At 34.8% G+C, this 144,179-nt stretch overlaps 5 protein-coding genes and 1 long non-coding RNA gene across 6 annotated transcripts in view; 3 read left to right on the forward strand and 3 right to left on the reverse strand.

The window, feature by feature from the left end:
- Positions 1–1,620: 1,620 nt before the first annotated feature.
- Positions 1,621–58,741, reverse strand: LOC149943716 (nardilysin-like). Its single transcript, XM_090176162.1, has 13 exons — positions 58,689–58,741; positions 58,338–58,625; positions 58,185–58,259; positions 55,146–55,289; positions 54,087–54,223; positions 53,713–54,013; positions 53,026–53,202; positions 47,734–47,815; positions 47,524–47,623; positions 45,954–46,057; positions 44,022–44,110; positions 3,052–3,165; positions 1,621–1,686 (listed from the first exon to the last, which is right to left on the reverse strand). Exons 2-13 carry the CDS (start codon positions 58,521–58,523, stop codon positions 1,621–1,623), a joined length of 1,575 nt encoding a protein of 524 aa, XP_090032288.1. The 5' UTR covers positions 58,524–58,625; positions 58,689–58,741.
- Positions 58,742–59,095: 354 nt separating this feature from the next.
- Positions 59,096–67,811, reverse strand: LOC149943717 (nardilysin-like). Its single transcript, XM_090176163.1, has 17 exons — positions 67,614–67,811; positions 67,455–67,536; positions 67,286–67,386; positions 67,101–67,227; positions 66,470–66,688; positions 65,833–65,890; positions 65,696–65,769; positions 65,490–65,559; positions 62,103–62,180; positions 61,924–62,041; positions 61,413–61,647; positions 61,301–61,333; positions 61,187–61,237; positions 61,067–61,116; positions 60,029–60,156; positions 59,814–59,964; positions 59,096–59,188 (listed from the first exon to the last, which is right to left on the reverse strand). Exons 1-17 carry the CDS (start codon positions 67,809–67,811, stop codon positions 59,096–59,098), a joined length of 1,866 nt encoding a protein of 621 aa, XP_090032289.1.
- Positions 67,812–91,010: 23,199 nt separating this feature from the next.
- Positions 91,011–98,167, reverse strand: LOC149943718 (acetylcholinesterase-like). Its single transcript, XM_090176165.1, has 5 exons — positions 97,647–98,167; positions 94,577–94,868; positions 93,458–93,872; positions 91,517–91,796; positions 91,011–91,271 (listed from the first exon to the last, which is right to left on the reverse strand). Exons 1-5 carry the CDS (start codon positions 98,165–98,167, stop codon positions 91,055–91,057), a joined length of 1,725 nt encoding a protein of 574 aa, XP_090032291.1. The 3' UTR covers positions 91,011–91,054.
- An 11,293-nt stretch (positions 98,168–109,460) lies between these two features.
- Positions 109,461–110,266, forward strand: LOC149943719 (uncharacterized). The gene is made up of 3 exons (XR_016480945.1): positions 109,461–109,588; positions 109,878–109,996; positions 110,079–110,266. It is a non-coding gene; the product is annotated as an uncharacterized LOC149943719 (long non-coding RNA).
- Positions 110,267–110,612: 346 nt separating this feature from the next.
- Positions 110,613–116,268, forward strand: LOC149943720 (glutamate receptor ionotropic, delta-2-like). The gene is made up of 6 exons (XM_090175449.1): positions 110,613–110,635; positions 111,811–111,898; positions 112,240–112,401; positions 112,471–112,594; positions 112,668–112,903; positions 115,751–116,268. Exons 3-6 carry the CDS (start codon positions 112,249–112,251, stop codon positions 115,868–115,870), a joined length of 633 nt encoding a protein of 210 aa, XP_090031575.1. The 5' UTR covers positions 110,613–110,635; positions 111,811–111,898; positions 112,240–112,248; the 3' UTR covers positions 115,871–116,268.
- A 19,294-nt stretch (positions 116,269–135,562) lies between these two features.
- LOC149943721 (importin subunit alpha-1-like) overlaps positions 135,563–144,179 on the forward strand; it is an 18,368-nt gene continuing 9,751 nt past the window's right edge. Inside the window, exon 1 of the mRNA XM_090174789.1 lies at positions 135,563–135,719. Within this exon, the coding sequence (XP_090030915.1) occupies positions 135,666–135,719 (54 nt within the window). The 5' untranslated portion in view covers positions 135,563–135,665. The remainder of the gene's footprint in view (positions 135,720–144,179) is intronic.

Genomic DNA, 144,179 nt, shown 5'->3' on the forward strand with positions numbered 1-144,179 from the left:
GAATCTGAGTCGGCGATTTCTATTGAATGCACTATTTGGCCGCTAGAGGACGTGGTGCTTAAAAGTGAGCAGGCTAGCTCGTCGATCGGCCGACCTCGCGCAACGCGCCGTGAGCGATCAGTGTCCGAGTTAACTTCTCGGCGTTCGGCCTGAGCTGGCTCGATTTGTAGAGAGATATAACCGTGCAGCCTGTATTGAGTACTCGCTCACTTGATGACTCAATTTTTGCCCGCCTCTAACTAATATTATACAGGGTGTTTTGTAGATAGTTGAAATTTTATGATACGTTATAATTGCCGGGGGACAAAATTTCATCGATTTCGGAAATTATTTTCACGTGTTTACAAAACTTAATTTTTCACTGATATGTGGTGGAATTACGTTGTCAATGGGAAACTTGTAGAGCGTTATCGAAAACATAAGAATATTATTTGTTTCGAAAAAATTAAAAGAATTTTTCACTGAAAAACACGACTTGAAAAGTGACAAGTTGGGCTAGCTAAATGTGTATTCTTTTAATTTTTATTATTTTTGTTGTTATTATACTATGGTAATTTTTTCTTGAGTATTTTCTAGTTATTAAAATTGGCAATTATCCCATGAGCGCTAAGTATGTACTGTACACTTGAAAGATATTTCGTCAAACGCACCTTTTATACCCGCGTAAAAGTTGTTCCGCCGCAAGTGCTGATTTGGGGTGTAGTAAAACATGTGTATTTGAAAATATTACGTACACATAAGTACCATCCTTATAGAGCTACGTTCCACCAAGGTTTAGTGGATGGAGACGCTCAAAGACAGCTGGACGTCTGCCACTGGCTGCTGAATTCTGTGGATAACGACCCTCAATTTATCCGCAACGTTTTTTTATTCTCCAATGAAGATTCGTTTTCGAGAGATGGGCCTTACAATCATCAGAATCATCGCTTTTGGCAAGACCAAAATCCACACTTGGGGGTTTGAACACCGTCATCAATTTCAGTTTGGACGCTTGAACGTTTGGGTTGGTTTTAGTAGGAAACCGTCTTATTGGTCCTGTATTTCTGCCACAAAATCTAAATGGGCAGAATTATTTACATTTGCTACAAAACGAACTAGCAGAGCCGCTCGATGAAATTCCATTAGCCCAACGAGACGTGAACGCGTTTCTCGACAACGAATTTCAGCAACGGTGGATAGGGAGAAATGGACCGATACTTTGGCTACCAAGGTCACCAGACCTTACGCCGTTGGATTTCTTTTTTGGGGCTACATTAAGGATAAGGTCTACGCCACTCATGTTGAATCGCTAGAAGAACTTCCTCAACGAATTATAAGCGCCTGCCGGGAAATCACCCCAGAAATGATTGAACATGCTTTTGAAAACTTGATTTTTCTCGCAGCTGATGATGGAATATTTGAACCCTTATAATTTTCGTCGCATTTTGTTAAATAAATTGATTTTTCTGATTCTTTTGGAAATTATTTATTGTACGGATTTTTTTAAAAACGAGATCTTCTTTAATTATTGTCTCTTCCCAACCTTCAACATAAACAATTACCCGACTTTTTCCAACAAACATAAATTTAATTTATGACACTATGCGAATACATTTTTAGCTAGCCCAACTGCTCACTTTTTCAAGTCGTGTTTTTCAGGGAAAAATGTTTTCGTTGACGCTCCCATTGACAAATTAACTCCAGCACCTAGCGGTGAAAAATTAAGTTTTAGAAAAACGTGAAAATAATTTCCGAAATCAATGAAATTTTGTCAGCAAGTGTTTCCCGGCATGTATAACGTACCATTAGAATTACAATTATCTAAAAAAAACTTAGTTAAAAAAAAATTTTGAGCAAAAAAACAACACCCTTTATATACTATGTTACAATTGGTCTATTATTAACGGTATCATAAGCCTATCATAAGGTCCCCATAAGTAAAGGTCTACTATAGGGGCCCATGGTAACAGCATTGTCCTGGAAGGAAGAAAATTAACGTACGACGATACGGCAGTAGCGACGTCTTCTTTTTCCAAATTTCTACATCTAAAATATTCTCTTACTTGATAGAGCAGCCACGCTTGGGTTGATAAATGCTACACAAAACACGTCTATATCTCAAACTTTAAAATATACCTTCAGAAACACAACTATTATTTCTCATAGCCAGTTTTAGATTCTGATGAATCATTTTGCAAAGATAAGCGTTAATTTTAAGTTTTAAAGCTATAAAATTGTGAATAAGCTTTGGCTACCGCTTTAAGTTTAAAAACGTTTCGAGCACAGCGTGTGCGCATTAATAATGCATTTCGTGAAATTTATTTCAGAAATGCATCGTTGAGGACGTAGCCACTAGGAGGTGCGGATTTTGAATACCTACCTCTGAATAACGGGTATGTGATCGTCAGAAATTTGGCCTAAGCCTTTGCTTATGGGAACCTTATGATAGGCTTACGACGGTACTAAGAGAAAATATATTTTTAATGAATTAAAAGCTCCACTTGTGCCTTAAATTCTCGTCTTGTTAAATATGGGACGCTATTTTTGAACGTTTTCTCTAAGGAAATATGAATAAGGTTTAAAATGGCATCTCCGATCTCCTATATACGAGTAACGAACTTTCCACGTTAATAATACGTATTTTGGGTTTTATTTTCATTTACAGTCTTATCACAGATTTCTTTTCACATTATCTAACGCTCAATAAAATTCCTACTTTCAAAAGTCTACTTAAAAGTCCTCAACCACGTTTAAGTTTATTTATCAACGTAGCAGTAGATAGTTACCAATTTGCAGTCTAAAGGAGCTACACTTTAAGAATAAAGCACGTTCAAAATGGAACTTAAATTTCAAACACTCTTAAATTAAAGAAAGTGGTTCGATTCAATACTGGGACGTTAAAAACATATTTTCTATACGGTTTCGTTGGTTGGGTTGAATGTTGATAATTTAAAATTGCCACAACTATATTTTGCAGCTTTTGTAACAATTTAGATGATTACTAAATGGAAAAAATGTTAACTAGTTTACATTGCCGGTTTTTTAAAAACTTCAACAAAAATTACTACTTACCAGTAACACTCCTACTATAAGTGACTTGTTTCTAAGGATATCTCTATTGTTTTCATTTAAAGCGACATCAAAATAAGATGCTCCCAATCTTTGGTGTACTGGTCTAACGGAGCACTTTAAAAAAACAAATAATACACGTTTTCGAAATAGTCATATTGTGCCAAAATTGTTACCCTCTGTTCAACAACCATTTTAATATGTGCGTAATCTAGACATCTCTAAATAGTGAAAATGTTTAGAAATAGAAGGCTGTAGATGAATAAGTAAGTAAAAGTGAAATGATATAAATGTTTGCTAATAATTGGTCCGAAAAAGAGGGCACTTGGCGGAATAGGACTGGTATGTAAAGGAGGGTACGTTCGGCTCAATAAGCTTATCAGCATATCTTAACCTCCTGATTTAATTAAATATGCTCGACGTTTACTGGCTAATTTTTCGGAACAGTTAGCGGGAATATAAAGTTAGAAGAAAATGGTTGTCATGGGGAATTTGAATCAGAAGTAATTTTTAAACCAAAAGCTAAGTTATTGAGGGTTGGCAAAATTAACATATTATTTTCATTAAAAGAAACATTATTATTATTATTATTAAACACTCGCGTTATATCGGGTGAGACTGGTACTATGACGTGCTTACCTTATAGTTCTAGGTTGAAAATTATTATTCAGCAAAACTGAACCAAGTTTTGAATAACGGGTTACAATAATATAACCAAATAAACCATATAACAATGGGTAGTTCGAGTGACTGTTAAACAGCTTAATAATCAGCTAGGCTGATACCCAAGGCACCACCTTAGGCCCAGGTCATCTAGCGACTTATAATGCTCTTTCGAAGGTCCTAGTCGTTTTATACCCAGCCCAAAATGGCGAATGACGTTATACAAATTTGTTTTGGCAATTCGCGGTGCTCACAATCGCAATACACGCGCAGACCTTACGGCCCAAAATTCACTCTTCTCACAATTCCCATCCAAATGCGATGGGTATTTACACTTTACACGTATACAGTTGGACGATATGTATATATTTCTTAAAAATGACTAACGACGAAAGTTTGGCAAACTTCAATATATTCGATGGTTTTTCGAAAGGGTTGAATAAATGAAACGTGGTAGAAAACCACTTATCCTGAGGAGAGAAGCGAGCTGAATCCCCAGAAAGCGAAGCTCGAGGGACGGACTCTGGCCAGGGGGTCCTGACCCTCGCGAATAGTAAACATTGGCAATGGAAATGGGAACGCCTACGTGCCCAGTGAGCACACCTAAAAGTGACTTGGAATTCCCAAAATCAATGCCATCAAAATAAATAGTACACTTTTATGAAAGGATTAATAAATTTCGTTACTGGCTTTACAAAATCATCCGTAGAACCCTTATGTGCATTGTAAAACTTTGGGATAATGACTAAAAGTAGGAAGATTTTTCGCCGGACTGACTGCAGTGACGTAATAAAATCAGTTCGACAAGCCACAACCAGTTTTTCCCGGATCATTAGTGGTCTAGTATTAATTTATTTAAGGCTATAAGATGGTTCGCGTACGCATTAAAGAACTGCACTTGAAGTAAAGACGTAACTATACCCACCCATTTGCGTTGAACCAATATCCATTCCCATTTTTTTTCTTTTATCTTTTAACCTTTCAAATAAATATATTCTGAAGATTCACAATATTCTACAGTTTTTTTGGGCAGATCTACCAATATGATATATCTTTAATCAAGGAAATCATAACCCATGCCTCCATGCAGACTGCAGAGTGACTGAGAAAAATCAATTTTCTGCGAGCTGGATTCTAACCGGTGACGTTCTGGTTACCATTCCATTTCTATTGGACTCGATTGGGTTCAATTATTTTTTATGTGTATCTCATTTTTAACTGTGCCAAAGCATTTCAAAGTGAGCTAGATTTTAACAGGTCATTGAAATCCTATTATCATAGTTAATTATAATGCTTATTGTGATATGAGATTTCTACACTGCTTAAGAAATAATGCTACGCAGAAATAGCTACAATATTGATTTTGCTAGTTCAAAATAAGTAATAGTAAATCGACTGTCGGTGGTTGGCGAAACAGGTTATAGAAAAAACTGCTTGTGTATTTAAATCGCGGTGCTTTATAGAACCAAAATATTGATTTAGAAAATTTATACAACATATACTTCATAGCAACCTTAAAAAGTAAAAATATTTAGTACACTTTATACGAAAAAATAAATACCTTTTTGCGGAAATTTGCCTGTTTGACGTTTCTGTTTATCAGAGAACCAGCGTTTTATCTCGAAGCCTTATCTCTATCCGACATTTTCTCTTTCTAATGTTGAAAATGTGTATATATATTCCATTATAGTCAGGAAAATCAAATATTTTACACGCTACCGTTAGATCAAATATTTGCACAAGAAAAGTTAGCTTTGTTCTATTAAATAAATGTAAATGAAAAACGAACGACTTTCCAGTGTAGCCGTACTCATTTCAATTACTAGTTGAACATAATATATCTGATTTAAAGTTGGTTGCGTTAGGCTATTTGGAAGCCATGAACCCCTATAAATTATGCTAATCACCCATCAATTATGGTTGGTTCGTGTACCGGAAGTGTATTCAGCGTTGGAGTCATAGAGGCAAGTTTTTATAATGAATTTTAGGACATTTGCAATGCGGTTTCTACATGGAAAACTTTGTCAAATTGATCTTCGTACGACCCAAGATACCCAGGCATAAAACAAAGGCCGTACATGATATATTTTACAATAATCCCTATAAGACTTGTCAGTTAAAATTCAGTTTCCGTAAATTAATTCAATAACATAGCGAAAGTTTTAATGTTTCTATACAAATACAGGTTGGTACGGATAAGTATGTCAAAAATTCAGAGGCGTGTTCTGTGGGTCCCAATTAGCAATAAGTGTCTAATAAACATGATCCTAAAAGCTTCGTTTCAGAGATATCGCCCCCCCAAATGTACGCCAGTTGGTTTTTAACAGTGAAGCGATTGAATGTATAACAAGTGGCAAAAGTTCATTTATTTTAGAAGTAAATTAAATTTGACAAGGAATGCATTCAATTTTAAAGTATTAATAACATTCTGGCTTCACGAATGCTTTAAAAATCGAATTTAAAAAAAAATATGTTTATCTTCTAAGAACCAAAACGCGGATAAGGGCTTTTTGCACGGACGGGCTCAAAGAAATGGTCTACAAGCTCAAAAATTTACCAGGAGCAGATTCCTCACACATGGGTCCTGAACAGTGGAAGTTCGAGGCTGTAGGTACACTCTAAGAAATTAGGGTGTTGTTTCAAACTGTTTTAACACTATTTGTACACTTTTTTATTAGTCAAATTTGACACTGTTAGGGGTGTTTTATTACTAGATTTTCGGTGCTATCAAACCACTATTTACCACCTTCACGATATATTTCTGAAAAATACGGTGTAAAAAATGAGATTTAAAACTCCTTTTCCACACTATATAAACACGTTTTAAACATTCTTTGTTTGTGACACAAAATATTTACAATAACCGTGTAAAAACACACCTTTAAAGAGTCATTTTGCACCTTGTAAGTGTTAAATCACGCCTTTAAAGGTGTTAATACACCCATCTCAAGAGTAAAATCAAACCCGTAAAGGAGTTCCAAGCCCTTTCAAAGAGTTATATAACACCTTTCATTATTAAAATTACACTTTTAAAGGTGTAAATGCACACTTTTAAACAGTGAAATTGCACTTAGTAAGAGATAAATAACACACGAATGTTTTAATACGGTCTTTTAAAAGTGTACAATCACACTTTCAAAGGTGTAAAATCACACTTTCAAAGGAGTAAAATAACACTTTCAAAGTTGTAAATGCACTTGGTAAGAGATAAATATCACCTATAAAATTGTTAAAATGCCTTTTAGAAAGGTACATTGCACCTATAAGAGCTCAATAAAATTTTAATGGTGTAACTATGTTATTTTTGAAGTGTTCAAAGAAACCTTTTATTTGTTAAAAAAAACCATTGAATAAAGCGTTGAAGTTTACAGCACGGCAAACCGGGCGCCACGGTAAAATGATAGAGACAATTTCCGTTAAGTATATTTAAAGCAACGCAACAACGAACCGGCTACACCTAAAACGTGATTTTAACTGCGACAAAAAGCATGCCTGGGCGTTTTATACCGAAAACCAAGCGCGACAAAAAGTGTTCTTATCTGCTAAAAAACAGAATGACGGAGAGATAAAATATGTATCAAAAACTCTCTGATTATTGATAGCTTAAGAACAAAAAATACCTTCATCGCATTTTTCTTAAGTGATCACCCTCAATGAAGATATTATTTAAGGCGTATGGGCTGATCGTCTCAGACTAGCTTTGTTATATAGAATTAACGGATGTTGATACGCTTTGCGCAATGGGTAAATTTGGAGTTATGGATAATTTCATTGGCCCAGGCGTTGTAGATTTATTGGTGTGATTTAACTATTAAAAGGCCGTATTAATAATTGTAAATGTGTGATTTTACTCTCAAATTGGGCGTATTAGCACTTTTAAAGGTGTGATTGAACTCTTAATAAAGGATGTATTAACACTTTTAAAGGTGTGATTTAACTCAAAATAAAGGGTTTATTAACACTTTTAAAGGTGTGATTTAACTATTAACAAAGGGCATCTTAACACTTTTAAAGGTGTGATTGAACTCTTAAAAAGGTTGTATTAACACTTTTAAAAGTGTTATTTAACTCTAACAAAAGGGCTTATTAACACTTATTAAGGTTAATTTAACTCTTAACGCTTAAAAGATGCGTCATAACTGATTAAAAGTGTGTTTACATGTTATTGGATATATTGTTTCACAAACCATGGAGAGTGCTAAAACGGGTTTAATTGCTTGGTTAATTTGTTGAATCTGGGTTCGACTCATCAAATTGAGTGTAAATGGTATTATATTTAAACATTCCCATAGTGTTAAGTCACACTATTTTTACTCCTTTAAAAAGTAACTCCGTTTTGGAAGTGTTAAAACGGTGTGAACGAGGTGTAACACTTTCTTAACAACCTTTAAACACCCCTATTTCTTAGATTGTATACGCCAGTAGGGTCTTCCTGCCGGGTACAGAAAGCCCAGTGGAAAGCGTTGTGAACTTCCAAGGCTGCACTACCGGGTGGATCAGGTAGTGAACAATCAAAGCTAGCGCACCACCTTGGTGGTGAACGTAGGTTGGTGAACTAGCAAAGCTAGCCCACCATTGGCGGGGAATTTCAAGGCTTGTATTAGGCAGGGCCTTTCTATGAATTAATGGTTGACGGTCATATCTTTACCCACCTGATGAAAAGTAGAGTTGTAATCCTGATTGGTCGTCCTCGCTTTCTGATCACCTGCATGTAGCGCGTACTTTTGTCCGATACACATAATACCGAACAAAAACCACGTAAATTAAGAAATAAACAACATTTTAATATTTAAATTTGAACCACGGATTTCCGTATTGAAGGGGCGAATAGGGTTATGAATGTTACAGTGGTTGTGGAAAAACCAAGACTAGTTTTTCTCAGTTTGTACGTACAAAGCCATAGTGTCATAAAATACAATGACAAATGACTTTGTACATAAAGTCGAGTTACTGAACTTGATGACTATTTAAACTCGAAGAAGTATCAAGTCAATAAGAATAACCCGACACGAACAGTTAATATGTAAGTGTAATCCAGTCTAGTATTTTTACCTCTCTCTGTGGACCATGTTTTTATTTTGCTTTTGAACTACAGGTCTAAGAAATCTATAGTCGTTGATTTTGAATTCTTTGACGGGAGGACCAGGGTTGAGAGGCCAGATAAAATAGTTGAGGACGCGGCAGCATGTTCGACTGAGGCTTCACTGGCCATCGCATCGTTGGTTTTTACTCCGCCGTTTTCTCGGGCCAATCTACTTTCCCGAACTCAACGCGAGAACACCTGGGTGGAGGAAAACGTACGAAAAAATAAGAAATACTCTAGCTCTTTCGAGAAAAGCACTCTATTTGCCGAGTGTTTGTATAAATATCTTAATCTTGTAAATGGGCAATGGATGAATGATTAAAAGCAAAGTTTCGAATACCCAAAGATTTAATTTTTCATTTTACAAAAGTATAGCTTCGCTAAAATTCGACAAAATTTGTTTCGATATTGCTGTTGCTATACGCCGCGTGATAACTTTATCGAACTCGTTTCGAATATTTCTAGTGTCTTCCACCATCGCTCAACTGACTCCTCAGGGAACCCCAAAGTTCACCCACAAAATAGTATTAGTAAATGGAAGGGCGATTGAGATGGTATACCGATACAGTACATTCTGCCGGCTTATCCCTAAAATGAACTCTATCTTGTCAGCGAAAGGAGATAAAAAAGACGAGCAAGTGCAAGTGCGTATTGCGAAAGCGCGTCCGCCACGTGGAGTACAGCAACAGCACTTTAAACGGTAAACTAACTGTCGCGGTGATAAAAAAGGATTGTCACTAAAAATCATGTTGTGATGAATTCGCCCATGGAACCGCCCTTTTCGTATTCGCCCTAACTCCCGATCTCTAGGGAAGTTCGACTGACTGTTTCAATCTTATAGAGAAGGGGGGCGTTCGTCTCGAAATGATATTCAGATAGCGTGATTTACTCTTCCAAGTACCAAACTTTTGTCGAAATAATCCAAAACAGAGCAGTTTTATTCGATCAAAGCTCACTCAAGACTCCCAGCAAACTTGAAAAATACTCAAGCAAGACTCATTTTCCAAAAATTTGTTCCGATGAGTTATCTCCACGTATAAAATTCCCAATAATGTGAACAGATATTCTTTACTTTGCATTGGGAACACTTATACCTCCGAAGTAAGAGGAACTCACTCGTGTATGATATCTCAAAGTCACTTAATTGTACATTCTTCGAAGTTTCGGGAAAAGTCCAAATCTCTTTAAAATTAACTATTTTTTAGAGCGAAACAGCTTATCTGTGATGTATACTTCTGATCAATTGCAAGGTTATTCCAGTAAGTCTTTCGGTGTATATTGAGTGTATTTGCTTTAAATTTGTGTCGGGGAGTGAAGTTTTTTTATGTATTAGAAAGAATTTTTGAAAAGAAATTGTAAACGATCGTATGATATCTGAATTTATGCGTAACAAAAGCTCAATAAATTTTTCATAAAAATTATTTTTATTTTATAATGTCCTTGGGCTAAAGTTGTGATGCCATCTTTTAACATATAACGTTTGTCATCGCCGGGACTAAGACAAAGTTTACTCTCGCATATAGTTGTCACATGTAATCGCGGTATTCCCCGCGACGGACGCGCTTATGCACTACGCGCTTCGGTACACCCTTGCTCGTCTTTTTTACCCCCTTTAACTGACAAGGTAAAGTAAATTTCGGGGATAAGCCCGCAAATATACTATATCGGTACACCATTTAATTAACCTTTCAATTTACCAATAATAGTTTTATTAATCTTGTAAACTTTGCGGTACCCTGAAAAGTCATATTTATCTTCTTGTTGGGGGATGATAGAAGACACAAGAAATATTCTGAACGAGTTCGATAACGCTATCACACGGTGTATAGCAAAAGCAATAACGAATCAAAATTTTAACCAATACGTGTGTAAAATGAAAAAATAAATCTTTGGGTATTTGAAACATTGCTTTTATTCATTCACCAGTGTCCCATTTACAAGATTCAGATTTTAATGCAAACCACTCGGCTAATAAAGTGCTTTTCTCGAAAGAGCAAGATTATTTCTTTCTTTTAAGTTCGTATTATGGTTAATAATTTTACACGAAAACATGAGTCCGTCTTTATCTAGTTCAGTCACTTCGGGGCATCCCACACCGTTTAAAATCTATAATTTCGCGGTGTAATAGTTCCAATAAAAATAAACACTTTTCTTCTCCTTGACAAAAAAAACTCTTTCGTAAACATGAGAAATCGTGAGTAGATTTTATCAGGCTTTCTTTCAATTTGGTGTAGTGGAAAAACTATAGTCCCAAGCGATACCGTGTACGTTTTTCTACACCCAGGTGTTATCGCGTTGGGTTCGGGAAAGAAGATTGGCTCGAGAGTACGGCGGGGTAAAAACTTACGATGTGACGGTTTCCTTAACTATTTTCTCTTTTTCGTCTCATCCCTGGTCGTTCCGTCAAAAAATTCAAAACAAAATGGCTATCTATTTTTTAGACCTGTACATCAAAAGCAAAATAAAAACATTGTTCGCAAAGAGAGGTAAAAATGCTTAAATTGATTATACTCGGATAGTTCTTGCCGGGTTATTCTTCTTGACTTCTTCGAGTTCAAATGGTCATCTAGTCTAGCCACTCGACTTTATGGTATTGTGTCATTGTATTTTACGACAATATGGCTTGGTACGTACAAACTGGGAAAACTTGATCTGAGTTTTTACACCATCACTATAACATTAACTAACATACTCGCCACTTCAATAGTACTGGGGAAATCAGTGGTTCAAATTTAAATCTAATTTGCATATAAAAATGTTGTTTATTTCTTAATTTTCGTGGTATTCCTAAGGGAAAGCTGAAAATACAATCAGCTAGCACTATGAAAAGTGTGCAACACGATCCAGAAGACGTATAATAAACTTTTTGCCACTTATTCTTAATTGTATTTATTCACTGTTGAAAAATTCACTGAACATTTTATGAAAACCAATTAGTTTTACGGCTGTGTGCGGGTTTTTGGGGTTATATTTGAGAGTCCATATCTCTGAAACGAAACACTTAAGGACCAATATTTTTGAGACATTGTTTATCCATTGGGACCCATAGAATACGACTCTGAATTTTTGACGCTGTATATTTAATTTTAAACTATCTAATAAATGATAAACTGTATATTTCACATTTTCGACACCATAATTTTGTATTATCCCACAAGAAAAATCGCTTTTAGGCTTCCTCCATAAAATATCGGGTACAAAGCCGTCAGTTGTGTGGTTCTAGTATCTTTTGGAGGTCATATTTTCATAGACTTTAAACAATATAGACAAATTTTGAACCAAAGATATACATAAACAACCACCGAATTCTAATCTAATCTTAGTTTTGGAAGCATGGAAATAAAACTCCTAAGATATTAACTTTAATGTACCTAATAGTAAAGGAGAGGATTTTAAATCTTAGCATTTTTATTGTTAATTTAACGGTAATATTCGAATTTCCCATAGTTTATAATCTTATAATATTTATTTATTTTACTAACAAGACCAGCGTGTTTCGAGTGACGAGACATAGTGATGGCTCGATCTCGGGAGAAAGTGGAATGGAATTCAACATTATGGAGGCGCTTGCAAGCTCACTCAATTTCACGTTCGATTGATTTATTTAGGTTTTTAATATTTTAATTTATAAGAAAAATAATTTTCTGATATCCTTTTTAGATATGTTCTTAAAGAAATAATACACTACGATTACGGTGTAAGACTGCCCAACAATTCTTGGAGCGGTTTGGTTGGCCTATTATCCAAAAAAGTAAGTTCTACGAGGAACTCATAAGTATAACTAGGAGGGTCCATTTAGAGTAGTCTTTTGACAAACGAGCAAACGCCCACTATAAATGTTAAACCTAATCAAATGCGTTTTATCTTTTAGTGTGGCGGGCTATTGACGATAAAATTAACGCATTAGTATTTGAAATCTGCTTAGATATTTTAAATAAATAGGTTGGATTTCCCGTGTAACTGAATAACAAAAGGAGTTCATAATCGATTTTGTTGCAGACTTCGGCATGCCATAGCGCACGTCACAAAGATTGTACAGTTCAAAGAACTTCCTTCTTCCCTGAGCTACCTATTGTAAAATATCCATTCAAACAGATTTGATAATGCCGAAATTAAAGCCTTAATAAACAAAGATAGAGAAAAGATGGGAAACGGCCAAAAACTCCGATATTTTTAAAAAATATCGAAAACGAATGAAAAAACTAGGGTTTAAAAATTAAGATTGAAAATAAATGGGAAAAAAATTAATGGTAGATTTTGTAGAAGAAAAATGTAAGCGGTTCAAATCAGGATCAGGAGGCGGGTTCATTTCTTGTGATAAGTCTCTCAGCACTAAGGTTCTAAAGTTTATTGAAACTAGCAAAAGGCAATGCCCATCACGCTAGTATGAAAGAAATACGGAATAAAATGTGTGATAGTGAACACATACAAGAATATATACAGTATATACAATCAACTGAGCAATAATAAAAAAATTACTACTGGAGTTCGAGATGTCGCTGCAATTCCCGCAGAAATTTCGAGCGAAGAGGAATGCACTTTAAATGGTCCGGTAGCAAGTTCCATTCTTTTACAGAGGAAGGCAAAAAAGAGTCCTTACGAACTAATGTCTTCACGAAAGGAAGAATAAAGGTATTCCCGCGACGTGCTCCCCGAGGGAGTTGCTTCCAGGGCGAGATTGACGCGGACAGTTGGGATAGAGCCCCGCACGACTTGTGAATCACAGAGTTGATCGCGACAAGACGTTTGACACGCCGACGCGACGATAGAGTTGGCCAGTTAATGTTTTTAAGGACCCCAGTAAGACTAACATCCCACGCGTAGCCCACTGAGGACGAAAACCGAGCAGCCTTCCGTTGCACCATGTCAAGTTTATGGGAGCCCGCCGCTGTATGCGGGGACCATACAGAAGAACAGTATTCCAAAATCGGTAAGACATAGGTTTTAACCGCGGAAGACTTGGTTGTAAAAGAGCAACCAGAGAGGTGACGACGGAGGAAGCCCACGTGACGACTGCTCTCAACTGGTGCCACCCTCCTCCTACGCATTGTAATCCGGCCACCTGGATTAATGGCTATAAAGGCCGCTTAATGACTAAGGCCTAAGCGGGTGCCTTGGGCCTTGGCTATTAGCCTTGCTGATTATTATTATTATTATTATTATTATTATTATTATTATTATTAATTAAAGAGTTGAAAAATAATTATGATGTGTGATTCGAAAATCGCTCTTGGCTACGTCACTCCGTAGTCGAAGCCGACCAAAAAGAATGGTCTAAAACTTGAAAAGTTTTATTTTTCATAATTTTCGCCTAGCTGATTATTATTAAACAGAAAAATCTTCATAGTCATCAAATAATATTTTTCGTTTTTTAATTTGCGAACAGCCCCAAACCGATTTACTAAATTTTATTCCGTGTTCTAAAAAAGATTAGGCTTATTTGTGGATCAATGCAATTTTTTTCCTTTCAGGAAATTGATATTGCAATCGCGACGCTATCGATCACCGCGGGGAGGTTGGAAGTGGTCGATTTCTCAACTCCGTACACAATGGATCACCCGACATTCTTCATGAAACGGCCAAACTACAATTATAACAGAGGCTTGTTCTACTCCAACCCATTCCACTTATACGTAAGACCATAAGAAAATAATAAAAATCGATAGATAGTTGCCAGCTCGTTTCGTATATATTTTCTTTTGCATTGGAAGGCACTGGGCAAATTTTAGATATCAGGTTATTTTCTAGATTAAAATTAATTATGGCAATGGTGGATGTTTAAGAAAAACAACCTTAGCCATTTATAGCTGTGAGCGGGACGACGAAAACTGAGGTACTGATGATTACCTTGAACTCCTTTCCCTGTGCCATCCTCATCGAAGGTAAAAGAATTGTGGTAGTAAATGTCAAAGGAGACGACTATGTAAATAGTAAAAAAATAATTGACGAAAAATTATATGAAACAAATGATTTATGATTCTGACGAAATGTTTGTTTCACCCTTACTTTAAAAATGCCGCAAATAAAGCTTGCGATAAACGATAATATAAAATAGGTTTAATAACTTGTAAATCAACCAACTTAAAAAGTTTTATAGCGCCATAATACTTAAATGTCTTCATAGACAGCATCTAAGCTTTTACTGCATTCGATATCTTAATGTCTTACGTGCTTGTAACTGAATTTCCTGTGTCATTGTAGCACAAGCATCCTTCTTACGAAATTCTTAATAGTTACGAAATGCTGCCTCTGCGGAACAGAAAAGGCTCTTGACATAATACCATTTCATAGGGCCAGATTGGGAGACCTATCTGGCCAATGAACATGGCTTCCTCGACCTATCCAGTGCCCGTGGAAATGTTCTTAAAATCCTTGACGAGCTACCGCGGCATAATAAGGGAACTCTCCATCGTGTTGCTACCAAACACGAATTAAATGCATCAACAGAAGCTCATCAAGCACATCTTCAATTCCGTCAAAAAGATTTATGTAAAGATGACCGGTCAATGTTAAAAATTTATCTCACCCCCTAAGACCCGAATTCCAACATTACCAAGCCAATTTTTCTGATGATGGTGCTCGCAAAGCCAAAAAGGCTTCTCATTTCAGCAGCATTGCTGTTATGACGGTAACATCCCTGTATAATGCACATACATAAAGTGATGATAAATCGCGAAATAAAATCATGACCGTCCCAGATTTGATCTAACGCAAGTCGGCAGAACTCGTCATTCAGACCATGATGTGCATGAGTCTTTTAGCGATGATATTCTTTATTGTTAAAAATTCGCCACACGGTCACTGAATCGATCGAGTGTTAACCTGATAACAGCGCACTGAAGGTTTTCACGATGTGCATGCATCAAGTCGCTGTGCTTTACGGATTATGACCCTTAGTCAGGGAAGCGTGGTATGGTTTTGTGTTAAATTATACTGTGATTTAAGTCATCTGGGCAGATTGAATTACGTGCTAAGTAGGTAACCTTGAATTATTCAAAAAGCTAAAAGAAAGCAAAAATTTTACTAAAATTAATATATATACATTGGAAGATAAATGTGTTGAGAGGATACTTGGAAAACTTTGTCTAGTTTATCCACGGCACGAGAAGGGGGAAGGAAAACGGCATGTTTTCCGGATATTCAGATATTTTCCTAAATAAAGTCGAAAAACGTAGGTTTTAGGGAAACCGTAGTTATTTGATTGAAGTTGAGGATAAACAATTAAAATCGGCTCAACTGATTCATTATACCTGAATATTTATAAATGTATTATAGGCCTAAGTATTTTTGATTTAAGCATATGCATTAAATAAAACACAGGAGAAAACGAGTTGTGTAACCAAATTACCGATATAATTAAATCATGTTTCGTGACATTTTTGTGACAATAAAGAAGTCACGTATGCACACTGCAGGTGTTTAATCTACACAGTTTGTAAATTAAATAGTTGTAATTTAGCGAAAATCCGCGCCCAATCATAAGGCTGGTTTCGAAGGAAGGGCCAAACACTATACATATTTCTACGATCGATAATAACGTGATTATCGTAGCTTTTAGCTAGCTTTGGGGCCAATTACCGTTAGACCTCCGATATGAGACAATAGTTTTTTCTTTATTTTTTTACGATAAAATTACAGGTTTACTCTCCTCCCTAAAAAAACCATTGATTTCGGTAATGATACCGTGAGGGCATAATGATACACTACGTGGTTTAGTTTAAAACACTATTGATTAACGTAACATTTAAAACAAAACAAGTATAACTTCAATAGCGGGCGGTAGAGATGATGAGAACGAGGCTACCCTAAACGGTTTATCTCCAGCTATAAACACAAAGCAACCCACTCCATGGGACTGTCTTCAGGCCAAATATTCATATCTTATCGGTGAAGTAATTTTTATTCGCAATGTTGATGATTTTTTTTCATTTAGACATGGTTTGCCTTAGAATACCTTTTCGTCATTTACACTATTCTTCTATATGTTATCACTCGGAAAAACAGAGATGACATCGTCTTTTTCTTTATTTACCTGCTTGGATCAATACTAAAGCAAGGTAAGAAACTTTCGTTAAAATAGCAACGGCTACTAATGATTGATTTTCATCGATGGAGAATAGGCTACCTGTCATTAGAGAACGCGAGAAACAAGGTGAAAATCAAATACAGCTACACTTTGAGATGGCTCGTGTGCTCGTGGATTTTTTTCTGGGCCTTCATGCTAATCATTTATAGCAGCCAGCTAACTACGTCAGTTAGTTTTTCAAACCCGGCCGTTATTCGAACCTTGAAACAACTGGCCAAAAGATTCGAGAGTGGAGGCTTTGATTTTAGAGTACAAAATGGAACATCGTATTGGGAGTATATCATGTACAATGTAAGTAGCGAAATTTGTAGTTTTTCTAATAAACAATAAGTTGATTTTCTAGCGAGCATGTGGCACAAAGCAGAGCTTTACAAATAAATGAAATGCCGCCAAATTTTTTATGATTTATTGAAATGATTGGAAGAAAAATAAAATACATTTTGAATCCTGTATCATTGAACCAAAAAAATATAACCAAATTGTGTTTTTACATATAGATAAATATATTTAGTGGAAAAGAACTGGTCTTAAATTGAGAACCAACTTTGAAAGTCCACAGCCGATTACAAGTTTACGACCTTTTTGGAAGCCTATTCCACACCAAATAAACCTAATCGTCTAACGTCAGACCTTTTAAATAATATTGACGTTATCTTTCACTTTTTATCTTTTATCCATACAGCCATGGTTTTATTAGTATACAGCTTAGAATAGTACGAAATTTATTTTTTCGTTTATTTAGGATACCAGGACACAGTATGGCACCTTGTATCGAAAAGTTGTGAAACCGTTCTACGGCTTTAACGCTTTAGAGGACATATTTCTGGGAAAATCAGTCTACTTAATGAGCTACAACTACTTTATCCGGTTGATGGATGAACGGTTTCCAGGGGAAGTATTCCACCGTATTTTAGAACCACTTTTCTACGAGTTCATCGCCTTAGGACTAAGGAAAAACTTCACCTGTCGAAACGCTATCAACAGAGTGTTGAGTATTCTATTCGATACAAAAAATATTAGGAATAGGTTTAATTTGTAGTTAACACAAATGACCATGTGATTCCGAAGTGTCTGAACATAGTTCAGCCATAAGCCGTCATTTTACCCAACTTGACATATATACCCTATTAAAAAGTTTTTCCATAAGGTCGTTGTGTTTCCACGATAAAAATCAATGAATAATTAGGTTTGAACGCTCTAAATTTACTATGCCTTCCAAATAATTTAAAGTTATGAAACTATTAAACACCAAAACAATTTAATGACGTCCTTGACAGTCAATGGCAAAGTGTAAGCAATATATGTTGAGTAACATAAAGATGCTTTTCTTTGTCTCAAATGCAAAAATATCTCTTCATGATACAATACATACTTTTAATTTATAACTATGCGTAATTGGACTTTCTAACCTGTTTTGCAGACTGGGCCATTTGCGAGAAGCGTCCGTTCTACAGAAGTGGGAGTACGACCTGATGTTCAACGCGACCCGCAACCAATTGATTAGGGGTCACGGGAAAGGTCGATTCCGACCCACATATATCGGCTTCAGCGATTTGCTACATTGCCTGCGGTTTTGGTTTACTGGTTGCTTCTTAGCATTGATGGTTCTTATAGTGGAAATCGTATACGTAACATTAAAAGGCCAGGAAAATTTTGGAACTAGAGCCTTTACAAGATTTTTCAACAGACAACCAGGAACATTCTTCAAATTTACGAAAATAAATTTAGTTAAGAAGAATTCATTTCTTTTACGCTTGAAATTATGCGCAGAAAAAAATAAATCCATGCGTAATTAGAATAATGTACCACGGTTTTGAACTATACTTCATAAAATCGCTTCTGTCAGTCGATTTGTTGATGCACAACTATTTCCTTTAAAAGTTTAACCTTAATCCTTCACAGTGGCGTAGCCAAGGAAGGCACAGGGGTCACGTGACCCCCCAAAAGTATGGTTGTTTGTACAATTTTTCTTCGATTGTGTGTCCCACCAAACCAAAATCTTGACTATGCTTCTGATATTTAAACAGCAATAATGGAATTATACTTCGAAATAGTGGAGATTTGTACCTTTCTCTGTAGAATTAGTTTTAGTAGACCTATATAAATTACAACTTCTCATTTTCCTATTATTCCCGTTTCGCTTCAGCTATTTGTTGGATACCCAGTATTAGAAATTTTCGATTAACGTGAGAGGTTGTCGCAAAGAGCATCGATTTCTGACATAGCAATTATTCTTCACTAGATCGAATTTCAGCCTTCCCTGAGGTATAGTCGATTTATTTAAAAAAAAAGTCCACCCTCAAATGAACAGTGAACGAGAGCATTTCTTTTAACGTTTCCCCAAGAGGCTTACGCTACAATCAAGGACGTTCACCGTGAAGCTCGCGCAAAGGATAACAAAATGCTTCTTACGGTGCCTATTGAACCAATTAGATAGGGAATATTGGCCAAAAAGGATATCGGCGTGAGTATTCTTATAAATTGGTAGTGTCGTATGTCTTCAATAAATTATTTTAAATAAAAGGTCAGTTTAAAGAAACTCAGCGCTATCTAGACTCGATTTAATGACGACCGAAAAGAATATCGTACCTAGTTGACCTAATTTGAATTGGTCGAGAATTATAAATGTGCATTTAAGAGAGCAATTTTTCGAGTAACCGACCACCTGATAAAAATTAGTCTAGTAATTTAGCTCTGGCTCTTTAGGATATAACTAAAATAGATAGGTTGCTTGTTCGGGCATAACTGCTTTTGTCAACTTCACTGTATAGTAAATCTTATTATGTTTTTGTTCAGAGTAAATAAATTTGTTCAATAAAAGCCTTAGTTTAAACCCTTTACTGTGAGCGTTTGGAATAATTTTTTACTTCTTTGGTTTTTGTGCATTCAAGTGAAAATACCAATCTTTGGATTTGTTATGAGCTAATTATTAATTTGTTACAAAACAAATATGAGTGATTTGTTAACAAAAATGAAGTATTTATAAAAAGCGATTTTGAGATTTGTTTGCGTTCTGTTAAATAAATAATAGATTAAGATTTGTCTATTAAAATTTAAATCATAAATTATTTGTCAAAATGCCTGTCTTCACATTTTGGGTAATTCCATACGAAATCGACAAAGTTGTTGCTCAATAGTGGCGTATTTTTAAAAATATTATTTTGGAGGTTGATCTACCTAAAATATGGATATTTGCGAAGTTCGGTGGGTTCATTTAATAAAAAATTATATTTACGAATTTTTGAAATATACCGCTTTTTGGTCTAATTTTTAGAACTTATTTTAATTTTATTTTAAAATCAGAGTCGAAAATAATTATTTATATATGAAAAATAGTAGACCTAGCTAAAAATGTCTGCTGATTCAGAATTTTAAATCGATTTTGCTGTATCTGCTCACGTTTGTGATGTAGACGCTCAATAGGGGGATGCACTCAACGTTAAACTTACAAAGAGGTCCACCTTGAAATGTAATGAAACCTTGATTCTAGCACCTTCTATAAATAGAACAATTTAACAAAATTTTGTTTTAGAGAAACAATTATTTCTATCAAAACCAATTTTGTGAAATTAGCGATTTTTAACTTTTGCATTATATTATATTATATGAGCTGATGGGGGGTAGCACTTAGCGGTGAATATAAAAAAGGGCCAACTCGAAATTTAATCAAATTTTAATCTAAGCACCATCCTAGAGATAAAACGTCGCTGCGTCGTTCAAAATTTAGGGTTTAGAAATATAATTATAAAATTATAATTTTTTCTTTTTTGCATTTTATTCTTTTTAGGTGCTCATTAAGGGGGTAGTTTTTATCATAATTGAGTTGAATAAAAAGTTCAACTAGAAAATTAATCAAATTTTAATCGATGCATCGTCTTAGCGATGGAAAGCCCACTCTTAAATTTCATTTTGGAGAAACTATTTTTATCGTAACGAAATAGGCCTTTCTTTAAAGCAAAATTGGTCTTCTGGTTTTGACATTGCTGCGGCTTCACGGGTGACGTATCGATGACGTTTTACTACGAAAAGACCTGGCATAATGGAATACTCGACGAGGCACCCGGTTTTAAGCATAGTCTGAGTTGAACTTCTACGTATTTCGTGACGAATGAGCTACATAGAAACCAGTTCAGCAAGCGTAGCTTATTTTATGGAAAGGCCTATTTTGGAAATTTCCCGTTTTTGATCTTTTGCATAGGAGCTCATTACCGGGCTGAAAATACGAAAATGGTTTGCTCCAAAATACTAGAACAAACCAGATAAATGTTAGATCCAATTCCATTATTCGAAGTAGCAATGTACGGTAGATCGCGAGAGTGTCAGCCGTCGAGTGCTTTATAGACATTTCTGCCAAATATTGACGGAAACTAAAAACATCGGTTTTAGTAATTCTGTTAAATAAGAAAGCCTCTACATTTTAGTCACGATGGTAATGTATTTGCGTTTCGGAACGAAACCAAACGTTTAAGCGAAGTAGAAATAATTGACTACACCCAAACAGTATTTTTATGACCGATGTGAGAGCTTTTATTTGCAAACATCGATATAAAGCACTTGTTCCGTTCAATTTCCTTTCGCGATAAGGTGAAAATGAAGATCGTTAAGACTTAAAAACCAAATACATAAAGTATGTACCGCTAGGATTACGACAGACCAAATAATAGCTTCTGGACATTAAGACATTAACACGGAAAGAGAAAACAACGACATTTGTCACTGGAAATGGCTTCTCCGATTTCCAGTTGTTCTGGAAAACACTTCGTCGTTGGGATTACAAAGGTAAACGCCATTTTTGACCAAACATTTTGGTAATTATTTAATGAACTTTCATATTCACAAAATACTATTTCAGACAACGCTAGGTATGACTTATGGAAAATTAGCGAATGGAACCATAATCAATATTAAAGGCTATGAATACAATGTTCTACAGATATTGAGCACAGCGTTGAATATCAGGTAAATAGTTTTATTTTGGTAAAAAATAATAAGTGCTAGTATAAGAGTGCAATTTCACTCTTTCTGGTTACAAAATTACAGTACACCACCTTACTATTCTACTTTTTATTATATCAGTCCAATTTATTAGTTTCTTTGTTACAGTAAACTAAAAAGTGTGACGTTATAGCTATTATTAATGCGGAAACGTTTAAGTGCCATAGCTTCAATTTACAGTAGCAAGATCATTTTTGAGTAACCACTTCGGAAACACTATTAAGTCTAGAAATAATATTTTAATGCAAGTCCTTAGTAGATGGCGTTGTTGTATTATTTTCTTTTGAAAACGACACGGTTCACAAGGTTTAAGTTACTTAACTAATAAATTAGTTCAAGATAGTAGTCACCATTGCCCAAAAAATTGTAATTTTCTAAGGATGTTTACGTATATTTTCGGATTTTTTTAAATACTTTGGAATGCTCATAAAAATGATGTACTTAAATTGAATTCAAAAGGACATACATTTATCGAAATCATGTTGTATCTGTATCAGCCATATACTTTGGAACGGTTTACTGCTTCGAAATGGAAAATAAACTCGCTAAGCGTAATTTTGACTAAAATTTTACTTTCACCTCAATTATGGTACAATAATTTGGTAAATTGAAATTCAAATTACAGAATCTTCCTAGGAATAGGGTGTTTGAGCCCATTTACAAAAATGGCACAAAGTAAATCGATAACTTTTAGTTAGGTATTAAGCTTGGAAGGTTTATGGAGTTTAAAGGAAATTCTGTTTTCTGATTGGTCGAACGAGCCACGCTTACTATTACGGATTAAACGCTTGGCAAAAATTTACTTGAAATGCTTTCTAACGTCGTAACGTTTGAGTGGCATCTGCATTAAAACACGAAATGGGATAGCAAGAAATTCGATGAAATCTCAAATATATAGGAGCATAGTCTAAATTTAGGAAGTTTTAGGATAATAATAAAAATGTGTAGGAAAATAGTCCAAACATTGGAAATTTGAAGAGAGCATTAAAAATAAGGGAAAACTAGTTAAAATACCTGGTGTGGTTATCTAGTAGTAAACTCACCTAGGGAAACCAGCCGAAAGAACACAAATATTTAAACATGACTATAAGAATTAAATCGCATAGTGATTGCTGAACAAGTTCTTGAAACTTCTGCTAAACTTTAAACATTGTCTTTAGCTGTTTGATTTCTCGATAAATATGAGCGCATTTAAACAGTTGAAGAGCTTACATGTCATTCATTCTCAATATCGTCATAAATACATAAATTATTTTTAACATTATTGCTAATAATTGTGTTTTTTCTTCGCGCAGCTATAGCTTTGTGGATATGTCACATGATCCATTTGGTAGTTTAGCGGAGAACGGAACTTGGCTGGGATCGATAGGAGCTGTCCACCGAAAAGTATGTCTATGGTCCTACAACAAAATTGAACGACCAAATTTATCGACAAGTTTCCAATTCGGAGGAAAGTTTCGTGTATTGATGCCATTTGAGATATTTCATGGTTTTTATTAATTAATTCGATACTTCATATTTTTAAAAAGTCTAGAACATTAGTGAAATATATAACGTAGAAAATGCTTAAATTGTCAGTTTATATTTTTCATATCAAATCACATTTTCACTTAAACAGTTGAGACCATTAGTCCCGAAACACATTATTTTTGCAGAAATTGGACTTCGTAATATCCTGCCTTACAATCACTTCCGAAAGAATGGAAGTTGTCGACTTTTCTCCAGCGTATTTGGTAGACAGAATATCCTTCTTCGTGCAACCTCAAAAATTACTACGCAATCAGGGAATTTTTTTCTTAGAACCTTTTAGTAGCAAGGTAAGTTGAAAATATACATCCCAAGATTTCCCAAAATAAACTTATTTAATTTTAAAAACATTTATGCAAATGAGCCAATCTATAAATGGTAAAGGGTGGTGCAGTGGCGTTGACCAGGGGAGCGTTTCCGTGTCCAAACCCCCTTGGGTGTAACTTTGGCTTTACTAAAATTTAACTCACTTCCAAATCCCTCTCAGGTATTTTACAGTGTTTAAAGATTTCTGTAATTTAGGACACTTTTTAAAAATATATATCAAAATCAATTATTCACTATTTTGGGGGAAATGAGCGAAAGTGTATCCCAAAGTTTGAACTTTCGAGCGTATTTTCAGCCCATTTAAATTAAAACCACCCCGCTTAATTTACGTTTAAATTGCCTTTACCCTTTAGCTAGAAGCGTTGTCGAAGTCGGCGGCGCCAGGTCTTTTGTGAGCTAGGTTAGCAGGTCGTCAGCAATCATTTTCATGACAACGAAATACGTCCATGCTTTCATCTGTGTTATAGAATTATCGTTGCAATAACAGAGACTAAAAATTAAGACTTACACGTAGTAAAGCTGAACTTTTGTCCAAATAGCGCAATGCACCGTCGAATATAAGCTCACAAAAAATATACGCCTCCATGAACAATAAGAGAGTAAAATTGTAAATGTTAGGAGAGGTACATGAATAAAAATAATGATTTATAGACCCTTTTCGGTTAATAATATGGCTATAGACATCGGTCCCAGAAATAGGGTATTTGTCATTTGGAAGACTAAATTTATGGTTGACTACAGTACTAAATAAATGAAGATATAAAATTAGATTAAAAGCAATATTTGCACCTTTAAGGCTGTAACTGGTAAGAGCTGTAAACAGTTTTTCCAGTTCGGAGAACTGTTTTTGTTATAATCTATTTACGGGTTAACAGTGTCTAATTTCTAGCCCTGGTCGCGAAATAGCGAAGACCGAGAAAGAAAATTGACACTGAAGCGTCGTCCACTCGTATGGTGAGGGAAAATGTCAACACCAAAAGTAATATATTAACAGTAACGTCTTGATTGATATCGTTTAAGCGTTTCAACAAAAATTACGAATCGACGATTGTGGTTTCATTATGTCCAAAATTGGCGACTCGTTAAGTATTATATAACTAGTTGTAATTAATTAAACTATCGGTCTTAACGAGTCTACATATATATTTGTTTTGTTTGACAAAAGTTCAAAATTCTTTAGCACCCGTCTTCTTATTATAAAATATGTAATATATAATATAATACAATCTGATCTGATACAATATAATGTTAATGTATATAGTGTCCGGAAAAACAAGACATCCCCTTTCTGAAAAGATATTAACTTCAGTCATATTCTGGCATTTATCATGAATTAACTACATTGTAAGTTGAGTAACGGCTCAGTAGCATTGTAATCCGATCACCTGAAGTAGTGCTCGGAATTGTTTATTCATTATCCACAAATTTCCCGATTTATTTAAAAAACGTTGGTAAAAAGAAAATCATTTTAACTTATTTAATTATTTTTTTTACGCAACCAAGCTATTATTTGAGTAAAAGTGGTATTTATTTAAATAATTGTTTGTTTTACTTAAATAATAGGCTTATTCACTTTCGATTATTTAAACATTTTACAATTTTTATTCAACTATTGGTTATTTAAATAAATATTATTTAAATATCGCCGAGCTTATTTTATTCATGGATAAAAATTAATCGAATGCTGAGCACTAACCTGAAGTAATGGCTTTAAAAAACGGTTGATGACTTAGGCCTAAGGTGGTGCCTTGGGAGAGCCAACAGGCTTATAAATAAGCGTTGGTCACTGGGTCAAAGACTAGTTTATTAATTGGTTGAACCAGATTTTATATATTCAAATACTAGGGGTTCACTGTCCTTAGGACTAGGCCCTTAACGGGTCAGAGTGTGCAATAATTGGTGCCTTTACCGGGGAGTCGTGGTCCGTCTCTTGTAACCCAAAAGAGCGGTGGTGCACTGGGAGATGTTAGCTCTGATCAAATGGTCCTATCTCCAACTCGGACTTAGGTCAGGTATGGGCTGGAAACTGGGTTTCAGCTCAGGTTAACGGAGAGGTTCCAGGCAAACTGGCCGCATCGGAGGACTGGGTAGCGTACTGTGGGGCGGCGGGTCTCCGTATGAGGCGCAGTGGTCCTTTTGGGGCAACACCGGGTGTCCGGTGCCAGCTGTGCCGGGTTACGAGAACCGTTGTGTGCTCTTTCTGTAGGGTATGGCTCTCTAGCTACGTAGGTTGGGTGTCAGCTGGAGTTGCTATAGCATCCACTATCTATTCCACAGCTCTGGGGGAAGTGGGAAGTGGTCACCCCATTCCTGCGTTGAGGGTGCGACCATCAATAGTAGAGTACTACTACCCATGCTGGATTTGTCACCCATCCGGGCTTGGGGATGCTGGCGTTAGGCATTTTGATGAGACTACCAATGTAGTAGGCTTTTTTATTCGCTTGGAGCAGCGGTATATAAATTTCTGAACCAATGTCCTTAGGACCAGTTTATTAATTCCATATAATTAGGAAAATTCGGCTATAACGAGCGTGCCGCTGAACTCATTCATTTAATAATAATAATAATAATATTTATAACCAGCAAGGCTAATACCCAAGGCACCACCTTAGACCTAAGTCATCAAGTGACTTTTGAAGCCTTTAATTCAGGTGGCCGGGTTACAATGCGTAGGAGGGTGGAGGATATCCGTTTCTGTGCCAAAACTATTCTTCAAATAAAATCAATATTGTTAATAAACAAAATATAAATAGCAAGTTGGAAAAAAGAGGCATGGCGCGCCCTGGCAAGATGAAATAAAGAGGCAGGGCGCGCCCTGGGAAAACGGAAAAACCAAGGCAGGGCAGGGCCCTGTCGTTGAAGAAAGCACCGGGGTGGCGCCCTGACCCGACTACACCACTGCTTATGGATTCATTTGGACTAAGCTAAAATTAAATAGGTATCTTAATGAATAAAAATACTTAGGAGAAGTTGAAGAACTTAGAAGTACCTTTCAACTTAAATAGATTATAGGTATTTTAATGATTAGAATAATCTATAATATGAAGATAAACCTCTGAGTTTAAAAGTCTAACGATTTAAAGGTTTTGTAAAGCAAATATTTTGCTTTACAAAATTAAAGAAAGGTTCCCTGTTTATTTTGTTGTTTTTATAGTTTCTTGAAATGTTATTGATTTTTTGAAAAATTCGGATATTTGGGGGTTTTTCCTACGCGGTTTAAACTAGTTTAATCCAGGTGTTTAAAACCGGATTGATTAGCACTTGTCCAACCCTGGTACTCTATATGGGGCATTTCTTAAGATAAAAAAATATGTTCAAATGTTGAGGATTTGGAATTGGACGAATACAATTCTGTATTTCTTCAAACTGAATTTGGCATTTCAGTAAGCAGGACTATCAGAACCACTTATAATTTATGAAGTACCTGATTGTACTGTGATATTTTGGTGATGTAAAATTACAGTTAACTATTTTAAACAATTTAGAAAAAAATATTTACTTATCTACTTACGACGTTAGATAAAGCCTGAGAGGGACCTTGTATTACTGTTTAAACAATTTTTTTTCTAATATTGGGAGAAATACATTGAGGTAGTAAAAAAATAAAGAGCAAGGGGTCACTGGTCCCAAGAACCAATAAAATAAATGTTAATTTAGGGGTTCGAAGTCACTAGTATTTCGAAGTCTGCCCCTGGTGAACATCCTGAAAACTATTAGTTTGTTATTTGATAAATTGGCTGTTAAAAAAACAATAAGAGAAATAGGCAGTGAATTGAAAATGAAAGGTTGATATTCTAAACAAGGACTCCACTTAGGAAAACCTTTATCAGAGGTAAAAAAACTATAAAATACTTCTTAAATGTAAAAAGATCAGATTAATGCAGGTGAAAAAACGTTTGTTCTTATTCTGTACATCTCTTTAAAAATATATCAATGAGCCAAGTCTTACGTGAAAATAAATGATAAATTATTACGAACCTCTGTTTGTCTTTTGCAAAGCCAAATAAAATAAATTCCTGGCTTTATTTTTCCCCGTGCATTGTCGCAATATTAAAAGGTGCAAACATTACCACCGTAATATTTCCAATTTGAGGAAAAACTGTTAGTCCCCCCTCCCACAAAAAAATATTTGTTTTCAGCGGTGTAGGTCCCCGATTCAAAAATTGCTTTACGCAGTCCAAAAGCGGAGTTGACGCTCTCTGCTACCCTCCTTGGTATTGGTCTAGCTGCTTATTAACTTGTGTTAGTCGGCCATCGTATTTTTGAATAGCGGTTACAGGTTGTTAAATAAGATACCCTAACAAAGCTTGTGACAGCTACAACGATCATACAACTTATGGATTTTTCACTCATGCTTACAATAAAAAATGAAATATTGGTTAACGTCAAATTTCAAATCCTTATTATTGAATTCCGTTTGCCATTGTATATAAATCCCACGAACGGCTATTATAAAAAATGACTACTGTCTAAAGGGATACGTCATTGTGTTAATTTCAATTTTAATAATAATAATAATAATAATAATGCTTATTTCACCAAATGGTAATAAACTAATAATATAAATTTGGGTTGGCAGTAAATACAAAACAATCAAAGAATTAAATAAAAGGAATTTTAAATTGGGAAAATATTTCAGAAAATAAGTAATTTTGAAAGAACCTTTTTTATTCCATATTACCGTTAGACAAGGTATAACTAACTCTAATTTTTAATTTCTTTAAAGCCGACATACTATCAAGCGGGCTTTATTTATTTCAAAAGAACGATTTAATTTCAGTACCGATCATTAAACAGAGCTGTAGGTTTAACGACCGAGTCAATTTAAAGTTAATCCACCCTTCAAAAACGTGTAAGAGAACTTTATAAGTGGATACGTGTCTTTAGTGTTTACAATCTACAGTCTTACTGCACCGTTTCGAATGTAGGCCTAAACTGTCAAAGTAGAGAACACAGAGAGAGATAATAAAAAGAGTATTATATATCGGTTTCCCACCGTGTTCTAGAGCAGTCGAATTATCCAAAATTAATGTCAAATTTTAAAAAAATCACCAACTATCAACACATGATTGAAATGCATTGGAGGCTTGTAAAAGATAACCCTGAAAGCAGGATCTCCTCGCTATAGCACCTGGCCCTTAAATACTGCGCTCAAACTTCAATGGAACTGTCTCAGCCGTATACAATATAATAATGGTAATACCTTTCGACTTCTTTTAGACTTGGCTTTTGCTGTTCGTGTCCTTGCTAAGTTACAGCAGTCTTTTGCAATATTTGCTCAACCGAAGACCAAATGCAAACGGAAGGGGCTTTTTCTTTGTCATTGGTAACCTGGTATATCAGGGTGAGTCCACCGGAATTATTTTTCCTTGTGGGGCGCTTTTCCCTATTTTCATCGTGTGTAATTTCGCGGTATATTCGCACTTATAGAATAGACACCGTAGGTAAAATGCTGCAAACGTGGACATACTTCATTAAGGGTACACTAGAAGAAACTGGGAATCGAAACAGGAAAGTGTTCACCCAATTTTGGTTTACCGTTTTCCCTGGCAAAGTTTTGTTATTTGAAGAAACGACAAGTTTCGAAAGGCGAAACGTGCGAGATGGATCAAATTATTTTTCACTGTTTAAAGTATAAAACCAATATAATAGTACTATAAAAAGTGTAAACTAAATAACTTACTTAAATTTATTTGAGTCTTACAAACTAGCTGACAAGTTTATACTTTTGATAATAATATCCGATTTTGTAAATCGCAAGCATACCTCATAGATATGGAAATTTCGCCATTGGATTTTATTTATGAAAGACCTACATGTAGTGCCGGTTTCATGGTTAGGGCTTTATGCGGTGGCCGGTCACCCATGGCCGCTAAATTTAAAGGAATTTAAGAAACGTTGAAAAATGCATGTACCAAAGATGGGTTTATAGGGCATTTACTTAAAACATTTCAGCGATAACTATTTTAAATACCCATCATTTTATACATACAAAAATTAAAGAGACTTATCTCTCATGATCCAAGTTTCATTTCACTCGATATACATGTAACACATCAATTTTTTAAGTATATTTAGTTTAGATTCTATATATTAAACGTACTTTAGAATTCTTTTGTATATTATAGTTTGTAATTAAACTATCTATAGTTTTGTCTAGATACTAGCTTCTATTTGCGTAAAGCAGTCTACTCTATTTGCATATGAATAAATAGAATTAGACCTATTATTTTTGGTAAACTAATAATTGTATATTAATAAGTCTACTAAATTCATTTTCGCATAGTGTGGCTGTATAAAAAACTTTGTTGAACTGTCTACGGTTTAAAATTAACCAAGTTTGTTTAGGATTAAGTTTCAATCTATTTAATTCTTTTATCTAAAATGTGTACGTTGCACTGAAAATGCTGAAGAGGAAGACGCTTCCTCGAAATCCTCCTATTTCAAAAATTATACTACAAAGTACCCTATCTTTATTTATGCGTATAATATCAAAGTTATCTAATAAATCAAGGTTTAGTTATGGCGTTTGGAAAACAATTAGTAGCTTACACACACGTGATCGTGCGCTTGGGCAGAAAATAATTTCGAGTCTTGTTGGAAAGACTAGCGCACGGATGTACCGCTAAACCACAAAAGCGTTCAAGGTATTGCGTTTCAAAGTATGAAGCGGATACTAACGATGCCAAACATAGAAATAGGTTTGATTAGGGACGAAAATGAGATGAAGGATTATCGTCATGTCCTATTAAAATTTCTAATTTTTATATCAATATTTGTTTCGTAGGAATGGTGCCTTGTATAAAATCATTAAAATCATATTTTATAAAGATACCGATCTGATAAACGGTACAAAATTAATTTTTAAGGGACCGAAATAAATAATGGTCTTCAAAAGTGGTGAAAAAGTAATTTTATTAAAGGATCGGATAAAATAATTACTTTATTTGTATTATACGCAGTTATAGCAATACAGATATTTATAAACATTCAGAGTGCCCTATATGTTTATTAGTTTTACTGATATCGGCAGATTTCCGAGTATAGCCAGAGTTCCTACACAGCACTGATGATCCCCAAAAGGGCGAAACCCGTCTACTGTTGGAATCTCTGGCTTAAATTTTGACTTTTGACAGATATTTATAGTTAATATGTATCAATTTTTTAGAATACAAAATAAGGGAATGGCTGAGTTTCTCAGCGAGAAATGCCTCTCTAACACTTATCGTGTTCTGGTTAATGACATCAACCATCATTACCACATTCTACGAATGTTCTTTAACGGCTTCGACCAGCGTCTCAAACCCAGAAGCCATCAACAAACTCAATCAACTATTACCTTTCTTCCAGAGTGGAACGGTACAGATCGCTGTGTTAGAGGGCAGCAGCTACTACGATTACATTATGCAGGGGGTAATTACCGCCACCTGACTTCGGGAGGACTGTCTAGTAATTTATTGTATTTCAGGTCCTGTCAAAACTCGGAGGAGACGCGTTTCGTCATTTGGCCCGGCCGATTCGCGAAGACGATTCGTTTTTAAAACAACTAAGGGAAGGCAAGCTGGTCTACTTTGTGGGTGCCAAATATTTCATCAGTCAAATGCGAGAGAAGAGTCTGTCTGATCAATATCACGAAGTCGGAGAATCTTTCTTTTACGAAAATCTCGGCATTGCCCAAAGAAAGTTATTTCCATGCCGCAGGGATTTTGGAAGAATGTAAAGTAAACACTTTTAAGCGTCAATGCTAAGTACAATTTAGAAGGACTTAGCTGTAGATGATCAAGTTCAGATTGAAACTGTAAAGACTTTAATAACCAAGTATAGATTAGAATGCCTCAGGCGTAGATGATTAAGTAGAAATAATAATAATTATAATAATCAGCGAAGCTAATACCCACGGAACAAAACAAGTCAACTAGTGCATTTGGCCCAAAACTATATTACCTAGAAAATTTAAATTTTTAGGTTGTACACTATCGGGGAAGGTTGTTATTTGTAAATTTCAGCCAAATCGTGACATGTTTCACGGTTTTGGAATTTTTATTTTTTTAAGGCAAGGTGGTAGACGAAAACTGTCAATTAACCAGTTTTAGAACATACTCGAAAACTTTAAATGAAATTTGTTTGACAGGATTAGGTCAATTTATCACAGTGATATCAGGTCATGGTAGTAGCTGGCCTTAGCCTTTCACAACTAATTTAAAAAGGAACCTATCTAAATTGTACTGTTTGAATGATTGCTAAAAATTAATGTTTTTAAACTAATTTGTTTTATTGGTAATTAATTTTTAGAGTAAAAAAAGATTTCGTAAAAGATAACAATATTTTAAAAAGGAGGTCTAGGAAAATGTCTAATTTATGCCAACGAAATTTTGCATTTCATCTAAATTTAGGTTTCTTTTAAATATTTAAAGTGTGGAGTCGCCGATATGAAAATCATTATCTCAACGTACTTGAGTAATTAAGTATGCCCCATTATAGCCGTGAACAGAGGTCCCAGATGGTAGAATTATACTACGGTGATGGTCATCAAAACGCACGTCTAGTAAGACAGTTATTTCAAATGTTCTCACCTGACAGCCGACCAGATCACCACACATTTATACATGCGGTTCGTGACTTTGAAGATAATCGCAACGTTAATCCCAGATTCCGCCTACGGGGACATAATAACATTAATATGGAAGAAACATTCATCGCCTACTTTATCGCCTACCCTCGAACAAGTATAAGAATGGTATGCCCCGATTGGGACTGGCCAACGTTTTATGTCTAGAAAGTCCTTGTCCACCACAACTTTCATCCATACCGTGCTACGCGCCCCCAAGTACTTCAAGATGGTGATAGTCGACTTAGATTGAGCTTTTGAAACTCTTTCAGTACCATGGCCAATGCAAACGAAAATTTCCTCCATTTTATACTCGTAAGAGTTGCATTGGAAGAAACAGTCCAAATTTGACACCGCTGGACTATTTCCTGTAGGGATTCGTGAAGGAGGAAGCTTATAAGACGCCAGTCACTAGCGAAGAAGCTTTGGCACCAGAGAATTATTGCAGCGTTTCGAATCGTAACTCCAGCTATGGTCCGTTGTTCATTTCAAAATATGCAGTATCGCTTAGAAGTGGATAGTGGAATTATTGATCCTCATTTAGTATAAAACTGGTACATTTGTAAATTTTGTAACAGTTTCGGAAATTGTTTTTCTCTTTAAATTAATTACCAATAGAAAAATTAGTTTTTAAAATTGTTCATTTTTAGCAGTCATACAAACATAACAATTAAGTTAGGTTTCTTTTTAAATTAGTTGTGAAAAGGCTTCATCGACCTACTACCAACTTATTATTTTTCATTACCTAATGTCTCAGTGACAAATTCACCTATTCCGACCAAAAGCAATTTCATTTCCAGAGGACTTTCGCCAATTGTCTAGAGACTAGTGGTATTTTAAGAATTATCTGAGGAACTATAGATTTTTGAAAAACATTTGTTACACTATCCGCGGTCTCTGCGTTGAAAAGCTACGCGATCGTTGACTCAAACAAAACATTTTACTTCTAAACACATACTGAATAAACGTTGTCATGAAGTGTCATACTTATAGCCACCAAGTTACTTTCGATAATTTAATTTACAAGCGTGGTTTTTCTCGAGCGCGTCGAAGCAACCTTGCCTCGAGTGGTTACACTATGTTGATAGACACAGTAACTAATAGTTTTAACATTGAAACAATGGGAAGTGTCATACTTATGATATTATGTTAATTGTAGTAAAAACAAACTTTGGCGGAATCGGTTGACGGAGTTAAATGGTGGCAACAAGTGATCATAGTTTTATACAACAATTTTTTACTTTTATTGTTTCCATTCTCGTCAAACTTATTTTTCCAAGACATTCCTATACAATATTAATTGTTGTTGAAAGTCTCTCAATATTCGGAAGGAATGCCAAAAAGGGACATTTTACGTCTTTTAGTTTTTCGCAAATCAAAACCAAAATTGCAACCAACTAGCTCCTCAACCGTTGGTCGTAGAGCGATGACAGTGACACTTTCTAAATATGAATCGACCACCCTGAATCCGAAAATGTTGGTGTCAGGGGCGTTACTCCATTATTAAAAAAGTTGTCAAAAACGACAATCGGCGTTACCGCCGAAACTATTGTCGCTTTGAAAAAACCGACAACTCCACGTGAAAGGAAATAAAAAAATATTAAAAATTTCTTCAGGTTTCATTTTTCTATCGCTTACACGTTTCGAGAAAATTTAAGAAACTTGCAAAAACTCCCTTTGCCGAAGACTTTTGTAACTGTACGTCCTGAAAAATTCACACTTCTAGGTTATATAGTTTTAGAGGAAAATGTACGGGGCAATCAAACTTATACACCCTGTATAAGAGATTATTGCCTGTAAAATATAATAGAGTAACAATATAACTTTGGACATTATTTTTATCTCTATGACTTTAAATAAGGAGAGCTTAAGGCCCAGGTTTACAATATTAATTCAATTAATTTAGGTGTAAACATTAACCATCAAATGATTTCGAAAAAAATTACGCTTTGGATACATAATAAAGAAGAAATCGTTTTAAGCCTACAAGTAGTTAAAATAAATTTAAGTTTAAATCTATGATAAGTCGTTTTATTTAAACCCATATTTCTAAGATCCTGGTTTATTTTCGGTATTCTGAAGTTATAACCACTTCAAATAAATAAATTTTAAAATTGTTTCTTTGTAATATCCAAGTTTACAATCAATAGCTTGTACTCCTGACTTTCATCGGGGGTACAATGTACCCCGGACTTTCATTGGGGGTACAATGTACCTCTGCACCCTTTATTCCACCACACCGATGTCTTCATTCCTTCTATATCTTTGGAGCCCGGCTAGTTATCGAATCGTTAATAGCTCATTTCTCGGCGTCGTAATAATTTTGCGAGAGAAGCTGAATTCCAGTACAAGAAACTATTAAGTTGTCACAAATATTAGCCTCTGGAAGAAGTGCGAATTAACCGAATGGATAAAATTATAATTATATCTTTGGTGATATGGCAAGGGGTAACATGGTCAAAAATAAGTTTTTCTTTTTTAACAATGGGACCAAGTTTCTTGATAAAATCTACTGACATGCCAAATTCTCATGTTACCGATATTACTCGTAAAATAATCTCTAATGAGCCAATAAAAAAAACTAAAAGGGACGAACAGGTCAACATGGTAAATTAAAATGCAAGTAGATTTTTAATTTTGTTTTAATTTTCAGAATTAATATATTGCGAGAAACGGGCTGTTTGGACAAATGGGAACACGACCTGATGGACAGTCACGAAAATTCGCTTGAGGAGCGAAAACTGGACGAGAAGGAGGCGGTCACTCTCATCGACTCCGTTCAATTGGACTGGGCTTTCCTGATATGGCTCTCGGGTCTTCTGATTTCTTTTCTGACGTACAACTGCGAAAGGGCCCTAGACCTCTATCGTAATAAACGGAACCAAAACAGCCCACAGCCACAGACTAGCCAAGTTAGCTTCATGATGGGGGAGACTGCCGTTAGAAGGTCACGGGCTTCGAGGCGGAGAAGGGCGTTGATCTTGAGGAAACTCTCCAAAGTGTTCTGAACTCTTTTCTTATAATTTAATGCGTTGAATACCTGTACATATCATGATACCTACACATAAGTCGTTCACGGCTTGGTAGGTGATGTAGTGAAAATAAAGAAATACACGTATATGAATAAATTGAGCTACAACTACATAATTTAGAGCAAAACAAAATGTCACGGGAGTAGAAGGAAAGTGAGGGTGTGGCTCCGATCCCGGGGTCGGGGTCAGGTTCGGGATCGGGGTCCGGGATTTAAGGGGTGAAATGAGGGTAAAATCATCGAAAAGTCAATGTATTTAGGGTATTTTTCGCGACGATTTGTTTTTTCCGTATATCAAAATATTATGTCCAGGCCAACTTGTTCATTTATCTACGCTTATCTCGAAACACACTTGAACGTATATCCTATCAAGTTTTATCGTACGGAATAAGTTGAAATGATGTAAAAATTGATAACCTAGGCGACGCGTGCGCAGATTACCCCGGGGGACGCGGTTAATTTGAATTTAAGAGTGTTTTGACGTCATGGAATATTCGTTGTTAAAGTAGAATGGAAATATTTTTAAACTTCATTTTAATATCATTGTAGTACTTAAATATGCTTGACACTTGAACCAATCTCACGAGTATTTCTTAAAACGAATATCTCGATCGCGTTTTATCGTACGAAATAAGTGGAAATTATGTAAGTTGTATGATTAATAACCTAGGCAGGAAGATAGCGCGCGCGTGCGCGGATTACCTGGAAGGCGCGGATTGCCCGGGCGCGCGGTTAATTTGAATTTAAAACATGGATTCCCTCTCCGAAATAATTCATGTACCCAAAATTGGACCGCAAGTTTTTTTTCTTTTAGGGGAATCTCTATGGGAGTTTAACATTACAATAAAGCTAATAGGTCCAGTGTGTGGTACTTTTGGTCCGAAATCTGGTACATAGGGCCGAAAATGATGACTTTTGTCGTTTTAAGGGTACTTTTGGTCTGATTTGGTCCATTTTTGGGTACATCAGAAAAGCAGTTGGAAAAACGAAGAGCCTTATTTTTTTTTCCCACCCATCTCCAAACTCCAAAAATTTATTGCTATAATTTATTTATCCCTTCCGTAGGTATAAAATAAGATAAAAACCACTTACCTATATTTTAATTACGGTAACTTAAAAATACTTAATTAGTGTACTTAGTTACGATTAAAAGAACCTTTTGTAACAATTCCAATATGTAAATATAGGTATAAGGATTGAAAAATACTTAAAGTGGTTTTACTGATAACCTCTAAAGGAATTTAACTTTAAAGGGTATCTTAGATTATTGTTTTTAATTTTATTCAAGTTGAAAACGTATTAAGAGTCCTTCAAAGTACTATAAAAGGATTTTATTTACGAACTTAATTCATATTTTCTTCAAACTTTCAATTCGCTTTTATTACTATTTGAATACGGTAAAATATAATTCTTATACACAAATATAGTCAGAAAGATACTATAAAACACTAAAATTAAAATTAAATTAAATTTGTGTGGATAAGATTTGTAAATATCATTTTGAAATTAATAACTTTCACGCTTTATTTAAGTCAAGCCAATAAAAACAATTACCTATATTTTAAATACGGTAAAATATAAATACATTTCCGATATGTAAATAGGTAGAAGTAAATAGGTAGAATAACACTATGAAAAGTTCCTTTTTCTTCTTTTAATACGACAACACACAACTCTGATACGCAAATATATATAAAGAAAATATTTAAAAAAATTTACTCTACGTTCGATACGTTAAAATACATTTCCGATACACAAATATAGATAAAGAAATACTATAAAATGTAAAAAGGTAGAAAAATACTACACATTAACCATTATGAATTTAAGCTTACAACATCCTTCACGTATAGAGCATAACATATATGTTCAGAGTTACTTGTTTCCTCGTTATCTTTATCGCATGTGTTTTAAATAGCGTATGGAATAAGTTAAGAATGTACTGAAATGGTGTATGTTTAAACCTCGTAGAATAAAGAGTAAAACATATGTTCAGAGTCGGCTTGATTACTAAAGCGAATAACACAGAGACGTTTCCGGTGTAGTCACGTAGGAAGAAAAATACTACAACACTCTCTATACTCTACATTCAACACGTTAAAATATACTTCCGAAATGCCAATATAGGTAGTAAAATACTACAAAATCTCTATACTTTACCTTCAATACGTTAAATTACATTCCAATATGTAAATATAGGAGGAAAAATACTACAAAAGCCTCTTTTCTTGGCGTTCAATATGTTAAAATAGATTTCTGAAATGCAAATGTAGGTAGTAAATACTACAAAATCTCTATACTCTACCTTCAATACGTTAAATTACATTCCAATATGTAAATATAGGTAGTAAATACTACAAAAGCCTCTTTTCTTGGCGTTCAATATGTTAAAATAGATTTCTGAAATGCAAATATAGGTAGTAAATACTACAAAAGCCTCTTTTCTTGGCGTTCAATATGTTAAAATAGATTTCTGAAATGCAAATATAGGTAGTAATTACTACAAAAGCCTCTTACTCTACGTTCAATACGTTAAATTAATGATATGCCTCCGATCGAATCGTTCATTTTTTCCTATTTAAATTAGAATTGCTTCTAGTGTTCGGCAGTCGATTAATTTTTATAGACAAATTTTCCGATTTATTTAAAAAACGTTGGTAAAAAGAATATCATTTTAACTTATTTAATTGTGTTTTTTACCCAACCAAGCATTTATTTGAATAAAAGTGGTATTTATTTAAATAACCAATAGTTAAATAAAAATTGTTAAATGTTTAAATAATCGAAAGTGAACAAGCCTATTTTTTAAATAAAACAAACAGACTTTAGAGTTGATAAGATTTGTAAATATCATTTGAAACTAATAATTTTCACGCTTTATTTAAGTCAAGCAATTACATTTTTAAAAATGAAAGAAGTTAAACAATATAAAAATTTGTAAATATTGTAAATATTTTTAGGTAATAAAGAAATTAAGAAATGTTTTAATTAAAATATCTTTCATTTTCTACTACATTTTTAAAAATGAAAGAAGTTTAACAATATAATTATTCTAATATAATTTCAAAATCAGGTATTATTTAAAGTAGAAATCCATAATTTAGTTAAGCAATTCTTATTTAAATACTTTTATTTAATTAATTTGTGTATCTGAAATGTATTAATTGAAAAATAAGTGGGTTTTACTATTTATCACGGTTTTATATATATATATATATATATATATATATATATATATATATATATATATATATATATATATATTGGAATTGTTACAAAAGGTTCTTTTAAACGTAACTTAGTACATTAATTTATTTTGGAAGTTCAAAACGTATTAAGAGCCCTTCAGAGTACTATAAAAGGATTTCATTTACAAACTAAATTAATATTTTCTTCAAACTTTGAATTCGTTATAATTTGAATTTAAATGAAAACATCATGGATTATAGGTGCGTAATCTACTATTAGACCGAACTAATTAAAAAAATACTTAAAGTAAGTGGTTTTACTGATAAACTCTAAAGGAATTTTGGAATTTTCTAGAATAGCAAAGTAAAACTAAAACGTAAACCAAGTTTAAAACGAAACTAATAACTGGGAGAAAGGTTGAAGTAAGTAATTTTTTTGATTTTACGTTTTTTAATTTTTGAGTTCCCTATATTATTATAAACTAAATTAAATATAATTTTTGAAAATTTGTGATAAAAGATCTGCTCCTTCGTGTTTTACATATATTTAAAAACTCGAGATTTTAATGAATTGTTTTCAAAGCATGAAAAATATAGCAGATCCTTTGATTTTAATTGTAGTTAGTAGTTACTTAAAAAAAAATGTCGCTAGCTGACTTGGAGCTGGTGTAGTTAAATTTTAAAAATGTGTATTTTAAATTTGTTTTGTAAAAGTTTTTTTTTGAAAAAGTTTAGTATTATAGTTTAAATTTATTAAATAAAATAAAATATAAATTATACATTTGGTTTAGTATTTTACTATTGCAAGTAAAATTAATAGTAATTTCAATTACTTTTTTAGTTTTTTTTTGACAAATGTGCAAACTATTTAGATATTTCAAAAACAAATACGTCGAATTATTTGGTATTCGAAATACTATTGGTTAGTTTTTATATCTTTAATTTTATTTTTCAGAACAATTTCTCTTTGTCTAGCTTCTTCTAACTTTAATTTAGATGGCCTTAAAGCCAAGTATTTAACAAATTTTGTAACCAAGTAGATGGAGCTTTAAACAATTTTTCAGTCATGTAGTCAAGGAAATGTTCAAATATACGTGTATTTGGTCATTTTGATGGTTAAATAGCCCAGTATGGAACTGCGAGATGATAGTCAGACATTGAGACGCGGGTGGCGCCCGTGCCCCAGCGTCCGCGCCAGCCCCGTCGGTGCCCCATTTCACATTTCAGACGTCGACGGAGGCTCGGGGCACCATATATAAAACCGTGATAAATAGTAAAACCCACTTATTTTTCAATTAATACATTTCAGATACACAAATTAATTAAATAAAAGTATTTAAATAAGAATTGCTTAACTAAATTATGCATTTCTACTTTAAATAATACCTGATTTTGAAATTATATTAGAATAATTATATTGTTAAACTTCTTTCATTTTTAAAAATGTAGTAGAAAATGAAAGATATTTTAATTAAAACATTTCTTAATTTCTTTATTACCTAAAAATATTTACAATATTTACAAATTTTTATATTGTTTAACTTCTTTCATTTTTAAAAATGTAATTGCTTGACTTAACTAAAGCGTGAAAATTATTAGTTTCAAATGATATTTACAAATCTTATCAACTCTAAAGTCTGTTTGTTTTATTTAAAAAATAGGCTTGTTCACTTTCGATTATTTAAACATTTAACAATTTTTATTTAACTATTGGTTATTTAAATAAATACCACTTTTATTCAAATAAATGCTTGGTTGGGTAAAAAACACAATTAAATAAGTTAAAATGATATTCTTTTTACCAACGTTTTTTAAATAAATCGGAAAATTTGTCTATAAAAATTAATCGACTGCCGAACACTAGAAGCAATTCTAATTTAAATAGGAAAAAATGAACGATTCGATCGGAGGCATATCATTAATTTAACGTATTGAACGTAGAGTAAGAGGCTTTTGTAGTAATTACTACCTATATTTGCATTTCAGAAATCTATTTTAACATATTGAACGCCAAGAAAAGAGGCTTTTGTAGTATTTACTACCTATATTTGCATTTCAGAAATCTATTTTAACATATTGAACGCCAAGAAAAGAGGCTTTTGTAGTATTTACTACCTATATTTACATATTGGAATGTAATTTAACGTATTGAAGGTAGAGTATAGAGATTTTGTAGTATTTACTACCTACATTTGCATTTCAGAAATCTATTTTAACATATTGAACGCCAAGAAAAGAGGCTTTTGTAGTATTTTTCCTCCTATATTTACATATTGGAATGTAATTTAACGTATTGAAGGTAAAGTATAGAGATTTTGTAGTATTTTACTACCTATATTGGCATTTCGGAAGTATATTTTAACGTGTTGAATGTAGAGTATAGAGAGTGTTGTAGTATTTTTCTTCCTACGTGACTACACCGGAAACGTCTCTGTGTTATTCGCTTTAGTAATCAAGCCGACTATGAACATATGTTTTACTCTTTATTCTACGAGGTTTAAACATACACCATTTCAGTACATTCTTAACTTATTCCATACGCTATTTAAAACACATGCGATAAAGATAACGAGGAAACAAGTAACTCTGAACATATATGTTATGCTCTATACGTGAAGGATGTTGTAAGCTTAAATTCATAATGGTTAATGTGTAGTATTTTTCTACCTTTTTACATTTTATAGTATTTCTTTATCTATATTTGTGTATCGGAAATGTATTTTAACGTATCGAACGTAGAGTAAATTTTTTTTTAATATTTTCTTTATATATATTTGCGTATCAGAGTTGTGTGTTGTCGTATTAAAAGAAGAAAAAGGAACTTTTCATAGTGTTATTCTACCTATTTACTTCTACCTATTTACATATCGGAAATGTATTTATATTTTACCGTATTTAAAATATAGGTAATTGTTTTTATTGGCTTGACTTAAATAAAGCGTGAAAGTTATTAATTTCAAAATGATATTTACAAATCTTATCCACACAAATTTAATTTAATTTTAATTTTAGTGTTTTATAGTATCTTTCTGACTATATTTGTGTATAAGAATTATATTTTACCGTATTCAAATAGTAATAAAAGCGAATTGAAAGTTTGAAGAAAATATGAATTAAGTTCGTAAATAAAATCCTTTTATAGTACTTTGAAGGACTCTTAATACGTTTTCAACTTGAATAAAATTAAAAACAATAATCTAAGATACCCTTTAAAGTTAAATTCCTTTAGAGTTTATCAGTAAAACCACTTTAAGTATTTTTCAATCCTTATACCTATATTTACATATTGGAATTGTTACAAAAGGTTCTTTTAAACGTAACTTAGTACACTAATTAAGTATTTTTAATTTACCGTAATTAAAATATAGGTAAGTGGTTTTTATCTTATTTTATACCTACGGAAGGGATAAATAAATTATAGCAATAAATTTTTGGAGTTTGGAGATGGGTGGGAAAAAAAAATAAGGCTCTTCGTTTTTCCAACTGCTTTTCTGATGTACCCAAAAATGGACCAAATCAGACCAAAAGTACCCTTAAAACGACAAAAGTCATCATTTTCGGCCCTATGTACCAGATTTCGGACCAAAAGTACCCCAAACTGGACCTATTAGCTTTATTGTAATGTTAAACTCCCATAGAGATTCCCCTAAAAGAAAAAAAACTTGCGGTCCAATTTTGGGTACATGAATTATTTCGGAGAGGGAATCCATGTTTTAAATTCAAATTAACCGCGTGCCCGGGCAATCCGCGCCTTCCAGGTAATCCGCGCACGCGCGCTATCTTCCTGCCTAGGTTATTAATCATACAACTTACATAATTTCCACTTATTTCGTACGATAAAACGCGATCGAGATATTCGTTTTAAGAAATACTCGTGAGATTGGTTCAAGTGTCAAGCATATTTAAGTACTACAATGATATTAAAATGAAGTTTAAAAATATTTCCATTCTACTTTAACAACGAATATTCCATGACGTCAAAACACTCTTAAATTCAAATTAACCGCGTCCCCCGGGGTAATCTGCGCACGCGCCGCCTAGGTTATCAATTTTTACATCATTTCAACTTATTCCGTACGCTAAAACTTGATAATATATACGTTCAAGTGTGTTTCGAGATAAGCGTAGATAAATGAACAAGTTGGCCTGGACATAATATTTTGATATACGGAAAAAACAAATCGTCGCGAAAAATACCCTAAATACATTGACTTTTCGATGATTTTACCCTCATTTCACCCCTTAAATCCCGGACCCCGATCCCGAACCTGGCCCCGACCCCGGGATCGGAGCCACACCCTCACTTTCCTTCTACTCACGGGCATTTAAGTACACACAATGTCCCCGATGTTATAGCTTTATTTTGAATATTAAATTTAAATATTAATAAATGTTCAATCATCTTGTACATCAACTTAATAAACCCAAGATGAATTTTATCGAAAAAGAATTTTACGAATTACCTGGTTTTAGGAATAAGGTAGCGAAACCCGAAAACGTTCATTTAAATTAATTGTGAGCCCTTTGGCAGAAACTCGTAATTAATTCAGAGGCGATTTCGAACGCTTAAAAATTTGCCAATAATTGGAACGGTGGTGCCTAAAGCCACGATCAAACTATAAATCTGAAATCGCAGAACGCCAGTTTTGACCCAAAAACAAATGAAACAAGCTCCCCAACAAACATTGTGACCTTGGCTGATGGATTTTACCGACTTGCATTTCATATTTAGCGTATTTCTAAAATTTACATTACATAAGGTTTTTACAGGAATAACGTGATCTGGTCAAACATGGTTCGTACACGACCTGGAATTTGAAAATGGCGCCACAATGTTAGGAAAAAGTCAGTGAAATTTAAAAGGGCTCCAAAATGTCAGGGGAAAGTCAGGGAATTTTAAAGAGGCTCCAAAATGTCAGGGAAAAGTCAGGGAATTTAAAAATTATACCAAAAATCCAGCGAATAAATTTTTCAAAGATATGTTAAAATACATGTTAAATATTTAACATGATTTTACCTCAAACATTTCATTTATTACATCAAAATGATCAGGGTAAATTTGGAAAATTGTTCAGCGAAAACCGGAAAGAGTCAAGGAAATTAATTCCTTAAATTTCGTACGAACCCGGTCAAAGGGTTAACGTGTCTACTTGTAGCTCGTTACTCACAAACAGTTTTATTTCTTTACTCCATATTTGTTGGCAAAAACGAAAGTCTGCCATTTTCTGTCTTTTTCAATCCAAATAATCAGAATCTGGCAACACTACCAGTTATTTCTAATCGAATTTACCAGCGAATCCAATAGCAATAATTGGTGAATTAGGTTTTTATAACTGAAATTATTTAGTTAACCCATAATTTTTTTATATATCGGCGTAATTATACGCTTTTGGAGGAATTCGAAATTTTGAATTTGTCAAAAATAATATTTATTATTATTCTTGTTGGTAATGAAAAAATCTTACCGATTCTGCACTTTTATCCATATTTGTTGTTGAACAGGATATTCTTGGAATAATTTTAGCAAAGGACACATTCGCTTCTCTTTTTATCGCTGAAAGATATTAAAATTATTAAACAAAAATATTATCAGGTATTTGCTATGGAAACACTAAAATAAATCATATCAAATATTATTTAAAATCATGGTTAAATAGACGATCTCAAGGGGATTTGGTGTATAATTATTTGAATGATATCTGGGAGTATAATTCGAAGTTTCTTTTAAACCAAGGAATACTTCTGCGCATGGTTCCATACCAGAGTGACTTAGAAAAATCATATCACCCCGGTAGGAATCGAACTTACAACCTTTGGGTTACCGTCCCAACGCCACTGCCATTGTACTACAAAGGCCACTATTTAGCAGGCCTCGGACATCCAATTTACGAATGACTCCAGGATCATTCCAGGACAGATTTTCCCACTTGTTCACCCGACCACCACCAAATTTCGTGAAAACTTGTATTTGGGGTTATTTTGGCCGTAGAAGTCGAATCTAAAATTTTCATGAAGATTGGTGTAGCGGTTGCTGAGATACGGTGTAGTCACATTTTTGAAAATGACCATTTTTTATCTCAGGTCCTACCTAACCCAAAAATTCGAATGAGGGCTCATTTTAAAGGAATTGAAGAGCGCAATGTAAAAAAGCACTAAGTTTCATGCTATATTTAAGGTCATTGAAATTTTCTTTGACATTTGTCCCCCTGCACCCTCTATGTAACCTGAAAATTTAAAATTCTTACTTAAAAGACATGTTGAGTAATTGGCTCTGTATCGTTTTTTAGTTAACACGGGTCTGTATATATTTTTTAAATTTCTATATATTTTTTTAAGGAGGGCTATACAAAATAATTTTTTTTCTCGAAAACAAAAAATAATACCCTCGCAGTTTTTTGACTGCAACTGAAGCGCGTCTAGGGAATGCGGAAAAAAATTAAATTTTGAAATTAAAAATGAGCTATTTTCAGGGTCAAAGGTCAACTATTTAAAACTTGATTTATTGTATTTTTCTTACATATAGCATGAAACTTAGTGCTTTTTTACATTGCGCTTTTCAATTCCTTTAAAATGAGCCCTCATTCGAATTTTTGGGTTAAGTAGAAGCTGAGATAAAAAATGGTTAACGGAAAGGTTCAAGGTCATTTTCAAAAATGTGACTACACCGTATCTCAGCAACCGCTACACCAATCTTCATGAGAATTTTAGATTCGACTTCTACGGCCAGAAGAACCTTAAATACAAGTTTTCACGAAATTTGGCGATGGTCGGGTGAACAAGTGGGAAAATCTGTCCTGGAACGATCCTCCATCGGGTTCACTTTATTGACGGTGCCGTAGCATTTCTAGTCAACCTTTTTTTATACAACGAGTCCTTGATAGCCTGTAGTCATAACAATGATAATGTCCGGGAATATGTTTAACTATGGGAATATGTTTCACTATGGAAGTGTCTAAAGATAATCAAAGTCGTGTATGCGACTCGCTCCAAAAGCCGGGTTTTTAATCATAAAAATATTCCAATCTCATCAGGGTAATCCGGAAATAGAAAGTACATATTTTTAAGTTAATATTATTAATGTACACCACATCTATGTTAAAAAATATAAGAATGCAACCCATTTTATTTAAAATATCTATATCCAAGGAATTAAAATGTAAAATTATAGGTTTCATATCGAATCTGTCTATCTATTTCTCTATCTCGATTATAAAATCAATTAATGCGTAATGACATTTCTTACCCTAACTGTTCAAGAGGTAACAAATTAGCAATTTTCTGGGTCTAAACAAATATATCGATATTTTCTGTAATGAATTACGCAATTTATGGGCAACCGGTTGCCCAAATCTATATGACATTTCTTCCCGATTATGGTATCATTTAAAATTTCTTACCCTTATGGTCACAAAGAATTAAACTCATTTGCAAAATGACGAAAGGAGAACATTTGTACAGTTTATGCAAATATTTGATCATTTTTGAGCAATTTCGTAAATGACTAATAAAAAATTATATTTATTAGATACATTCATGTGTTATATCAATTGCGGTAACCAAATTAAAATTCCTACTAAAATAAATAAAAAACGCGAACATAACTGTGTCCTTCAGCTATATAGAATTTAGTTAGACTGTTAGTTAGTTATACTCCCTGTAAATGGAAAGTACCAATGGAACACGACATACGGCTGTCATTCATTCGTCCGAACCGCGTAAAAGATAAAGCGATTTACCTCTCACAGAAACAAAATTTTTATGAATTATCTAAACAACTCGAGCTACTGTAGATTGTTAAATTTTAAAACAGCTGCTACTTCATGACTTGGAAAAAACTTACTACTGTAGATTACCTATTTGTATCCAAAACCACCACAAAAAGCGACGCACTGAATTAACATTTTACTAGCATGATTTCGTAGAGATACTCACGCAATGCTGTGGGATATAATTGACAGTATAAGCCTGCGTTTAAGGGGGAATTTATGAAAGTATAGACATATCTTAATTGTGCACAATTATAACCACCCCCCCCCGCTTCGGGCGTTTTATAGCGTGGGCCATTTTCAATATCTAAATTAAAATACCGATTTAGCTAATGATAAGAACTTTTATGAGAAAATCGTTTACAACAGAAACGCTTCACAACAGACGGCCACAGCCAAAGTTCAAACTCGAAATAATTTTCGATGTGAATCTAAAAATCAATATAACCGTCCAATTGCTATATCGCGTGAAGTTATCTCGAAGAGGGTTGACTCCGCCTTAAGAATGAACTGGGTCACTCAATTTAATTCACTGGAATTTGTACTTAATCACGATTATAAATAAAATGATTTTTCACAGACAACCTCCATGTGACCTTTCAAAAAATACGCTACAATTAAACCAAATAACATTTTAATCAATAGCGTAGAAAGTAATTCGTCAATGATTATTTTCAAATTTATATAGAGTGACAAGGCTTCTCAAAAGTACGTGTATTATTTATATAAAAATTTGCAAAATATTAGCAGACAACGATTAACAGTTATTTTTAAGCAAAAGTTGAAAGTTTTGTTTAGAAATAAAAAACAAATAGGCAATATTCTCTGCTACGAGTTTTTAATTAATGTTAACTAAAATAACAAAACTTAGAAACAACATCAACGAATTGAAATTTAAAAAATTATCTCTAAAATATTTTATTAAACTTAAAATGTGAATTTACTTGTACAAGAATTGAATTGATTTTAAGGAAATAAAAGTGGCTGTTGACATAAAAATTTCCGTTTAACCGAAAACAAAGACATTACCAACTGAAAATCTGCGTAATAATAATAAACAAAGTGTTTGAGTTGATAAAATGAAGTATTTCCATCTACAAAATGATAAGAAAGCATTTTCTACAAATAGTTTATGCTTTTTACTACGTGTACGATGAGCTATTTTTTTAGAACTGAATATTGATAAAATAATTTATCGTACCTTTTGTCGAAATAACAATGAGGGTCCAACATAGAAAAACATATAACTTTGGCATTTGTAAATTTCACCATGTGTCTCAATTTGTTTCGAAGAACTACCGCTGAAAGAAACGCTCAAATAAAAGGTTCCGTACTAAATCGAAGTCCTTTCCGGTTGAGGTCGGAAAAGTGAAAATATTCCCAAATAGTGTACGCGTTAATTTTCTCTTACTCGTTTGAAGTAAGCGTCCTCCATCTGCTCGGGTTCCCATTGACGTGAGTAGAATATACTTGTACGCTCGACGTGGAAGTACCTAAGCAGATGGTGGTCATAAGATTAAGATTTCGATATACTGGATGCAAACAGAAAAGGATCCACTTGAGATTGGGTTATTTTTCTTAGAACATACGTGTTTTTAGAGAAAAATGGGTTATTTTCGACGGAACTAACGATTTCTTACTTTGGCCATTTTCTTAACACCAAGCGAACATAAATTTAATGTTTCCAAAATTGTAGTTTTTTTTTTCAAACTCCCCCTTATCATTTCAAAACAGCCCCAAAAGTTAACAATACCGTTACAGACTTTTGTTACTTCAAAATGTCTGCATTACCATTAAGTACAAGCCTTGAATATTTAGGTTTCTTATAGATTCTTTAACGGAGAATATTCGTGGGGGAATCCATAGCTTGACTACCTGGGGAGGGGACCCATTAGGGGAAAGAAATGTCCATAGTGCAGGCATTAGGTAGTAAGGCTGTGGCGGCCGCCACATGGGAGATTGTAAAGATGGGGGGGGGGCGAAACGATGATAAAAGAGTCTAAAGGTTAACAGTACTATTCTTTATTTGCGTCTAGTTACAGCGAGAAAAATCAATTTAAATTAGGCATATTCTAAATGGTCAGACAGATGTCGATATTTTTCATATAGCCAATGTGAACAGTTAATTTGAGATATCGGTATGTTATTGTAAACAAAACTGCACAGATAAAGGAATATGATTTTAAAATATTTAAAATCTGGCTTAACCTTCTACCCGTCATACTTGAACCGTAGAACGGAAATAGCGTCGTTGGCAGTTTTAACGTTTTTAGAGCTAAACAAAGTAATAAAGTCATCTAGCCAGGTGGCCGGGTTAAGTTGAATAGGAAGGTGCACAGGGGACTTCTCTTCATCGCGAGCGAGCCAACAGCTTCCTACACTCACTTTTATCGTTAAAGAGGAAACCGAAGAACTCAATTGAAAACCCTTCTAACCAGTGACAAGATATCTTGCAAAATCTACTCGAAAGAAGTTGTTCCGAATTTTTACCCAGTGCTACAGGTTGGGATGGAACCCAATAAGCCTCCTCTTGGTGCGGGGCCAAAGTGCTAAGCACTCCGCCATCTCCTTTTAGATTTCGAAGATATGTTATAATCGAGCATTATCTAACACCCCAAATATCTTACATCGCTTTTCAGAAATTCCTTTAAATTTACAAAGTAGGAGACATAAATAACCACTGAACCACTAATCTCATAAAAAATAAAAGCTGTCAAAATCAGCGTTAGGAAAAAAAATGTAACTGGTGCGTCAAAAAGTGGACTTAAAACTCCTACTACGCAAAAAATGAGCCCATAATAGTCTAGATCAACATGTATTACTATTACATTACATGTAGTATATAATATTAATCATAGAATGCCATTAGCAAGGTCCATTTTCTCGTAAATTAATATACTAATATTTCAGATCAACGATATAAATCGTAATTTTTTACGCACTTAGTTTTTATCGAGAGCTACTCTCAACAGAGATTCTATGGGGGCGTGTTTGGAATCCATTCGTTTTCGCTTCTAACTACGACCTTAAAAAGCTTGTCTCCATCGACGTTAATTAAGCCGCGTTCAAATCGATTCGAAGCAGTTGTGTGAACCAGGCTAAATCGTTTTAAGCTGATCAAAACGTTTTCTACCGCTTACGTGGGAACATAGTTTTAGTGAGTTAGTAACCTTATCGTTTCTATATATCTACGATATTCTTTAGGCGATTTGGCTATACTTTCCTGTATTGGTTACACCATACGTTTATGATACCTCTAAGTAGTCAAATGGCTATGCTGCCTTTGGCGGATATGTTTGTCCAAATAGACCTAAATTATCTCCGCACTGTATGTCAACGAAGTCTTAATATAAACCTGAACTGCCAAACCCGACGTTTCTCTAATCCCGTTTGGTGCAAGGCTAGCTTGAACTGCCTCAAAAGCGAGAAATTTCGATATTCCCTCGGAATATTCGTTCCCCCCGCATAGGAAAAAAACCCGTTTTTTCTAATGGTTTATTTTTCTCACGTGACTCAACTAAAAAGTCATGGTTCATGACTAATGAAAATAGCCGACAGTTTTAATGAGTGAATGGGAGCGATGTTTATATATTTGATGTTTTGGAAGTTAAAATTTTTCAAGATATAATAATTTTACTACAGCTAATTTGGGTGTAAAACAAACTCAGTGAAATATTGCTGCTAAAAGATGTATTATATTGAGTCGGAAGTGTTGGGAAAAAATTATCCTAAGTCGATTTGAAAGTAAAATCTTTAAAGAAAGGCACTCAAACTCTAGCGGGAAAGTTTTTAGAGCCAATTAGGCTTATAACTGGTAAGTAAACTTTCCATAAAGATATAGATAATTAAAAACTTTCATTAATCTCTCATTTATTAAATGCGGTATTTAATCCATAATTTTGACTCTCTAATTCCCTTTTAATATAACTTCCTTATTCCATCCTCGCCCACTAGTTGAAGATAAAAGACTGTTCTTACTCGATGCGAGCAGACGCCACTTAAATTATCCTAAAAAACCCTCTCTCCCAATAAAGTTTCATTCTCGACCACACAGCATCGCTGGCTCCGAGATATTTTATTAACTTTTAATTTTCGCGGCAATCGGAGAGACAAGTTTTAACATCACGTGTTCTAGACAAGGATCCCACCTTGAAAAGGCTTAATTGACTACTTAGAGGTATCATAAACTTACAATGTTAGTAGAAAACACGTATTTGGGTAAAATTCAACACAATCAGGAACAAGTCGGCCCAGGCCGTAATATTAGTTCCACATCAGTGTATTAGAGTGGACAAACCTATACACCCTTAGTAGACATAGGTAGGCAAACTAATACAAACGCTTATTATCGTTTGATAAATAAATTGCCACCCTAAGTTAAAGAGTGGATGCCGCCCACCATCAGCTGACCCGGGTGGGCAAACTAATAAAAAAGCTGTTGAGCCCATGTGATTTCCTATTGTTTGATATAAAATTCACCATCCATTGTTAAAGAGTGGCCACCGCCCACCCTCATGAAATAACTTTTTTTTCTCGGTAACTCTCCCTTTACGGGGGTTGGTCAGAGGGGGCGGAAATTAACGGCACTGCGTGCGCGTCAAAGAGTTCTATCGAATGAGACCAACTGTTTTTTTTCGGTCACTCTCCCTTTAATAAGAAAGTGCCACACTTATTAATTACTTCTGACCATAGACGGTTTCGATAAGAAAGTGCCCCACTTATTTATTATTTCTGGCCATACACGGTTTCGATAAGAAAGTGCCACACTTATTTATTACTTCTGGCCATACACGGTTTCGATAAGAAAGTGCCACACTTATTTATTACTTCTGGCCATACACGGTTTCGATAAGAAAGTGCCACACTTATTTGTTACTTCTGGCCATACACGGTTTCGATAAGAAAGTGCCACACTTATTTGTTACTTCTGGCCATACACGGTTTCGATAAGAAAGTGCCACACTTATTTATTACTTCTGACCATACACGGTTTCGATAAGAAAGTGCCACACTTATTTATTACTTCTGACCATACACGGTTTCGATAAGAAAGTGCCACACTTATTTATTACTTCTGACCATACACGGTTTCGATAAGAAAGTGCCACACTTATTTATTACTTCTGACCATACACAGTTTCGATAAGAAAGTGCCACACTCATTACTTCTGACCAAACACGGTTTCGATAAGAAAGTGCACACTTATTTTTTACTTCTGACCTTTGCGACAGCTACGAGGTAGACCTCTTTGCAATCAGAGATCATATAATATTATATGCTCTCTGCTGCAATGTCTAACGGATCTATCTCTCCCGCCTTTACGGGCACTACTAGTTAACAATCTACTTGTACCGCTATTGAGTAAACGCAAAATTTCGTTCCGCCCCCAATGGAAGAAATGCGCCCCCCTATAGGGCGGGCACGAAACAAAAAGTGTTCAGTGGTAAAAGTTCAAGATAAAATTTGCAGAGCATGGCGTGGCTAGGTTGGTATAGCCGTTGGTTTTTGGAGATTACGCGGCCAGCGGCTATCTGTGTTCGAGTCTCGGCGTCGACGCCGAAAATACAAATTGTAAAATGAATTATTTTTCGCAACTCCATCTACCGTGTCGTTGCTTTTCCACGCCAAACAAACAAACATACAACACTAAACGACAATCCATCCGTAGCAATAGTCCCACTTCGATATATATATATATATATATATATATATATATATATATATATATATATATATATATATATATATATCGATGTGGAACTAAAAATGATGAAAGTATATCCATTTTGCGATAGGTGCCATAAGCTTTATCCAATTGGACTAAAGCATTTTGTTAAAATATATTTGAATCTGTAACACTACTCACCAACTTACTAGAATTTATGAATGCCATTTTCAAGCTGCCGCCTGATTTCCACAGAAAATATAAGGTCTCATCCAGCTGGATTTGGGCAATAAATGTAGGATGTTCTAGCCAAATTGGCTAAAATAACTGCAGTTAGGGTTTTTATTCGCCAATTTCGAATTTCAACCGAAAAAGATTTTATGCTATTTGAAAAGTTTGATCCCAATCTGACAGTATCTAAGAATATGGTGAATGAAAATATTTTATTTATTTGCAAAATGAAATTTTAAGCCGATATGGGTAGTTTTTGTTTTGGCTAGTCACAACTAAAAGATGAGGACCATTGTTTTCGGTTAAAATTAGAAGGTATATTGAAAAAGCAATATCCTTTGAATAATAACTGTGCAATTTTTTGGAAATAGTTTTTAATTTCTAGAGAATCCAAAGCTTGGAAAACTCACAGATACAGCCCCACAGATTCAATTAAATCTAAAAGGTAGAATAAAAATTTATGTTTTATGTGTAAATGCTTAAACTATCTATAAGTTTTCCCGGTCCGGAGTTTTAATATTCTTTAAAGATGAAAGCACCGTTAGAATATGTGGCTATACAAAAGTTGGAAAATTTTATTATTTCAACCTACTTCTAAGTGCGACTGGGTAAAAGGTATAATCCTATAACCCCTTAACTTTCGCTTATCTCAGTGGATGGTCAAATCGGTTGATTAATATTAGACCAAAAATAAGTTTAATATATTTTATAACATTTAATAGTATCCATTTGTTTTCATATTCCGAATAAAAATAGTTAGCAGATTTTCTCTTTAAATACCACGCTTGAAATCACCATTTACAAACTGGGTATATTCTTAGTGATTTCTTAAATGTCGCGATATCATTTATAAACAATTTTTTATCTTTTTGTTTGCACAGGCAATACTTTAGATAACTCTTATCTTCTTTACGCAGCAAAGTGTTGTTGTTGATTTCTGAAGAAACGCAGTCTTCCAACGCTTTTTCACCGTAGCCCACGACCTTGTGATTTAAAATATTATTAATTACGACTTCGACACGTTTAGCTTCACAAAGAAGTTTAAAATAACCCGTTCATGGTAATTACAAAATCTCCAATAACCACCCTGTTAAAAAATATAAGTAATTGCGTTTTATGATTAACTATAAAATAAGAGTTCTGATGCTATGTGATTAGCAATAAAAACAAAGCCCACGTTAATATCCAAAGAATTATAACTATAATTAAAATCATCTATAAATCACAACAATTAAGATTTGAAAAACTATTGAAAACCGCAAATGAGACATTTTCAGCCTGGCCATAGCCGGGGTTTGAAGCCACGAGCCTCCAATAAACGAAAGCGTACACTGCGAATTGACCATCGCTGAATATTACAAGGTATAAAAAATTAATAAGTGTCATCCGCAGTAATGTAGTACCACGATGGAACTCTGATATTACTCATTTTAACTAAGCTAATACAATGATAACACGGATGGGTTATTATAAACACGCAACATATAGGATACCTGAAAACTCATCTTTTTCCGTGAATTTTTGTCAAGGACAGTTTCTGCCCATTCCTTAAAATTATATAGTTTGAGATTTTTCAAATATTCCGTTTGTTGTTTAATATAATCGAAGGCGTAGGTTGACTCCTTAATTTCTTCCCACCAGCGGCTAGCTTCGCTTTCCATGTCCAAATCAGCCTGATTTTTAGCCTTGATCAACGTCTGGATTCGAGATTCAAATTCTTCCTGGGTCAAATTCTGAATTTGGTTTTTGAAAACCTCCAGAAAAGCTTCAATGCGGTTGTCAACATGTGTACAGCTAGAGATATTTTAAAACAAAATTGTGAATCTAGCTTTTATTTCAATCATTTACAGGTAAAAATTATACTTACCTAAATTTATCAGCCGGGCTGCAAGAAAACACTGAAAATCCGAGGACACCATTAGTAGCGTGAATCTTACAGCCGACGTTATAGCCCAATTGTTCGATTGTTCTTAACTGATTGAAGCATGGCTCAGACATTATATCCTATGAAGAATATGGATCAAAATTGTTGGTTTTAAAAGATAGTGGGAAATGTAACGGAGAAAATTAATGTATTGATTTTTCAATGAATATCGAACGGTAATTTTTCTGCCACAAGGGTAAAGGATGCGCTTTAATATTTTGAATTTTTTTGTTTCTTAATTACTAAAGCCTTTGGAAGACACCCTAGACCCGCTTATTTTTGTTGACCAAGACGAGGAAAAATCCAGGTAACTCGTCTGTTAACCAGCGAATAATATTAATCTTTTTTCTCAGAAACGTCCGCGTGCTGTTGCTAAATTTTTGAATTATGAATCATTATTATTAAACGGAGAGTTACAGGCTTTTGGTCCTAGAAAATTCTGTTATCTTTGGTAAAACAGTCGCTCCTTGTCTAGCTTACCCGTGACAGGGCGTAATAATCGCAATGGGACGATGGAAAGGAGATTCAAAAATGGTAAATTCTTTATTCATTATCCTTAAAGTGTCGTAAGCGAGTGCAGTCAGACTAAATGTATATCATAAAAAGTAAAATTAAGAAACAAAATTAAATTAATTTTAGCTATTTAAACTAATTATATTAAAAATTTCGTATTTTCGTTTTATTTTAAACGTGAAAATCCAAATTTATTCAGGTAAAGGCAACCCACAGATATTTATCTGGAGGGGGGGGGCATCTTCATGCATATACTAAAGAGGCGATTTCTTCTATTAGAGTACGCAGAGCGGCCGCCCATGGGTTCAGTGTTAAAGTCTTTATTTAGAACTTTCACGTTAGTAGTTAGGGCAGATCACGAACTTTAAAACGAACAAGCCTCTGACATGACTCATAAAGGAGGGTAGAGTGAAGGGTCTGAAGACTACCACATGCAGTTTAATATTCAAGATAGAGATCAATACAATCGCATCCAGATATATTCCTTACCATTAGTAATTGAAATAACACGTTGGAGGTAATAGAACCAGGAGCAATTTGATAATAATTTATGATGCACGAATTCAAGTCGTCTTCATTATGTGACATAACTCTCAAAATGCTTTCACCTGATGGAATCTCCATACACCTCACCTTTGAAAATAAAATTAATCTTCACAAAAGTATCGTGACAATCAAAAGTGTTTAAATTTTCAACACCCTCGATGAGGGGCACGTTTAAAAATAATTACCATCTTAATTTTAAATTTTTATATATGGTTATAATACTTCCTGTGAGAACAAGGCAATTATTAGCGTATATCGTTACGTTTTTACCTCTCCGAGGGGACAAAAGTCCCCTATGAGGGGTTATACAATCACCGTGTCTGTCTGTGTGTCTGTCTGTCTGTCTGTCTGTGTTTCTGTCCTGCGAACGTGTTCGCATTATCCATGCAAAGGTTAATCATTGCGGACGCAGTTTCTCGAAATTTCTGCGTACGCAGTTTCTCGAAGGGTTGGCAAAACCACCGTGTGACGGTGAGCGTTAACGGATTGATTTGCGGTTCGTCAACGCTTCCCGTCAGTTTTAATTCAGTTTGATTGGGTATTTAGTTATTGTAATGTTTATGCGTAGGTAGTGAATGTTGAATTCGTGTTATTACGGTTGTGGGTGTTGAGTTTGTTGTGCTTGTGTTATGATGGTTGTGGATGTTGAGTCTGTTGTGTTTGTACGGGCGTTTTCTCTCCAACTTCTTTTTAATGACTTTGGGACGGAGCGAGTGCTGATTGTTATGCAACCTCTCAACGTCCAATGGCAGGGTTTCCACCAATTGGACACGGCATTCGTCTTAGTATCAATTTGCGATTTATTGGCGCCGGCCGGGAATCGAACCCGGGTCTGCCTCGTGCAAGAGATTTAATCTAACCACTGAACCACCAACGCTTGTTAAGTTACGGTGTTTTTCTAAAAAACAGCTTTGGCGAATGTCCTTTACAAAGTTATAACGTTAGGTATTATAATTTATTCTACATAATTTTAAATATTTGTAAATTATATTAATCTTATACTTAATTAAATATTTATAAATTATATTAATCTTATATTTAATTAAATATTTATAAATTATTTTAATCTTATATTTAATTAAATATTTATAAATTATATTAATCTTATATTTAATTAAATATTTTAGTATTTTAATGTAAAATTTGATCGTGATCAGGAATTGAACTCGGGTCGCATGGTAGCAATGCGGATAGTTCGCCGCCGAGCCATTGACTTCCTTAGAGAAAGTATTAAAGTAAAGGAACCATTATGATAAAGCGGGTTTTTTTAGTAAACGGAATAATACAATAACTGTATATATTGTTTATGGAACTTTGTTTTTTTAATTTTTGTGAACCTGTTAAAGACTTAATATTTTACGTGTGGATTTCTAAAGGTCAAATCTTGTTTGAGGTTATTTTTTTCCACGAAAATGTCCATTTTTGGAGGAACCTTTACAGTGTGTACGTCGTGTTATTTAGCTTATCCGGTTTCATAATAATAACGTCGAAAATTCCTGTTTGTTAATGGTAAGGTGTCGCACTTCTTGCTATAATGAAATTTTCTATTGTTTGGTTTCTAAATTTTTGAAGGAATTTGTTGCTTGATTGCGTTTTATTTTTCTTCCGGTTATTTTTTCTTTGAAGCCTGATCGATGGAGTTAATATTATATATTTTCTATTAAGTATTTTTGTTTTGAAGGCTGATCGATTGGGTTAATATTAAATATTTTTAAAGGTTATTTTTGCTCTGAAGCCTGATCGATTGAGTTTTTTTTTTTCTATTTGTTATTTTTGCTCTGAAGTCTGATTGATTGGGTTATTATTATAAATTTTTCTATAAATTATTTTTGCTCTGAAGTCTGATTGATTGGGTTGTTATTATATATTTCTCTATCGGTAATTTTGGCTCCGAAATTTGGTCCATTGGGCTTTTGTATTTTAATTTGTTGATTGTGTTGAGCTTTTGGACGGTATTGTTAGCATTAAATTATTGTTCTTTGTGTGAAATGGTTTAAAGTAGGTTTTTTTTTGTTGTTATTAAGGAATTGTTTTATGCCACGAGGTTGGTTTTATTGAATTTGGTGTAGTGTTTTTAAATAAGAGTTAGTAAATTTTGAATATTAGATGGCAGGAGACGAGGGTTTATCTAAAGAAGAACTTAGAAAGGGTATCGGTTTTACCCAGGTTATCTTCATCATGGGCGAGTGTTGAAATAAAATGAGCGTTAAAGATGCGTCAAGTATTGCGTAAGTGAGAAAACTAATAACAAGTACCCTCTGTAGATATTTCTTTCATTGAAATTGGTTTCGTATTAATTGATAAACTTGTACTGTTAAGATAGTTAAACTCAATTGTGCATTGTTTTAGTACGTCTAACTCACTGTTGTAACTACTTTGTTTATAATATTCTGAATAAATTAATTTCGGTTGTTTCGTCTCAATTATTTTTATTATAATTAAAATTTTATAACGGGTGGGATCGAACCAGGATTACGTTTTCAGTAAATAACTCTAAATTGCGGTGATATATCATTAAGGGTCATCTCGATAAATTAATACAACTAGGGACAATTCTTCCGAGGAGAGGTATATTTTGGCTTGCCAACTTGTTCTTATCACCTTAAAGAAATAGCCACTTAAAGGTAATATCATCTCAGGTATTTGGTGTGGTACACCAAGGCTTGGAGTTTTGGCCCGTCTGTCCTTTGGCTTTAGAAATATTTGGCGCAACTATACAGGGTAATTTGAAAAAGGAAAGGGTCTTTCATAAAGATTCTTTTTCAGGTAATATTCCCTTTAAAGTGATCTAGGCTTAGATAGTCCCGGACATTGACAAATTTAAGCCTGACCCTTCACAGGAACGACGTTTTTAAAATGCTTTTTTCTTTAATTATTGAAAAGGTCACGCGAAATTCTCTGTTAGTTGGTATTTGCCACCATTGCCGGTTACGCGACTTTGGTTTGTAAGAAATTAAAAACCAAAGAATCGAATTGAATTACCGCCGAAAGCATTCCAGGCAAAATCGGACTAAATTGGAGTTTCTCCACCACCATTTTTCCAATTTCCAGCGCCTCCTTAAATAAAACAGTTTACGATTATGTAGAAACAAGAAAAACTAACAGTAGGCATACAAGATCAAGGTGAAAACGTACTATTTGAGTGAAATTGCCATGGACATACATTTCGATGAGTAAATGGTTAAAAAATTGTTTTAAATATGATGATACACTTGTCAAGGTTATTCCTTCCAGTAAAGAAAGCATTTGAATAGCGTTCCATTCATTCTCATTAAGAACTGCAAGCCTCAAAGAGTCGCAGAAGCAGTACGGGTCCATCATGGAATTGATGTACTGTTCCTTTACATTATTTTTAAGACTTTTAAAAGCACTCTCCGACAACTCAAAATTGATTATGTAATCCAAAACTGATGACAAGAGAAGCTGAAACAGAAATGTAATTTCAAATTGATGAACATTATCAGAAAATTATAAGATATCGCTTACGAGTATTGATCCACGCCATCAAAATAAAACAACTTATTTCGCAGGCTCGGGGATCTTTTACACCCATTTTCGTCTTTAGACTTACTAGAATTATTATTCCGCCTGACTATGTCATATCAAAAATGTATATATTTCAACTAAGGAAGTTTAACCTTTGTTTTTCAGCCGCGGCGGTGCAAAGGGATTAAAACTCCCCCTTTTTAAAAATAAAAAAAATCCAAAATATTATTGAATGAAAAAAGAATACATTAACGTAGAAAAACTTGAAAGCCTTTTCAGCGGTGGGATCCAATTTGATAAAAAAAATAAACGATTTGGCGGTGTTGGTTTGGCACTTGAGAAAATATGCGTGACGTTACCCTAGGCTCAAGCTACAAACCCTAAGAAAATAAAATAAGCCAGATATTTCATTGGTTCAGTAAAACTTCCGACGCGATGGAAGTGCACGGTGGTGACGTTTTCCTTTGCCCCTCTCCTGGATAAGGAATTCTAAATCGTTTCTAAGTTTAAGTAAATAATTCTTGGTCAAATAAGGAAATTAAAGTGTAGATATATTTATTTACTTATTAATTAATGAGATTTAGAGTTATATTCACCGGTGAATATACTTTGCCGAAATAACGATCTATTTCTCTGCAGCTTGCCACTAATAGGTAAAGGGGGAGAAACTCGTTTATTCATAAGAATTCTAAATCTAAGACGTGGCAGATATAAAAACATTTTCGCCAATTTAATGAATTTCATTATGTAATAATTAAAAATGGGAAACACGGGACAAACCCGATTTCGGGAACCGGGGATGTGCAACTTTGGAAATGGTCATCTTGACCTTCTAAAGGTTTATCTAGACTTTAAATATGTGTATTTCAAATTATAGCCATAAATAATAGATTATAAACTGCGACCTTGAAAAATGTAATACCGACCTCCAAAATGGCGATTTTTTTAGATAAGGAATTTAACCCACGTCTGACATAAACACTACAGCGGGGTTGTAGAGTGTTCCTTTTACGAAAAATAATGTGGAATTTATAATACTACTTTAGAATTAATAAGTGAACACTTATATAGTAAGAGATATATTATTTACTTCTGATATATTGAATTCTTTAACCTCAGCCTTACCGGTAGTTTTTGATTGAAACCTTCAACTGAAACGACAATCCCGGAATCATCTTCGTCGTGGTTAATGCTGAGGGAGGCGGCTTCGGCCGCGTGGAACTTGGAAATTATATCAGTATATAGCTGGAAACTTAGAATATCAACTAGAACAGAACTATGTTAAAATATATTAATATATACGATTAGAACATTTAGACAAAAAGCCTTTAATAACTAACTTGATTGGGGAGGTTTGATGAATTGGAGACTTCAAATATAAGTAAATGAAGCCTTTGGGAACGTTAAATTTCATGTCTTTTTTGTACCACAATTTCAGAAAATTGTCTTCTTGTAAACAGATAGGAATCTATTATTCAAATATATTAATTCATTTCACTCATTTATTGTAATATATGGGAAAAAATTATGATTTGTTTTAGGAAAATGATAATAAGCGCCGTATGTAACGAAATTAAGTAAAGAAACCTTCAATTCTAAAACAAGACTTTGGTTTTGTAATACTCTAATTAAAAGTTTTAACTGGAGAGTGATTGCTCAAATAATGTAAACAAATTCACAATGAGTCTCTTTTCTCTCTGCATTTCGGTCCGTTTTGACTAATGATTTAAAGCTGCTTTTACCAGCCGCGCTACTCTCAAGCGCCACCAGCAGCTAAAACTGCCAGCCTCTCTCTTATACCGGTAATCAATGCCACCTGTTCACACAGTGACAGGGATAAAATATTAAGTTTCCATCTCAAAAAGTTAATAATTTTTTTGCTCTGAAGTGATATTAGACAAGGGTTAGGTTCAATCAGAGTTGACTAAAATCCGTTTCTTTTTAAATTGAAAAATGTAGTATGGTCAAAAATGGTTAAAATAACCTAAATGGTTCAAAATAGTATTAACATCGTTTTTGAAACAATCCTGTAGCCTTGATTAAGGGTTAAAAAATTAAAATAGTCTTTACGGTTAATACCAGATTACCAGTTATTACAAGCCGGTAAAATCCGACCTGGATAGTTGATGCTCATTATATGACATTGGGAACTAACCAATTTTTGGTTTTAAAATTAAATCATTGAAATATATGAGTGCCTTAAGAAGTGGCCTATACATCCCCAGATAAGGTATTACTTCTATAATTTTGAATACAAAAACTTTCGGAAAAGAAAAGTTAGCCCAATTTAAAGAGTATGATTAGGAAGAGCACAAAAAGGAAGTGCCGTAGGAATATATAGTCTAATTAAAGAGCAAAATTATTCAATGGGATATTACCGAAAAATCCGGGTCCATTTCATCATTTGATTTTAAGTCGAAATCAGTAGCTGTTAAATAAAAATTAATGAACTTAAGTACGAAAATTTACACTTAAACATTATAAAAATAATTTTTTACTTATGAATTCATTTGGTGTTGGTAATGTGAGCTCATCATTTTCAGGAGGATCTAGAAAAATCACATCAATATAAATTAGGAAGGTTAACATAAGGAAATAAGCTACATAAATACCTTCCCAAAGTTCAATCCATTCTTTAGGGATATCTATGACATTGAAAAACAAGGAGATAATATTTCATATTTTGACAATATTTTATTCTTTGACAAAATAACAATTCTTAACCTTCTTGGCAGTAGTGCACTTGCATCCACTTTTCAGTTTTATCACAGGGATTGTCTTTCTCATAGTTACTCGACATGATCACTATGTTGCAATGATCGGGTCGAAGTGCTTCGATGCACTCTCGAATCAGCTCCTCGTCATAATTTAAAAACACATAATCACCTCGTATGATATCTTCAGTCTCGTAAGTTTGCATATTGACGCAAAGGTCAACCACCAAACTTAAAGGATCTATCTTAAAGAAAGGTCCAATTACTTGTTAGATTTAAACAACTGTGGACCCTGTGCTAGGACCTTTGAACGCTCCAAATTAAGGCGCAGATACTAGATAGGTCTCACGTCTCTATTATGAAGTTTTTGAAACACCATAAGCACTGACAAAATTTACTAAAAACGCTTAACCTGTATCTTCTTGCCATCTGAAATTCATCTCGGAAATAGATTGAATCTCGTCGAAATACTTTTTTTGCGGTCCAGCCTTCTTCAGAAAAGTCAAGTATTGGAATATTGCCAATAAAATGTCATTGACATGTTCAAATCCTGTTTCCGTCATAATTGTTTCGATTGTGAAGGTAGTCGCTAAACAACTCGTATAAGTAGAACCCGCGCTCAAAGACAGAGCCCAAAGCCTATTAACAAAATTTCATAATATCTTCAATCTTAAATATAGTTTTAATTGGAAATGATCACCTCTTTTGTAAGAACTGCGATAAACCTCCGTCTCCTCTCTGACCGATCAGCCACTCAAGCACACCCAAAGGTTGTTCTCTAGAAATACATCATTGCGATTGAGACCATCAGCGGAAATTTCGTCTTAACGTTTTCTAGTAAAAGCAGAAGCCCATAATAAGAGAAGCCTCTAACTCGCCCAAAATCGTGAAACGCGTCATTTTAGAACTAGGGGTATTCGGAGGGATACAATTTGGTTAAGGCGATATGTGGTCAGAAAATAAACACTCTTTTTCGCGGTATTTTCTGGGCACGTCCATGCTGGGTTTTCCCCCTTTCAGCCCCATCCTCCATTACGGATACCCGAAGAGTGGATGCTAGACTCCCCGCTGAGGGCAGAAGCAATGGCCGACGAGCGGGAGGGAAGTAGGAGGGGTAAAATAAAGGTGCGAAAAAGAGTGTATAGTCCTCTCGATATATTCATACCGAGGGACTTCATCTTTAATAACTTTAATCAAATGAATATTGAAATCACTTGAAATCTGAAATCAGAATTTCTATCATTGGAATGATGAGATAGCCCCTCGATTCATCGCGAGCAGTAGCGGAGAAAACATTTGAAAAATGCCGACGATTCTTTACATATTAACTCGTAGAATTCCCATAGCATTTTGCTTGGGATTTTAAATTTTGAGAAACTTGCCTCGTTTAGATTGAACTTGGTAATTTCTACATTATAAAGTTAATAAATATTAAAACTATTATTTGCTATCATAAATATACATACTATATTATCTTGAAACTCCAGACTAGTGGAAATGCATTCACGAATTTATCGAAATAAAACAACATTTTACGGTACACTATAAAAACTTTTAATGTATAAAAAATACAAAGTTAAACGTAACATGTTTCGGTTCAAGGCGAATACGCGGCCGTTGTCGAACGTTAAAACGGCGGTGAGAGATTTTAATATTCGGAAAATTGTATGATACATAGAATGATAATAATCTACTCACAAGGAGACGACCCGAAGTGGTTCTCACCGATTTTGTTCAAAGTTGGGGGATTGTTAGACCTAGATGTAACATGAAACCCGTTAAAAGGAAAAATTGCGCTGGGCTTCCGTTTTGCCATGGCAACCAAAAATGTTTTGACAACATAAAATGAGAAAAAGTCTACGTAAAATAACATGCGAAAATGACAAATTCTAAGGGTCCCTGTGCAAAACTTCAATAAATCAAAAACAAATTATTAAAAAAAATTAGAAAAATAGTAAATTTTATATTTTTGGATTACTTTGGACAAATAAGGCCCGGGAAAAAAAAACATTTTGGGTGAACTCGAGCTAATTTGAATAAATACGTCGACATTTTTGGTATTATACAAAATATTTGTAAAACTTTTCGTCGATAAATCTTAAAATTTCTACATTACATTATCTGAACATTGTAAACAGATTTTTAGATTTCGATAGAATAATGCCACCATTTCATAAAATGGCGGATACAAATATAGATCATCTTGCAATAAGTTAGGTAATTTATATCCCATTAACTTGAGATTTTCTACGTTACATTATCTGCCCGAATGAATTCGTACTATAGATTTTCATAGAAATCCGACGCCATTTTGCAAAATGGCGGATATCAATAAAACTCATATCGTGCGATAAGTTTCGTAAATATTCGTCGATTAATCAGATATTTTATACGTTTCATTATCTGGCCGAGTTAATTAAACCTATGCGTTTTCCAATAATGAACCGACGCCATTTTGAAATATGGTGGATATAAATATAACTTATGATGCGATAACTGCCGAAATTATTTGTCGATTTACGTGAAATATTCTACATTATATTATCTGACTGAATAAATAAGCCCCTTACACTAGCTGTGATAGAAATCTGACGCCATTTTCCAAAATGGCAGGTATCATAATGCGATCCCAGCTTGTGGCACTGGGTGAAAACTCAGAACTACTCCTTCTGCGTTGAGTTCGCAAGTTCTCTCCCCGCTGGTTAAAGGGGATTTCCCCCGAGCTTTTCGGTTTCCCCTTTCATAAAAACTTGTAGAGGTTAACGGTAATAGCTAGTGTAGGGAGCTCTTGGCTCGCGTGGATTGCAGGGCTTGCCACCACCCTCCTACGCTTTGTAACCCGGCTACCTGAATTAAAGTCTTTAAAAGTCGCTCGATGACTTAGGCCTAAGGTGGTGCCTTGGCCATTTTTCTAAATGGCCTCGAATTATATTAAAATTAATAGGATTTAGATAGTACGAATTCATTCGGGCAGATAATGTAACGTAGAAATTCTCAGGTTAATCGATAACAAATTGCCTCCCTTATTGCCCCATGATTTATATTTGTATATTTTATAAAATGGCATCATTTTTTTATCGAAATCTAAAAATCTGTTTATATGGTTCAGATAATGTAATGTAGAAATTTTAAGATTTATTGGCGAAAATATATGGCAGTTATCAAGGCATAAGTTTTACCAATATAATACCGAAAAGTTCAACGTATTTATTCAAATTAGCTCGACTTCACCCAAATTATTTTTCATTCCCCCTTATTTGTCCAAAGTAATACAAAAATGTAAAATTTACAATTTTTTTAATTTTTTTATTTATTGAAGTTTTGAAATTTGTAATTTTCGCATGTTATTTTACGTAGACTTTTTCTCATTTTATGTTGTCAAAAACATTTTTGGTTGGCATGACAAAACGGAAGCCCAGCGCAATTTTTTCTTTTAACGGGTTTCATTTTACATCTAGGGCTAACAATCTTTAAACAAAATCGGTGAGAACCACATCGGGTCGCCTCCTTGTCAGTTTGGTTGCGAATCGAAGTTGGAGCTGACGAGAGGGTCATTGTAAGAAATTTAGAATTTGAAAATTGTTTTAGTTAAAACAATAAGGACTTAGGGAGAGTAATAATTGTTATTATGTTATGTTTATATGATTTTATTACTCCTCTGCAGCTATTTATAGCTACAATCACACTATCGCTTGGTCCAGTTTTCGTGGAAGGTTTTTACAGATCGCTCAAACTGGCATTCAAACAACTTAACCTCGGTTTAAGATATAGTACGACTGTTTCGTATGGAATTCGTCACGTCTATGTTCAAATTAAGAAACACGAATAATCAAACCCAATTATCTCTAAAATAAAATGGGATAACATTGAAAAATAAGAAAAAAACGTTCATTCCATAAAATCGCCATCCATGAGTATCAAATATAAAGTTTCTGCAGGGCTGGACAGGCAATGATTTTATAAAAAAAAATATTTAAAACTACTCAATAAATATGAAAAAATTAGAGACTACATTAATTAATACTGCAATGTTATTAATAAATTTGACCACAACAAATTAGATATGTAAATAATAATTTGTATTTACTTGTAACGTTTCACTAAGTTCGGCAGCGCCCAGGTTAAAGTGAGCTGACTTCCTTGGTCAATAGCTGCAACTATGTTGAAACAAAGTCATTATGATTTGCTTACAAACAATTTGATAAATAAAAATAATATTTATAACCTGCATTGAAAAGGGTTACTATTTAAAATATTTTTGGCTGTCACAAACAAAGCCAAAAAGAATATTACCTTTGTACAATTTAAAAAAATCCGGAGTAGCGAAAGGTTCTTCGTGACCTTCAAAGTTTGGTTCAGATATATCTCTAATGAGAAAATAATTCCTAAATTCTCTTTTAAATGGAATAGAAAAAGTGGTTGATAATTACCTTTTCTCAACGCCGCTGAATATTTCAACCACCCAGTCCTGCAGGGTATCCAAACTCTCTATTCAAAATTAGAATAAAATTGGATTACATTTATTTATTTATTTCAATACCACCATATGTAACATAATTACTTATAAGTGTGCCTCTGTTTAACATCTCTGTATTAAAAATTTAAATGAGACCTTGTTTCACAGCCACGAAAGAAAATACGGACAAACGTCGCGTAAAACTGGTTTTAACTTCCTTCCCTCCCCGCCTGAACTAGTTTTGATGACGATAAAACCGTCATCGACTGGGAAGTGACGTCAATTACGTCATATCCTTACAACAAGTTCTCATTGAGAAAAAATTCTTTCTGGTGCACACTTATGAGTAATTATGTTACATATGATACCACTGATTAATTAACTAGCTTCGCTAAAGGATTTACCTCAATCGAAGAATAATTGTGCCTCAAATGACCCATAGTGGGAAAAAAACTGTTATCGCTTAAAATCCACTTCCGTTAGGTAAGTAAGTTCATAATGTGGAACAATTTATAACGCAAACTCAGTGTAGAAATCTAATGTTTAGCTAAGTCATTCATCGAAGCTAATTAATTATTCTGTGTTATATTGAGATTCAGCACATTATTTACCTTTGGATACCACGGAAAGCGCCATCAAATGGGACGAGTAATGACTTTCCCAAAATTCGCGAACCTTGTCATGAACGTCGATTCCATTAGCCTCTGGAATTGTTTTCAATGTTTCAAGGTTTCCACAGTCGAATTTATTGATCGGACTTTCAGGCTTCGCGAACGTACAGAACAGGCTAAAGAATCTCACGTCATCCTGCGGTATTCTAAGTTTGAATTCTGCCGGGAATTTAGGTAGATTAGTTTTCGAAACTCATTTAAAGGCACATTGAGAGGCTGCTATACCACACATTCCAAGGAAAACATGACCAATATAGGGATTTTATTACTTGTCTCGTATGATATATATTATATAGTTTTCGTAACATTTACACACTACCCTTTATTATGAACCAACGGCAAATAAAGTGGCAAGAGAAAAAAAAATAATAATTTGCTTAATTTCCACCGTCACACTTAAGTTTATACCTTTGACGTTGGACGCCATCGCAACAGGTGAACTAAATCTTAGCTAACTTTTAATTTTCTCAGTGTCACGTTGCAGTTTGGACAGATTTTAGTAGTGTTGTCCACTGCACCTTTGTTTACCTTGAAGTCTTAAATGGTACAATTAAGAACATCTTCTAATTACCACTGTCCACAGCCTCTAACTCTCTTTCAACGCTGTCTTTTTTCATCAGAGGCGCGATAAAAAATTGTGCAAATGCATCCAGTGATTCTTTAAAGTTTTTGGACGTAACGCTAATTTCATACACCGTCTGAAATATTTGATTGAAATTTATATTAAACGAAATTATTTTAATCGATAAAAATTACCTGTTCTCTTCTAGTAGATGCATTGTTATATCCACCATATTTACTAATCATCGCGGCAAATTCATTTTCCCCTGGGTATTTTCCACTGCCCATAAACAACACTAAAAAGAATCGGTTAATATTCGACCGGTTTTATTATTATTGTAAATATTTTTAGCCTTGAACTGACTATGTTCTAAGAAATGAGCTAGCCCGTTCACATCGTCAGGATCGCTGTAACTTCCGACCTTAACAGCCAGGGCAGCAGCAGCCTGTTTATTAACATTGCGCTCAAAAGTTGCGCTTTAGTTGCGAAAATATAAATTCAGAAAATTCTTAATTATCAAACCATTTTCTCGTGGCCTTCACTTGGTTTTTCCTCATTTTCCGCAGCAGAATCTTCTTGGTCGTCGGTGGAATTCACCGACGGCTCAGACTCAGAAACAAGCGTAACTTTCAAGCCATTACTCAATTCAATGTTTCGATAGAGTCGTCGGTCGTTTTCTGATTTTATGGGATCAACTAATAAAGTACAATTTACAGACATTTAGAACCTAATTTCTGATTTGAAAAGTGTTACTGACAAGTAAATGTATTTTTTGAAGCGCGCATTCACGTATAAACATAGCAACCATTCTATTTAAAATAAACACGAATGTAGGTCAAAACATAGAAAACCGTTACGCTCTCACGCGAGGAGGCAGACATTGAGGAACAAGCTCCTTTACTGATCAATAGTTCAAGAATCCACGCGTAATGGTGCTCTCCATAGCAACAACCTTGATATTCAGATAATTGTTTACTTTTAACTTTTAAAAGGCACTGGCTAATATAGCTATATAGATATAATGACCATTTTAGCGATTAAACGTGTTTCTTCTCACATAGAGGTTGGACAAAACCGTTTCTAATAAATATAATAATATATAATAATATAATATATAATATGAACTTAATAATTCTACACCTTTTGAAGCTCCCGAATGGCAAGGGGAAACTAAAAGTCTAGTTTTAATAAAAACGTTTTACTGTACCACAAGTGGCTTACTTTATTTCTAACTTATCTAGACGCAATAGCCTGTAGACGACGAAAAAAAATTATTAGATTGACTCCAAAGAGCGAATAACTATTTCGGAGCGATATTTTGGTTTTTAGGAGTGAAATGTATTTTTCATATAAATTTTATCTTTGTTCAACGGTTAAATCGGATATAAATTTATAAATGGAAAGGTTAGTCGTTTACTCTTTACTATCTGCCTTTACTATAAGATAAATATGATATCTGGGTAATAAATAAAAGGTAGCCAAAGTTCTTACTTTGGATATCAAAGAATTTATTTTCCTTTGCAAAATAACATGTTAATTTTACTTTGCGAGCTTGACTGCAAAGTTCGTACTTGATTTTTAACCTTATCTTCAGCGAGACAAATCGGTAACGGAGATAAAATAGCAGACGCTCAATTAATATATACAAAGCCCTTATGGTTATGATATGAATTTCATTTGAATTTCAAGTCTTAAACATTTTCAAAATTAAATTAAAACTCAAAATTTTATAAAGATTATTGAATAAAAGATTCTTGAATTTAGTGAAATAAAATAAAAGCAAACAAGTATTGGACGAATATTCAAAACAAAAATGTTATTTAAAATTAAAGTTAACTACTTCCTTTTCTTAATAATGAAGACTTTGCTTTTCTTAATAATGAAGACTTTGCTTTTCTTAATAATGAAGTTGGTTTTCTTAATAATGAAGTTGGTTTTCTTAATAATGAAGTTGCATTTAAGTAACAATTTTAACCAGTAGAAAATTAAACAATCAAATTAATTCGTTCAAAAAGTGAGATGCTTTGAATTTTAGAAGTCCACCTAGAAAAATTGCGAAATATTAAAAAAAAATCTTATATCAAGAATTGTGAGTTGTTTAGCTTTTTAATCCCTATTTATGATGGACTAATCTACTAATTCGCTAATTTTATCATCCTTTGCATTACAGTCCATAGGTGGTTCCTTTTAACGTTACATTTCGTACTTACTATTCTCCACCACTTTCCCATATTCGGCTTTCCGTTGCTACGCAACTCATTTTGATGATTTTACACCCATACGCATTTTGCGAATCGGGGTAGACAGTAAAAATGTAACAATGGAACAATGGACCAATGTGTTAAGTGTAAGTATCGATGGGCATCTGAAGACATTACTTTCTCCAATGTCTATCATTATTTGAAAGCGTTTTCGATGTGTTTCCTACTCGTACGAGATTGTGAGAGATGTACTATTTTTTTTTAACTTTGGCGACTCCTATAATTCTTTTGCCGAAACACTAAAATATTAGTTAAAAGCTTTTTTACATTTCAATACGCTTAATTTTAACTAATTGTTCTTCTTTGAAAAGATTGGAAGTTAGCAACTTGCACAAAATAACTTGATAATAAAAATAGCAACGAAGAAATTTTTTGTGCACTTTTAAACATCGTTGTTATTTTTATAATTTCATAAGCTTTAGTTATTATTCTATTAAACAAACTTTAATATTATCGCACGTTTAAATATTTCAGTATAGTAAATCTCCTCATTACCGGTTCAATATTAACCTTAAATTATCAAAATAAACTTTTGGTTAAAAATATAAGGCTACATTAGTTGTTAAGTCGCAAGAAGACTTGGCCCTCCACCATCTATTTTGAACTAAATTTCCAATAAAAACATTTGAATTTGAATTTAAGTTATTCAAACAAGTGGCGTAGACAGGCCATTTGCCACCCGAGGCGGTCCCAGAGTTTGCCTGCCTTTTCAATATACCTTCCAGGGATAACTCATGTGAAAAATACCACCGCTGAAAAACCGCCACGCCCTCCACCCCTTGTTACGCCACTGATTCATACTTACATGAACTTGATTTAAGTTTTAAAAATATCCGATTTAAGTAAAATAATATCAAATTTTTAAAAGTGGTATCCATATTATAAAAATTTAAATTGATTATAAATAATAATAGATGACGCTAGCTCGTGGCATTGGACGATATTGCCAGTTACTTTCATGCGTAAGAGGCGCACTATTTGATATTATGCCACCTGAGCATACCAACAACCAAAAATTAATCATTTCTTTAGGCTGAGAAACTCAAAACGATTAACTTAAAAGTTTTTAAAAATAGGCTGTGAACTTTACTATCCGTAGACTTCTTAATTCAGCTATATTTAAAATAGGTACAAATTATATTTGCGATCCGCACACCCAGAGCTGGTTGATGTGTAGACACGTCACGGGTGGACTAGCTCGATATTTCCAGGAGGGGCATTTTAATTTAGCACCATACAGTCGAAATAATTAACAAAGTTACATAAACAAAAAACACCGCTTCGATTCACCCCTTGTGCCTCGTAAATATGCGTAAAAAATCAAAAGACTCCTTTTCTAAAGGGCTCTAACCGTCCTCGATTATGATAGGATCTTAAACCTAATTAAGCCGGCTTATAAACAGGGTATTCCGACAATGGTGGTAAAACCAACAGGTTCCACGGGTCATTTGGAGTCGAAAATGTGCTATGACATTTTCTAATTTGGACCACCGTTTTCGAGTGAAGATTCGATTGATGTACGGATGCCCCTTAATTTTAGGATACTTCTTTAATTAACGTTAATAAGCCGTTTCATTCATAGCTTTCAGCCAAAATAAAAATCGTTCGGGGTTCAAGAATGAAAAGAAAAGTATCTTTTTAATGGCGCTTGCACGCGCGTTTTTTTACCATGGCATTAGATTTGATATTTTGTAAGGATTAAACCAACAATGAGTTGATGAAACGTTTAATTTAGTTTTCTCCCAAGCACTAACAACGAGCTAAACGAACATCTCAAATAGTTTTGGTATAGTAAAATTATTTTTCTGATATTGTAAACGAATATAAGTGAATGATAAGGAATTTGTTTATTGGTTTATCTGAGCTTTGTTCAATAAGGCTCATTTAATTAAACAAATTATGATACCAAAACCGAGTGTCATTTACAAGGATTTTAGTGGGGAAAACAAAACGTTTTATTTTTAATTTTAAGGCCAGGTCAGATTGCTGTGGGACTTCTAAATTTTAATTTAAAACCGTTCTGAAAATGGATATTCAACAACACCAAATTTCTGGAATTCGCGGTGAGTAAAGATTAGGTTTAGACTGAACTAAGTGGTGAATTGTTATTTGGTTTTTAAATGAATATTTCGTTTTAGTACATCTAAAGACATTTCGATCTATGTTCGAATTATCTAAAACTAGAGGGTCTGTATCTTCACACTCTAATGTAAGTGTATTCAATGGCCCCCTTCGTGCTCTAGGCAAAATTAAGATCGGTGGAGTATCGCGTTGCTTGCTCCCATTACTTCGCGGTTTTCCCTAATCACGGTAAACGCATCAAAGATTCTGGCGCACAGGGTCTCTTCGTCAGGAACTTCCGCCACGTAAGCCAAATCCTTGACGCGACATCAAAGGTAATAGTTCAAAGGAGTTTGGTCAGGGGATCTTGATGATCAGGGCGTAGTTCCCGCTCAACTAATCCATCTTTCGCCGAAGTTGTCGTCTAGATACGCGCGAACTTGGAGTCCAAAATGGGGTTGAGCACCATCGTGTTGCAACCAAAGCCTCGGGCGATCATACAGCGGCATGTCTTCCAAGACGCCTTCAACCTCGTTGCGCAAAGGTCTAGGTAACGGTCCACATTCAGACAAGGTGGAAGAAAGAATGGGCCAATCAGAGTGTCGTCTTTAATTCCTGCCTAGACGTTAACCATAGGCAAACTACTACAGGACTCGCAATGCTGTACAAAGCTCTCATAGAGTATTTCTCTCTGAACGGTCGCGCTATTCCACTGGAGTGCCGTCATGCGTAATTCCCGGGAGTTAAAAATCTAGAACACAAATGGCGAGTATCTCCCTGGCCTGATTGAAGAGTTTAGATATAATTTTTTTAGCTATGGCACCTAAAAAATGTTATTACGGTGATTGTCGAAATGATACTAGGTTATTAAAAGGTGAAAATTTGAAATTGTATCGTTATCCAAATCCCAAATAGCAACCCATAAAGTTTGAGCAATGGTTAAAGTCCAGTAATTGTGACTTGGCTTCAACTGAAAAATTTAATTATTCAAAATCGGCTCGGTATGTTTCTCTAAATCGCGTTATAAAAGAAATACTAATTTGAAACCATACGAGCTTCCGGATGATAGTCGTTTAATGGTAAGATGAGCAATCTATATATTCTTCTTCTCTTATATTTATTTAGTTTCTTGTTTTCATTAGTGGCTTGAGAATGATTTTCTGGGGTACTTTAAAGAATGGGAGGATGAAGTAGCGGCTCTAGAGGGATATACTAATGCACAGCGCAAGAGTATGCTTTTAAGCACTGAAACATCGGAGGGACTCAAAATAACAAGTAAGCTCATAACTGTTTATAAGCTTGCTCTGTAATTTTTTTCTGGAATTATTTGATATTTTTTGTACAGCTTGGTCAATGATAAAAGTTATCAAATACATGCTTTCGAAAGGAGCTAAATATATTCTGACCAGAAAACTAAATCAAGATCCTATAGAACAGGAGTTTGGGAAGCACAGAAGCTTTTGCGGTTCTAATACTAACCCCACTGTCAACCAATATGGTCAAAATGTTGGGAAATTGAGATTGTTAAAGGGAATTGTTCCAAACGCCATAGGAGGAAACACGTCTACAGAGGTAGTTAAAATCTTTTTTATTAAATCATTGCTTCATATTAAAGAAACAAAAACAGTTAAAATTCATAATATAGTAGTTTGCCCATGCGTTAACCCTCCATTCCTCTTGGAACTTTGGATATCGTATTGCCATACGATATGCAAAGTTCCAAGAGGGAAAGAGGGTTAACGTCTAGGCCGGAATTAATATTTTCGCGAGCCCAATAATGGAAAATTGTTTGGATTTAGAACACCTGCTCGTTAATTGCACCTAATCGGACCATAGAATGCGTTGATGGAACGAATCTTCCACCTCGTGTTGCACCGTTCGTAAATGTTGAGCCCTTTAAAGATGATAAGGTTGCTGCAGTCGTTGAGAAGAGTATTCCAAACGTCCTTTTGAGAGATGACCAGCATTCTCCCCACGATATTTGGAGCTATCTGATATTAATGAACTTATGGCACGCCAAACAGGACAAAATTAAGTTCATGTCTTATGAGAAACTTTTTTGTCTTGTGAGAAACTTTTTTTGTCTTGTGAGAAACATTTTTGTTTTGTGAGAAACTTTTTTTGTCTTGTGAGAAACTTTTTTGTCTTGGGAGAAACTTTTTTGTCTTGGGGGAAATATTTTTGGTCTTGGAGAAACTTTTTTTGGTCTTGGGAGAAACTTTTTTTGGTCTTGGGAGAAACTTTTTTTGGTCTTGGGAGAAACTTTTTTTGGTCTTGGGAGAAACTTTTTCGTCTTGGGAGAAACTTTTTTCGTCTAAGGAGACTTGAATTTGCTGGGATAAAATCATTTCGGGCCGCACGGAGAAAGAGAGGGAAGCCGCGAGGTGAGAAAGTTGGTAGCCGCACGAGGCGAGAAAGCGTAGCGCACGCGTTGAAACATTTCTCTCCTCTTGGAGAACTTTTTGGCGTCGCGTCTTGTAAAACTTTTTCGCCTCTTGTATTACTTTTCTAAAGCCTATCCCCTCCCCTCTCTCGAAAATAAGGCGGTAAATTTGAATTTTAGGATTTCTCGTATCGTACTAAATATTATTCACTTTATATTATTAGTAATTAAACTATTTAAATCCATAACAAATAATTAATGTTACTAAGTTCGGGTTAAATAAGGAATTAACTTAAACGATTAAATATAGTTCTTATAATCAAATCGCGATTAATTGTAACTGTTTCAATAAATAATTACAAAAAGTACACAAGACCACACCGAAGGTTAGTTAACTTCGATGATTAAGTTTGCACTCTTAGTCGCTTAAAAACGATTAAATCATGATTAAAATAATTAAATTAACTTAATCGTGATAAAATCAAGTTAATTATTAATTGGTTTAAATTTCGATTAATCCGATTAAATCTCGATTAAATCTGATTAACTCACGATTAATTCTATTGCTATACTCCGGCCATACTGAACAGAGAGCTAAGGGCCTGTTGCAAAAGCTTAAGCGAAAGTGCTAGCCCATAGAAGTTAACATATTTAGCAGACTTTTGCAAACAGGTCCTAAGCCTCAGAATCTTTTCACCGACGTCATTCCGCAGCAAGGTGGGTGGAATGGTTTTCAAAATAAATTTTGATTTTGAGATGGAGGAAAACTCGCGACGGAACGACCTTAATTATAAACTATACTAAATAATATCAAAACGCTTCTAGATAGCGAAAAAACATGAACACATCAAATTATATCTTAAAACCTAAATTAATTAGAAGTAAAATTAGTTGTTGGAATTTAAAATTAGTAGCATAATACACATTTAACCCAAACTTTAATATTTTGATAAAATAGTGGGATATATAAAATAAGTGATTTCTCAAAATACATATCTTAATCTACATTAATAAGTGTAATCAGAAGCCTATTATAAGATAAACCTCTAAATCCCTATAACGCCAACGTAAAACTTTTGAAACGTCTGGTTTTCGACACTGAGCAAAGAAGGTTAACGCGGCCTAGGATTAGCAAATCTCGTGAGCGCTACATAAAGTCTTTGTAGCGAAAAAGTAGTTTGCTCTCCAAACGCGTCGGTCGGTTAACCTGAAAAGTATCCTTGGTTTAAAACTTTGAACGCAAAAGACGGGTACGGCTTAACGTTTTTCAAAGCGTATTGATAAAAATATAGGGAGATATCGCCTTCAGAATTACGACTATTGCTAATTAGTATGAATATTAATGATAGCAAATAATAGTTCTAACATTTATTACCTTTATAATGGAAAAAATACCAAGTTCAATCAAAACGAGGCGAGTCTCAAAATTTAAAATCCCCAGCAAAATCCTATTGATTTCAGATTTCCAGTGATTTCAATATTTATTTGATTAAAGTTTCTAATGCTACTAAATTAACGTGATTTCTAGTGATTTCACTGTTGATTTGCACAACTGAAGTCCCTCGGTATTAATATATATTTTCTGGCCACATATCGGGTTAACAAATCTTTATCCCTCCGAATAGCTCTAGTTCGAAAACGAGTCGTTTTACGATTTTGCGCGAGTTAGAGGCTTCTCTTATTATAGGCTTCTGGTGTAATTGACCTGGGGGCGGCTATAATCATTGAGGTATATGCATTTCAATATCGAACACATTTATACAAAACGTTCATATTTCGATTCTCAGAAAACGTATGATTAAACCATCAAGAAATTAATATTTTAATCTACATTAATAAGCGTAATTAACAAGATAACAATTGGCCTGAATGTTTTGTTTAAGACTACTTTCATAATTTTCCCTTAATTATTTCGCTCGTAATCTACTTTTAAAATCGACGAAAATTTTAAGGCCTCGGTATTGCGCAATGATTTTTAAATTCCAAACATTAAAACCGAGGCCTAGCACAAATATAGGTCCCAAAGGCTAGGAATTCATTTCCTCGCCTTAAAATTTTCGTCGATTTTAAAAGTAGATTACGAGCGAAATAATTAAGGGGAAATTATGAAAGTAGTCTTAAATAAAACCTGGAAACTTATTAAAAATCATATGAAAAATTCAAAGTTGAGTACAAACACTAAAATTATTAAAAAGTCTCCGAATTGCAACACAGTTAGGAAAACAAATACCCGTAGGAAAAGCATTAGGGAGAAAAAACAATTTTCACTAAAATTCGTCCGCTGAGACTCAGTTCGTGTCTCCGCCGTTCGGCAGAGCCACTTGATTTTTGAACCCCTCCACTGCTATGAAGATGTCCGCTCCTATTGACTGAACGCAGTATCAGTCACGTGCTTCCTCTATGTTTGGGATATTAAGTTACTAAGCCTAGGTCTACCTTATCTAAGTCTTCTAACGCTTTGCTTTTTTAAAAAATATCTTCATTGTTCTCAATTTCAACGAGTTCATTTTGGACTCCAGTCGTATGCAACTCTTTTATGTAAAAATTACATTGACTTGCCGGGTTTTTAGCATTTTTAGGCATTAATGCCACTTGAGCTGGGGTTTTTTTTTTCGAGCCATCTAGAACTGAAACTAAGCGGACCATCGAAAGAGCTTATAGGAAATCCCGCCAGGGTGTTTAGCATCGCGAAACACTACTTTTAAAAATTTCCGACCAAAATTTCCAAATGCTTTAGAGGCGATCTGATTGGGTGGCACTCAAAGGGTGGGAAGCATTGGGGGTTTGCACCTTAGAGTTCATGGAAACCAAAGTCCCTCGGTATTAATATATATTTTCTGGCCACATATCGGGTTAACAAATCTGTATCCCTCCGAATAGCTCTAGTTCGAAAACGAGTCGTTTTACGATTTTGCGCGAGTTAGAGGCTTCTCTTATTATAGGCTTCTGGTGTAATTGACCTGGGGGCGGCTATAATCATTGAGGTATATGCATTTCAATATCGAACACATTTATACAAAACGTTCATATTTCGATTCTCAGAAAACGTATGATTAAACCATCAAGAAATTAATATTTTAGTCTACATTAATAAGCGTAATTAACAAGATAACAATTGGCCTGAAGGTGCCTATATTTAATGAGATATATGCATTTCAAATATCGAAAAATGTGTTGGTTATTTCTGTTAGAGGTCGCTTTATATTAGGATATTTATTTTACATTTTCTGGCAGTCCTGCCTTTTATCTTATGCTAATAAACGCATATTCTATTGTCCCTTCGGGATATCAACGGACTCATGAAGAAATTTTCGACTAATTGTAACTAAACTAAAGTGAAGTAATGGTTTCGAGTAAAGCCGTATCCGTAGCAACGTTTATAGGGTAAAGCTATAATACAGATTGAAAATCAAACTTAAATTGGGTGATGACTACCGAATATACAAATTAAATGTCAATGCGTGTCCAATGTTTGTTAGATGCAAAGTCTTGTTGGGTTGTTGGAGCAGATTTAAGAGTTGCGCAAAAGGCTGTAGACCATAAAGCGATGGCTATATTTTACAGAATAGTAAATGATGAAAGTCTAGACGATATAGTAGACTGTACTACAGCGAAAGAAATTTGGGAAACCTTAGAGCGACACATGGCATGGCCTTTTGCTTATGAAAGATTTTGTGACCATAGAGAAGAAACCTGATGAAACCTTAGAATACTTAGTGCCGTATTTCCGCCTAGGTCAACCTAGGCCGTGGCCTAGGGGCCCATCCTTGGAAGGGGCCCCTTCAGTGACCGTTATTAATGTATTGGAAAGTAATAAATCTATAATATAAATCGTAATTAATATTGGAGAAATTCCTAGGTAGAAGATTTTGTTTCGAAATTACCAAAATTTCTGCCTGGCAGTTTACTGGCGCAGCCTTAAATCGCAATGTTGCATATTTAGTCCACGATTGTTAAGAGCTTTTATTAAGTAATATAGCCGTAGGCCGGGAGTAGTGGCTCACTCCTGTAATCCCAGGCGTCCGGGAGGCAGATTTTTTGGATGGCCGTGTGAGGGCTACCACCAATCCCCCAACGGGTGGTCGGAATACTTCCGCCACGGGTGTCCCCAGCCCTGTCCCCACGTATCCCCCCGTTGGCGTGGCCGTTACACATATATCTCGCCCTGATTAATCACACGTTAAAATCGAGTAAAAAAAATATAACCGTAGAGCTCAAACTTCTACACCGAATCAGGGAAATTCAGGCACAGCCTAGTTCCAGGGATAATAATTAATGCAGCGCGTGAAAAGGGGGCCCAGACTATTTATTTGACTTTGAGAAATACTGTCTACGTACCTGATTTGAAGGGTAATTTAATATCAACTAGCCAAGTTACTGACAAGGGGTATCATGTAATCATGAAACCGAATTTAGCACAAATAGAAATGGATGGAAAATTCATTGCTGAAGGTTGAAAAGAAGGTCGTCTCTATAGTATACATGAAGCCGATACCAGACCAAACCCTACTACGACGTCCGTTAATGTAGCAGAGTCAAAGCGATTATGACATTGGAGATTGGGTCATTTACATGTTTCGGCAGTTGAGGATTTGGAACGAAACGGTACGTTAACTATGACCGTTGGTGAAGAAAAGGACACCAGTTGTTGCGAAGTTTGTATGGAAGCAAAATTAAAATCTAAATCTTTCCCAAAAAAAGTTTAACTCTTCATTTGGTACATTCTGATGTTGTTGGACCTATTTAACCCAAATCGAAAGGAGGAGGTTCTTACTTCGTAACATTCATGGATGACTATTTACGATACACAGAAGTGCATATAATGCAAAGAAAAAGCCAAGTAGAGGAAAGATTCAACGCGTATCGAAGAAAAGTTGAAACATTTCTCGAAACCAAGATCGCTGCATTAAGAAGTGACAATGGAGGGGAATACATGTCTTACTCATTCAAAAACATGCTAACCGAACGAGGAATTGACAGACAGTTCACCGTACCAGGCACACCTCAACAAAATGGCGTTGCTGAACGATCCAATCAAACGATTATGGATGCGGCGCGATGTACTATTGCAATCCGGTATGCCAACATATTTTTGGGCTGACGCAGTAGCCCCTGCCGTTTACATTCGGAATAGATGTCCTACGAAAGCAAACAATGGCCAAGCGCCGCTTGAGCGTTGGAAGAAGAGACCAGTGGTAACCTCGCACTTGAAAGTATTTGGATGCAGAGCCTGGGCAATGAATGAGAAAAGAGACACAAAACTTTCCCCTAAAAGAGTAGCGTGCATATTCATTGGATATGACGGCTGTGCCAAAGCGTACCGTCTAAGGAACGAAACTAATGGCGAAGTGTTCATAAGCCGTGACCTCAGGTTCGATGAAGACAACTTCCCAATGAAAGTAAAACTTGATGAAGCGATCGAAAAACGTAAATTCCTGGAATAATCCTTATGGCGCAGTTTTAATGTACCAGTGTTAGTGTTAGACGATATGGATGCGGATAATGACGAAATAGAACCAGTCAATGAACGCGACGCAGAACCTGATCCAAGCCAGCGCCGTAGCTAGGGTATAGGGGAACCAAAATTGGTCCATATTATTATATTAGGGGGCGCCAAAATTTCAGCTCGCACCTGGCGCCATTTTCTCTAGCTACGACCCTGATCCAAGCAACGAATATAGTACTGGCGATTCTGAGAACAAGGAGGGGAACGCTATTAATGTAGATGACGCTGTTGCCGAAAACATACCTCAACTAACTAGGAGTGGCAGATATATATTAACCCCAATTTGGACAAAAGATTACGTGATGAACAGAAGGTGTAATAGAGCTCATGTTACAGAAAAACCAGTAGACCCTCGATCAAGCAAAGAAGCATTAAATGGAGGAGATAGTATACATTGGCGAAAAGCTATGCTTCAAGAAGCAGAAACCTCATGAGAAATGACCAGAAAACAGAAAAACAGTTAAAGCTAAATGGATATTCAAAACAAAAGTATGACGAAGAAGGAAAATTAGCGAGACACCGAGCCAGATTTGTTGCTTTGGGTTACACCCAAATCCCTGGAATGGACTATGACCAAACGTATTCACCAGTCGTTCAAACGAAAACCACCAGGCTATTATTCGGAAAAATTGTTGAAATGGGATGGCATATCGAACATTTGGACATCACTGCAGCGTACCTAAAAGTGGAATTAGACGAAGAAGTCTATTTAGAGATACCAGAAGATTTTGACGGTCTAAATGAAGACTTAAGGAAACAATTTCCAAATGCACCTACCAATGAAGAGCTAAAAACCAAAGACTACGTTTGGCGACTACGTAAAAGTATTTACGGTCTTCACCAATCCGGACGTCTATGGAATAGACACTTGGACGCATTCCTATGTTCCCAAGGTCTTAAAATATCAAGAGCCGACCCTTGTGTATATTATCCTTTCGACGGATCTCTCATCGTCACTTCTTACGTGGACGATTTGGTGCTTTATGGAACACTCAAGGCAATCAATGCCTTACAGAACGCACTAAAAGGACATTTCGATGTAAAAGAATTAGGAACCGCTTAGCACGTTCTCTCCACGAAAATTCGTAAAACTGAGAATAACGATGTTATTTTCATTGACCAAGCACTCTTTGCGACTGACCTGTAAAGGGAGATGGGTATGCACTATTCGAAAGCAGTAGCCACACCGCTATGCTTAGGTGTGAAATACAAGCAATGTGATGATGGTCAAGATCTCGATATGGATAAAGCCACGATATACCGAAGCCTTTTGTATTTGGCCGACCACACACGACCCGATCTCTCATTCTCAGCGACATACATGAGTCAATTTAACCACAGGCCGTCTGCTGACCATTGGACAGGCATGAAGCATATGTTACGTTACATAAATGATACCAAGAATCTATCACAGAAATTTGAGAAAGGTGGAAAACCGCTTGAAGTATAAACTGACGCTGATTGGGGTTCAGATATTCAAGATCAAAAATCATTCAGTGGATATGTAATTAAGCTAGGAGGCGCTGCCGTGAATTGGAGTTGGACATGCCGAAAACAACGTTGTACCGCGTTAAGTACCGTTGAGGCTGAACTTGTAGCTCTCACATTGTCAGTGAAGTGGCGAAAGAATGCACATGGATTAAAAGTCTACTGAAAGAAATTTGGCAAACAGCATTTGTACTTCAACCAATAGTCGTAGAAATTGATAACGAAGGAGCCATTCACCTTGCCCAAAACCTAATGACGTCAGATAGATCTAAACACATAGATCTCCGGATGTTTCATGCTCGAGATCTTATTGAGCAAGATGATATTTCTCTGAAATACGTGAGGACCGAGGATAATCTTGCCGATCAACTGACCAAAATAATTCCTAGTCCGAAGGTGCAGCAACATATTAAAGAATTAGGGATCTCTGATCCAGGAGGGTAGTTAAAGATCGCTGTAACCTAGGATATTTATTTTATATTTTCTAGCAGTCCTGCCTTTGCATCTCATGCTAATAAACGCATATTCTATTGTTCCTAACTTGATTAGACTTTTACTTCTTATTTCCAGCTATAACAATTTCCCTTGCAACAAAATGGGGGGTTACACAGATATTAGAAAAGGTTAATTTGAAAGCTCAATTTTTAAAAGGGTTCAGTATTGAACCAATTAAGGTTCATTATACATACAACAGTGTCGTCTTTCCCATTGGGCAAAACGGGCACAACCCTAGGGCCCCAAGATTCTGGAGGGCCCCATTTTTCAATTTTTGAAATGCAAAATAAATTTTAATCTAAAAAAAATGTTTTTAACATTGCTCAAAAGTCCTAAACTTCATATTTAGTCGCGTCTATAACCAGGGTAAATCTAAAACGAATAAAGACTTGATTATTAGTATTTTTTAAATTCAGAATAAGCTTCTTCTCTAGTACCCTTTAGTAGGACAAGTGAAACTATTTGAACCGATAGTTGTAGACTATAACGACGATAGACTTCGCACTGTATGTTAGAAACTTGGGTGGGGTTATTAGGGGTCTCGCCCATAGCTTTGCCCAGGGGCCTCCAATTATGTAAAGACGGCCCTGACGTCCAATAAACCATCGGACGGTCATTGTTAAAAAAGGGGTAATTAAAGTTCAAAAATTAACTATTGGAGGTTCCTACTCCAACCAAGGTTCAAAGGGAGTTCAAAAATTTATCATACCCCAGAAGCGCAAAGAAATCGGCCCGACGGTGTCGTTTTTCCGTCGGCCCTACTTGCCCAAAGGCCGTCCACTATCTACTCGAAATATGACCGTCGGCCGACTGCACGTTGAATAGTCCAGATTTAGTCGTCCGCTGTGTACTACCCTAATAGCAAAAAAGTGCTAGCTCTGTGTTGTCGAAAAGGCACCGGAAATAACTGCCGGCCAACTGTGAATTAAAGTGGGAGGCATGACCTACCTGGCTAACACCACGTTTTAGTGATAGCTAACATAAGGCGGCCCAGCAATCATCCGATCTTGAGCCACCATTAATAGGACCAATTTGCCTACACAATTTCACATGCCACGCTTTATAAGCACGCGTGGTCACAAAATCTTTCATAAGCAAAAGGCCATGCCATGTGTCGTACTTGGTATGAATGCGCTCTAAGGTTTCCCAAATTTCTTTCGCTGTAGTACAGTCTACTATATCGTCTAGACTTTCATCATTTACTATTCTGTAAAATATAGCCCTCGCTTTATGGTCTACAGCCTTTTGCGCAACTCTTAAATCTGCTCCAACAACCCAACAAGACTTTGCATCTAACAAACATTGGACACGCATTGACCAGTGCCTACTGCCTATAATTATTGACATTTAATTTGTATATTCGGTAGTCGTCACCCAATTTAAGTTTGATTTTCAATCTGTATTATAGCTTTACCCTATAAACGTTGCCACGGATACGGCTTTACTCGAAACCATTACTTCACTTTAGTTTAGTTACAATTAGTCGAAAATTTCTTCATGAGTCCGTTGATATCCCGAAGGAACAATAGAATATGCGTTTATTAGCATAAGATAAAAGGCAGGACTGCCAGAAAATGTAAAATAAATATCCTCATATAAAGCGACCTCTAACAGAAATAACCAACACATTTTTCGATATTTGAAATGCATATATCTCATTAAATATAGGCACCTTCAGGCCAATTGTTATCTTGTTAATTACGCTTATTAATGTAGATTAAAATGTTAATTTCTTGATGGTTTAATCATACGTTTTCTGGGAATCGAAATATGAACGTTTTGTATAAATGTGTTCGATATTGAAATGCATATACCTCAGTGATTATAGCCGCCCCCAGGTCAATTACACCAGAAGCCTATAATAAGGGAAGCCTCTAACTCGCGCAAAATCGTGAAACGACTCGTTTTCGAACTAGAGCTATTCGGAGGGATAAAGATTTGTTAAACCGATATGTGGCCAGAAAATATATATTAATACCGAGGGACTTTGGTTTCCATGAACTCTAAGGTGCAAACCCCCAATGCTTCCCACCCTTTGAGTGCCACCCAATCAGATCGCCTCTAAAGCATTTGGAAATTTTGGTCCGAAATTTTTAAAAGTAGTGTTTCGCGATGCTAAACACCCTGGCGGGATTTCCTATAAGCTCTTTCGATGGTCCGCTTAGTTTCAGTTCTAGATGGCTCGAAAAAAAAAACCCCAGCTCAAGTGGCATTAATGCCTAAAAATGCTAAAAACCAGGCAAGTCAATGTAATTTTTACATAAAAGAGTTGCATACGACTGGAGTCCAAAATGAACTCGTTGAAATTGAGAACAATGAAGATATTTTTTAAAAAAGCAAAGCGTTAGAAGACTTAGATAAGGTAGACCTAGGCTTAGTAACTGAATATCCCAAACATAGAGGAAGCACGTGACTGATACTGCGTTCAGTCAATAGGAGCGGACATCTCCATAGCAGTGGAGGGGTTCAAAAATCAAGTGGCTCTGCCGAACGGCGGAGACACGAACTGAGTCTCAGCGGACGAATTTTAGTGAAAATTGTTTTTTCTCCCTAATGCTTTTCCTACGGGTATTTGTTTTCCTAACTGTGTTGCAATTCGGAGACTTTTTAATAATTTTAGTGTTTGTACTCAACTTTGAATTTTTCATATGATTTTTAATAAGTTTCCAGGTTTTATTTAAGACTACTTTCATAATTTTCCCTTAATTATTTCGCTCGTAATCTACTTTTAAAATCGACGAAAATTTTAAGGCGAGGAAATGAATTCCTAGCCTTTGGGACCTATATTTGTGCTAGGCCTCGGTTTTAATGTTTGGAATTTAAAAATCATTGCGCAATACCGAGGCCTTAAAATTTTCGTCGATTTTAAAAGTAGATTACGAGCGAAATAATTAAGGGAAAATTATGAAAGTAGTCTTAAACAAAACATTCAGGCCAATTGTTATCTTGTTAATTACGCTTATTAATGTAGATTAAAATGTTAATTTCTTGATGGTTTAATCATACGTTTTCTGAGAATCGAAATATGAACGTTTTGTATAAATGTGTTCGATATTGAAATGCATATACCTCAATGATTATAGCCGCCCCCAGGTCAATTACACCAGAAGCCTATAATAAGAGAAGCCTCTAACTCGCGCAAAATCGTAAAACGACTCGTTTTCGAACTAGAGCTATTCGGAGGGATAAAGATTTGTTAACCCGATATGTGGCCAGAAAATATATATTAATACCGAGGGACTTCAGTTGTGCAAATCAACAGTGAAATCACTAGAAATCACGTAAATTTAGTAGCATTAGAAACTTTAATCAAATAAATATTGAAATCACTGGAAATCTGAAATCAATAGGATTTTGCTGGGGATTTTAAATTTTGAGACTCGCCTCGTTTTGATTGAACTTGGTATTTTTTCCATTATAAAGGTAATAAATGTTAGAACTATTATTTGCTATCATTAATATTCATACTAATTAGCAATAGTCGTAATTCTGAAGGCGATATCTCCCTATATTTTTATCAATACGCTTTGAAAAACGTTAAGCCGTACCCGTCTTTTGCGTTCAAAGTTTTAAACCAAGGATACTTTTCAGGTTAAGCGACCGACGCGTTTGGAGAGCAAACTACTTTTTCGCTACAAAGACTTTATGTAGCGCTCACGAGATTTGCTAATCCTAGGCCGCGTTAACCTTCTTTGCTCAGTGTCGAAAACCAGACGTTTCAAAAGTTTTACGTTGGCGTTATAGGGAGTTAGAGGTTTATCTTATAATAGGCTTCTGATTACACTTATTAATGTAGATTAAGATATGTATTTTGAGAAATCACTTATTTTATATATCCCACTATTTTATCAAAATATTAAAGTTTGGTTTAAATGTGTATTATGCTACTAATTTTAAATTCCAACAACTAATTTTACTTCTAATTAATTTAGGTTTTAAGATATAATTTGATGTGTTCATATTTTTTCGCTATCTAGAAGCGTTTTGATATTATTTAGTATAGTTTATAATTAAGGTCGCTCCGTCGCGAGTTTTCCTCCATCTCAAAATCAAAATTTATTTTGAAAACCATTCCACCCACCTTGCTGCGGAATGACGTCGGTGAAAAGATTCTGAGGCTTAGGACCTGTTTGCAAAAGTCTGCTAAATATGTTAACTTCTATGGGCTAGCACTTTCTCTAAGGCTTTTGCAACAGGCCCTTAGCTCTCTATTCAGTATGGCCGAAGTATAGCAATAGAATTAATCGTGAGTTAATCAGATTTAATCGAGATTTAATCGGATTAATCGAAATTTAAACAAATTAATAATTAACTTGATTTTATCACGATTAAGTTAATTTAATCAGTTTAATCATGATTTAATCGTTTTTAAGCGACTAACGAGGAGACTACCCGAGGTGATAATCACCGATTTTGTTGAAACTAGGTGGGTATGTAGACCTTATGGTAACATGAAATTTCACAAAAGGAAAAGTTGCAATGAGCATTAGTTTTGCCATAGCAACCTAAAATGTTTTTGACAACACAGTATGTATATTTTCCCATTGAAAATAACATGGGAATCTGAGCATATCCATTGAGTTGGGAATAAAAAGAGGTACAACTAAATCTGGCTAGCGCGGGACCAATTTCGTTCAATAAGGAGACTTTATCAACTTTATCGTTCTACTGTTTCGGCATCTGTCTCTAGTGGTGGCAACTATATTGCAATTGAATTTTTTCACGAATCTGATGCGAAATTGAAATGTATGATTACTCGTAACAAACAAACCTTTGAAGTTGTTTAAAAATAATTTTATTCTGTCAACACGATCCTTTTTAACTCAAGTTACGGTGAGTTAGCTAATAATTCATTATTTTTAGCCATATAACTTTACAAAATATAGATGGCGCTACCGCCTAATTATAAAGATGAATTTCGTACAGTCTTATCAGAACAGGTCCCGCGTAACCATGGCAACCGAAATCGTAATTGTAATTCTAGCAGTATTCTTCCCAATTCAATGGGCATATCAATAAGACGGGTCTTAATGCATAATTAAATTACAACGCTTTAATCGGGCGCGAATTTATTTATTAGCATTATGGTAACTGGTAGCTTTTTACTTCAAGTAACGCTTATTTTCCGCTTCCCCGCGTAATTACATTTCTTTGCTTGTACAAACATTGGTACTTCCTACGAAGTTGTCTAAAGCGACATTTCGCGTGCTAGTAGAAACTACGAATTAATCGTCTCAAGAATTTCGAGAGATGGCGCTTCTGATTCTACAACTTACGTGTTGTAGAGCGTTGGAATGTTCTAGTAGAGATAAAAACATAATCAAATTTAATAAGATTGATAAATATGGCATAAACATATACTTTGAACATCCTTCCTTGATCTTAAATTGGTTTCTGACAAATCGGTCACAATCAATCATTTGTCATACTTTTATACAAGAAGTAGTAAAATTATTATTTTCTAAACTAAACTTCAAGCACATTTTTTTTAACGTTACGTTCATATTTGTATATCACTATACGCTGTACTCTATAGAAAAGCACTTTGAGGAAAGTTTTAAGCAATTTGTTTTAAATATTTGCAATTAAAATTATATTTAAATAACGCTTTGTTCGTTTCTTATGTAAACGACTCTTTGGCTGCAGCCTTTTAGACCGGTAGGTCGGTTGGTTTGAAATCCGAAGCCATCTTGAAAAATGGGGGATTTTTTAACTAAAACTCCATTTTTGTTAGACGATTTGCTTGAAATCGGTTCTGTTAATCTCAATATGGATTTCATTGGGCGCTAACAGGAATCCATACCTCTACTTGGAATGCTTATAGTTGCAGATTTTCGTCTTGATGTGGCTGACGGTTTTTTTGACGTCACTGTGTTAACTTAACAAACAACTACGTGAGAGGGGTGTTGAAAAACGCGTTGAATTTAAATTATAATAAAATTATTTAGATGTTGTATTTATGTGTTTAAAAATAAATGTTAAAAATAAATAATTCATTGTAAATGCTGTAAATAATATATTTTGATGTATTTGTGAAAGGCCCAATATCCTTTCTTTTTGTATTGCATTTCGAAATCATTGTAACAAGCTGGAGATGAAAATTGGCCACGTAGAATCCGGTGGTTTCTGGGAATAACCCGAAAATACCCCATCGGACTGCGCGCGCTTATAATCCTACCCAGCTTGAGAGCCCCCTCGAGGGGACACTTTAAAAAGGGTCCACTCTCCGACGGCAGACTAGAGAAACTGTAAATCGTCAACGGGTATAAGACCCAAATTAAAGAAACCAATTTGTAGTAGAAAAAAGTAGTCATTAATAGAAATGGTAGTGATAGTTATAGAAAGAACTCGACTTAAGTTTCCCAGTAAATTAATTAAAATTCTTCAGTTCTAATTAAGTATATAGCGGGTCTTGTTAGATACCCTGGAACAAACCCCTAAAATTCTACAAGGAGAGCGCGCGTGGAGGAGATTTTTTCTCTCAAAGGCGGGACCAAAGCCGTCAGAGTTATCTTACACTACGCGATACATTAGGTAAAGCATTCCCAGTAGAGGTATGGATTCCTGGCGCTAAAAGATACATTATGTACAATTGGTTTAAAAAAATAGTTGTCCAGTATTGTGATAGCCATTTTATTTAGCGCGTGAAATAAACATTTGAACATGAACTAGGATACAATTATTAAGATGGACCCAAACTAGGATTTAAAGTTAGGGTTATTTTTAAATAAATAATCTCATATGTGACACAATACCTGTAAGTATGACACTTCCTATTCTCCCAACGTTTATATTTTTATTGTAGTCGATTTCGACAATAACCGTAACAAGGACTGAAAACTTTCCTGTCCCGAAACATCTGACTGCAATATCACTCTGTGGACATTTTTCGTTGTCATTCTTATGAGGATCTCTTTACTTACAATCTAGCATGAGAGCCCGTCTTCAAGCTGTACTTCCTATGTATCGAGTTGTTTGACCAACGAGTAAGAGTCGATTATACCTGTAATAAAGTAACATTATTTGTAGCACACGCCTGTCTAGTCGCAACAATTGAATCTAGGCTCTCAAATTCTAGTTTAAGTAGTTCTACTTTTTATTCCGTTTCACATATATTATAATTTTCAAATAAATGTCTATTGCTTACTTTTATTGAATGTGGTGAGTTTTGAATAATTTTTTTATGGAGTAGTCGGTTCATTTTCTTAACGGTAACCTTTTCATTTAACGAGGAGCCAGTGTTGGGTTCTATCATAAATAACATAATTTATATATTATTATAATTAATATTATATTATTTTCACGAAACTGATTTTCATTGTTATTGTGAAAGATTTGGTTAGGCACTCAGGTAGCTTATAAATATTCCCAAGGTCGAAGGTAGGCAAGTTTCGGAAAAAAATGGGTAAGAAAATTATCATTTAAACAATATTAAAGGTCATACTTATGGTAGAAATAAAATACAGGCATTGAAAATATTATTAAATATATTTTTTCTTTAGGTATTTTATTAACTGGAAATTATTACATACGATAAATAATAATATATAACTGATATATAAATACATAAAGTAGGTATATGTAAACCTTGGTCCACATCAGAGTATACGTAGTTTTCCAAGTGAGCTGTCGAAAAAGTGCTGGAAAAGCTTATTATATGATGGGCCAGATGATCAGTTACATTTTTTGAAACCCCATTGGGATCCTTTGTGACCTTAATTGGGTGTCATTGTGGACAAAAAAGGAAACGGCGCTTTCAGGGCCGTTGAGGGATAGCATACAACATGACATTCTGCCAAAAATGGCTTGTACGATAATTTTTCAAAAGGAAATTTTTGTAGACAACTGACTATAGCCTTCAATATTATATTAGATAATTTAGCTCTAAATTCGATCAGAAGGTAAATGTGAATGGAAAGCCAAATTTAGACATAAGTTACCCACCAAATGATGTAAAGTTTTCACACATTACATTCTAATGCGCGTTCCAAAGTTCAGGTAGGGTTATACGGCTATTTATTTATGTTTTGAATATAGATCATTGGCGTATTTCCACAAAACATTCTAAAAATGGTAATTCTAAAAAATCGTATATTAGTCTGAATAATGACATGGTCAAACTTGTCAGGTCATTTGCAGACTGCCAATATGTGGTATGACCACAATAGACTATCGCTTCGAAGAAATGATACCCAAATAATTTAAGGGTTCGAGTTACTCGTAGTTCAAAATTATGCGGAGCCTCGTCGTTCCTGTACAAAGGTAGTGTGGTAGCTCAACTAAAGTAGTTACGAACGAACGATCCATAGGAAAACGGCAAGAATGACTACATTAGCTTTGGGAAAACTACCGTATAACCTCTCAAACACATTACTTTCACGGTATTTTATATATTAGTTAAGTTATGAGGTCGTACGATTAGGAAATACATACATAGTAATTTAGCTTACACTTTACAGACACCAGTTTTCTAACGTTAATTAATGATGTACGAAATATTAGAACAGTGTCTAATTAAATTTTCGTGTTTGTTTTAACTCGAGATATGTCTCTTGAATTCCTTTGTAATTTCTAGCTAAAGTTAATTAGATTAATTAATAACTTAATTATTGACTTTGTGTAGAAGATTTCACTAGGCTGCTGGCAAGTGAGATTTTGGTAGCAACCAATGTTCTACTCGTATAGGGGCACTAACAACCTCAGTATCAGACTGTATTATGACAAGCTATTTTTATTTACTTTACGCTTTTATGTAAGTTACATCTGAGCCTCAATGATAATATAAAGTGCAGTTACATCCTTCGATGTGTTGAAAGTGTAATAATTAAAAAAGTTAATTTTGTTGACGATATTATCAACGATGAATTTGGCTCAAGTTTGACTGAAAATTACTTTTAGCATACCTCTACTAAATGATTTTTAATATAAATTATTTGAGAGCCGAAATTAAACATACGTTCCAAAACACCTAGTGAGATTTTGATTTTGTTTCGTGCCAGAACGTGAGATCAACCATCACGACACCTACATGATTGTAGTCGTGATAAACCATGGTACAATCATAAATTGTGAAATTACTTTCCATGGTTAAAATTTACCATTGATTTATATTTTAATTATTTAATTTTATTTAAATTAATTTAAATGCTCAATGGAATTTAAAAAAGATTTTATCTTGATTAATTCTCCCGAAATGGGGTTTTTAAAATTGATAGATTTTACGTTTTGAAATATTTTGCTCATCTTTGGGATTGATATGAAAAATTCAAATTGGTTAATCAAAATTCAAATATAAAAAAAATTCTTCGTTTAAAAACCAAATACCATACAATGGTATCTTTTTTGAAATGTGCGTAATAGTTTTATTGCAAAAACATTTAAAAACAGTCGCCGTTTTTTATGGTAATATGTCCTTTTCCCTGGGTGACTGTTTTCAAAAGCTTTTGAAATACAACTTTTTTGAATTTATTTTTCTTAACAATGAACATCGCGATAATAATTTAGTTATATCTTTGTCCAAGCTCCCAGTGTAGTAACGCCATTTGGATGAAAACCCCATTTGCACAGGATTTTTCCTTTTTCTCCCATATTTACGCGCCATATAAAGTATAATCAACTACGATTACGTCAGGGCAGTAAGGAAACTTCTCAAATAAAAATGTTAAGATATTCAAAAACTCACGTCATATTTATACAGAATAATTTTAATTTATTTTTCCACATTATTAAATGACCAGCGTATTTTCTACAGCTTTGAAGTTGTAGACACTCATTGCGAATGATGACATGAATTTAAGTCTTTTGATGTTCTCTTCAATCGAGGATATGTATTTTCCCAAAATTGACACCTTTTCGATTCCAATAGTTCGGTTATTTCCTTGTCTCCAGGCTTCAAAACCAGAATTTTTTTATTTGTTTTGGAATACTTTGGCCACGTACTCAAATGAGCGTAAGACCTAGCTTCTCTTGGAGATAAATTGGGATTTCTAAAACAGAAGACGAAGGAAATCAGTTAACGATTGTCGAAATATATTTCTTAAATTTAAGAGTTTCGAAAAAAGTCTAAATAATAATGTTTTATGACGTTATGGTACAAATTGTAAAAAGTGGTAAATATGTTAAAAAACGAATTACTCTCAATTATTTATAAAATAAGCAGTCACCATATGAACGTAGAATTGAGAGTACAATATAACCCCGTAATACGGTTCCATTTCACGATGTAACCTACCCTGTTCTCGCGAAGTTTGCCCAATAGCGCATTAACTCGTAGCTGAAACGTTTCTCTTCGTCGCTGTATTTTTGCTCGTTGGTGACTTCACCCATCAGAAACCTCAATTCATCCGTGTGAGGAGTTCCAATCCATTTCACGTAGTCGATGGACGTCGAACGATAAGGGAAATGATACGAATACACGTTGGCCACTCTATCGGCGTAAAAGTCCAGAAATGATCTCATCGGGCAGTTGAACCAGTAGTCAGCGATAAAATCCTCTGAGCTTTTTAAAGTGGCTACAATTACACGGGAAAATATTTAGCAAAAATAAGAAAACGTAACCTAAAAACACGACATTTTTCACACAGCCCTTCTCTTCGCAAACATTTGGATGGACTCCCTCCTAAAATGACGTCACAAATATTCAAAGCAACTCAATAATATTGGTACCATACACTTTTTTTTCAATTCAAAATTAAGCTTATTTAATTATGGATGTATCATAAGGGTATGATTTCTCTAACAAGTAAGTAGTCAACAGGGGCGTGCAAACCACGGGGGCAGCGGGGGCGACTTATTATTTTTCGCCGGGCAGACTTGGGGCAGAGGTGTAGTTCACTCAGGATTCTTATTTTCCAACCTGACAGGCCAACTAAACACGTGACACCCTTTTGGTTAGTTTTCTATCTCTCATTGTTTTTTTCGGACGCAGCCCATTTATGTGCTTATAATTTTGTTTTTGCCCCCACTATCGTAAAAACGTTGGCACGCCCCTGGTAGTCAAATGACAATGCGGCCTTCTGGGGATATGTTTGTCGAAGAAGACCCATACTCTTTCCCCACCGTGAATCAACGTAGCCTTCACATAAGCTTGAACTGACAAACTTTCGTTCTCCCGGAATACCGCAGAGACAAAAAAACGTTTCCCCTCCACCATACTTTGCACCACCTAGTCAAATAACCCCACCCCCACACCATTCAATTTAGTTTCATCCTCAACATCACAGCTGCGCTGGGTTCGTAAATTTTTGCAACTGGAACTTGAAATGACGGAAAATATTGGCTTAGATATAAAACGTTTATGTTCTTAACTCTTGTAACCCATTCAAATGATATTTATTAAATAATTTAAGTTTTACTATGAGTGTCGACTTGGGTCATTTTATTCCTACTTGCTGTACAAGCTGTCGATTTAAACAATTTCTAACAAATTTAATATTAAAGATATAAATAAATTAAACTCAATATTAGCAGAAACTGTTTTAAGGTTTTCTGCAAGTGACCACGAAAATTTACTTTAAAGCGGAAATTATTTGCATACTTCAAAGTAAGTATTACTTGCTTCGTCGCCCAATTGGCACAATATACAATATAAGTAAGGCAGTAGACCTTTGGTTGACGCGTTTGGAGTGACTCTTTCTCTCCTAACTCTAACTAGGGGTTATTAATCGAATTCTAGTTATTTTCTAAAATAGATATACTATTTTGGGTAACATCGCGAGAATCATTATATGTATAATAATTACGGGTACTATTTCGCTTATGATATTTTCAGACGATTCCAAAAACTCTAGTTTAGATTCTTTTAAGTAAATGAAAATTTACTTTTTATTCCAAGAACGTTGAACAAAAGGCATCGCTTGGGCCATGATTTATTCGGTTTCAGAAGAACTCCGCCCTAAAATCCGCGTGTAGCGCGCACTTGAACTAGAAACGGTTTAACCTTTAGCGCGCGCCGCACGCGGTTTTTTTGGGCGGAGTTCTTCCGTAACCTATTGCATCAAGGCACCAGGCGCCAATTTGATCGTTCAACGTTCTTATACATATATACGGTCTTGGTTATACTGAAATATATATATGAAAATAGCTTGGTTTTAATAAACCCGGTTTCATTCAACTGGTCTGGAAAAGGTAATGGGGAAATGGTTTCCGCGTTAAAGTTATATTAGTAACTTACAATTGGTATTGTTGAAATTTTGCCAGTCGGTGTAGAGAAGCTCAACGTTTTTATAAAAATCGTTACATTGGTTTGGGAATAAAAACCTGACGACTTCTAGAAATTCTTCGTGGAATGGGCCGACGATGTTGAAGAGAGGAATGAATACGATAGGCTTTATTTGGCAGAGAAACAGAGTCCCTTCATTTTGTACCACACCAGTCATAATATCGACATTATGAAAGTTTCTGTTAGCCTTGGACGCTGTGATGGGATTTCCGGGAAGAATATAGCCATCGACGACAGGCTTAAATATGAAGGACATTGCCTTCCGCGTCGGCTCATTCCTCACCAGCTGATCAGCTTCGGTTCTCATCAGACATTTGACTAGTGCATCTGTGCTCGACAAATCGGAACATTTCAGGTTTTTTCCTGTCTGGAAAATAAATACTCGCTAACAATGTGAAGAATACAGCTTCGAGATTAACTGAAAAATCCACGCTTTTCCGCGTGAAACACAGGCTCTAATTGCAGCTTCATATTCGTAAGGATACTTTCTTGAATGCAATAAATTAAACATACATTTGTGGCTAAGAAAGTTAATTAAATTCAAAATAATTTGAATATAAATATCCTAACATTAAAATAAATAATATTAAAAAAATTAACATAAAATTTATTTTCAAGGAAAATAATTGGTGTTGTAAGTCCGAGGTCTTTTTTCCTGAAAATTTTCTGTATTTTTCCGAACAAAATAAAAAAGTTTTCATGCCATGATTAGTCTAATATATTGTTTGCACATTTAATTTTACAAATCTGAAAGTAAAACTCAACTTCTAGACTAGTTTCAACTGATTAGCAATGTAACACTATTAATGTTTTGTAGTACGTTAATTTATATTAGACATTTTATATCGATAAAATGTTAAAAAATTTAAAAACTCTTAAAAATTAATTTATGTTTCAATTTTTTATTTTACCGATCTGTGGAAAATTTTCTGGAAATGTTTCCGCATTTTATTTTTCCGGAAAATTAACAACACTAAAAATAATCTAGTTTTCGAAGTGTGAATAATTTATAATTTAGCTTGCAACCAAAATCAGCCTTACGTACGTACGTTCAATTCGAATTTTTCTAACCTGAAATGCCAGCTCTAAATTATCCGATTTCGTACTGATGAAATAATCGCTATAGGGTACTCCACTTTGTAATATTCCCCTTTTGAAGAGACCCTTCGACAGGGCTGAAAACAAGTGGTATCCGACGCTCATTCCGCCCGCGCTGTGCCCGAACAAGGTGACTTCAGCGGGGTTTCCTCCGAATTGCCGAATATTTCGTCGCACCCAATGCAGCGCCAGCACTTGATCCATCAGGCCACAGTTTAAGTCGACGTCCGGGTGATCGACGTTCAAGAAACCCAGCGATGCTAATCTGAAAGATTAAGAACTATATTAAGAGGTAAATGGACCTATTGACTTTCAAAAACGTGACCTCAAAAATCTTATAATAAACATTTTCTATACGCCTATATTAGAAGGTGGGTAAAAATGTCGACCCATCCTACGAAATTTGAATTTAAATGGAGACGATTTTCCTGTCTCGCGTAGTTTCGTGTTAACAGTTTAAGATCGTTTGCGTTTCAGACGACTGGTAACGAAAAAGCAATTTCTTATTGGTCTTTCATATAAATTCTAATTTTGATGGTCAGGTCGGCATTTTTACCCACCTTTTATTATATTATTATTATTATTTTTATTATTTTTATTATTATTATTATTATTATTATTATTATTATTACTATTATTAAAACAGGGTGTGAAGGTTATCCTTTAAAATGGAAATTCACCCATATCGGTGTTAACACTGGACAGACATGAAGTAGAGTAGCACAAACAAACCACATGTTTACTTAATTGATGAGAAGTCTGTTTAGATCTCGTACAGCTTATCCCCAAATAGATAAATTTTATTTTATTTTATTTTCCATTATATTTTACAGCTTTACAAAGGAATGACGGGTTGGCTGGATAAATGGATGGCTGGATGATTGTTGATTAAGTCGTGTTACCTTTCTTTTTAATTTAAAAAAGCCTGATTTATCTATTTCTAGCTCACAAGAAATAATAAATTATAAAGATAATCAATCGATTTCGGTGTTGTTTGAAGAATTAAGGTTAGCATTTTACTTTCGTAAAAATAATACGTGTAAACAGACTATAACAATATGATGATTCTCGCTGATGTGCTTTAAGTGGTGGTTAATACGTAAAGTGCCAGATCTATAGTAAACAAAAATACCACAATCGTTTTAGACATTAATGTTACGCTTATAAACGGAAGTAGGTCACCAATACAACTAAATTGAAAAGCCTATAATAAGTTCCCAGGAGAGATTCAGAGCTAGACACTTAAAACGAAGCTTTATGAAATAATTAATGGTATCACTACATCTGCGATAAATTATTATGAACAGTAATATTTTCACGACTTTGAAATAAAATTGGATTCATTTTCCACATGCATCTGAACACATTCAGCTTCTACTGGGAGTAAGGTAGCATATCCTATTTTTATTCAAATAGTGAACCTTTTATAATTATTTTTGAGTAAACGTTAAATGAAATTTAAATATTTCCCTCACTTGATGCGTTATTTGCATGTTTCAGCAAATTTCGCATTCACTCGGAGTATGACTGTAATTACTAAAGTTCCCTGAATTTTCACATTACTCTCTCTTAATTTTGCTTAAATAAACGAAAGACGTTACTATAATAAACGGTAGATTAAGGGCGCTTACCGCTCGGTGCCATAAATTGGTTTTGTACAGTTACATCGTTACGTTGTGATGCACAGCAGCACATTTTATTCCTTTCAAATTTATCAGCTCACAGCCGTAAATAGTGTTTCATAATTTATTACCCTTGGCTATTACTAGGATTTCAAACAAGAGAGGTTCTACGTAGGGAGACTGGTGAGTTAACGTCGTTTTGGTTTATTTTTTAATATTATTTAAATACTATGCATACTATGAATACACGAAGTTATTTATTAAAATGTGGTTTTTGGTTTCCGAATATTATATTGGTTTATGATTGTCGTTACCTGTAACATATTTTAAATCATATGCAAGGTGACCCAAAGCCATTTGAAAGCTGTGAATTAGTCAAAAAAACAAGTTTAATAGTGAGACGTTAAAAATAGTTTATATTCACAAAAAAATATTTTAAAAGGGAACGATTCTTTACGGCATTTACGTCTAGAATTTTTTGAATGAGGAGATATTGTCTAGGCGATTTGGTATACGAGTGTTTCAGTAATAAACTTAATAATGGTGGATTCGGTAGTGGCGTGAGGAGAAGCTTAGATAGGTTGGGGTGGCGGAGTGATTAGCGACCCTTGCAGCAAGATGAGCCAGGTTACATCCTAACCTGTGGCACTCGGCGAAAGTGAAATTTATAGTTACTTCTAAATATACTTTTTGGAAAGTTCTTTTTATAATATTAATTACTAAAAAATTATAAGATTATAAAAAACTATGAAATTATTCCTAAATTAATAAATATAAATGAAATTAATTTATTAAATTATTCATTAAATTTGTAAGCGATATGCAAATATTGTAAAATGTTACGCATTTATATTATTAAAAAAATAATACATTGATGGTATATAAATATTAAAATACTATTATTATAAAATATAAAAATTAAAATAGTATATTTATACTAATTATAATACTAATCCTTTCTTAAATAGGTTCTTAATGTTAGCGGTAATAGTGAGTGTAGGGAGTCTGTGGGCTCGCGTGACATGAAGGTCTTGTCACCACCCTCCTACGCAATATAACCGGGCCCCCTGAATTAAAGTCAATAAAAGTTGCTGGAAGACTTGGGCCTAGGGTGTTGCTTTGGGTATTAGTCTAACTGATTATTATTAGTAATTTCTCGCAAATCCGACGAAAGGGGTTTTAAAAATAAAAAATTGTGTAAAAATTATATTGAAATTATGAAAATATCACCACATTTTGCTACCTAAAGGAAATTTATAATCGTTGTACCAACATTTTTTAAGGGGCCCAAAAAGCAAAAAATAGGACATGCCACATAATTGGGGTACTTGACCAACATTTCCAGGCGCTGCCACTGGCAGGCATTCTTTGTTTTTGGTAAACTACGAATTAACCTGATAGAATTCGAGGATATCTCCTACCTGTAATTCATACTGACAACTATAATATTTTCCACTCCGGATAATTCAACCCCGTCGAAAAAAATGAGGGACGTGCCTCCGATTGAAAATCCTCCTCCGTGAATGAACACCATGACGGACGCGTTCCTGGGCCTCGGTTTGGGCACGAACACGTTAATGGTCAGACAGTCTTCGCTGAAAGACGTTCTGGGAATGAAACGTTCTAATCCGGGAATTTTTCGGAAAAAAATGTACGGCATTTGGGTGCAGCTCTTGCCATATTTCGTGGCGTCCAATACACCATGCCAGCTTCCAGACGGCACTGGGTATTTAAACCTAAGTCGGCCGACCGGTGGAATCGCGTACGGTATTCCCAAATACGTTTCGACCGCTCTACCGGTAGAACTATACTGAATTCGCCCTTTGACGTAACCCGATAGTGTCCGAAGGAGACAACATTCTTGACGGTACGTGCCACGCGAAGAAATAAAGCCACATTGAAAAGCTAATATCAGTGGTATAGCGTAGACCGCGAGCCACATGTTTGCTCGGAATCATTTCAGTTCAGAAAGTGTGCCTTTGAAATATTATCTTTATTTTGCGATGGGGTTCCTCACGCTTAACTAGCTAATGTATTTTACTCGCTTTGAACTTTCAAGGTCACTCTTACCTTTCGCTACGAGGCACTCGTTCTGAATTACCAAATAATTGTGGCCAAAAGAAATCAAGGTCTTCGAACGGAAGCTAGTTTGAACGAAGCTGCCATTACGAAACCGGTTAACCGTATCAAATAACACGCTATTCACTCTCGTTCTTATACATATTTTGATGCTATTTATTCGGTGTCATTGAATTTTTTGCACGGGGGAAATGTTAAAATAATTTTCTTATATAAAAGGAAGTAAATTACGTAATATTTAAAAAATAAATACTAGTTAGAAAAAACAATTATTAAATAGCTGTAATCAAGAATATATAAGTAATATCTTTAGGCCTTTCCTTGAAACTATGAATATTTTCGATATTGTTTAATACCAGGTGTTTAAAGCAGTCTGTACGCTTTTGCCTGTAATTCGTTGCCAAATTAGTTTAACAATTTGTAATTGATCCACATTTTTTAAAATATAAATCGTTATAAAATTAGGTTACATTTAAACGTGATGACATTGGAAATTTATAAATTAGTGGATAAAAGAAAATTATCCACTTAATGAGGTAATATAACTCTACGTGAACAGATTAAATTATTAGGCTGCGAGCCATATATCTTTGCTATCCCATATCAAGATTTCGTAAATCTCTTTTCACAATGGTGAGTAATAGAAGTGAAGTTCGAAAGAACTTCATTTCATTTTTTGTTAAATCGCTCTATAGGGTCACTCTGATCTGCTGCTCTCTTGATTTCAACCACGCCTTAATTTTGACTGATTTTAATCAAATTACTTTTAACGGAACTTCTTTTTGATTTAATAAAATGTCTTTTGATCGTGTAATTTAGTACTATTTTTAAATGCTATTTTAAAAGGTGTGCTTCTCATATTAGACTAGCGAAGTGGTAGATGGCTACCATTAAAATAAAAATCATGTGTCAATTTAAGACTGCGAAGTCAGTAAGTAAAATAGAAGTCTTTATTTGAAGGGGTTTTATAAACAAATACTTAGGGGTCACCAGGAGACAGTTACTATCCAAAACAAATCCTGTGATCTAAAATGAAATTTAATTTCAATTACTATTTTCCCCCTCTTTAGTTTAAATTTTGTTTCTTAACATTTTTTCGTCTTAAATTGATTTAAAACTGTGAATTTTTTCTTGGACTTTAATAAATAAGTCGTATTTTATAAGACTTCGGTGGCGGACGCCTTTATACTGAATTCCTTTTAGCCCTTGCCATTACAGAATAGGCTAATGGAGAGGGGCCGGGCAAACTGGCCCCCTCGGCGGATTGGGTTGCCTGCTGTGGGGCTGCGGGCCTCCGTATGAGGGCGCGGCGGACCCATCTCCTGGCCTTTTGGGTCCCACCGGGATCTCCGGTGCCAGCTGTGCCGGGTTATGCAGGCTGCTGCGTGCCTGCCGTTCCCCTTTAGGCGCTCTCTCCAAAGGGCTTGGCTCCCTGCCTTTGTAGGTGGGGTCAGTGTTTCCACATTGCGGGAATAAATCCCGTTTTCGGGGAAAACTGACTAAGAGAGCTGCAAAATATTCGAAAGCGGGAAAAAGGGAAAAAAGCGGGGAAAATCACTCAGAACGGGAAATTTCGCGGGAAAAGTTAACGATAGAGAAAACTATAAAGTGCATGCTTAATTCTAGACCTTTTCTGAACTCGCTAGATTCACTGAATCACTGCGCAAGGTTGTTCACTGCGTTCTAGTTAGAATCGTCTGCTACGGTCCGGCTGGGTCGTTACCCCAAGGATCCTATCCTTGGTTACCCGTATTCATTTTGAAGTCCAGACTCAGAGAGCGCCCGAAATCAGAGTATAATAGAAGGCAGTGGCACGAGTAAGTTTTACGATTTATATTATATGATAAGAGCGATGACTAAATTATAACAAAATTTGACACTACTTAAAAATGGACGAAGAGTCAGAAGAATATTCCACTAGTGAGGAGGAAGCTGCCAATCGAATAAAATCCCAGAAATTAAAAAAAATAATAATTTCTGCGGCGCCAGCGATTTTAACATAAGTGCCGTCGGTTAGAATTTAGCGGGGAAATTTGCGGGAAAAACGTTTTTCGAAAACGGGAAAAATTAATTTATCCGCTCCAAAAAAAGGGAAAAATAAAGTCGCCCTTGTGGAAACACTGGGTGGGGTGTCGGCCGGAGTTGCTAGAGCAACCGTTCTCTATCCCACTGCTGTGTGCGAAGTGGCGGGCTGGTCGTCCCATTGTTGCACCTTTTGCTGAGTTGAGCAGCTTGCGTCGAGGGTGCGACCATCAGTAGTGGGGTTCTGCTACCCATGCTGGTTTTGTCACCTGTCCGGGCTTGTGGACGCTGGCGTAGGGCATTCTGATGATAGGCCTCCGCTGGTGTGGTTTTTTGATATACCGGTACAGCGGGATATAAATTCTGACAACATGCCATTACAGAATTAACATAAATTGTGAATGTCTTGGTAACACTTGGCAGTAAACGAATTTGATGGTTTTTTTTAATTTAATAATTATCATAATTCTAAACTTCCAAACTTTTTGTTGAATTCACCAGTTTATTAAGATTAAAATGAACATAAAAAAGAAATGAGAAAATAGGAGGTTATTATAATGGTAACTCCACCTCAGATATATGTGGATTTCTCTGAATTTTGTATCTAGGGTTTCTCCAACCGTAAAAGCTTTTAGTGGAAATATTTCAAAACAATGAAATTGGGGAATTTTTTTATTTATGATTATATCTCTTGAGCGTAGAGTTTGATTTTTTTATAGATAAAAAAACCAGGAATTTTGAGATATTAATGTTTTATAAAAATGGGAAATTATAAAATTTTCGTTTTTTTATATAAAAAATTAATTTACGGAACTAAAAGTAGCACTTTGCAATTTGAATTTATTTTTGTAAATCGTGAACGGTGAAACTAATAAATTTTTTTCACATCAATTAAAAATATGGTCATTTGAAAAGGGGAAAACAAGTTTAACACTTAAAATTGTACAAATATATAAAGATTTCAATTTCTCATCTTTGCATAATTTACATAAACCCGTTAATTTGTTGAAAAAAGATAAATATTCCGCTACTTAAGTAGCTACCTTCATTTCTGCAAAAAATAAGTGAGAAAAGTTTTGAAAAAAACCACAAACACCGGGTGGCCAAAACTTTAGAATAGATACGTAAGCGAGGCAATTAGTATATATTTTTATATTCAGTTATAATGATCAATTTTCCAATAAACTTGACATCCTGATATTTGACCTTCTATATCACCGGTAACCAATTTTTTTGTAATTTAAACTTTGGCCAGATCTTTTTTGTCATGTTAAACATTTAATTTCATTATTTTTGTCTAAATGCTTGCCCATTCCCAATGTCTTAACATGGTAAGTTGTCGCAAATGCTTGCACATTCTCAATGTCTTAACATGGTAAGTTTTCGCAAAATATATTCCAGGCAACCAAAATTTTTAAGAAAATTAGACTCGATCATTTGATCTGTGCTATAAGTTAAATATGTTGAACAGTTACATTTTCAAAAGTAGTAGATGAGAAATAACTTCGATTCATCATTTTTAATAAAAACGTAAATAGACATTTTACAGCCAGAAGAAATTCATTTGAATAATAATAATTTTTCTAAAAAGGAAAAATATGTAATAATTATAATGAGCTAGGCTAATACTCAAGGCACCACCTTAGGCCTAAGTCATCCTTCGACTTTTAAAGCCATTAATTCAGGTGGCCGGGTTACAATGCGTAGGAGGGTGCACGGTGGCATAATGTTATGATATGAACAGACAATGAATAGGTTAAATGAAGGAGCAATTATCGGGCTTTTTAATTGCAGTTCAATAGGTCAATTCCATTGCTAATTGTTAAGTGTTACTTCAATCTAAAAAATATTGCACAAATTTAGACACGTTTGTCTTAACAAATTTTCAATTCACCTTTAAAATTTCCTCTGTAATTCAATTATCTGGAATTATTATATAACTAGAATTAATGTCAGTTTAGAAGTAAAAAAAATAAATAGTGAAAGAGAATCAGTATACTTCATAAAGGACAATTTTATTTATTTTATTTTATTTTAATTTAATTTAATTTCTGGGCTGTTTTTATTCTAATTTCGCATAAAGATTTGTATCTGTGACATATATTGTGTGATTACTATTAATTGCTTTAACTCGTGATTGACATTCCAATTTAAAATGATTGACACCATTTTACGTAAAAACAGGAAGTTAGTTTAGATTATTTTATCTTTTAAAACGATAAAGATTGGTGGAAAACTTTTAGTTAATCCAATGAAAATACTACTTTGATTGAACATCAACGTGTTTTCCCGGATGTTTATTATTTCATACCTGAGAAAATAAAGGAAAGCTAAACGGTTAACCGGAAATTGGCCCCCCGAGAACTTGGGAACTTATATTATAATATACTATTCTCAACCTCCACAAACAAAACATTTGTCAAACAAATATTAATGATATTTAAAAAACATTGCTATGTTTAATGTTGAGAGTGATTTTCTTTTGAATAAGTGTACAATCTTATTAAAAAAAGACGAATGAATAACAAATATGAAACATACTAGCTCCTATAATGCATTTGTTCAAGAAACCGTGGTCAAGGTTTATAAGAATTGATATCCAACTTCGTAATTTCTCAAATGAAGTGAATAATAAAACCAATTTGTCATGACGTCATTAAATATGATTATAAATAATGCTTGGTATTATTTGTTTTGTATCAATGTGAAGAAATAAAAAAACTGAGCACATGTTCACTTTATGATTCATCACATTGAATCAGAACAGGAAAACAAGACTAGAAATTAATTTAGAAAACCTTAAATGATTTCCGAAATAAAAAATAAATGTATCCAAGAAATGTAAACGTTAATATCTTGGAAGCGCTTTCATTTCTATATTCGATTAAATATTTTTAATTTTATATCTTTTGCCTTCCTTCCATTCCCCACTCATTCTCGAAGAGTAAGCTCTGTCCCCAAAATATATTAAATCAGCCCTTTATCTCATTGGTTTCTTAAAACTCACATCTTCCGATGAGATTCTAGCACATGTTGGTGACGATTCTTTAACCCGGTCTAGAAAATTTGAGCAACGAGGGCCAAGAACCGTCTCTAAGTATAAATAAATATTTTCTTGAGTTCATTCATTTAAGAGTCAAAGTATCCGATCGATTTTATATTGGGTTGTTAAAAATTTCAAATGATTTCTACATTGGAATTGTGACGAAAAACCTTGACCGTGATTACAAAAGGGGTAAAACAATGAAGTGAAGAAAATACAAACTGGTTTGGTTACGTAAGCACGAAAACCTTTATAAGTTCGTGAAGAAAGTAGTATTTCTTCAAACGTAATTTTCAATAAATCAAAGAGAAAAGTTATTTGAAATTTTGGAACGCGTACGTGATACTTTGACGAGATTTTATATCTTGCGTCTTATTTAGTATTTTCGCATTTTTCTAAGCGCTCGCTTTCATTCATATTTGTTACCAATATTTAAAGTTCAGAGGTCGTCTTATTTCATGGCTTTTATTAACGGATAACCTTGAAATTAAAAAACCATAGAGCTATTCTAACTATCCTATTACCACGAGTTACGTAGGCAACAGACGGAATTTAATATCTTAATAGATATTTTTTTATTTTATTAAAAATAGTTAATGTTTACATTTCTACAACGAAGGCAAGTATTTGAGTTGCTGAGGAAGGAGCTAGATACCCTCACTTTGCGTCTATTAATGAGCGAAACGGGATAAAAGCTATTCGGTAGAAACGTTTAGGATTGATAAAGGATTAAATGGGATAACCTTAGTTCTATTTTGCCTTCCCAAATTCGTAGCTTTTCAAAATATATCCGGTTCGTGTTGTCCGAATCAGTGGTTCTCCAAGGTCTTTTATAGGTACCAAAAATCTTCTCTAAACGATATCCACACGCGTCAATAAGAATTGAAAGAGCTAACGCTTTCCTAGTCTTGTTTTATAGTACCAGGACTTCGACTAAAATCATGGAATAGAGCGCTTTCGTACTTTAAAGGATTTCTGGCTCACGCTAACTTGTACAGGTAGGCTTTACCAGATATTGTCGTATATAAATTACATAGAGTATAACTGAAAAACGTTTTATAGTTCTTAGCAGTTAAAGCCTTAAAGGTACAAATATTAATTTTGATCTAATTTTGTATCTTCATTTATTTAGCTTATATACGCCTCCATGAACAATAAGAGAGTAAAATTGTAACTGTTAGGAGAGGTACAGGAATAACAATTATGATTTACAGACCCTTTCTGGTTAAAAATTTGGCCAAAGACATCGGTATTTGTCATTTGGAAGACTGAATGTATGGTTGACTACATTACTAAATGCACTCGAAAATTAAGTTTATCTTCATTCAAACATAGTCAATGTGACTTTAATACACTTTCTTACGTTCTTTATGAACCACCCCCAAAACGAATTTCCCGTAACATTAAGAGAAAATGAATGCCTCAAAACCGTAATTTTGTGGCTTCAAAAACTTATACTTTATCGGCGTTATTGATTAAATTATAAATCGTGTAAAGACGGGCCTATGAAGTGAAACATCATGATTTTAAATCCGTTTACTGAATTTAAATACGACAAGTAAAGGGCTAAAAGTCTCTCAAGCTGAGTTGACGTCTTCCACGACAAAACCGGTAAATTTATAACGTTGGCAGGATTCGTAAATTCATTGGAAATGTTATGAGAAACGCTCTCTTCCGCATAGGTATATCGTTTAGGTGGCAAAACAAAGTTAAATTTGACGCTAACGATCAGAATTTAGTTGCGGAGAGTATCGGTAAAACCACTAACCAGGCTCCTATAAATATTCTACTTGTCACCAGAACGACCTTATTGGTAACATTTTGTAGGCTGTAATCGTTGGCTGTGAATTACTTACGTGGGAGCAGTGTCTTTAAAATTAAATATTATTTGTGGCACCCTTTCGGTGAAACGTGGTTGACATTCCTAAAAATTTGGCACTATCAAATATCGTATAAACTGAAGGATTGTTTTCGTGTTTTTTTTTAACTTTTATGGTTGCCTAATATATTATAAATTTGGCGTTTTGTCACTTTCAAATTGAGAAAATTACCAAAATATCGCTCTGTGTGCTTTGACACGCAATGCTTTTTAAATGTAAGAGTTAATGCCCCAAAAGCTATTGTATTCGTTAAGAAATTATAGTTATGCACTGTAAAAAAAGGTTAATAAAACGACTAAAATTGATTTTTTAATTTATTTCAAAGCATGAAGGTAATAAAAAAAGTGTAATAATTGATTTTAGACCAACTTTCCTCTACCATGTTTAATACAATACCTTTTCGGGTATCAAATGAAAAGTAGCCCTATGATGAAACCTTTACTGCAGTATTTGTGGTAAAGGTATTACAATGTAATGTTCTTACATGTACTCCTTTTGTTTACCCATTTAATTCCCTTAAACGAAGAAAAAATTATATGGAACAATTTCGAGACTAGTATTTGAATACTATGTTATTTCCTTTTTGAATATTTTCTTTAAAAATAACACAATTCGATGGAATTCTAATCACCTGGAATATTTAACAAGAGTTAAGTCATTAAAAGTTTGATTACCAATTTTGAATTAAGGGGATATTACTTAACTGTACCCAATTATGGGTTGGTGCCCGAGATTTCTTGTTATATCTACATATCAAATATCGTAATACATCAAGGGCATTTTCAGTTTGGCAACCATCGTTTGTTCCGCGGATTTAGGAACGCTTATCGGGGCATCTTAGTGGTTAATATATTGAATCATATTGAAGGATTTTAAAAAATAATAATGAATAAGTGCCTACATGACTGTAAAAAGAGTTAAAGAAGTAAAGTGTTGTAAATTACGTACTTATAAACTCCCAAAAGGTCTGAATTTTAGACAGCAGAAGGTTTAAATATATTATATGGCAAAACCCTGAATGGTCTTAAATATTGGAAAAAGTGGAAACCACTTTAGAGGTAATAAAAACCCCTTTATTTCTAACAGTGTGGTTTTTGAAAATATTTTGAAAATTACACCTTAGTATCTATCTAACAAAATCTTCGCAAATTATTCATTATAGACAATTTATCTACGTTCACAATCCAACAAATGGAACTCGAGACATTATATCGTTGAATTAAATTAAAAAAACCTATATTAATCGTTGGTTAATATATTTCATAGGGATTCCACAATTAATTAAAAGTATTAATATTAATAATTTTAATTAATATGAATCCAATTATCTCACTTTCTAATTCATTAAGCTTTTGAAAGTTACCAAATGCAAGTGTTATCTCTAATCTACAAGTGGGCAACCACCCAAAAAACACCCACGTGCTACCCAGAAAACCGATGTATGTATAGTCGGGAAACTTAAACCAATAAAATGGTCTTACTGGATGAACCTCGCAAGCACAACTAGCGCCTTCAATTTTCTTAGAATGTGTTGTGGTGAAGTTAAGAGGAAATCGTCACGACGTATCCCGGGGTTTAAATTTGCTTATTTTCCTTTAATTATCTTATTTTTCATGTATATTCAATAATTTTAAAATTTCCGCTTCTTTTGATTCGATTTCGTTCACAAACAGCTTTTTTAAAAGCCATTTCATCGTAGAATTTAGGGAAAATATTATTATTTTAATGTTTATTTGCGTTATAAATAACAGAAAAAGTCCATCCGAGAATGCGTGATGTCGACTGGGAGTGGATGTGCCTTCAAAACCACTACACGTAATAAATAAAATGCGAAATATATTCCACTAAAAGAACTTTCAATTAACGTTACGAACACCCAATCACGACGAAGCGCACAGAATACATTTTGCAATTAAAAGAACGCTTGGAAATCTTGATATAGCCGCCATTTCGACAAGCTACAGTTTTGAGATAACATAATGGAACTTAGGCTTTGAATACCATATTTCAACCCTTAAAACGTATCTGGCAGCGCCTTATGAGATCGACTGAAACAGAAAACTATAACGTAAACATTGAAACTAGATTTAAAAAAAGAAGAGTGTTTTAGTACAGTCCCCCTTTTTTCAAAAAAGCGATTGTGCAAAGGGTGTCTTGATGAAGTGAAAGAGTTAAAATGAGCTTCATAACACTTCCCTCCTTTAGCGTACGGTGTTATTAAATAAAATTTATATAATTATGTCTTGTATTTCTTTAATAACAAATAAATTAAATCAATTATTTGCGAAAATAGAAAAAATAAAGTTGAATAAAGTTTACATATTCAGTTCCCATAGGTTCCCTAGAAGCGTATGCTATAGTTCCGTATCATTTTAACCTTAAGTACTAATAAATTTTGCTTAGCCGAAACATTGGTTCCTCTGATATAAAATATTCGATTTATCAAAAAACGATGCATTGGGGCAGATTTTTAAACTTTAATTCCGAACACAGTAAAAACGTAAAATTAGGGATTATTAAAGGTCTAAAATCCAGAATTGTAAGCATATCAGACAAACCAATTGTTGACAAAGATAAAATAAAATATTAGCTTTTAAAATCTGATTACCCAGGTAATGTTATAATAAAAAACAACTTAAATAATGCAGATTCTACTGAAGAAACCTCTAAAACAGTGTTGGTTTTACCTCACATTTAAAACAAATCTGAAATATTAAATAGATCGATAAAAAGTAAATATAACATTAGATTAATCAGTAAAAATAATAAAACCCTAAAAATGAATTAGGTAAATTTAAACCAAAAATCCCAATAAAAAAAGACACTCTAAATGGCATTGCCAAACATCGAATATAAAATGATTATAAACATGAAATTGACTGGGATAACCCAGAAATAATGTATTCCGAGTCAGATTATTTTAAACGTAAGTTTATTGAAAGTGTTTTTATATTAAAAAAGGGGGAGCGTGGTTTAAATTTAGAGGAGGGTTTTTGAGAGGCCAATTTTTGGGGCGTGATTACAAATAATAGAGAACTAATATAAAAAATCTCAATGCACCTTTGTAAAAAAATAAAAATAAGCTATGATGTCGGTATGTTTTCTGTAAACGTCTTAATTAAGTATGCCTGATGAAGACAGCTTGGACAGTCGAAAGCTTGCTGTGGCTTTTTAGTAATAAAAAGTTTTATTAAATTCCATGAGCTCCTTCTTTTAAATATTTTATTATGAATTCATCTTCCATGGTATTAATAGGTTTTAAATTTTTACTAATAAATTTGTAAAAATATTTTAATAAAACATTCAATACCGCGAATTAACGATATCTCACTGATTATCAATAAATATTAAAACATGATAATATTGCCATAAAAAAGATTTAAATAAATTATGTTTTTAAATAACTCCATGCAGTAGCAGTTCTTTTTAAAATATTTTTAACAATTTTCAATAAGTTTACCATGGAACAGAAATTAAATATTTATAATTCGGTCCTTACTTTCTATGAGAAAAAAGTCTATGGGAAATGAAAACGATACCAAGAATTTGTAAAATGCTATAAATTTCCAGGCGACAAAAATTTCTAAAAACAGAGGCAACAACCGTATTGCGTCACTATTGGCCAATAAATGCTCGCGAAGTTATGGCTTTAGTCACTGCCGCAGCAATGCTCTCCGAAATGAAGTTCAAATTAATTTTCTTTTATTATTAAATATTTATCTGGCGTCTCTAAAACATTGAGAAAGAGGTTGTGGTGCAGGAAATACATGCATGCAGGATTGGGTGTGTAGGCTCTTTGTCGTCCCACCAGATAGGATGGCGTTGTTAGAAAGACAGTACCAGACATAACAATATGCAGCTAGGATTTAAATAATAATAATCAGCTAGGCTAATACCAAGGCACAACCTAAGGCGCAAGTCATCTAGCGACTTATAATGCCTTTAAACAGAATTTTTGATACGGATATGCAGCTAGGATTTAAATAATAACATAAGTAACATCATAACAATAAGTATGACAATTAAAGAGATTTACAACAAACTGATTTTCATAGTTATTGCGTAATCAAGATGTTTTCTCAACACAGAGCCCTCTAGTGTCTAAAATATGAGAGACTTCCGCTGAGCCGAAATATTTGGTTTCCGACAGATAGGCGGAATATTAGGCTAAAATGATAAAAATTAAAAAAAGGTTTTTCTCGGCGCCACGAACTCATGTTTTTTTATCACGCGTAATTCGCACGCGGGCTTCAAAACAAGACCAAAGCTCCTCCTGACTCCAGAACGTGCTCTCCGATATTAGGCCCAAATTTTTATCAAAGAGTAGTCATCCAAAATGGTAAGTCTCAAGTCCAAGTCACAGTTTGAAGAGAGTATCATAGCCGAAAAAAGGTTCGGTTAGAAAATTACCATTGAAGCAATAGGAAGTGTCATAATTATTGTTATTATGTTACTTATGATAAAAATAATCAGCTAGGCTAATACCCAATTAATTACTCTTTGGTGAAACTAAAGAGTAAACCAGAAACTGCATTTTTTTAAGAATCGAGTAAAATCTAAACTCTTTATTAGATCTTCTATGCCTTTTTCTCGTATGTATTTCAATGATTTTTATTTACATATAATAGTCTCGAGGAAAATCGATGGTCCCGTGTGCTGATGCAAGAGTAAACAGTGGAATAAATTGATTTCTTAAACACACAAAATGATTTCTGCAAAGAGTAACGGGTCTATAGTATCGATACAGGTACAATCAGTCACCAAAAATACGTTATTTCAAAAAATTTTTGATGTACCATAGGCTATAAAATATTTTATTTCATTTTCAGGTTATGAGGCGTTTAGTGCAAGATTTTTATAAATTTTATAGCAGAAAATACCAAATTAATAGATATAATTCGATTGATTAATGGATATTCAACTACGAATCTAGATTATTAAGTTAGTGTAATGAATATAACTAATTATGAGTGATCGGAGGATTTTATGCTCAAATCAACATTTCAGAGTTGCTTTCTATCGTGTAAGTACATTAATATATCTTTTATCATTATCTCTCTTGTGAAAACACATTGCATTTAACTTCAATGTTACGTTACAATTTTCTTAAAAAACAGCACATGACCAACCCTAATATGGTTGATATGTGTTTTCTAATATCATGAAATTTTAAGTTAACAATTTAAATATCATTATTTAATGCGATGTGGTTTAATTTTCATTGAAATAAACCGCAATAAGAGTATAATTGACTCCTTTATTTCTAGACCTTTTTGTTGGGAGTTGAATCTGAAAGGAATTTAACTAATGGATCAGTGCAAGATTTCAAACTAAAAGGATTCGAATCCAATCTCTTAAACGCTCTGGTGTCAACTCTTAATTTTACGTAACAGCATTTGGAAAATTTAACACTTAATATTTGTTATTAATGTAAAATATTGAAAGATATTTTGGGATAGTGGCTCAATTTTTCGCTTGTCTTTATAAAGACATACTCCATGTTTTACTTTCTATGGAATAAATATCTCCCGTGGACTTCTATCCAACTTCTAATGTAAGGATTAGATTAAAGCGAGTGGCTGCTCCAAAGAAACATCTTAGATGCGTTTCCGTATCATACCAAAAAGACAAACAGTTGATCCCTAGTGTTGAAGCATTGCAAAATATTTTTATCCGAGAAGGTCTCGTGATTTACCAATTTAACCGACTAACTCATAACAATACTGCAATTCATGTTGATAAACATAATGATGGTTTGCAAAAATTAGGAACTTTACCTTGATATTGTTTAATCAAAAAGCTGATTATCATAAATAACTAAGCAAACTTTTGCACTAAGCTCCGGTCAAACGTCTTAAGTAAGAGCGCTTGAGAGTAAATTTGGACTTAAAAGCGGTGCTGCCTACCCTGTTGCCAATATTAAAATCCTAGTATATGGGTTTTAACAATATCAACTGATCAAACCAACTTTCATTAGAGCAAATTAAATTGACCCATTGAGATACTACCTGCTCAAGTAAGGTTATTATTAACTTTCCTTTTAAATTATAATAAAAATTATTACTTAAAAGATCTGCGTATTTTCGTAGTTTTAATTAAAAAAAACCATGGGCTTCTGAAATATCCAAATTCAAGTTTATTGGTGAATAAAAAAAGCAATATTTCAAAATATCCTTATTGGATGTACTTTTGTTGGAGGAAAAATTCACAAAAATTAGATGAAATTGTAATTGATATTGTAATTAGTAACAGAATCATCTTATGAATGTGAATATATTAAAGGAAATTAATTTTCACCTCGGCTTCAACTATGCACATCTTGGAAACTGCATTCATTTTTTTGGAAATACTAAAATGGAGAAAATAATATTTCGCGTACCCGAAACATTAATGATTGATTCGCAGCTACTTTACTTACTTTAGTAACCACCTGTTACTTCTTCACTTTATATAAAATAAGTACAACTATAATTAAAATTACAACTTCATTAAAACTCATCTTTTACTTACCAACTAACTATTTAATTAGGCTAATTACTATTTTTTTCTAAAACCCCAAAGGTACAGTCTACACGAAGCCTTAGACGGATTTGGTGTGATATTGGAAAACCAAACGTGGACGGGGCTAATCGGTCACATTATCAAAAAGGTTAAAACAGGAATTATATTATTTCAACGGTATTCTCATACTTTTAATATTAAAGAGGTTTCACCCACGAGCGCTTCGGATTCCATAAAAACATTATGAGGTTAACCGCAAATGAAAGAGCAGGGAGCTTTTAGCTGGCGTGGCATGAAGGGCTTGCCACCACCCTCCTACGCATAGTAACCCGGCCACCTGAATTAATGGTTTTCAAAGTTGCTTGATGATTTGCGCCTAAGGTGTGGCGTTGGGTTTTAGTCTAGCTGATTATAATTATTAATATTAATATTATATTTACTTTATAATAATAATTGGTGGTTTTCTGCATTGGTAAATAAAATTTTCAGGAGATAGACATGGGGCTCGCTGCTTTGGTAGACACTCACGAGAGAAGAACTGCTGTGGATTTCAGTAATCCATACTTCGATGACCATCTGAAATTTTTTATCGGAGCGCAAAATCCACCCAGAACTTCAAACCTCTTCTTCCTCAGTCCATTTGAAATTCAGGTTTGCAGAACCATTCATTAAACAAATCGGTACTTCGATAAAAGATAAATTTTTAACAAACAATTTTAGGTATGGATGATATTTCTGGGGTTCTGTGTCGTCATAACTTTCCTTTTGCGATGTTTAACAAGCGATAATCTAACTGAGAAGTACTGGGAAGTGTGGTACGTTATTGGAATTACTATTAATCAAAGTAAGTGAGAATATCAGAGATTTCCCAAATCTTAAATCAGAAATTATTATAAAAACAGTGTTCTTAATTCCAGGCAGAAGATTTCCGAGCAAATGGAATAGACTTTCAATCACCATTCCATTAACTTTATGGTTATTGTCGATGACAATTTTTTCTATCTATTACGGAGACGCGTTGAAGGCATCCACGAGTGTCAGCAACAAAGATCTTATAGACTCCGTCGAGAAACTTGCTCCGCTTTTCGAACAACAGAAACTTCGGATTGGAGTCATATCTGGTTCCTTTATAGAGGATTACGTTAAACACTTGGTACGTTCAGTGAAGGTTAAAGATCACAATGGTAACGAGAGTATGTTGTAAATGATATATTATAAGCTATGTTCAGCCATGATCACACCAGTCCTTAGAGCCCCTAGGTTCTTCCTTGGGTTAAGTCACAAGGATAATGAGTTGCGAAGCTTGGAAATGATTATGTAATGGAACACTAGGATACTATACATAGTAAGTGAAGGGCTAGCCACTACCCTTCTACCCATTGTAATCTGGCCAACTGGATTAATGGCATTAAAAGTCGCTAGACTTTATATTATCATTACAATTTTAATATTTATTATGTTATTAAATTAATTTTACGTCTAGCTATTTTATGATTGGCTTATTCTCGTTAGAGGCTATTTTTAAAGAACTGTAGATGTCTGATTGTCGAGATCAATAAATTTGAATTTTCTTTTACTTTATGCTAGCCACCGACGAATCAATATCGAAAACTTTTTCAAAAGGTCTCGGTTCCAATGAAATTTAATTTTAGGAACTTGAAAGATTTCAACGAAAACAAATTGGCTTTCATTTATTTTGGTAATGGATTCGAACTTTCCCTGCGATATTTTGGGAACACAGATTTCCAGTTTTACAGGATAGAGGAAGAGCTTTTCAAAATTCGAGTTTCATTGGCATTCAGAAAAAATTTCACGTGCAAAGTGGCTATTAACAAAGTGTGAGTTATTTCAAATCTATTATTTTTTTAAAGTTCGTTAAAATCAAAAACCTTCTATTTAAATAAGACATTTTACGCTTTCGAAATTTTAAACTTAACTTAATGTTCTCCACTTTCTTACAAAGCTTACATTTGAAAAGGCAATTAATATTTAAGATTCAATTTCGATCTTTAATTTTAAGTATATTAACACGTGAAGATTTGGGGAGCTGGGAAATCGAGGTCTTATTGGCGAAATTAAGTGTACGCTGCCATTGAGTTTATAAGCCCAGAACCCACGCACCCCCTTGAACTTCCAACTCTAAAATAAATATTTTAGTTTGATTAACAATGAATATTTTAATTTGATTTACAAGAAAAATTTCATTTTGATTTACTAATAAAAATTTTAGTTTGATCAACTAATAAGAATTTTAGTTTTTTATTTTGATGGGCGGAACAATACTTTACCATATTTGTACTAAATGTTAAGGTAAGTTTCGGTCCTTCTTACTAAGAACCCACAAACACTTTCAATCCATTCGGTTGTATCCTTAAATATTTGGCAGCCATCTGATTTTCGTTGACATAAGGTATAAATATTTGTCACTTAAGATTGATAAGCCATGTAATTTAATAGGACTTATATGGAACAATCTAAGAATTATTTAGCTCTGGCGTACTGGCTGGCCAAGCAACAGATCCTGCGCGAAGAAATCCAATCACCCGGATGTCCAGATAAGTGCAGATACCTGTTCTAAAGTGCGGTGGAGCGGTATCATGCACGAATTACATATCACGCCAAAGAGCCAGAGGTAGATCTTCTAAAGCGTTAGTTAAATTTCCGTCCAAAAATTGAGATAAGTTTGAGCGTTTAGTCTGAGTTGAAAGAAGTGAGGTTAAAATAAAAAAAAAAATAATAATCAGCTAGGCTAATACCCAAGGCACCACCTTAGGCCTAAGTCATCAAGCGACTTTTGAAGCCTTTTAATTCAGGTGGCCAGGTTACAATGCGTGGGAGGGTGGTTGCTAGCCAACAGCTCCCTACACTAACTATTACCGTTAACCTTAACAAGTTTTATGGAAGGGGAAACCGAATAGCTCGGGGTAAAACCCCTTAAACCAGTGGGGAGAGTACTTGCAATCTCAACGTGGAAGGAGTTGGTCCGAGTTTGTGCCACAAGCTGGGATCGAATCCGGCGCCCCTTGCTACGAGGCGAAAGCTCTAACCGCTCCGCCACCCCACGTTACCGTCTCACTATTAAACTTTGTGGTATTGACTAGTTCACAGCTTTAAAAGGGCGTAGGAGAGTGGTGGCAATCCCTGCATGCCACGCGAGCCAACAGCTCCCTACACTAAACAGTCGCCTATTTTAACGTACGATAAATTTAACGTAAACTTTACCTAAGGATATCGAACTACTATGGCGTGCAGATTTTCTTGGCTCCAGTGGTGCATGTTATGCGAGTTAATGATGTTGTTACGGAAAAACGTTGCTTCGTCTCTAAACAGAATAAGTGGCGGATAAACAGGAATTGGGAAAATTAGTATAAAATAATTTTTATTTACTCTACGAGTGTTGTGCCATTAATGTGTGTATTAAAAAAATAGCTCGTTGGGACTTACCGAAGTAGTGTAGTTGATTTGCCAATTTAAATTTGTGTCGTCAAATTTTTAATGGCCCATATCTCCGACAGGAGGCGATTTAGACTTCTTGTGACCCATAAATCACGTCCTAAAATATTTGTTAAACATTTCCGTAACTTCCTGTAAAACAATTATGCTGAAACTGTTTTTTTTTGTTGGCAACACCATGAAAGATTGGTTGGTTTCATTTATTATACATTTTATTAACTAATAGAACTATTTACAAGGGGAACTATAAAACTATTACATTGTGATGCGCCCTCTGGGCAGCGTGGCGGTACTCTAGCACGTTTTCTTGTCTCTTTGTTTCTAGAGTGTAATAGTCGTCTGCTATATTAGTTGGTAGGGGCTGTACATAAACTATTGATATTAGAGATCAGATTTACGGATATATTGCTTATAAATGCTCAGAATTGTACACATCCAGCAGATAAAACCCCAGGTTTGTGCTTGAAATCGTAAGCCATATTGGGAATAATAATAATTTTTCTAATTTTAAAAATTTAGAATTTAAGCTTTTGATGTTTTTAATTAGAATCGGCACTTTACGAGAAACGGGTTGTTTGTCAAGGTGGACGGAAGAAATGGGGCGTCTCATTGCGTTGAAAAAGATGAAAGAGGCTCATCTGGGAGTTACGGAGTACATTCTTCTTAAGGATCTAAAAAGCTCATTTCTGCTTCTGGTAGGAGGATACATGCTGGCGTCATACTCATTTATCCGTGCTATAATAATAAACAAGTCCTTTGGGAACATCTGTGTCTCGAAACAATCTTAATTAGTGCAAGCCATGAAATTACAACAATGTTTACCTTTGTTACTTTGGGGATGAAAAACTATAGCCATACCACGAATAGCTGACTAGACATAATCTTTGCATTAATTTTGCTATGATCTAGCATTATATTATTGCATAGTTTTCATCCGTTTTTAAATTCAAGAACCTAAACTTTGAGTTATTATTTTTAATCCTTCATTGAAAATCTCACCACACTATTAACTGAAGTCTACGAGATATGTAATAATTATCTTCTCGGTACCTACAGGAACAATATCGCCCATCATCGTATCTGTTTGGTTTATAAACAAAATAAAACCACTCGATAGTATCGTTCAAGATCGACCTCATTCGTATAAGCTATTTGGTACTTGCTTTTTAATTGTGTCATACAATTAACTTAAATATAAACTTTGTTATTCTTCATTGGGAATATTCTGTTACTTGTTACTTAAGCTTGCCATTCTGAGATTGCAGATTTGGCATGTTTGGTTTTTCTTATTAATTCATGTGTAATCAAGAGATTACGACAATTAAACATTTAGATGTATATATTATGTTGATCTTTGTTTGTGAATTTTGATTAAACCACTCGCAGTATAAAACGAATATCATATAAAACATATCCTTTCAGATTGAAGTTTGGGATTTAGCACGTTGCATTATCTGATTCAAATTCAATTCGTGGAATTTAATCAAGGTTTTATCCTATTCGGAAAATCAAAATTAAGTAATCATCAACATAGAGATTTTGGCGGCATTGATAAATTACTTAGACGTTATAGCAGAAGCACTGTATGTTTCGACACGCCTTGCCTCAAAAAGTAATTTTTGGGATTTTAATTTGAAACATATTGGTAAAAACCTGATTATATCATGCTTTAAACCCACGTCAATATCAGCTAGCGGCGTATGTATATCATCGTACACTACCTGTTCTATACTTTCCTGAATATTCTAAGTACTAATATAAATTTTTGTGATTCTTTCAAAATACCATTATATACTAGCTGCTTACAACCAATTTTTACGATTAATTGGCAGTTAATTAAACAGCGTGTACAGCAAACGTTGGTTATCACATTTTGGGGGAAGAACACTCAACTTTTTCGGCCAGGTGAGTCATTTGTGCTGGTAAATTTGATTTGAAATATCCAGTGTTCGGAATTGTTTATCCATTATCCAAAACATTTCCGATTTATTTAAAAAACATTGGTAAAAAGAAAATCATTTTAACTTATTTAGTTATGTTTTTTACGCAACCAAGCATTTATTTGAATAAAAGTGGTATTTAATTAAATAATTGTTTTTTTATTTAAATAATAGGCTTATTCACTTTCGATTATTTTAACATTCTACAATTTTTATTCAACTATTGGTTATTTAAATAAATATTATTTAAATATAGCCGAGCTTATTTTATTCATGGATAAAAATTAATCGACTGCCGAGCACTAGAAATATCACACTTTTTGAAATTCAAACAAGTTGGCCAGCCAAAATATACCTCTCCTCGGAAGAATAGTCCCTAGTGTTATTAATTTCTCGAGATAACTCTTTAAGATATATCTCCGCAATTTAGAGTTATTTGTTAAAAATGTTATCCCAGTTCTATCCCGCCCGGTATAAAATTTTAATTATAATTAAAATAATTGAGACGAAACGACCAATTTTAATTTATTCAGAATATCATAAGTTAGTTGTTACAACAGTGAGTTAGACGTACTATAACACTGCACAATTGAATTTAACCCTTTTTTACAGTACACGTTTATAAGTTGAATACATGTATAATACGAAGCAAATTTTAATGAAATAAATATCTACAGTGGGTATTACAACGACCGTTCGCTTTTTGGTTTATAATTTTAACGGAATCGGGCTGATTTTAATTAAACGATAGTTTATCGAAATTGTGTTAAAATAATATTCCCTAAGGCCGCGCGATAAATTTACGAGAATAATTTCCCGTCGCCGTTATATCGAAAATTTATTTGATTCGGGATTGCCAGAACTGTAATGTTGTGGGCGAGTGATTAGAAAATAAAATTGCAACCAGAATTATACAAAATTATAAATGTTTATTTTTATTCAGAACAGTCTATGGAACGTTCTTGATTTAACTTTCATCAATAGCCCAACAATATATATCCCTTCTACGTAATTGTACAGAACTGGTACTTAAGTGTCTAAGACTAGATTTGTCTTAGTTCATCGTGATTGAAACATAAACCAAAACACACTTACACTTAAGTAAATATTATAAATTATACTGAGTAATTTTAACTAAATTCAAACTACCTAACTATAAACTCCGTCTTAATTAACAGCTGAGAGCTGTTCGCTACTAATTACTTCCAATCTACTTAATTAGCCTCACAGGTTGAGTTGACAATTTCAAGGGTATAATTAGGTTATTCCAATTCAAAAAATAATAACAGTCAATTTTATCTTACAGCTGACTTGAGTTAGTTCACAATTACTTTAACACTTTCAGTCTTAAGCACGCACTGTTCATACACTTAAGTCCATTCACTCACGTTCCAAACGCGAAACACAATTTAACTCTTTTCTTGACCGAAGACCGAACATACTAATTAAAACCGCAAAGTTACCTCATAACTTTTGACCGACACCAGGACCCCGTCCTGTAGTATTTCGTCTGACAGCCAAGAACTAAGAAAGACTAAATCTTCTAAATTGACGGCAACGGCCTTATATACCTTTACTTCGTGTTTTTGTTGACCCCTCAAGATTTGACTAAAGTTCGAAAAATTGAAGAGATTATATATTTTACCCGGTTTGATTGATAGTTCTCCACACGGTGGCGCTATATTATTACTTTTATATAGTTTCAGCGGGAGTTTTGAATAATTATCCTTTTTCTAAGCGTTATTAAAAGGTAAAAAACCCACCTTATCATAATGGTTTCTTTACTTTTTATTTTCCAAAAGGAAGTCAATGGCTCGGCGGTAAACTATCTGCATTGTAACGATGCGACCCGAGTTCAATTCCTGAACACGATCAAATAAATTAAAATACTCCGATATTTAATTAAATATAAGATTAAAATAATTTATTAATATTTAATTAAATATAAGATTAAAATAATTTATTAATATTTAATTAAATATAAGATTAATATAATTTATAAATATTTAATTAAATATAATATTAATATAATTTATAAATATTTAAACTGAGTTAAAACCGTCACGACGGTGAGGGATAACGAAAAAACACCATCCAAACCAAACCCATCCGCAAAATAAACCGTTAACGCTCACCGTCACACGGTGATTTTGCCAACACTACGAAAAACTGCGAACGCAGAGATTTCGAGACATTGCGTACATTGATTAACCTTTGCATGGAAAAAGCGAACGCGTTCGCCGGGCAGACAGACAGACGGACACGGTGATTGTATATGAAATTATACAAATCGTTATATCTGATATTTAGATCGTTTAGCTACGGGACTATTAAAAATGTTTATGTTAAAATTCCACGGCCAAACGATATATCTGGTATTTAGATCGTTTAGCTACGGGACTATTAACAATGTTTAGGTTTAAAGTCCGCGGCCAAACAATATATCTGGTATTAAGATCCTTTAGCTAACCGGGAGTAGTAGCTCACTCCTGTAATCCCAAGCGTCTGGGAGGCAGAGTTGGTAGAAGGCCGTGTGAGGACGACCACCAATGCCCCAACGGGTGGTCGGAACACTTCCGCCACGGGTGTCCCCACGTATCCCCCCGTTGGCGTGGCCGTTACACATATCTCACCCTGATTAATCAGTTATTGTGTGTGTGTGCCTAGGGTCGACACCGATGTGTGTGTTTCTCAAAAAAAAAAGATCGTTTAGCTACTGGTCTATTTAAAAAGTGTAGGTTTAAAGCCCACGGGAAAACTATACACCTGGTATTTAGATCGTTTGGCTACGGGAATATTAATAAGTTGGCAAGCCAAAATATACCTCTCCTCGGAAGAATTGTCCCTTGTGGTATTAATTTCTCGAGACGACCCTTAAAGATATCTCCGCAATTCAAGACAAACTTGGCCCGCTTTTCCCAAAACAGAAGCTACGGCTTGGCGTCTTATCTAATTCATTCATAGAGGATTACGTGAAGCACTTGGTACGTTCAATGTTGGTTTAAATGCACATGATAAATAAGTGTTTGTGTATTTGTAAATGTAACAAGTTGGCAAGCCAAAATATACCTCTCCTCGGAAGCATTGTCCCTAGTGGTATTAATTTCTCGAGATGACCCTCAAAGTTATATCTCCCCAATTCAGAGTTATTTACTAATAACATAATCCCGGTTCAATCCCGCCCGGTATAAAATTTTAATTTAAATTAAAATAATTGAGACGAAACAACCGAGTATAATTTATTCAGAATATTATAAATTAAGTAGTTACAACAGTGAGTTAGACGAATTAGAACAACGCACAATTGAATTTAACCCTATTTACAGAAAATTTTTATCAGTTAAATGTAATACGAAGCAAACTTTAATAAAAGAAATATCTACAGAGGGTATTTGTATTTTTATCGCTTACGATATAACAACACAGAAAACCTTCTTTAAACCACTTCACACGAAAAAATGATAATTAAAGCCAACAATACCGCCCAAAAGCTCAACACAATCAAAATTAAAATACAACTAGCGGTATTAATTTCTCGAGATGACCCTCAAAGTTATATCTCCCCAATTCAGAGTTATTTACTAATAACGTAATCCCGGTTCAATCCCGCCCGGTATAAAATTTTAATTTGAATTAAAATAATTGAGACGAAACAACCGAGATTAATTTATTCAGAATATTATAAATTAAGTAGTTACAACAGTGAGTTAGACGTACTAAAACAACGCACAATTGACTTTAACCCTATTTACGGTACAAGTTTAGCAGTTAAATATAATACGAAGCCAATTTTAATGAAAGAAATATCTACAGAGGGTATTTGTATTTTTGTCGCTTACGAAATACTTGCCGCATAGTTAACGCTCATTTTATTTCAACGTTCGCCTGATCAAGATACCGTAGATATCTGGTAGTGGACGACTCGTAGACTGTCGGAACCATCCTGTTGACGTTGGGACACATACCGCATGAAAAAGACCAAAACCGTCCAATTTCCAATATCATATAATGACTCGCACACCCAGGATATCAATGACTGCATTAGGAATCGTAGATATCCAAATATCCACACCACCAAAAAACTTATTAACAAGAAGCGAAAAACTTACCATTCACAAAGCACAGAAAGCCACTTGACTAAACGTATATCAATAAATGACCGTAGAGGGAATAGTTAGGGTTCTTTATAAATAAACACAAACGAACCCAATTGATGAACTGCATTAAACATCTTAATCAGCCGAGAAAACGTTTAAAATAAATTACAACCGAGTTTAAAACCAGACCAACTCGATATGTTGTTAATAAATGAATTATTAAGCTTGAAAACCAATACGCTAAACCTAATAGATAAGAATATACGACTGAAAAAACTAAATAAATTACAAAAAACTAACGGGTTCTACCCTTTATCTTATCTGCTGACTGCGCTAAAACAAGATTTGACCATTAAATTTTTTGAAAATGCGACGTATAGACTTTGAAGGTTCCGTCAAAAATTATCCTTTCCCAAACGTAAAGGTTCTCAAAACATTAATACACAAAAAATAAGTAAAAAGGTTCCTCCAAAAAATGAACCATTTTGCGGAAGAAGTAAATAATTTTAAAAGAATAAAAGATAAAACAAATATACAACCGCAAAAATAAAACGTCAAATAATAGAAGAAAACAATCTTTAACTCCATTCATTAAAAAAACCCTAAACAAAAGTACCAAATTGAAATAAAGCAACTTATTATATTAAACAAGATTAAGTCTTTATAATTTTTTCGTAAAAAAACCACATTAGGCCTTCACAATTTCATTCGTAAAAAAATTCAAGACTTTGTTAACTATTATGCTTACAATGAGTGTCTTATTTGCAGTATAGCTTGAAGTTATCGTTGGTTCTGTGGTAGAGCGCTCGACTGCCTAACTGAACGGCCCGGGTTCGAAACCTGGGTGACGCATTTGTTTTTAATCAAATGAGAAATCGCTAAATTAGAATTTCTTCGATGCAATAATTTCAATTTCAATTCTATTTCAATTAAACCAAAATTTCGTACTCTATTAAATACGCTTCCGATAAAGCTGAAGATATAATTTTCAATAAGGCGTAACAAGTGTCGGTGGTTCTGTGGTAGAACGTCCGCCTATCAAACAGGCGGTCTCGGGTTCGAAACCCGCCCGATGCGATCGCAAATTGATACTAAGACGAATACCGTGAACAATTGGTGGAAACCCTGCCATTGAATGTTGAGAGGTAGCATTACACTCAGCACTCGCTCCGTCCCAAAAGTCAATAAGAAAGAGTTGGAGAGTTACCACCCGTACATACACACCACAAACTCAACACCCACAAACGTCATAACAATAACACAACATTACCACCCTACACATAAACATTACAATAGCGAAATATCCAAACTACTGAATTAAACCTGTCGTGACGGCGAGCGTTGACGAAAAAAAAACCACCAAACCAACCCCGACTGCAAATTAATCCGTTAACGCTCACCGTCCCACGGTGGTTTTGCAAACACGGTTTTTCGACTTTGTTCCCTAATTACTAGCAACCGCGAACGCAGAGATCTCGAGAAACTGCGTACGCAGTGATTACACTTTGCACCGAAAATGCGAACGCGTTCGCAGGCCTGACAGACAGACAGACCCACCCACAGACCTACCCACAGACCCACCCACAGACCCACAGACAGACACGGTCGTTGTATAACCCCTCCTAGGGGACTTTGTCCCCTCGGAGAGGTAAAAACGCAATCGGTTCGATTATCAGGTTTTAATATATTTATCAGTTTTGGTCACTTCCGTTTAAAAGTGAACCTGAAGGGTTATATCTTCTGTGAATTTAAGCCGATAGAGGCTATCTCTATTATTTCTTGTGACCCGGTCCAAATCTTGTTAAAATAAACAAATATAATGAGTTATCGGTAGATTTAAACAATCTTGGAATACAGTTTATATTCCTTTTGTATATTTTCTTATGTAATTTTTCGACTGTGCCTCGTGGGGCACCGAAACATTTGCATATCCTGGCATCCGAAAATTGTACATCGAATTCCTGTTGAAATAGGCATGGCCACACAAAACTATTGAACCTAGTTTAGGTCGGTTAATTTGCCGGTTTTATTTTAAAAATTTTTAAAACTGTCGAAACTGGTTTAAAGCGATAGTGTGACCTTGACTCTCTTGAGATTTTCTAGATAAATTACAGCGCCACCTAGTTATCCAGTTGTCGAATTTCCAAAATTTCATACAAGTGAGCTGAGTCCAAATTACTTGGTGTATGTAAAGTCTTAAAATATAAAACGAATATCGTTCGTTTGACAAAAAAATACTAATGAAAAAATATTTTTTAAAAACGGAACAATTGACGAAAAACAACCGTAGACCAATTGTTTTCAGCTTATCTATTCTTTAGAATCTCAGTTTTTTTTATTTAACCTCGTTTTTTATTAACCAGCATAAAACAATTTTTTGCAATTGTTTCATGATTTCCTGTAGTTACTCGAAATATGTTATTGAAGTGGGATTTAGCAAAAATTAACGTCATTTTTATTTTAAAGTGACGTCATGGGCCGTCAAGCTTTTTAAATTCAAATGTGGTTGATTGAGAAAACAATTTTTCTACCGCCATAGAAATGCCTTGTTAGATATATGCAATGAAATTTACATAAGAAATGCAAAAACCCTTTATTTTGCTAATTACTACAAATTAATGAATTAAATAAATTCGCCTAGTTTCAGATAAGTTTGTTTCTTTTCCTTTTGCAATTTCAATACCTTGCTCTGCAACTTGTCCATTGTTACCGCTAGAGTTGCTACCTTAAGCTTAGCCTCATCAAGCTTGGTTTTAAAGTCGTTAATTTCCCTTTCATAAAAGGGTTTCTCTGTCTCGCCTTTTAGCTCCATTAAATATTCCAAATACTCCATTTTCCTTTTCAAATTAGATGTTTTCTCTTTTTCTTTGGCGAAATCTAGTTGCGTAACTTTGAGATCACCAGCGCAATCATTTATTTCTAATATCAGAGACGTCAAGGAATTGACTGTAGATTGATATTCTTTAAAATGTCTGAGTTCCATAGGGCGAATGGGCTCTGTTTCGGCGTCATTGGTGTTTGTGTCAAGTGCTGGACTGGGAGTGGAATTAACAGAACTGTCTAAAAAGTCACTGGACGTTTCCCCTTGAGAGGCTGCCAAGACTTCAACAATCATGTCCGCGATGTCCTCGGAACCATATCGCTGGGCAATATCCAATGGCGTCTCATTTTCTTCGTTCAAAGCGTGCACACTAGCCCCGTTTTCAAGTAAAACTTTAGTGACGTATTTGTGTCCGTACTCGCAAGCTATGTGAAGTGGCGTACTACTTTTAAAGCCAACATCATTGACGTCAGCACCGTTTCGCAGCAAAAAGGAAACCAGATCCGTATTTCCGTTGAACGCGGCTATTCCTATTGGAGCATTATCTCCGGGCCTTTTCGTATTTACGTTGACACCGTTTATCAGGAAGAGACCGGCGACTTCCTCGTGACCTTGGCTCGTGGCCGCGTGAATAGGCCCCCAGCCTTCATTGTCGAAAATATTCGGGTTCGCGCCGTGTTCTAAGAGCATTTTACACATCCTGTAATCACCTTTCCAAGATGCCCAGAGCAGGGCAGTTTCGCCTTGATCGTTCCTGGCATTGACGTCCACTCCAATTTGCAAAAAATAGAGCACCTTCTCGAAATCTTCTTCTTCCGCTGCCAAAATCAGGTTCCTTTCACTCATCCTCAAATGAACTGTTTGATAAATAGATATAAAAACGTTAATGGTTGGTTTTCAATTGCGATGGAAAGCGTAAACTTATTTTCCATTCGACACGCTTTTTGTGTCGCTTGATAAAATATATTATATTGTTCAAATTAAAATTATTACTTTTGGGAGACATAGACCAAAGTTAATTATCTCACCCCGATAAGACCTATTTTGACGGTCGGTTTTATTTAACACTAAATACGAAGACTCTAGAGCAAAAATTGTTTTTATTTACTTTTATATTTTGCTTCGAGTAGAAATATGGGCGTTACCTGTTATACAAACCATGCCTCGAAAAACTGCGGTCTTGAATGCTTTTAAATAAATTGTTTAAATGGTACAGTAATAAAAGTACCATTTATATTTTAATTTTCTAACTCACCACCCAAAAGGTCGTAAGTTGTATCAAGCTAAGGTGGCGTATGTGAATATAATATTTCTCCAAATATACAAACATTATAAATGGATTATTAACACAATAATGATATATCGTTTTTTCACTTTAGAAAAGGGAAATATTTAGCCTCTTTACTATTTAAAGCAGGAATGAATCTAACAGAAGCCAGTAGAATGATGGTTTGGTAGATAGGTGAGCGAGAATTGTCGATTTAGTGTTGTGCAATGGTGGTCATGGCATTGTCCATGTTTAAGCTCAAAACAAATCTTTACAATATGGTTATAGAATTTTCTTACAGTAGCTGAAGAAGGGCAACATTTCTCTTACATTAAAAGATCCAGCTGAGATCAAAGGATTAAGTTCAATTTGTTCACTTGACGTCCAGTAGCTAATATAAGCCACTATTATTTTCTCCTTGACAATGACACAATGTTGTTTCGACCTTAGTCGGCTGTTAATTTTTGGAAATAAATATATTTTTACTTGCGCATTATGAACGTGTTTTCATTATTCTTGTTATAAACAATAAGTTGTTGACAGAAGCCGATTACTTTAAATTTGGTAAACAACTATCTCACACCAAATTCCTCATCCAAAATATGCACAACGATTTAGGTAGATATGTCACTTATACATTTACAAAATACTGAGGAATGTTTCGTCAGATGTGATGTCGTTATTATAAAAAATAGACAGAATAGTTGCGTTTTCAAATTTGGAATACAATGAAAACTCACCTGCTTAGCAAAGATTTGGAGTGGGTATTTAGTGTGTTTTAGGTCAGTTTCTACAACGGGTGAGGTGGTTATGGCAGGTACCAGTAAAGACCAGTCATTTGATTTACAGATTTTCGCAAATTTTCTTTTAATTATTCCATGCCACTGAAATATGTCTATTTAATAAGTTAGTTAACACATTTTATATACAGGGTGTCTCAATTTGCTCGATCAGGCCATTTTTCTCAAAATGTATTTATGCTAGGGTGCTGAAATTTTCAGGGTTTATTTGTTAGGAATGGAAGGCTTTGGTTACTAAATTTCAGAAAAATCGAACCATTTTGTGACGTTTTGGAAAATTTATTTTTTCACCGGTAGGTGTCACGCAAAATGTATCAATAGAAAAGTTGTAGGGCATAGTCGAAAGTGTAAAAATAATTTTGGTTCGGTTGAAAAAGACCTTTTTTCACTGAGTTTGGAGGTCGGGGGAAAAACAAGTTGTACTGGCAGGCAACAGCCTTTAACGTAAACAATCGTACATAATCACAACACACATGTACATTTATTTTAGGGAACTTATGCTTTCAGCTATGTAGTTAATAATCAGATCTGCAAAAAGTTAGTAATTAGACAAAGTAGACAAAGACCGCGTCTTCCATTTCGACGTGGTTACGAGTAAGATCATCAAACAAAGATTTGTAGACCAAAAATTACGCTTATTTTTCTTTTGTTGTTTTTTAACGTGAAATATCAATTGTCCGAGTAGTATTTAAAGCGTTTACATTTCAAAGTTAAAACATTATCTCAGCTAGGCCGATTGTTGTCTTGTGGGGTGGCGGAGTGGTTAGCACTTTCGCCTCGCAGCAAGAGGAGCCGGGTTCGATCCCAGCTTGTGGCACTGGGTGAAAACTCGGAACAACTCCTTCTGCGTTGAGTTTGCAAGTTCTCTCCCCACTGGTTTAAGGGGTTTTCCCCCGAGTGCTTCGGTTTCCCCTTCCATAAAAAAAACCTGTCTAGGTTAACGGTAATAGTTAGTGTAGGGAGCTGTTGGCTCGATCTCTTGGCATGCAGGGCTTGCCACCACCCTCCTACGCATTGTAACCCGGCCACCTGAATTAAGGGCTTCAAAAGTCACATGATGACTTAGGCCTAAGGTGGTGCCTTGGGTATTAGCCTAGCTGATTTTTATGCCTCTTTACACTCGAGATCAGCGCGCTCATATGCTAGAATTATTTTACGGAGAAGGTCGTCGTAATGCTACTCTAGTAAGGCAGTTATTTAGACGAAGATTTCCCAATTGCAGACCAAGTCATACGACGGTTCTTAGAGTGGTCCGCGGCTTCGACAACTGGGGTAATATCAATCCGAGGTTTCGTGGTCGTGGTCTCCAAGACATCGACATGTAAAACACCATACTTGCCTACTTCGTCGCCTATCCTCGAGCGAGCGTCAGGACTGCCAGCTTTGACTTAGGGTTGGATCGAAACTACGTTTGGAGAACACTCAAAAGACACCATTTTCATCCTTATCGAGCGACACTTCACCAAGGACTGCATGACGGTGATAGACAGCGCCGACTCGACTTCTGCAATTGGTTTTGCCTCATGGCTGACGCACACCAGGATTTTCACGATCAACTACTGATGTCCGACGAATGTTCATTCGGAAGAGATGGGCCTTTCAACCGTCAAAACCAACATATGTGGGACTACGAGAATCCACACTGGGGATTTCCTTACCGCCAATAAGTGCAGTTTCGCTTATATGTGTGGGCTGGTCTGTTAGGTGACAGAATTATTGGCCCGTTCTTCCTGCCAAATCGTCTTAACGGTCAAAACTACTTGGGAGTTCCTTCAAAATGAAATATCCAACGTGTTGGACGACATTCCTCAGGCAGAGTTCAGACGCATCTGGTTCCAGCAAGATGGGGCGCCACCTCACCAATATCTAAACGACGAGTTTCCTGGAAGATGGATCGGAAGAACTGGTCCTGTTCGTTGGCCTGCAAGATCCCCTGATCTAATACCACTCGACTTTTTTCTTTGGAAATTCGTAAAGGACTACGTATACCCAACACCTGTGACGAGCGTTGAAGATTTACGACAAAGAATCATCGAAGCATGTCGCCGGGTGACTCCAGAAATGGTTCTGTGCATTGCATCAGAAGGTGGAATTTTTGAAAACATTTTGTAGAAGTCATTAAAAAACATTTGTCACTTGGGCTAATTATTATTTGTTTATTTTTCGAAATCTTATAACTGAAATGCATGTTACCTACAATTCGTTAATGCTATTGCCTGCTAGTACGAATTGTTTTTCCCCCGACCTCCAAACTCAGTGAAAAATAGGTCTTTTTCAACCGAACCAAAATTATTTTTACACATTCGACTATGGCCTACAACTTTTCTTTTGAAACATTTTGCGTGACACCTACCGGTGAAAAATAAATTTTCCAAAACGGCAGAAAATCGTTCGATTTTTCTGAAATTTAGTAACCAAAGCCTTCCATACCTAACAAATAAACCCCGAAAATTTCAGAACCCTAGCATAAATACATTTTGAGAAAAATGGCCTGATCGAGCAAATTAAGACACCCTGTATACTCTGCTCGAATGTATCCAAAAAATTAATATGACGTTAAAAATATAGATTTTTTGTAAAAGACGATTTCTTTAAGAAACTTTACAGGTAACGACCCGCAAGTGGGTATCAAATAAAGTGTCTTACATAGTCAGATGATTTTATGGAAGGTTGGGTTGGCTATTTTCTATTGTTTTTTTTATCTCGGGTATTGGGTAAGTATTGATACCTTTTGGGCATGAGGCTTCCCACCTCTAGAGTCAACACATAGATTGGGTAGCAAAATCTACGTCGGCCCAAGAATATGGCGGTTGTACTTATTTTACAAGTGGGCGAGACTAAGGTGGTCTTCATGTATATCTCGGGAACATGTGGTCTATAAACGGATTAAGCAATAATTTTAGTAGGCTTAAGCTTAGAAGCCGTCGGATATTTGCAAAAGGTGGGCCCCGGGTGGCAGTTAAAAGTAGGGGGCCGAACAAGATAGCTAAGTAAATGTACCCGGGCGGCTGTTTAAAGGTACGGGACCGATATAATGTAACAAGATCAGTTGGCCATGGAGGGTAGTTTAGTATTGGGGACGAGTTAATGTAGCCGAAACAAGATGGTAAGATAAGTGTACCCGGAATGGTAGATTTCAGGAAGCGGACCGAGACAAGGTAGCAAGGTCATTTTTGCCCGGGTGGAAGATAAAAGGTACAGGATGAGACACGGTAACAAGATTAGTGGGTCGCGGGTGGTAGCTAATTTACTATTAAATTTATTAAAGCCAGTCTATTGGGCCCACTATCGTACGTATACAAAGCAGATTGAAAACAGATAAATTAGTTATATATGAAACTACTTGGGATATTTCAGTTGAGATAAAGTACGTAGCCACAACCCTTAAATATTTCGCAAAATATTGATAAGATTAAAAATCACTATTGGTTATAGCGAATTTTCAATCTCATTTAGCTTCAACTAAAATTTGCTCAATTTATAGCAAATTTCTTAAAAATATGTTTTTATACATTGAAACAAAAGACTGTCAGACTTCAACATTTAATAAATATATAAAATGAGGACCACCCCTACTTTCAGTTTAAAGCTGGTAGTTAAACCAGCACTGGCGATCTGAACTGTACCAATTGTTTTGATAGTGTGAGAGTTAAATTATTGAACAGTAGAAATGTTTAATGACGCAGGTTCCAGAAAGTGTACAGCGCCTTCTTGCGTTATTTTAAGTATGAACGTTTGCAATGCCATTTTTTATGCATTTTTATTAACTTTTCTAACGCCATCTGTTTCCAAACCAAAAAATAGCCATGAAACACATTTTTTTTCTATAATAATAACAATAATGACAAATAACATAAGTTTATAATATACTTCTACCTATACTAGCGAGAGTAAGGTGTTCTTCATGTATATATCGGGAACGTGTGGTCTAGTGACGCATTAGGTAATAGGCTTAGTAGGCTTAAGCCTAGAAGCCATCGATCTAATGTTAACAGAGATTTATCCCATAAAAAATCAGAACCGGTATACATGACTCCCTTCGGCCACTTTTTGCCCAATTTTTTTAGCTTATTTAATAACATCACCACTCTACGCATTGTAACCCGGCCACCGCTGTTTAACGGCATTAAACGTCGCTAGATTACTTGGGCCTAAAGTGGTGCTTTGGGTATTAGCCTAGCTTATTATTATTAACTTCCGTCGATAGCGGAAACGGCTATCTCCATGTATACGGGACGAACAAAAGCGCGCGAAGTTACAATTAGTGCCACGTAGAGCAGAGCTAGCCCTAACGACGCTTGATTTACATTTTTCACGGGCGTCGATGCGTTTGTTGACTTGTGAAATTTAGATTTGGGGGAAATTAAAACGAAACCACTTATGTGTCAATATTTTGGAAGAATATTTTATTCATTTCAATATGAAATGGTATTCTCGTAAAATATTCGTAGTTTAAAGTTTATCTCATATTATGATTTTTCGCCATCAGATGGCGACACGCCGCGACGTCAACGTCTTGGGAGAAATCGCTGTTAATGCATAACGTATGTAAGATTCTAACTAATTGGAAGCTAATATATTATAAACATATGCAAACAACCACTTTCAGTCATCTGACTCTGGTTTGAAATAAGAACAGCATAAAAAAGAATTGGGTTAATTGGAACAATAGCCCCGCCTCTCCCTTTGCTCCCCTTTCTCGACCCCCCTTAAAGTACTTTTTAAGGAGATTCCAATGGTGAAAAATTATTTCCCGCAAAGCTTTATTTATAAAGTTAATTAAAAAATTGCCCAAAGACTATACATTGGCGCCTAACGGCGCCGCGCACTCACTCCTCCCAGCCCCGTTCTTATAATCATCATGGATGCATATATAAACCCCATTAACTATAAGTACTAATTCCCTAAAAATAATTTTTCACATTAAAAAACAAAAGGAAGTTTTAACCGCAATTTATTATTTAGAAAGATATGTTAAATGTTAAATTGTTACTTGCCAGCAATTTTTACCACGGAAAATACGACATATTTCGAGATTTTTGTACGTGTAAGCTAAAAGTAAAACTGGACTCGTAATCGAAGTATTGGCGCCTCACGGCGCCGCGCACTCACTTCGCTCGAGCGCTGGGGGCGCCCGGCGCCACCCCAGCCCCATTCTTGCTAATCAAGCTGTGCCATCTATACCGCGACCTAGAGGACAGTACCTAGTATAGTCTCTTGTGGTGCGAATTAAACAAGGGAGAGCGACTGAGAGATGAATCGATCCCACACGAAGGAGTTTTCCCTCCTCCTGCGTGCATATATTAACCCCACCGACGGACATCGTATCCAGTGAAAGCGTACCTAGAATCTAGCGAATTGAATTCGCCGTAAAAATAAACACACATTTTCGGTTTGGATACTTTTAAAAATTTTGTAATATCTTGCCGTTAAATTCGTCATCAGTCCTACCTTATCCAACACGTACAAAAATCTCGTATTTCCCTAGAAAATGTCGAAATGTGTCGTATTTTACGAGGTAAAAATTGCTGACAAGTAACAATTTTATATTTATCATATCTTCCTAAATAATAAATTTATGTTAAAACTTATTGAATTACTGTAATCCTTGACAAATAATACACCTTAAAAAATAAACAAAAACCACCCTGGACAAATAATTCACCTTAAAAAATAAACAAAAACCAAAAGTACCTTTTGTTAAAAATAGCCTTAGAATCTTCCGAACTTGCGGAACTACGCGGAGACCTGGTATCGGGCATGGTTAGCCGATAATGAAACCGTATTATCCGTTTTGTGAAATGTTTCTTTTTTGTTTCGGGCACCGTCATTTTAATCCCTAGACCTCACGTCTACTACAGCAGCATATTTTGCGAATATTGTGGTCCTACTGGCGCCATTACCACTCCCAACAAATAAAGAAAGGCGGATTTTCGAAAGGGCAAAAACGGCGCGACGGAGAGCTCTGTTCGCCGCGGAGTGAATTCTACGCCCCGAACCGTTCGGTTCGTACATCTTTAAAATTAATTATTTGCGGCTAATAATTATTGCACCATTAGTTTCCCCTTAATAAGTACGTTGGTAAGGTGGAACTAAAAAGTGGGAAACATGTGGCGGGGCTATTGTTCCAAATAGCCGTTTTTTCTAGTAATCACGAAACTGGGCTACGCTCAGTAACGCTCATCAAGTATGAGCCAAGGTAGGACGAATTTAATAGTTACCATTGCTAAACTGAAAAAAAAAACCATATTTCTATGTGTATCTTGCGTGATATCAGATTCTTTGCACGTTGACCTAGTGTATTAACCCATAAGGGTTGGGGTTAAAATAAGTCGATACAAGGTACATTTACCGTTATGTTATTCATTTAAGGTGTCACGACCCTTTATAGTGACGTAAAATAAACAATATTTATATTTAAGGGCCGACGTGTTGATGGAAGGTATATTATTTTATTCTTAGGACTGTCTCTTGCAAAAATTCTTGATAACAGAAATATTTACCGTCCTGTAACAATTGACAAATAATTAAAATAATAATGAAGGAATAATTGAGCAGCAAGAGCACTTAACTCAGCTAATTCACAGCCATTATACTAAAATGTATTTTTTTTATAGCAATTGCTTTTTATTTAACAATTTTACCCTTCTCCAACATATCCGTCTCTCTGGACCCACTTAGATTGTAAATGGTGAACTGGGTTGCCACGGTACCTGGAAAAGTCACGGAATTTTAATACAGGTATAAAATCAGGGATAAGTCTGGGAATTTAAAAAATTAGTCTAAAAATCAGGGAAATATCAGGGATTTTAATTTCGGTTGCAAATAGGAAACTTTTACTAAAAAATAGGTAAAAAATACAAAATCTTGGCACAAAATAAGTCAGGGAAAATCTCCGGAGATCGTCAGGGAAACCCGGAAAAAATTAGGGAATTTGATCGTGGAAAAATGTGGCAACCCTGGTGAATGTATGTTTAACTAACAATTAATAATTATCTACTCGCATTATTACTATTATTTCTACTTAAATATTATATAATCCGTACCACTGTTTTCTCTGTAAATGTCGTTCATTTTTAAGAATAATATCCGCCACCAGTATTGTTATTTCTTGCATCAGTTTTAAGGTTGTTCCATTTTTTAAACCAGATGAGGGATTTTTCGGCTTACAAAGCAGATTAGCCTAGAGTGCTACCCATCTATTATTCTGCTCATTGCTATGAGCACTGCTTTAGCACAGCTGAAGCTCTTCACAGTTGAGTTGCTTAAGATGGGAAATAAAAGCGTCCACTTCCTCCGCCGAATACGAAGGGTCTTCATCACCCGTTTTCCATTTTTGATACCATAATAACAAGACCTATTGAAATTGTTAAATTCTTTTGAAAATATTTCATAAAACCGAATTGAAACAAATATTTATTTCACAAATTTCAATATAATTTTTAAACAATAATAAAAGAAATTTAGGTAAATTGGACCAAAAGCGTTCGGTTCGTACATCTTTAAAATTAGTATATCTTTAAAATTAATTATTTGTGGCTAAAATGTTTTGCACCATTAGGTTCCCCTTAATAAGTAAGGTGAAACTAAAAAGTGGAAACTATGTGACGGGGCTATTGTTCCAAATAGCCGAAAAAACACTAGTGCTTATGAAAATTATTCACAAAACCAAATTGAGTCAAATATATATGTAACAAATTTCTTCACATTTTACAAACAATACTAAAAAACTTTATTTATTTTATTAAAATATATTTTTGTGATTGGGAAAAAAGCCTGTAGAGATGGCGAATGGGTGAGCAGTTTTCATTCCCAAAAGTTTATTTAATAGCCCTTGGCGGCATCCCTATGCGAATACAGCCAATTATAGCAACATAAAATGTGTAATTATCACCACCGCTTACTTTTGGCTGTTGGGACAGAGCTCCAGCCGCTTAGTAGCTACTGATAATACAATCGCCCGTTCGCTACTCCTATAGGTTCATATTTCTATATGGCTTATAGGTGCATAATTCTATATGGCCTACAAGTTCATATTTATTGCTAGAATTTTATTCCATAAAGTAAACGAACTAAAGAATATTCGTCACTTATTGGAAACTTCACGAAGCTCTTCTTTCGTTTTTAATCACCACCGCCTACATTGGCCTGTTGGCAGGGCCAGACTTAGAGATCCTGGGCCCATAGGCAGATAAGGAGTCTGGGCCCCCTTTTCACGCGCTGCATTTACTCTTATCCCTGGAACTAGGCAGCTAAGCTGTGCCTGAATTTCCCTGATTCAGCGTAGAAGTCTGAGCTCTACGGTTATATATATATATATATTTTTTTAGAAGCTCGTTATGAGCCATTGTGACGGGTGGGACAATACAGTCCGCTCGTCCATGTGATTAATCAGGTGCGAGATATGTGTTACGGCCACGCCAACGGGGTACGGTTATATTACTAAATAAAAGCTCTTAACAATCGTCGACTAAATATGCGATAATTATGCAACATGGCGATTTAAGGCTGCGTCCGTAAACTGCCAGGCAGAAATTTTTGTAATTTTAAAACAAAGTCTTCTACCTTAAATAAATTAATTTACGATTGATATTATAGATTTATGCCTTTGAATACAGTAATTACGGTCACTGGAGGTCCCCTTCCAAGGATGGGCCCCTAGGCCACGGCCTAGGTTGGCCTAGGCGGAAATACGGCACTGCCTGTTGGGACACTAGCAACTTGTAATACGAAACTATCACTCTTTCGCTACTCCTATAGCCATATTTATTGCTACTTGAGAATCTAATTCCACGAAGTAAACACTTAATGGGTGCTTCAGGAACCTTTACTTCCGTTTTGCCCGGGTAACTGAGTGGTCAAAGTTGGCTGTACTTTTATGTAAATTTATTTCAATAAATTGTACAATAAAGCTGAATATGTAATAAAGATATTGTAAAAAGAAATTCTATTTTTATTCTGTTTTATTTTCAAACAAGATTCAGATTACTATGGAAGGTCATTGTTATTATCATAAAAGATGTTGTTCTAAAGTTAATGAAATTTAAAGTAGAAGATGGCGTTTGAAAAGTTTAGAATTAAAAATGAAAAATAGATGGCATTGCAAATTATCTTCCCTAAAATAACACTAGATGACACTGTACGCATAATATTGGAGTAGTCGGAGTTTTAACGGTTTTTCCGGAACACGCGTTATCACGAGTCACATCACACTATGACGTCGCTGCAGCCCTTCAATTGGCCAAGCAAGAGGGGAAAGAAGAGGGAAATAGCAAGATAGGCGTTCCCTTCTTTCTTGCGGGCTCATGCAGAATACGGCCGTTGGGGAATGTACTCAATTATGACGTTAAGAAGCAAGTTTCGTCTGTGCTCGGTTTATATCTGTTCTGAGAGTATTTCTTGGTTCTCATAAAGGGTATTGTCTTGTATTTTTTCAGTTGCGCTATTGTGTCTAATTAGGTCGCCCTTATTATCTAACGTTGGTGAATATTGTGTAATACTGAATTTGTTTTGAGTATTAAATTCCGTTGATCCATAATGATATCCAAGGATAGGTTTAACCAATATAAGCACCAAAACAAAAAAAGCGAGGTAAGAATTTTAATGTTTAAAAATTTCGTGTATCACATTCATTGTTGCGCAATCAAGTTTGAGTTCAAAACAGTGCTCGTAGTGTCAAAATATTCCCAAATGTGAAATAAACTACTACCAAGATACTATACTTATCAGGTCTGTTTGCAAGTCCGATTCGGAGCTAGGCGATTGCGTCAGTGTCGGTCATAAATTCAGAATTAAAACAATAGGAAATAATAATAATAAACATCAGCTACGCTTATACCCAAGACACCACCTTAGGCCCAAGTCATCTAGTGACTCGTAATGCCTTTTCAAATTAATTGATCAGTTAGTCTTAACTAGTTTTTCGCCTAGAAATACCAATCGTTCTAATTACAGTCAGTCTGAGAAACTCGAGCAATTTTTTTAAAAGCTCCTAATTAACCCTTTTCCTTTAAAAATCGAAAAAGGTCTGTATAATTTTATGAGTGTTTGTCTGCAACATCTTTGAAATGATTATCTTTAACCTTTGACCCCATAAAAGACTTTTAAATCGTGTTCTATAGTCAGTTGCAGGCTAAGAAAGACAAAATATATAGTACAATCGGCGGAAGGATACGTCAGGTCGTTTCCGGTCATTCCACCGCGCGAAATTTGAATTTGGCCATTTTACAGTCAAATTCGAATTTTGCTCTTTTTGTCGTCTTTTAGCGCCATCTAGACACCAAAATTGGAATCTTTATTTTTAAATTTCATAATTGTGGTGGCGAGCAAATTTAAAAGATAAGGCATTCCTATCATTCTTAAATTTAAAATAGTATGTATAAATATTTAATTTCGTAAATTTATTTCTACGTCTTACCAGTTAAATCGGCAGTTTCTTTTAAAATAGTTACCCCGCTTTCTTGTGGGTAACGTTGTCTTAATGAGCTATAGACGTTTAAAATTATGTTTTTATCTTTACCTGTTAACAATTAACCTTTATCATGCTTTTTATAGTAACCTCTTGGGCTATTTAAAATATTTGGAGATTCCATTATCGAACCTTCTTTAGCAAAATAATTCGGCTGTATTCAGTGATTAAACTCATGACAACATGAAATTAAAAAATTGATTCCAATTTCGGTTCCTAGATGGCGCGAAAATACGATGAAAATCACGAAATTTGAAATTGACCGTAAAGTGGCCAAATTCAAATTTCGCGCGGTCGACTGGTCGGAAATGGTCTGAGGTATCCTTGCGCTGACTGTACTATATATTTTGTCTTACTTAGCCTGCAACTGACTATACTAGGAAATGCTATATCTTATTATAATACAATTTCTCTGAAAAAAATATTTCAGCTTCTCTTCACAGGAACACTTTTAATCTAGCATTTTAAATAATGCATTTTTTGTGGTAAGGGGATTGAAAAAATATTTTTTATTAAAATTAAAATTTTGCACTTCCTTTTAAAACATATCCAAAGAAAAAAAATTAAATCTAAAGTGCTGATAACGCCAAGATCCGAGGTCAAATATTTTAATCTTCATTTATAGGCCCTAAATTCGGCGGCAAGTGAATTTTTACCATTCTTAAATTTAGGCAATTTCACCAAATTTTATGGGAGGTAGAGTTCAATTCCCACGGAATGATCCGGAACCTAATAATGTGCTTATTGTTGCAATTTATTTACGATTTTCCGCTAAAACTTGAAAATATTATTTCAATTTATATCATGACGTTTTAAGATTTGAATAGTCCTTTAAATAAAAGATCATTCATATGCGATTATAGAGTTTGTGCTGCTGCGACTGGACATATAATCGGTTTGTCTATTGTTTCTCGTTATACTGCCAAAGCTGCGAATTTTCTATGCATGGATCTGGCAGCATTTTTCAACAGGGGGGCAAGACAGTCAGAGAGGGGTTTATTTAACAGCCTATTTAAAAGATTTTCCCTTTAAATTATTTTTCTTTAGTGTATTCAAATTTCGTCAGGTAATTATCTTTGGCGCATTTGGAAAGAGGTACACTTTATTTTGAATTAAAGACTGGCCGATGTCAAACAACAATTTAAGAATTTTAGCATACGCCAATGATCACTCATTTTAGTAAAACAGAATCTAGTTGGAATAAGGTATAACATGGGACAAAGTCTTATAAAGGTGTGATGTCTAGTGATTATATCTATAAATTTAGAAACATTCTATATTGAAAAAACATTTTGGATAAAATAAATCGATTATGGCAAAAGTGAAGAACAGCCCCCCCCCCCCTCCTTTTTTTTTGGTTTTTTATTTTCTTAGATGAAAGCCCAGGTTGTAAGGTGTACGAAGGTATTTTTTTTTGTTACCGCAAATGAGAATTAGTTAAGTTAACGCGTTTTGAAAACCGTCAATTTCAATGCATTTTCGAAAATAGTTTAATGTGAGTTCTATACTTTTTCTCTCGAGATAGAGCAGGACACGTGAAATCAAAATTTATGTTTGGTGTGTACTAAGGAGTAATACTGAAAATGAAATTTGTAGTGGTAGTGTAGACTATACTTAACTCTTACAAATAAGGGATTTGGGAGGGAACTGAATATGTTAATGATATGTACCTCAAAGAACGGGATTTTTTAACAATGCAAAAAGTTTTAACCGCAATTTATTGTTTAAAAAGATATGATCAATGTAAAATTGTTACCTGCCAGCAATTTTTACAACGAGAAATACGACATATTTCGAGATTTGTTTGTTTATTTGATGAGGAGGACGATTCCTTAAATTTCTAGATTTTAATACGTTTTGGAGAACGTAGGACTGATGCCGAAAAAGGAAAAGGCTGAAATGCAGAACAGTGCTAACTTTTAAGGGTTGGGAATTTTTCTCGTATTTCAACGCATTTTAGGTTTTTTTTAATTATACCTGACTTCTGTGTGATGATGACTTATACAACGTCGAATGTACTCTAAGTATTGGCGCCTAACGGCGCCGCGCACTCACTTCGCTCGAGCGCTGGGGGCGCGCAGCGCCTCCCCAACCCCATACTAAAAAAAGCTATGGGCCAACTATAAAGCAACCTAGAGGACAGCACCAAGCCTGACGCATCAAGTATCGTAAACCTGAAAACAATAAACAAAACCAAAAAAAAACAAAAGTACCTATTGTTAAAAAGAGCCCTAAGGACTTTGTTAACACGTGTGAAAAATCTACAATTTCAAAGCATTTGCGAGGGTAAGAAAAGTTCTTATCGACTGAATTTCAACTTGTGCAATTGAAAACAGAATATTGGTGCCTGACGGCGCCACCCCAAAACCATTCTTGCTGTCACGATGGGCCGTCTTTAACGCGACCTAGAGGACATTACCTAGCCATAACGCATCAAGTATTGTCCAAATACGCGGAAAACTAAAATAGTTAATTGGTGTTCAATGCTTCACATTGGCCGAAATAATTAATTGATATTCAACGCATCAAGTATTGTCCAAATACGCGGAAAAGTAAAATAGTTAATTGATGTTCAATTCTTCACATTGGCCGAAATAATTGATATTCAATTAGTATAGACCAAAATGAAAGTTTGTTTTCATGTGTCCTACTCTATCTCGGGGTAGAACAGCCAGTGAAATCTCAGGATAATACCAGTGAAACTTGAAAAATCACATTCCCGATAACTTTTTATTTACATGTTTGCGGATAATAATTAATACACCATTAAATTCAGCGTAAAAAATGCTACCAATAAATCGAATAAACGAAAAATAATAGGGGGGGCTATTCTTCACATTGGCCTCGATGATTTCAACCGTTATTTAATTTGCCAAATTTGGTAATCTTGATTATTAATACAAAAACAATCTAGAAGTTGACCTCATATTCCGCCACTATAGATTTGGTAAAACAAACTTAAAACTCTGTATCAAACTCAGGCAAACCTTACAGCCTCCATAATGGTTTCTATGATACGGCTATAATCTGGGAACTTTAAAATTATTAAGTTTAGCATTTTTCCTCGTAGGCAAAACGTAACACAGGTAACACTCGTAGAAAAAAGTCCTGAACTACTTAAAAATCCCAACTAAACCTCCCATCCTACGAATTTCACACTAACCCGTTAAAAGGTTTAAAGGTCGGGACGGGCGCAAGGAACTCAAGAGAAAAAATCCCAACTAAACCTCCCTTCTACGAAATCCCTTTCTTTCACACTAACTCCCCTTCTACCAATTCCACACTAAACCGTTAAAAAGTTTAAATTAACTCAAGAGAGGAGATACGGGAAGCAAAGGGGTTGGAAGTCCAAAGTCGAGTAATATAAAAATAAAATTGAATTAGATTAATAACCATGTCAGGTATTTGGAATTAGGCAAGTTTAGTTGGAAATCAGGCCCTGAACATTGAGTTAGAATTAAAGTTTTTAAGATAAAATAAATAAATAAAAGGATGAACTTTAAGACTTACAGTTATATCAAGAATGTATTTATTTAGGCCGAAGCTATTCCGGCCGCATTAGCTCCCACACTATTCCGGCCGAAACTTTTTTATATACGGAAAGTTTCAGCCTATTTATCCAGCCCAGTGAGGACCGTTTAATCCGGCCGAAACTTTCCGTATATAAAAAAGTTACTAAACCTTAATTTTAATGGTAAATCGTGTATTATTAAGAATCATTGCTATAGAGTGCTAGCAGTTGATGCGTTTTTAAAAGTTAGTGACATAACAGCCGTAGCTTCCGTAATGGTTGACATGAAAACTCGCGTTTTTTCTCAATAGACGTTTAACATGGCTGACGTCGCAGGGTTTCAAGCTGATGGCACTCTATTGAGAAAAAGAAGCAAATTTATCGAAATATTAATACTAACCATTTAACTGACTTTTTACCGATTATTATTTTTCATTTTCACCTTGGCGAGTAGATACACGAAGCGATAAATTCCCAACTAACTTTATCTCGAATAATATTACTCTTCCGGTAATACTGGACAGACGAATAAAAGTTAGCGTTTGGATTACACTACACTCGTTTTGTATTCTAATAATGAGATAAATTCTTACTGAATATGAAATAAATTAATTTTTTCTAGTGGCGTCTGTAACCGCTTGAACAAGACAAAGCAAAACTTTAGCCCCACGGAGAGCTAATGTCTGGCTATAGTGTTTTACCTTAAAAAGTTTTGCCTCTTTATCTACGGACGGAAAGTAATAGGCGCTTAAATAAAACATCTTCCCAGAAATTGCCAAGAAGTGATATTTCCGACAGCCAGGACTCATAAGTTACTATTTATATAGTGCTTGTTGAAATATTAGAAAGCTGGAAACTTTTCTCGAACATAACATCAATTTTTTGCTAAGTCTTAACATGCCAAAAAAGTTACATGGTTGAAAAGGAAACACTTGTTGCATACCGTACTGCAAAAGTAATACGTTTAGTTCTAAATGAACTAGTTTTCATCTTTTTCCGAAAGATAATTTTTTTACGAAATGAATTAAGTCTGCCTCCATGAGAAGCCTTAAAATTGCCCGGTAATATAAAAATATTCCGTATAATTTTAATTATTAATATCATAATAACATTATCTTCTTATACTGAAGTTTTAGTAACATAATATATTTCACCTTAAAATATATTATCGAAAATTAACATTAGTATAGTATGTTCCTTATACACGTGAGCTGACGCATTTTCTTATCTGACGCCAAATTCTCATGAGGACAAAAACGCGTCTCCATTGGCTTATATATGACTTTTTGGCTAGCATATCTAACCGTTTAACCGACCGACCGGAAATAGTTCCTTCCCAGAGGAATTTGGAGAGGCCAAGCAGACACCGATGAAGGCACGTGACCAAGAGCGCGAGCTCTCTTAGCATTTTAGTACTAAGTGCTTGACCTTTCCGCAGGCCGTTGACTTTAGACACCATCTGTTGGTGACTTTTAGTATAATTTTTAAGCAGGAGACAATGGCTCTCACGACGATAGCACGAGCTTTCTTACCGGTAGATAGCGTCTAATAAGGATAGCCTGCAGAAATTACGCGTTTCTGCTAGCTGTCACCTCCGTATTCACTCCCTGGGAAATATTTTATCTAGACCTTTATATACGTTTCCTATATCTATGTTTCAATCTGTTAACATTCGGTAGCAGGGTGGGAAATAAGGATTGTTTTGAAAGTGGACAGGTGACCAGTGACCCCCCCCTGGCCTAGAATAAATAAACTGGACCCAGGGCCGTAGCCAGGACATCGATATAGAGCGGGCGAACCATATTTTAGGAGGGACGAATTGTCCCAAAAGGGGGCGTCAGAGTTGAGTTGCAGAAAAGGCTAGGTTGGGCGAAAGAGATCCCAGTACGGGTATAATGACCAGTGCACGTCGTCTGCTACATTATAATAGCGTGTTTTAACTTTTAACGGTTTTTAAATTTTAATACGGTGAATTCTAGGGCTGTGCGAGTCATATAAATAGAAATGAGACTAGAACCACTGCGCTATCCGGTAATCTCAAGGGAAACGGGCAAGCTAGAATGCTTCCATGAGAGTGGAATCGCTACTTATCCACGCAGGAGTGCGCCATCTACAAAAAAAAATTAAACTTTAATTTTTTTAAAATAGATGGCGTGCTCCCACAAAGAATACTGTCGATTCCACTCTCATGGCAGCCTTCTTACTCGTACATCTCACCACAGTTTAATCTTGCTTCTAGTCGCATTTCAATTTCTATGGTGCGAGTACTCGGCATTTTTTAAATCGAGTACTTGTACTGGACCTCGAATAAGTAATTGGAAAACACTCGTCGATTATCGAGACCAAAAAGTTCAATAGTCCTGTATCCGATTACTCGAATAAGCTGCTGTAAGGTCAAGTCGGGTTTTTGCACATTTTTTGTGGTGGAAATAATAAAAGAGTACCTACAAGACGTACAAACAACAAATGCTTTGAATGACCTTGGGGATGGATAACGGTTTTTAATACGTAGTGTGCCTGCGTGGTTTTTCTTCAAACAATATTATACAGTTTTTGTTTGGAGTGTCACTTCACTAATTCGGATGTCAGCCGGCGTTAGAACTTAAGAGTCTTAACTTCCTAAGCAATATACGGACAGACGGTACATTAATAATAAAAAAAGTATATTCTATGGTTACTTTACTATTAATTACTATGATTAGGCTATTATCTTAATACACTTGTCTTTTTATATCCCACTAGTCACTATAAGGTTACTAAAGTTCTGAAAATTGTGGTTCATTTAATTAAAGGAATATTTTTCAGCATTGAAAGCTAGTTTAAACTAATTTTAAATTTAATTTCATAATTACTCGAATAAGACCAGCTCCTAATCAAGTATACTCGATAACGCAACTCGTTTAAAATATAACTCGAGGTTTTTTTTTAATTACTTGACTCGAAAAAGAAAATTTTCCCTTAATCAAGTGCTCGACTCGACTTGAATACTCGATGAAAAAAATTTCGTACTCTGACGTCACGAAACCCAGACTAAGATACCCGACTGACACCCGGAATTTGTATACTTAGCAAGAATGATCCACTTATGGACCTCCAATTGCAAAATATTCAAGCAGAATCACTTAAAAAAATTAAAACACCTCGAGTTAATTAAGTGGTCCAGTGGACCACTAACCCCCCTCCGATTTAATTAATAAACTGCTCCGGGCAATTTTTAAACTAGTCATTTGCCCACTGCCACCGCCTTATTTCCCACGCTGTTCTGTAGGGTGGAAAAATACATTTTACGACGAAGTAGGGTACGCGACGGAAGATGTTGAATATTAACGCAAAGGTTTAATTGTTTGATCTAATTTATTTAGAATGTATTATAACAATGCATAATGTTTTATATAATTTGTATTTCATTAAATTGAATGTTATTATCAGTCTTATTTGATAATTTACTTACTGAAATGAAATATACAAATTCAACACGGAAAAAGTTACAACTTAGGGTCGCGTTTTGGTTTTTTGAGTGGTCATAATTTACCCACTTATAGGCCTAGTACTAGAGAATGCACAGTATGCCTATGCTGACATTTCAACCCTTCAATGTGTTTTTTAGGAAATAAATGAGTAGGAAAACTACACCGTCATGCAATGACTTCACGCTAGGGTTTTGGATATTTATCGTCGGTCTTACAGAAAGACGTTTTACATTTCTTAAAAAATTCAGAAAATATACTGAGGTCTATATTTAGTACATTAAGTTAAGAACCTCACTGGCTTTAAACATGGTTTCCGAGACTGTCTGGTTTAAACAGGGGCGGCGATAAGCATTTTTACCAAGTGTTGGAGCAATAGTCGCTGGTTCTTTTCAATTACAGGACTCCCTCGAAACCCTAAAACATTGTTAGAGATTTTCCTATTGGCGGCGCCCTCCCCCTTCAATCACTAGAAGCGGATTTTAAATGTTGTTGATTCCCTCCCCCTTTCGATCCCTTGGAGCGGAATAGAAATGTGGTTGATTTGCACCCCTACTTCCAGCCTTTTAAGTGTTTTTTTTTCATAAATTTTTAATTTTCAACCT

Source organism: Leiobunum rupestre, chromosome 5, assembly GCF_980474605.1.
Source record: "Leiobunum rupestre chromosome 5, qqLeiRupe1.1.hap1, whole genome shotgun sequence".
Classification (NCBI taxonomy): Eukaryota; Metazoa; Arthropoda; class Arachnida; order Opiliones; family Sclerosomatidae; genus Leiobunum; species Leiobunum rupestre.

Excerpts from the sequence above, each read along its gene's own strand:
- LOC149943716 (XM_090176162.1), bottom strand. The coding sequence starts at position 58,523 with ATGATGGACCCGTACTGCTTCTGCGACTCTTTGAGGCTTGCAGTTCTT. Across the intron at positions 44,111-45,953 it reads AATTCTTTGTGACCATAAGG|CGATAAAAAGAGAAGCGAAT; the intron begins GTAAGAAATTTT and ends AATATCTTTCAG. Across the intron at positions 1,687-3,051 it reads TTATAGTAGGAGTGTTACTG|GTGCTGGAGTTAATTTGTCA; the intron begins GTAAGTAGTAAT and ends TTTCACCGCTAG.
- LOC149943717 (XM_090176163.1), bottom strand. The coding sequence starts at position 67,811 with ATGTCTGTAAATTGTACTTTATTAGTTGATCCCATAAAATCAGAAAAC. Across the intron at positions 65,891-66,469 it reads GCTTTCCGTGGTATCCAAAG|AGAGTTTGGATACCCTGCAG; the intron begins GTAAATAATGTG and ends AATTTTGAATAG. Across the intron at positions 61,334-61,412 it reads AGTGCACTACTGCCAAGAAG|ATATCCCTAAAGAATGGATT; the intron begins GTTAAGAATTGT and ends TCAATGTCATAG.
- LOC149943718 (XM_090176165.1), bottom strand. The coding sequence starts at position 98,167 with ATGTGGCTCGCGGTCTACGCTATACCACTGATATTAGCTTTTCAATGT. Across the intron at positions 94,869-97,646 it reads GTTGTCAGTATGAATTACAG|ATTAGCATCGCTGGGTTTCT; the intron begins GTAGGAGATATC and ends TTAATCTTTCAG. Across the intron at positions 91,272-91,516 it reads GCAAACTTCGCGAGAACAGG|AAATCCCAATTTATCTCCAA; the intron begins GTAGGTTACATC and ends CTTCTGTTTTAG.
- LOC149943720 (XM_090175449.1), top strand. The coding sequence starts at position 112,249 with ATGGGGCTCGCTGCTTTGGTAGACACTCACGAGAGAAGAACTGCTGTG. Across the intron at positions 112,595-112,667 it reads TGGAATTACTATTAATCAAA|GCAGAAGATTTCCGAGCAAA; the intron begins GTAAGTGAGAAT and ends TCTTAATTCCAG. Across the intron at positions 112,904-115,750 it reads AGGATTACGTTAAACACTTG|AATCGGCACTTTACGAGAAA; the intron begins GTACGTTCAGTG and ends GTTTTTAATTAG.